This window comes from Nuphar pumila, chromosome 16 (assembly GCF_984573655.1).
Source record: "Nuphar pumila chromosome 16, dmNupPumi1.hap1.1, whole genome shotgun sequence".
In the NCBI taxonomy this organism is placed as follows: domain Eukaryota; kingdom Viridiplantae; phylum Streptophyta; class Magnoliopsida; order Nymphaeales; family Nymphaeaceae; genus Nuphar; species Nuphar pumila.
Window position 1 is genome coordinate 80,050,448 of NC_143264.1, and position 144,179 is coordinate 80,194,626.

At 37.7% G+C, this 144,179-nt stretch overlaps 4 protein-coding genes, 1 long non-coding RNA gene and 1 pseudogene across 6 annotated transcripts; 3 read left to right on the top strand and 3 right to left on the bottom strand.

The window, feature by feature from the left end:
- Window positions 1-3,176: 3,176 nt before the first annotated feature.
- On the bottom strand, window positions 3,177-52,410 carry LOC149813788 (P-loop containing nucleoside triphosphate hydrolases superfamily protein). The gene is made up of 15 exons (XM_089992448.1): window positions 52,120-52,410; window positions 49,923-50,061; window positions 49,609-49,827; window positions 48,328-48,534; window positions 37,340-37,557; window positions 37,078-37,248; window positions 33,413-33,589; window positions 32,784-33,175; window positions 26,158-26,338; window positions 16,858-16,980; window positions 16,655-16,771; window positions 14,216-14,320; window positions 12,310-12,450; window positions 12,147-12,212; window positions 3,177-3,548 (listed from the first exon to the last, which is right to left on the bottom strand). Exons 1-15 carry the CDS (start codon window positions 52,186-52,188, stop codon window positions 3,381-3,383), a joined length of 2,493 nt encoding a protein of 830 aa, XP_089848574.1. The 5' UTR covers window positions 52,189-52,410; the 3' UTR covers window positions 3,177-3,380.
- Window positions 52,411-63,115: 10,705 nt separating this feature from the next.
- On the bottom strand, window positions 63,116-64,477 carry LOC149813789 (zeatin O-glucosyltransferase-like). The gene has a single exon (XM_089991206.1). It carries the CDS (start codon window positions 64,475-64,477, stop codon window positions 63,116-63,118), a length of 1,362 nt encoding a protein of 453 aa, XP_089847332.1.
- A 2,510-nt stretch (window positions 64,478-66,987) lies between these two features.
- Window positions 66,988-83,260, bottom strand: LOC149813790 (Inosine triphosphate pyrophosphatase family protein). The gene is made up of 8 exons (XM_089991363.1): window positions 83,124-83,260; window positions 81,631-81,785; window positions 80,470-80,534; window positions 70,666-70,739; window positions 70,425-70,456; window positions 70,233-70,345; window positions 67,591-67,667; window positions 66,988-67,323 (listed from the first exon to the last, which is right to left on the bottom strand). The coding sequence occupies exons 2-8, from the start codon at window positions 81,749-81,751 to the stop codon at window positions 67,212-67,214; spliced, it is 594 nt and encodes a 197-aa protein (XP_089847489.1). The 5' UTR covers window positions 81,752-81,785; window positions 83,124-83,260; the 3' UTR covers window positions 66,988-67,211.
- Window positions 83,261-90,980: 7,720 nt separating this feature from the next.
- On the top strand, window positions 90,981-95,940 carry LOC149813791 (uncharacterized). The gene is made up of 3 exons (XR_016428267.1): window positions 90,981-91,029; window positions 91,374-91,476; window positions 94,434-95,940. It is a non-coding gene; the product is annotated as an uncharacterized LOC149813791 (long non-coding RNA).
- Window positions 95,941-97,138: 1,198 nt separating this feature from the next.
- On the top strand, window positions 97,139-99,688 carry LOC149813792 (uncharacterized; annotated as a pseudogene). The gene is made up of 2 exons (XR_016428266.1): window positions 97,139-97,721; window positions 99,220-99,688. The product of XR_016428266.1 is annotated as an uncharacterized LOC149813792 (transcript).
- A 21,376-nt stretch (window positions 99,689-121,064) lies between these two features.
- On the top strand, window positions 121,065-122,438 carry LOC149813793 (zeatin O-xylosyltransferase-like). The gene has a single exon (XM_089991207.1). It carries the CDS (start codon window positions 121,065-121,067, stop codon window positions 122,436-122,438), a length of 1,374 nt encoding a protein of 457 aa, XP_089847333.1.
- Window positions 122,439-144,179: the final 21,741 nt, after the last annotated feature.

Sequence of the window (144,179 nt, forward strand, 5' to 3'; positions counted from 1 at the left end):
AAAAATCTTAAAGTTTTAAAGCAAAATTTTTGTAAATGCTTCAAAAATCTTGTTTGGATCCCATTTTTTTTTAATTTCCATCTTATTTTAGAACTTTTCTCAAAAATATAAAAAGATTTCAAAAATATATATATATATATATATATAGCTTAAACCTCCTTTCTGAAAAACTTTGTAAAGAAAACCCTTGCTTTGAAAAAGACTACTTTCAAAAAACCATGTTTCAGAATTTTCTTAAAAATTAAAGGACACCCTTTGAAAAAAATGTAACGGTTTGTTGTTATAAAACTCATCGCAGGGGTCCTTCGTTCCTCATCGCCTTCACCCATGCACATCCATCTTCTCGGTTCTTTCTTATCCCCATTCCCTTCTACTTCGATTCCCCTTTTTCTTTTTTGCTTCCTCCCTCTGGTGCTCCTCCCCTAGGTCTCTTCTGAAGCTATTAAAGGAACCTCCTCTCTCCTTCGAAACTCTTGCAAACAAGGTGAGAACTCCCCTTTCCTTCTCATAATCGTCATTCTCTTAGTTCTTGATCCATTTAAGCATCTACCATAATATCAATATGCATATGGCAGCATTGAGTTACGGATTGCAACATCAATGGAATAATTCATATTCTGACATCTCCTCTTTACTTTTTTTTTTGTTATTTCGTTAGTTTACATGATTATGAACAAGAGGTTCATTTAGATATTTCCCCTTTTATTTTCTTTCTGTTGATTCGGTCTTTGGAAGATTTGTCGATCTTATTATGGTTTTATACAATGAATTTCGGCTTTGTCTGTTACGTGTAGCGGTATTTGCTTCACTCCCTCCTGATCCGGTAGTTTTATCATCTCACATGCATTTGCGATTTAGCAACTCCCTGTTGATATAGCCCATCGTGGATCTCTCATATATGTTGAAATGATTTGCGTCCATGGCAATATCATCAGTTGGTGGTCGATGATGTCCCGTAATGACATCATCGGTTCACCTGGATAATACAAATTATTATCATCAGCTTCATAATATCTTTTTGACATAGGTAGTTTTGAATATCTGTTCGTTTTAGGCCTGATGGTCTATCAATAGCATCATCGCTATGATTGCATCTTCTCATCTCCCATGCTCATTTTCTTTAAGATGCGTACTCTTGTTAGATCACCTGCGTATCCTTCGATTCCTCCCTGTAATCGGAGGCATTCTCCTCCAGGGGTATTAACTCTTGGGCAAAGGCTGCGGAGATGAACAAAGAGATGATAGCAGAAGCCTCAATTTCTGATTTACTCATAAAGTGAGATTAGTTTAGCATTCAAAGGATCAAGAGATCTCTGTTCAAAGAGATTTGCCCAATAATGTAATGGTGTCTCTTCCGTATGCACAATATTTCTTGGTATGTTTCTTTTTTTTTTAGATCCAATCGTGTCCTTTTTTTTAGTGGTATTATTTGTGTTGTTTCCCACATCTTTTTCCTATTTCTTTTTTTTTACTTATTTGTTTTTTTATACCATTTGGGTTTAATACCCCTTTGTACTTCATCTGGATCACAATCTGCGATATAACGTCTGATTTAATCTCTTGTTTCATATGATCCTTCAGTTGATTCTAACCGCATTGTGCTCATGTTGCATTTGCGTCTCATTTTTTTTTAGCCTCTTCATTTGTGTTTACAACATTACGATTCATTTTTCCTAACTCATCCCCTTGCATGTGATTTATCATATATGTTCAATCATAATTTCTCAAATGAGTTCCAAATTAATACATATATTATAAAAAAAATCGTCTCTTTAGCGTTGGGATTATTTCTTGATGCTAGACTTGAAAGAGAACGGTCGAACCTCGTACCGACGAGCAAATCCAATCTCTCAATTTTTCCCGCAAATATTTCAAAACGGAGGCGAGTAATTTTCAAAATCTTTTCAAAATTAAGATCAACTGAGACCTTCGCAAGAGAGATCTTCTTTCTTCTTTCTTTTCTCTTTTTATTATCTCTTCTTTTCTGTCTTTTATTTTTTCCTTCAAAAAGGAAAATAGAAGCTAGAAAGGAAAAGAGATAGGAAGAGAGCGAATCCAAGAGGAAAATTTTTGCGATGATCACAGAGCCCAATTGTCCAAATCTTGCAGGGAAAATACGCCCACATAATCTTTCCAAGGAAATTATTTTGCAGAGTATCACATCCAATCACGATATTGAAAATGCTAACTACTTAGAAAATGGACCCCAAAAGTTGCAGAATGCTGAAAAAAAGAGGAAACCTCTTCAGAACCATTGTGTTATTCAGATGGAGCTTCTACTACACAGCTAATGACTTAAGTTGGAAGGATTGGTATCTCAAATTACTACACATTCTTTACCCTCTTCAACAAAAGTGAATTCAGTCTAAGACTTGAGTCATCTAGCTGTCAAAGGCAAAAACTGCAAAATGAAAAGGACCTATTATAACAAAAGGGGCAAAAAACAAGCAATAGATTGAGAGAATCATATCACAGTAGGTATCCTATTATGCGAAGTCTCATAGGTTCATTGGATAGTTTAGGAAACCACACAAGCATAGCATAATTACTGCACATTCTTTGTGTTATTCAGATGGAGCTTCTACTACACAGCTAACGACTTAAGTTGGAAGGATTGGCATCTCAAATTACTACACATTCTTTACCGTCTTCAACAAAAGTGAATTCAGTCTAAGACTTGAGTCATCTAGCTGTCAAAGGCAAAAACTGCAAAATGAAAAGGACCTATTATATCAAAAGGGGGGGAAAACAAGCAATAGATTGAGATAATCATATCACAGCAGATGTCCTATTATTATGGGAAGTCTCATAGGTTCATTGGATAGTTTAGGAAACCACACAAGCATACCATAATTACTACACACATTCTCTGCGTTATTCAGATGGAGATTCTACTACACAGCTAACGACTTAAGTTGGAAGGATTGGTATCTCAAATTACTACACATTCTTTACCCTCTTCAACAAAAGTGAATTCAGTCTAAGACTTAAGTCCTCTAGCTGTCAAAGGCAAAAACTGCAAAATGAAAAGGACCTATTATAACAAAAGGGGGAAAACAAGCAATAGATTGAGAGAATCATATCACAGTAGATGTCCTATTATGCAAAGTCTCATAGGTTCATTGGATAGTTTAGGAAACCACACAAGCATACCATAATTACTACACATTCTTTAATTAATTTTAACAATAAAATACCTGACTTTGAATGGCAATTTATTTTTCCAGCACATATAACTTGGACAAGCAGGTACCTTTGATTTAACTTATTTTTTTCCTTTTTTATGTAACCTTGGAAGTACCTAAGAAAATCCAGAAGAAACAACTACTAAAACGAATCGGGGTAAGACAAACACTTACTGTAAGAAAAACAAAGCAATGTTATAAGGTTCTAGTCTTCTGAAGTTCCTGTAGAGGCTCAACACAATCACGACCAATAACCACAACTTTTGGTCTTCTCCACCCCTTCAGATTCACCAGTTTGTTGTCAACCTGTTTCTTGAAAGATAATTCCCTCAACTGCTGCTGAAGAAGAGGTGACATGCCCGCCTGAAAGACAGCACACAGCAAGGAAAAGTATCAACTACCAAAATCTCAACCATGTAAAAATCTGCCAATCTGAAAAAGGAAAAACTTAATTACCTTTGAATAAAAGAGACAGGAGTGAAAAATGCACAAAATGGGATAAGTTCCCAAAAGCAAACAAAGAAAACATTAAAAGAACAGAAATCTCTAAACCTTTAGGAGTAATCAACAACTTTAGGCTTAATTCGCTTAATAGCATTATCATGTAATGTCATATTACCATGTCATGGTAGGTCACAAATCCAAGGGCGTCATGTTTGAGTTCTACACAAGGTTTCTGCTGCTATACAAGCCATACTACCCCAGAATTGTAAGGTTCCAATCTCTTCTGTGAAGGTTACACAAGATGCAGCACTAGTGACTGGTCGCATATATCCATATCCAAAAACGTAGGCATGAGTGCACACACACACACACACACTCATTTTCCATCTTTATCCTTCTTACGACTGGTGGAAGCAAATGACCTCTTCCCCTATTTTAAATCTCTAGCATTCTCTTGTTGAAAAAGGAGGATGTTTACTTATTAAAGTCCAGGGCAAAATGGCAATTTTACCATGGGCAAAAGCACTCAGTATGAAGGGCAGAATTGTTATTTTCTACTACTAGGGTGGCCCTATATTAATAAAGATACATTACAGGAACCACACAGTCGAAGAAAAGTAAGAGGGGGTGGTTATCTTCTCCTACAATCTCCTCTACTCTTCGTTCCCTTTCTTCTCCTTCATCCATTCACAAGAACAAGAATTATGATCCCTATCTACAGATCATAATAAAATCACAATGCCTCTATCCTTGCCCCGTGAGAGAGAGAGAATTCCATTTCAGCACCACTGAGAGCAAACAACCTTCTCCTTTTTTATTTTCTATACAAGTTAGAGCAAGTGAGCCTCTTTTCAATGCTAGTGATTGAAATAACCAAGTGGATTTAACTTGTGAATATAACTACTAACAAAAAGAAGAAACCGTATGATCTTGATAATTTTCAAATATTGTAACTTTTAACACACAATATTTTAGCACAAATGAACATAATGAAGTGTTTTCAAAACATCATGATAATACCATCTTTTATATCATTGCAAAAAGTAATGCTTTATCATGATATTTTGGTGGGATCAAAGCCAACATTCATCATTGAAATTGCAACTCCAAGGCCACCATCTCTTTTCCATGAAAATTTCTGCTCCTTCCACCCAAGTTTGTTTGTGTGGAGGCCAAGCTTTCATTAAAACAGAGCAAGAGTGAAACACCAGAACACAAGCCTTTCCATCAAGGGTATCTGAGTGTAAAGCAAATGCCTGGTGCAGATGAAGTTACTTGCACGAGCAACTGATGGAACTATTTGATACGCACTATTCCCACATTATGTAATTTGAGAGGATTTAAGGAGAGAAAAAAGATGAAATCATAGTTTGCAGATTTTTTTGGGGGTTTCGTGTTCCAAAATGCAAAATTCAGATTCCAATATCATATTTATGATCGTTTAGAGAATCCAATGAAAAAGTTTTAGGTTTCCCTTTTCCTCTTTTGAAGCCAGAAAAAGAAAATCTTGCCAAATAATAGTGTGTACTCTGCTGTTCTGTGCTGTATGTGTGTGTAGGTACCTATGACAAATGTCTGTCAACTTTTCAAAAAATATCTAAAATACCAGAAAGTTTGAATATACACATCCTTCTAAATAACAGCATTAACAACCATAACAAAAGGAAGATGAAGGCCTTTTACCTGTCAATTAAAAGAAAATGTCCACATTAAATGTGGCGAAATCTCAAGCAACATTCAAGAAAACCCAAAACATGTAATGAAACATAAAATCCTGACTTCAAATGGTAGTTGAGCATATAATCTTTTGCAGACTTTGCAAATGAAGAATGGCCGGACACCCAAAACAAGTATAGGTATAATAACCCAAGTTTATGTTTACCATTTGTTACTCTAAGACTGCCTGTTACAAATAAAAATAATACCCTTATATAGTCCATCTCAATTGTCATACGAAAGGTTAAGTCTCCCCAACTATCACGTCCCTCTCTCTTATCTGTTCCTAGGGGTGGCAATTGGGTCGGGTTGGCGTGTCAGCATACCTCAACCCGAACCCGACCCGTTTATTAAACGGGTCGGCTGTGGCAAACACGAACCCGACCCGTTTAATAAACGGGTAACCCGACACGACCCGCCAACCCATTTAATAAATGGGTTGGGTCGGGTAAACGGGTTTTCAGGTTCGCGGGTCGGGTTGACGGATCGGGTTGGCAGGTAGGCAGGTTGGCGGGTCGGGTTGGCGGGTCGGGCAGACGGGTTGGCGGTTCGGTTGGCGGGTCGGGTTGGCGGGTTGACCCACCCGCCTAACCCGTTTATTAAACGGGTCAGCCGGGTTGGCGGGTTGGCATACCCCCAACCCGAACCCGACCTGTTTAATAAACGGGTTACGCGGGTCGACCCGTTTATTAAACGGGTTGGCTTAAGCCCAACCCGAACCCGCCTAAGAGGCGGGTTGGCGGGTCGTGTCAGAAATTGCCACCCCTATCTGTTCCTTTAGAAAACAATCTCAATTCAGGTATAGAAATAGTTCTAACTCGATATGGACCCTTAACCTAGCATCCAGACATAAAACGGGCAGGCTTCTGTACATAGAACGAGATGATTTGGATTAAACGATATCAAGATTCAGAAGCACCAACTCAGAATATTCACACTGGACTTCAGACATGTTGACGATATAGGTGGATTACTCTAGCAATCTTTATTCTAAGTTTCGACATATACCATTAACAAATGAAAAATAAAAGCATCATTCCTCTTAGAGGCAACAGGAATAGACTTGCAAATCAGAAACTCGGAAAAATAATCTACATATTTCTGAAAAGAGTACATCAGCATATTTTGAAATTGTAATGAAATGGTGGTCTTCAACAAATGCACAAATAACTCACAAACAAGTGTCTATTGGAGACACTACAAGCATGACCCTTGAAAGGGTATAAAGGGAAGAACACTTGAAAAATAAATAATACTTTATTCATGAACAAAATGCTTAAGAAGCATGGTTATTTACATTGAAGGGGTTCACCCCTATATATACAAAACAATGGGAGAGAGAGGAGAGCTCATTTTGAGCTCTCCAAAAAGAGACGTTGGATTCCAACGTCTCTTAATATAGCTGTTGGACTACAGTCCAACAGCATTTATTATTATAGCTGTTGGACTATAGTCCAACAGCATTTATTATAGCGGTTGGACTACAGTCCAACAGCTACTTGCACAGTCAAGTTCCAACAGGAACTTGACTGGATCAAAATATCTAGTTTCTATTGAACTAGATGCTAAAAAAGAAAATAAAAAAATAGAAAAAAATAATAATAAAAGAAAATATAATAATATTAAATAATATATATATATATATTGCAGTTTATATTTTAACACTCCCCTTCAAACTTACGGTACAATGAGCGAAAGTTTGTCTAAGAGGAAGTGAAATCTGGGAGCAGCGAGAGGCTTGGTGAAGAAGTCTGCTAATTGATATTCTGATGTAACATATGGCAGATCAATGGTTCCATGTAAGTATTTCTCTCTGACATAGTGACAGTCCATCTCAATGTGTTTAGTGCGCTCATGGAATGTCCGGTTGCTTGCAATGTAGATCGCACTTTTGTTGTCACAGCACATCTTTGAAGCTTGCGTTGCTTTAGCTCCCATATCTGCTAGCAATCGTCTGAGCCAAACAACCTCCATAGTGGTGGTTGCCATGGCTCTGTATTCAGCTTCGGTGGAGGAAAGAGAGACTTTCTGCTGCTTCTTGCACCTCCACGAAATTAAGGTTTCACCTAGGAACACACAAAAACCAGTAGTTGAGTGTCTATTATTGGGATCACCTCCCCAGTCAGCATCAGTATATGCAATTAAATTTAATGAAGATGAAGCAGACAAGAAGAGTCCTCGTGAAAGAGAGGATTTTAAGTATCTAATAATACGCAAAATCGCTCACATGTGCACGGAGGTGGGAGCATGCTGAAACTGACTAACTGTATGAACCGCATGAGTTATATCTGGCCTAGTAATGGAAAGATAAGAAAGAGCTCCAACAAGTTGTCTATAAGGAGTAGGATCATCAAGAAGTTCTCCATCATCAATTTTCATTTTAACATTGACAACTTCTGGAGTGTCTACTTTCTTATCATCTGTAATTCCAGACCTGGAAACGATATCAAGAGCAAATTTAGATTGAGATATCAAATACCCCCGAGGGGAATAAGCAACTTCAATGCCTAAAAAATATCTTAATAAACCTAAGTCAGTCATTTCAAAGTGAGTTTTAAGAAGAGATTTGATATTTGCAACTCCCTGTTTGTCGCCTCCGGTGATGATCATATCGTCCACATGGAGAAGAAGAATAATGATGTCTGCATCAGATTTCTTAACAAACAAAGCAGTGTCAGTTAAACAAGGTTGAAAACCAATATCAAGCATAACATGACTAAATCGGTCATACCAGGCTTTTGGAGCCTGTTTAAGACCATAAAGAGCTTTTTCTAGACGAAGAGCTTTACCCTTAGGGATACTAATACCAGGTGGGGCTTCCATGTATACTTCTTCAACGAGATTCTCATTCAGAAAAGCATTTTTGACATCTAATTGAAAAATAGGTCATGTTCTAATGGAGGCCAAGGCTATTAAAGTTCTAACAGTGGTCATACGGGCCACAGGAGCAAATGTTTCTTCATAATCGATGCCATACTCTTGGGCATATCCTTTTGCTACTAAACGGGCCTTATATCTTTCCACGGTCCCATCACTTTTGGTTTTGACTTTGTATACCCACCTACAACCTATAGGTTTCTTACCCGGAGGAATATCTTGTATCGTCCAAGTATTGGCCTTTTCTAGTGCATCCAATTCTATTTTCATGGCTTCTATCCATTCTATATGATTTTTTGCTTGAGAATAGGATGATGGTTCAACATATGATTGTATTAATGTAATGGCGGCCCTATACGTGGGTGAAAAAGATTCATAAGACACAAATTTTTCTGGAGGTTTAGAGATTCTAGACGTTCTTCTAGGTGGGACTTCAGAGTATTTTTGTAATGCACATGGAAGATTTTGCTCTCTACGTCTTGAATATTGTAGACTAACATCCCTATGGATTTGCTCTTCATTATCATCATTTTCAACAACAATAGGACTTTGATCATTGTCAAGGTCATGTCCAACATCACATTCATTGGATTTTGAAGTTGGATCAATTAAAAACGAGTATTCAGTGACATCCTTGGATTTTTCAAATTCAAAGAAGCTTTCTTTTTCCAAAAAAGATACATTTCTTGACACATATAATTTGTCATTTTGAAAATCGAAACACCTGTAGCCTTTTTTATTATCAGCATATCCTAAAAAGGCACATGGGATTGCACGAGGAGAGAGTTTATCATTTCTGTTGGTGAAAACAAAACATTTGCATCCAAAGACTTTTAATCTAGAATAATCTGGAGTTAAATTAACAAGCTTTTCTATTGGAGTTGTATTCTTTAATGAGTAAGATGGCATCCTATTAATGAGGTAGGTGGCAGTTAGGACCGCTTCAGCCCAAAAACTTTTTGGAACTTGATTTGCAATTAGCAATGTCCTAGTAGTTTCCATAATGTGCCGATGTTTGCGTTCGGCTAGGCCATTCTGTTGTGGAGTGTGTGGACATGATCTTTGATGTGTAATACCATGTAAATTGAGATAGTCTTTGAATTCGTTGGACATAAATTCTCCCCCTGAATCAGTGCGAAAAACAGAAATATCATTTTGAAACTTATTTTTAACCATTTTATGAAATATTTGGAAGTTAGCAAAGACATCAGATTTATGTTTAAGAAAATAAATCCAAGTATGTCTAGAAAAGTCATCAACAAAAATGACATAATATGTATAACCACCTTTGAAAATAACTGGTGCGGGGCCCCAAACATCCGAATGTATTAACTCAAGTGGTCGTGAGGAAACAAAAGTTCTACTAAGAAATGGTAACCTTTTCATTTTGCCAAGAATGCAGTCTTTACAAGAAAAATTTTCAGAATTACAAAATTTTTCCAAACTTGGAAAATATTGAATTTTAGACATATGAGGATGGTCAAGCCTTTTGTGCCATAAATCCAATTCTAATTTCTGAATATTATAACAAAATGCATTCTTGGGTAATTCCAAAAAGTCCATGTAATAAAGTCCTTCTCTATGGCCTTCCCCAATCAGCTTCCCTGACTGGCGATCCTGTACCCAGCAACCATGAGAAGAGAAGGAGATATTACATCCATAATCAGATATTTGCGAGACAGATAAGAGATTCAAATTAAGTTTAGGGATATATCTAACTTCTGGGATAAAAAATCTTTTGGATTTTTGAAGATTTTCAAAACATCCTATTCCTTTTACTTCGAGAGATGTGCCATCGGCTGTAAAAACCTTTGACACACTTGAGTCATTTTTAAGACATTCGGATAGACTATTAACATTTGGGGTCATATGAAAAGAAGCACCAGAATCTAAAAGCCAAGGAAAGTTACCTGGACCGGAGAAAGATGCAACTGCCGCTCCAGTTGAGGCTTCGGTTGAGGAGGATACCCCTTTGAGAAGAGGTTGAAGGATTTCCATCAGTTGAGCCATAGACACAGGTGCATCTTGATCTTTTGACTCAGATTCAACAGATGCAACTCTTTTTTCTTCTCTTCTTTTTAACTTTGGACATTGAGGCCTATAGTGCCCCGGTTCATGACAATGATGACAAATAACTTTTCTTTTATCAAAGTCGTCGTTTTGCCTTCCAAAATGAGGCGGCTTGTAAGTACGAGTATGATTCCCCGGTCTAGATACAGCTAAAACGGAGTCATCATCAACTTTTGGAGTACTTTTTCTAAGTCTATTTTCCTCCATAGTGAGCTCTTCTATAGTATCAACAATAGAAGGAATTTTTCCACGATGTAAAAGGGCCGATTTGGTGGATTCAAACTCCGGCCTTAGACCATTCACAAATTGATAGAAATGTTCCATATCGAGTTGCTTTTGGCGAAGCTCGATGTCTTCGGCACAATGCCATTTGGGCTCAAGAAGAGCCAACTCTTCCCAAAGTTCGGACAACTCATTATAATATTCTCGAATAGTTTTATCTTTTTGAGTCATTGTCCGAACTTTATCTTGTAAATTGCATACATGTGCAATATCTTTAAGGGAATACATGTTTTTGAGGTATTCCCAAGCCTTATCGGCATGCTCAAACTTAGCTAGACTAGAGCATTTTTTAATGTCTATGCTATTGATGAGCCATGACATAATTTTTGCATGTCCTATCCTCCATTCTTTCCATTTCTTTTCATAAGTGGCTAACGCCTTACTCTTCTCTTCTTCCGTTAGAGGAACCTCTTTATCACCCTCTTTCTTGGTAAGAGATAGTTTAGGTTCCAAATCGGAACCATCCACTATACCCCATAAACCTTTTCCCCAAATGTGGTGCTTCATAATCGAAGCCCACATTACATAGTTAGTATCATTTAGCTTCATAGGAATGATGGTGATCTTATCATTGTCATCCATCTTTTACAAGGGTAAGAGAGGAATAAATAGGAGGAGAGAGAGAGAGAAAAATAAAAAGAAAAGAAAAAGAGTAGACAAAGGAATAAGAGAGGATACAAAACCAAATTTTTTTTGTAGCACAAGTTCGCCTTTCTTCAAACAAATCTTCTTGAGCCAAGAACAAGGTGATGAAACACCTTTTGTAAATGTGGCACGGAAATTGAGGCGGAAGCACTTCAAGATCTAAGGATTTCGTAGCTTTGATACCATGTAATGAAATGGTGGTCTTCAACAAATGCACAAATAACTCACAAACAAGTGTTTATTGGAGACACTACAAGCATGACCCTTGAAAGGGTATAAAGGGAAGAACACTTGAAAAATAAATAATACTTTATTCATGAACAAAATGCTTAAGAAGCATGGTTATTTACATTGAAGGGGTTCACCCCTATATATACAAAACAATGGGAGAGAGAGGAGAGCTCATTTTGAGCTCTCCAAAAAGAGACGTTGGATTCCAACGTCTCTTAATATAGCTGTTGGACTACAGTCCAACAGCATTTATTATTATAGCTGTTGGACTATAGTCCAACAGCATTTATTATAGCTGTTGGACTACAGTCCAACAGTCAAGTTCCAACAGGAACTTGACTGGATCAAAATATCTAGTTTCTATTGAACTAGATGCTAAAAAAGAAAATAAAAAAATAGAAAAAGAAAATAATAAAAGAAAATATAATAATATTAAATAATATATATATATATTGCAGTTTACATTTTAACAGAAATGTAGTTAAATAGTACAATAGAGTGAAACATTAACTTTTCAAGATCTGAATGTTTTGTTCCTATCCACTAGGCACAATATGATGCCATACAAAATATACAAAAAAAACTGACAGTAAAGCACTCTCCACATGAAATAGGTATTTTTTGCAACTGGAAATTAAACAAACTAACAAAGGAATATACAGTTGCATGTGAACACGTTTTGCATCAAGAGATTACCCCTGCCACAAAGCGATGTGAAAATGTCGTGGGTTGCAATGGGCGTGATAGAAGCGTATTGAGTTGCTGAAATCACAAAACTGTACTTAATAAACTAACAAAACCATTTAGATTTAGGTAATAACTACAGCAACGCTCGAATAAAAGTAAAATCAGAAATAACCTGTTTTAAACGACTTAGATGTAGGTCCATAGATTTTTTCTGCCTGTGATTATTTACTTTTTCTTCTTCACTGCTATTTCCCTCTACATCCAACTCCAATGATTCAGCATTTCGCTCAATCCAGCTCCTTTTTGACTTTTCCTGCAAAAAATAACACAGTAATGGGAAACATGTGATAGAAGTTCATCAATGTCACAAACTGAAGAAATATCATTAATTTGACTTCATATTATGCTCATAACAACCCCCAAAAAAAACTGTATAATTGAATGCACAGTTTCACAGATTTTTAGATAGAATCAAAACAGGTTTTCTAAGTAAATTTTGATTTGATATTCATGAATTACTATCCACATTCATTTATTCAAATTGTGTACAAGAAAAACAGAACATAGCACTTATTTCAAGATGATTCTCCATATGTATGGTAAAATTGCACAAGTGTTAGATGAATGATTCATGAGCAAATTCAAGAACCATGCTTCCAATAAGCTTCCAACCAGACCGCATGCTAAACCAATTTGCTTTTGTGTAGCCCCTTTTTGGACAAGACGTGTATGGTAAGTCTATTAATAAAGGATTCAAGCATTGACCATTTGCAACCCTCATGCCTTTCCCAAACCTATGAACAAATTTATTGTTCCTTGAAAGTTATTTTGTACTTTTTCTAGTGCACTACGTAACACACTGTGGTCTGTACGATATCATGTTCTTGTGCAAAGTGCATATTTACTTGTGGTATTAGCTGTATATCAAGGAAACACCTAGTTGCAGGTTACAGGCTTTCAGCAATAGAGTGATGTGTCATTGTTCTACTGTGCAGAAGTCCCCATAAATGATAGCCATCAGTCCATCAACATAAGAGAAAAGAATAGACTGCTTGCCTCTGGGTTTATGCAGTGCCAGGGAAGCACACAGTTTGAATCTTGGTCATATTCTTTATTTATATTCAAAAAAAGATTCTCATTCTAGTAAGCAAATGCCTAATCAACTCACACCCGAGGACAATTCGAAAGTGTGGAGCCATTAGACCATTACATAAAGAACCTGGTTGGGGTTGAAGGGAATTTGGAGAATAGGCAATTAACCTTTAGCAACCTTAACATAGGTCATTAGGATGTTTTATTTCTTCTTCTTATCTATGACCTGGGGAAAAAGGAGGAAGTACCTCATCAACTCCAGAGAAACTAGCCAACTAAGGTGTCAAACAATTCTTTCCCAGGAAGGAGATGAGTTATTTGGGCATCTTTATTGTAACATCCACTGAATCTTGTCTTTGACCTGTTGAGCATTCATTCAATGCTTCAGATTTTTTCCATCATCAAAAAAATTCAAATATCAGTCGGATTTATTTCTCTATGATTATTTATTCCCTCTAAGCTGTTAGGCAATCAAAACTTCGTTCTCGGCCTTTTTCTTATCTAACATTTTTTGTTACATGCCTAATAAATCTTACACAAACAATTCACATTATCCACTATTTTAACACCAGAAAATCCTATAATCTCTTTACAGGTCATGACATAAGATAAAAACCAACACAGCAAATTATGTGAAGCAGAGCCCAGAGCCCCACTATACCATGTTCTTGGAAATGTCCAGTAATCTGGGCAAACAACTCCTGAAATCAAGAGCAGCCCAATACCATAAATGGAAGAATATAACCATTATGACCCAAACATTTGACCGAGCACATGAATATAGATGGACCAACTAGTTTAGTTTAAAAAAAATAGGCATACACTGATTGGGTTGGTTATCATCCCAAGTTAGGTTATAGATTTTGATTTTTGATTAGTGGATATAAAACTAAGGTATGTTTTACAAATTTCCAAAATTTTTAGTCACTTGGAAAAAATCTCCAAATAAAATCATGTAAAAAGGTTGAGCAATAAGAATTACTTACTTGGGCATTCACATGCAAAACCTTGTCTATCTGGCAAGCAAGCGACAGCCGTTTTACAACTTCTGGCATGTATGAGCTATCTAAAGGAAACCGATTCAAACTTTCCTGCAAAGGAAAGAAAGAAAATTTTCCACATCAACAATAAAATGAATGCACAAGTAAAATAGTCAGAAACTACTAGCCAACAGCCATAGAAAGACAAAATAATTCACACGAGATCCCAAATGTGCTCAGAGAATACAAATGCAATATCATTAGTGAATAGTAAATTAAAGGAACAAAATATTACAAAAATTAGAAGACAGAATTGTTAATATATATATATATAATATAATGAATATGTATACAATTTTGTTGTAATAATGCCCATCAGGGGCATTTTAGTCTTTTTACTTTTGAATATAGGTCTGTCATATAGGAACAGTTTTGTATTTATTTTTGTTTTTTATATTTTTTGTAATTGCCTGGGTTTTGTGGGGCTCTTTTAGTTAGGTTCTTTTTGGACTAGTCAACATAGAGTTGATTAGTCAATAGAGCTATTGAAACAGCCCAGCAGCTCTGTTTCTTGTGGTTTGACTGTTCCAAAGCTCTATTAAGATTACCTCGTGCATAAATAGGGGTAAGGTAAACACCCTCATTTGTTTCTAATGTTTTTCCTAAGCATTCTACTCAATAAAGATGATATTTTTTATGTTCTTGTGTTGCTATTTTGACTCTTTAAAGTTTTGCATGTGCACTTTGTGCTTGTGTAGTACCTTAGCACTTTTATTTTTGTTGTTTATTGGACTTGTAATAGTGCCTGTGACCTTGTATTTGTTTTTTTTTTACATATTTCATTCAAGGTTGTAAGTATTGTACCGTTACTCGTATCAGTCGGAGCCAAAGTAACACCGTATCGTAAACGTATCATAAATTTTTAATACAAATTTTCCAAAAATTTCAAAAAATCTAAAAAAATCAGGAAAACAGCAAAAATTCTAAAAAATCGTATCACATAAAACCATGATGAATTGCACAAAATACAACAAAAAAATCACATTAATTTAAATTAATAACCATGTTGTGTAGAAGTCATTACAAGGGCATCCATGCACCCTAAGAATCGTGAGAGCGATTTAGGGGCCAATCCGTGCACAAATGAGAGGGATTTTGCAGTTTTCCCTAGTAAAACTGCATTTTCACCAAGTGGATCAAGGTAAAAAAGACTATTATGAGTAAAATTACAAAACTACCTCAAAAAATTTTCTGCCTCGCGGGGCTCTGCCCCCCATGCAACCCCAAGTTGGATCCGCAAAAATTAAGGATTTATATAAAGGTAGAAATCATGCTTCACACTCCAACAAAGATGGCATCAGATGATCTGATCTGTCATGACAATGGGGCACTCAAGTAATGAGTAGAATTCGATTGAAAATTGAGTGCAACTATTGCCATAATATTTTTATTTATGTAATATGAAAGCATGAGTCTTGTGGCATGTTCTTAATTGCAAGATATTTAATATTTTGCATTGTTCTTGTGAGATAGTTGGTGTTTGATGATTCTTAGGTAACTCATAGAGACATAAATGCTTCATATGTGATTTTATGGTCGTATCTTGTGCAATTCATCATTGTTTCATGTGTTATGATTTTTTAGAATTTTTGCTATTTTTCTGATTTTTCATGATTTTTTGTTGGAAATTTTGAAAAATTTATTAAAAATTACAATTTTTTACTATATGTATGTTATTTTGGGCCCGACCGATACGAGAACAGTACGATACTTACAACATTGGGTGTAATAGAGATGGAATTTTATTTGTACATGGATCTAGTCTCATGTCTATATCATAACTTCACCACTAAGTTTTCTTTAGGACTGTTAACAGTTGAATTAGATAGTTTATCATAACAATTAGTTGATTGTGATGTTTAGTATACTAGTTTGGTGACTCATAAGTAATGACAAATTTACTTTCCACCGTTTATATTTTTTTATAATTAGATATTAGTTATATCACTAAATATTACCTAATTATTACTAATATATTAATGTTTTGATGTGAGATATTTTTGGCATTCTATAAAATTTTTTCTATTTAAATAATTATTCATAGTAATTTTATATATAAAATAAAATGTTAGTAAAACCTGGCCGAGTCATGGGTCAAGACCAAACCAGTCACGTCATGAGTCATTGGGTTTTCAAACTACGCATCTGACACATGCAAATTCCATTTTAATTGTCTAAACAATTCAAGTAAAAAAACCTCAAGTATATTCACGTGTCAGTAGAAATAAGAAACCACTATTTGTGCATTGTGCAACTGCTTCAAATATGGCATTGATTAATAAACTTTATATAATCATGTATATGAAGAAATTCCAACATAAAAGTAACTATCTAAAATTTCATTTCAGTTAAAAAAAAGAAAAATAAGAACACTGAGATCCCAACCTTGGCAAAAGATTTACACAGAGAAGAAAATTTGGATCTGTCGCTTGGTGAAATAAGTGCAATGCTGCATCCATCAGAAGAGGCTCGAGCTGTTCTTCCACTTCTGTGGATGTAAATCTAAAATGAGAAAAAACTCAAATTTAGAAGCAAGAAAGGTTGGAAAATGTCAATGATATAGAAGTTCATTTTGGTGACAAACAAACTTCTGCTGAATGTGGCAATTGGTAGTGTATGACAGTTCGAACACCAGGAATATCAAGCCCCCTCGCTGCAACGTCAGTAGCAATGAGAATACCATGTTCGCTTCCACGGAAATGATCTATTGCCTGCAACCAGAATGCAACATAAAATTTCCTATTGAGAAAGAAAAGATAATATGCTAAACCAGAAGCAAAGCATGCAAAATCCAAAAGAACCTGCACACCTCCTACCTGTTAAAATATAGCTCTCTCTCTCTCTCTCTCTCTCTCTCTCTCTCTCTATATATATATATATATATATATATATATATGTGTGTGTGTATATATATATATATATATTTATGTGATAGACAATACCCATCATGGGTATTTTGGTCATTTTGTCTGTAATAGGGTCGGTCCAATAGGTTCAGATTTGTGTTTTCTTTTAATTTTATTTTTCTTATTTTTGTCTTTGTGTTATTGTGTAAGGGACCTACCCTAAGGTCTTTTGACAATAGAGACGTTGAGAGCTCCCAACACCTCTATTGGGAGCTCCTCTTTGTATATATAGAGGGGGTTATCCCCCTCTCTAGTTAATTTCTTAAGCATTTTTAGTCAATAAACATATTTTTTTATTGTTTGTGTTCTCTTGATTGGCCATTAGCAGCCATTGTACGCACTTGTGCTTGTGTGTTCTTGTATTGTCTTTTGCCCCTCGTATTGTCCTTTAAGTAGACTTGTATTTGTGCTTAGGCACATTTTTTTTTTCATTTTTGCTTGTTTCATTACATGGTATCAAAGCTTCTTGGGTTCTTGGACCTCATAACATGTTGCTTGCAGTGATCAAGGGAACGTGTGCTCGTGATTGAAGAGTTCATGTTCATCTTCCTTCCTCTCTCTCCTCATGTTTGTCAATGAGTATGAACTAAAAATTAAACTCCCTTCAAGCTCAATGGAACTAATTATATGAAGAATCACCTTAAAGGAAAAAAACTTAGGGGGTAGGTGATGGGCACCACTCCCGAACCTCTTCTAAAGCTCACAAACTTGAAGAAGGCATAGAGAAAGCTCATGAAGGAGAAGATCGAACCAAGGTCATCTATGATCATCAAATCAAGATAGAAGATTAGGAGAGTAACCATGCTAAAATTCTAGCTTGGTTTATGAACAATGTCAACATTAATATATGTGCCAACATTGTCAAATTTAAAAAGGCAAATGAGGTTTGGTTCTTTATAAAGGCTATGTATACCCAAAAAGATCTTTCAAGAAAAGATTAGAACCATGAAACAAGAGCATATGAGTGTCCGAGATTTTTTTAGTGTCTTATCCCTTCTTTGGGATGAGTTAGCACTTTTTGAACCCAAATGGGTAACCACCGCTAATGTGAAACTTAGGTATGAGTAAATGAAAAAAGAACACTTTTTCAATTTTTACACGGTCTACACCCAAAATTCAAACAAGTGAAGTATTCCCTTATTCATAGATCCTCCACTATACCTCTTGCCGAAATATACCAAGAAGAAACTCGTCTTGGCATGGCTACTAAAGGAGGAGATGAAATATTGGTCATAGCTAGGCCCGGTAACAATAAGAGGACCCACAAACCTCCACATTTTGGAAGGTAAAACTATAGTGGTGGATCATGTAAAATCATTTGCCACTATTGTAATGAACCAGGGCATATCAAACCGGCATGTTTCAAACTCAATAAAAAGGTGGCTTCCATTGGAGAAACCACTTCCAAGAATAATGAAGAGACAAATGAAAAAGATCTTAAAATTTTCATTAGTCAGCTAACGGAGGTACTCCAACAATTCTTTAAGACATTTACTATGGGTGTTGTTATTGCTACATAATCTCCTTCAACTATGTGCTCTTGGATTCTTGATTCAGGAGACTCATTTTACATGACTCTACATGAAAGTGTTCTTCCCAAAATATGCACTAACCCAAAATCACCTTGTGTTTCAAATGTTGACGGAACATCTTTAAAAATCAACATTATTGGAACTTAAGACTTTAAAAAATTCTTTGTTCCAAAAATTAGTGTTGTTCCAAAAATAAATTTAAATATTTTTTTGCTTCTAAAATTTCCAACCATGGATATGAAATCTCCTTCTCATCTAAAGGTTGTTTAGTACATGATCACAAGTCAAGGAAGTTGATTGCGCAAGGGCATAGAAAAGATCTCTACTTCATAGAATTTGTGTTTCTTTCATCCAAATCATTTTGTAATCATGTCCAAGATAAAGATATTGTAACTTGGCATAAAAGACTTAGACATCCAAGCTTATCTAAGATGCATCTTTTCTCTTTTGTGGAAAAAAAATTGAATGAAAAAATATTGTTTGAAAAGATTGCATTATTGAGAAAATGAAATCAAATCTTTTTTCAAAAAAAACCTTTATTTCTAAAAAAGGTTTTGAGCTAGTGCATTCATATGTATAAGGCTCATCCCCGTTCATGTCAAACAGTGGTTATTCGTATTATGTTACATTTATTGATGACTTCACTGGATATGTACGAATTTACTTCCTAAACTTCAAATTGAATGTTTTATCATGTTTCAAAGAATTTCATATGATTATTAAAAATCAATTTCAAAGCAATATCTTTATACTTAGGTTTGACTCAGGAGAAGAATATAGTGAAAAGATTTCCAAAATTATTTAAAACAACTTAAAATTTGTCATCAAAGATCTTTCCCTAAGACTCCCCAACAAAATGGGTTGGCGAAAAAAAAACATGGACATATCATAGAAACCACTATACTTATTTCTAAAGATATTTCTAAAAAAATTTGGGATGAAGTCCTCCTGACATCAATCTATTTGATAAATAGAATGCCTTCGTCCTCTTTGCAAAATATTTCTTCATTTGAGAAATTATTTAACACAACAACCAATTTTAAGTGATTATGAATTTTTGGTTACAAATGATTTGTTCTTACTCATAAAGATGACAAATTGTATCCTAAAGATTTTGAATGTGTTTTTTGTAGGGTACGGTGGAACTCAAAAAGGGTATATGTGTTTTGATCTTAAATGTAATAAACTATATGTTTCTAAAGATGTAACTTTCTTGGAAAAATGGTTTTCATAAAAAAGATAACAAAGAGGAAGTAAACTATAGTTTCTTGTTTGATCTTTTGCCAAAAAAACATAGTTCCTATGAATCAAATGATTATGGGATAAATCATGATCCTGTTTGTGAACTCTTTAGATAATGATGTGGATAATGGACATCATGTTGAAGATAATATAGTCATCTCATAATAATGATAATGTGGTTGAAAATTCCTCTAATGATATGCATGTCCATACCTGGTGTGAGAAAAGTGATAAACTGTGTGCTTATAATATGTACTCACAATGTCTACACATAGAAGAGTAAACTCCTAGGAGATCCAACCAAGTCTCCAATCCACCAAATATGTTTGTATCATATGACTCATTTTTGCCAAGCTTGTGTAATGGCACTTCACTCTTATCATGAACCATCACATTACAATGAAGCTAAAAACTATCCTCATTGGATTGAAGCTATGTCACATGGGTGCGGGTGCGGAGATTCGGCACTTCCAAAAACCCCAGGTGCGGGGGTGTGGCAGGGGAAAAAATGTAAAATATATATATATACACCGTAGGTTCCCCCTGCGCGGGTCGGGGTCCAGTTATCGACCCAGCCTGCTGCGTTCTGCTGACTGTCATGATTCAATCATGTCTAAAATTCCCTAGTCTTCACGAAAAAAAATATTAGCAAAGGTTTGATGTGGTTTGTTGGAGAGAGTCTTTACGAGGCCTACGGCTCCACTGCCACGCCACTGCCTAGGGTTCTGCAAATTTCATTTTATATACAGTTGCACACAGATGACAGCTAAAAGAAATTTATTGGATTTGACATGTGAAAATGACAGGTCTACACAAGGCTACAACATCTCGTCAGGAGAAAAGTGAATACTAATAGCCACCAAGGCTACCACCATCATTATCATTTATTATGGAGAGAGAAAATCCTTGACGAAGAAGGATCTGGATCGTTGAAGCCTTGAAGGATAAAGACTTCAAAAGGCTCTTGAATTTTGGTTTTAATTTTTGAGGAAGATGGATCATCATTTCCAAGTTAACAGTGTGTTTTCCAACGTTGCGAATTAATTGTTTGGAGGCAGGAATAGCATGGGAATCTGGGATGCCAACAAAGCTCGTGAGATGTTGTGGACACAAGTGCCCCTTTATAAAACAAGAGCAGCATCAAGCAGCTGTCAGCAGATTTTTTTTTAAATTCCGCAGCCCATTTCGTAGGGCAATTTTTTTTTAAAAAAAAAATCAAAAAATAGACCGAAATGACCCTAGGTGCGGTCAACGCACCCAGGATCGGGTTGACCGCACCCGGTGCCGCACCCGAACCCGCGTCGAGTCGCGTCGACGTGGGTGCAGCACCCTGCTAGCTAATCATGCATATAATTCAGGGTTTATTAACATTTAAATATGCATGATTTTATAAAATAATGTTTCAAAAACCCAATTTTATGTTAGTTTTCGAGTAAATGTGCTAAAATGATTTAAAAATAGAAAATGCATGAAAAATAGTTTTATTTTACATTTTTATGCATATTTTAGTTTTTGTTATATTCATAGTAGTTTAGTTTTAGTTTGCAATTAAAAATGGAATAAAAAAAATAATAATAGAGAAAAATATTTTTTTATTCATTTTAAGTGTTTGTTTTTTTTTAGAAAAGAAAAAATTTTTAGAATAGTTTTTGTAGTTCTTCATAAATAAGTTTTGTTTTTAAATCTTTGAAAATTTTATAATAAACTGGTATATAGTTTTTGATTTTTGAAAATTGCAAAAATAAACACAAACCGGTTTAACCGGTTTGCTTTTCAAAATAAAGTTGTTTCAAACCGGTGAACCGGTTTGAATGGTTTTTAAAAACCGAAAAGGGGCAAACATTTTGATCGTCTCCCCCTTCCTGAGCTACAGCCCTCTCTTCTTCTCCTTCCTCTCCACTTCTCCTAATCCTTTCTTCTCCTTCTCCCTCTTTCTATCTTCTTCCCTGTTTTCCGGTGGAGAGAATTCCAGCAACGGCGGCAGCGTACGGGAGGAGGCCGGCCATTCTTCTCTAACCCCTCAGGTTCACGGTGAGTGCTGAGTGCTCTGCATCTTCTCCTTCTTCTCCTACTTCTTCTTCTTCTTTTTCTTCTTCTTCTTCTTCTTCTTCTTCTTCTTCTTCTTTTACTTCTGCTCCTAATCTGCATCATCTTCTTCTTCTTATACTTCTTTCTCTTATTCTTCTTCCGATTCTTCATTTTTCTTATTTTTTTTCATTTTTAATCGAGTTCTGTTTTGATTTCTGTGTGAAACGAAAAGAAAAAAAATACAGATCGCATGTTTTTTCTTCTTCTTTTTTATTTTCCTGTTTGAGATTCAAGTTGGATTACATGTACTGGTCGGAGCTCTTGACTGCTGTAAAGAACATGTCGGAATATGGATACACTGTTTAATTGCCTGAAATCTCTGAGTCTGCCGGAGATGCTGATCGGAACCTCCTGGTTTAGCCAGAATAATCCGGTGACTGTTTGAAATTCCGGTGGTTATCTTCTGTTATTTGAAATTCCAGCGATTATTCATTTGTGCATTCACCAGATTTTAAAATGTTTACTGAAAGTTGATCGATCATATGGATAAATCGCTACATTTTCTGGTGAAAGCTAAGTTCTGGAATTACTAATCACCGTATCATCCGGTGAACATTTCTGATAATTGAATTCTCAGTGATTACTTTTAAAAAAAATTCAATCGGATGGCTGAATCCGATGTGAATGTGGAGAGCCACTGAGTTTTGGATCACTGCTACTGTTTTATGGTGACAGTAATGAACCCTGAGCATTATAGTTTCATTGAATTCCTTCAAGGAGGCTGTTCTCTGATCATCATTTGAAGGTTGTATCTGATCTTTGCTGTCATTTTCTGTTGATATTTGAATACAAATCGTTGTATTAATTGGTTGATACAATCCAGTTCTATGGATCAGATTGAATGATAAAATTTGCTGAATGAATTGCTACAAAGTTGCTGAATTTCAAATATATTGATTGAAGAGTGTTGTGAGTGAATTAAAAACCTTGGTGGATGTTTGAAATATCAGTGAATGATAATATTGCTTAAATCCAGTAAATATCAAATGCATGCAATGCTAAGTTTCACAGTGTATTTTTTTTTAATTTCACTGTTGATTCCCAATAAGTTTCATTGTAAATTTTTCACTAAGTGTTAGCTGGAGCAAATTTGAGTTTCACTAAGAATTGTTGAGAATTGATTGTTGATGCTTCATTTTAAAGAGTATTAATTCATTAGTTTGTAGTTGTTTAGTTTAATATACCAATAGTTAATTGTTAGTTCATTAATAGTTAGTAATTAGATTAATCAATTAGTTAGTAGTAGATTTGATTAGCATCTTTGTGATAGTTAGCATTTTATTTCATGTCAATTCGTAGTTAGTAATCATTTTTAATTAGAGGTGTCATTTAGATTTTATAATTCTTTTAGTATAGTTTTATCCTTCTATCTTTTGTACTGCTTGTGTTCATTTGATTTGTGCAGGATCATACAGGAGTGGAGCTAAAGCGATACGTGACACGGGAAGTACAAGAATAGAAGATGTTTTTCTTTTATTTTAGAATTTAGGCATTTAATTCTGGGTTTGTAAATATTACACTTTTACGCCCTCTGCGAAGGGTATTCATTTGTTGTAATAGCTAGTTGTTTTTACTTTTCTGAACATTTTATATTTCAATAATTCGGCAATAAAGATTAGTTTAGACTTGTGTACTTGAATACGATATATTCCCGTTCCCTGAGTTCGACCCGGTCTCATCCACTAGTGAGAACCGGTTTTTATTATTTGATGTCTGGTTTTCACATGTTTTGCATATAAAAATCTTTTCAAAATTACAACGATTTTAAAGAAGACATCACTAGCCGAATCCCTATGACATAGGATTGAAGCCATGAACATAGTGCCCTTCGTAAAGCCCACACTTGGGAAATAGTTAGCCTACCATTAGAAAAGAAACCCATAGGATATAGATGGGCATTTAAAAATGATGGTTTGCTTGAAAGATGCAAAGCTATGTTAGTTGCCAAAAGGTACACTCAAGAATATGGGATTCATCATGAATAAACCTTTGCACCGGTAACAAGAATGACTAGTGTAAGAACCTTAATAGTCGTTGCCTCCATTCAAAAGTGGCCCATTTACAAGTTAGATGTTAAAAATGCATTTCTCAATAGAGGACTTAATAGAGAAATTTATATAGATACTCCGCGGGAGTTTGACATTGATAGAGTTAAAACACTTAAACTAAAAAAAGGTTTTCTATGGTCTTAAACAAACCCCTAAGGCTTGGTATCATAGATTCAGTACTCTTATGATCAATTTGGGTTATCGTTCTGTTTATATTGGCATTGCTCATTTTGTCAAAAATACAGATAATAACATCGTTATTCTACTATTGTATATAGATGATATGATAATCACATTAAATGACAAACATGGAGTTGATGAAATTAAAACTATCTTAAAGAAAAAAAATCATGTCTAATATGGGTTTTTTGAGATATTTTTTAGGTATTTAAACCCAGAGGGTATATCTTATCTCAAATAAAGCTTGTTGCTCATATTTGTGATAAGTTGAGAATTTCTGATGATAAGAAAGTGGAGACTCCTGAAGTTGTCAATGCTAACCCGGCTTAGAAGATGAAACTTTGCTTAAAGATCCCTACTCTATAAAGGCAGTTGTTTGGATCACTCACCTACTTATTTATCCTCGTACCAGATTTAGCTCATGTTCATGCAGCATGCTCCAACCATTGTGCACAAGAGTGTAGTATTAAGGATTGTTAGATACATTAAAAACTCCATAACTAAAGGATTTTTTTTATCCTCATCTTTGTCTTTAGATTTACTTACTCATACTAATGAAAATTGGGAAGGAAACCCTAATGACAGAATTCCAACAACTGGTATTTGTGTTTTCTTAGGAGATTCTTTAATTTCTTGGAAACGCAAGTAGTAGAAATTTTAATTATCCTCTATTGAAGTTGAGTATCGTGCAATGTTTGCGACAACCATGGAGCTTGTATGGCTAAGGAATCATCTCAAATATATGGGTGTAAACATCTTCAATCCTTCTTTTATTTTTATTTTTATTTTTGTCTTTTAAGGCCTCTGCTCCTCTAGTTAATGCTTTTTCTGAAGCAGTTGTTAGTCAATACAGACATTTTTTTATTGTTTGTGTTCTCTTTATTGGCTATTAGTAGCCATTGTATGCACTTTTGTGCTTGTGTGTTCTTGTATTGGCTTTTTCCCTTTGTATTGCCCCTTAAGTGGACTTGTGTTTGTGTTTAGGCACATGGCTTTTGCATTTTGGCTTGTTTCATTACACTACCACCGTGTCAGTCACATGTTGACATTGAAATCATCATAACACTAATAGATATCTGCAGATGCTCTTTTAAATTCTATAAAGATTGTTTATTTATTCTTGGATTGAACTATTGAACCATTCTTTTTGCGACAACTTTGTTAATTTTGTCTAAATTACAAGCTCATTTTAGATTTGAACATGCTCATCTCTTTCATCAATCAAAAGACTATGAAAAGTACAAGCATTCTTTTGACTTTGAGCCCCTCATACATTTTGTTACTCATTTGGCACCATCTCTTTATAGTTCAAAGAGTTCAAGCACATCTTACTCTTGTATATGTGCACAAATATGGTACTTTAAGACAGTACGTCCATCACTCCATACCAATGTTTTTTCGTAGAGACCTGTATCAATGTCAAGGCAACATGCATAACATGCTGAACAATAAGCACAACTACAAAAGCAAGACAAAGATAAAAGCAAAAAGCATAGGAAAAAGGTAAGATAGCCGCATCTTAGGTAAATGATAAAATGGTTGAAACTTGAAAGATAAAAAACGAGGGTCATTATTTTATTTTGTGTGTCCATCAAAAATTAGAACTTTTCAAAATTATTAAGTTTTCTGCAGATCCCAAAAAGAACATCCTCCTAGTGGGCAAGGGGGTTAGTACCAGGGGTTTTGCTGCCAAGCAAGGGCCAATATCTACACGGGGGACAAACCCACCTGGAGCAGTCTGACACGCTGGTAGGTTTCCCCATTAAAAAAAATAAGTTTTCTTCAGATCACATTTCAAAAAGAATATACATGGGATCAAATCTGATGAAACATTAAAAAACCAATGATGGTGGACATGACCAAATTAACCTTGCATCGGCCAAATGTAGTACCTTCAATCGGGCCCTTTGTTGCATTCGAGAATGAAGCGTCCATAAAGGCAGCCCAAGAATCCGCAATATTGAAGCAATGCGCCGCAAAGCTGTGCATGATGTGCAGAAAACAATGGTTTGCCCATGACCATGAATACTCAAAATATAATACAAGTATGAATCTTTATCTTCCTCCTTGCACCTGCAAGATTATGACTTAGCAGGAAAATGATGGAACAAGAGAGTGTTTCAAAGTGAAGTTGAAGTAATAAAAAAGTAAAAGTTGAAATGAAAATTTTGTAAGAAGAAGCTGAAATCAATTTTTTCAATACTAATGCAGTTACTGCCCAGTTTTTGCTATTGTGAAATGATTGTCACCATGGTTGGCTTTCTCGGAACTCGGTATCGGATTGCCCGTTTGCAACTCGATGACTCGGGCTAGTCAGGGTTTTTGTTTTAATTTATTAAAAAAAATAACAAACTCATATTGTGATTTTGTACCATAAAAATCAAATAACCTAAGGTCCTAAATCAATCATAGAAAAACAAGTTTGGATAAACATGATTCATACTTGGCTACTTTTAACATCTAAAATGCAACATCATATATTTACTGCATATGCATTCATAATAAAATTAAAATCTGCAAATCTACAATAACAAAAAGAAGGTAGCATCATAGCAAAATTCTTGCAAAATGATTAACGTGAAATCCCACAATGGGGAACAGTGATACCATGCAATCAATTAGTGCCCTAGGGAACTTACAAGGAGTGGATCATCCTAAATTCCAAAGATTGCATGAAATCAATTTCTAAAAGAAAACACAACTAGAAAATTGAAGAGGTTCCGAGTAACTAAGAAAATTCAAATAACCATGGTGCACATTCTAAAAGAAATAGTCCAATTCAAATAACTAGAAGAGAGAGGAGAGGAAAAAAGAAAATGTTGTCACATTCTTCTTCTTCTATTCTTTTCGCATATTTTCAGCAAAGTAAGGTATGGATTCTTCTCTTTTTCCGATAGGCGAGGGCTTAGCATGACTTAAATCGCATGGATTTAAGGGAAAACCATGTCTGAAATTTCTGCATGTACGTACCATATATTTTTGGTGTTCTTGATGCTTAAAATTGATTTTCTACATTCCTGAACGTCTGCAATTTTATATATATATAGTATGTATTTTTGGCGTTCTTGATGCTCAAAATTGATTTTCTGCATTTTTTAATATGTCTGCAAATTTTTGTATGTATATACTATGTATTTTGGGTATTCTTGATGCTTAAAATTGATTTTCTGCATCTCTGAACATGTCTGCAAATTTATGCATGTATATATTATATATTTTTGGTATTCTTGATGCTTAAAATTAATTTTGCAAATTTCTAAATGTATATACTATGTATTTTTGGTATTCTTGATGCTTAAAATCGATTTTCTACATCCTTGAACATGTCTAAAAATTTATGCATGCGTACCATGAATATTTTTATCGTTCTTGATACTTAAATCCAAGTTTTTGCATCCCTGATCATGTCTAAAAATTTCTGCATGCATATCATGAATATCGTTATTGTTCTTCATGCTTAAATCCAACTTTCTATATCTCTAATCATGTCTGAAAATTTCTGCATGCATATCATGAATATTTTTTATCATTCTTGATGCTTAAATCTAAGTTTCTGCATCCCTAATCCTTTCTGAAAATTTCTGCATGCATATCATGTATATTTTTATCGTTCTTGATGCTTAAATTCAATTTTTTGCATCCCTGAACGTGTCTGTAAATTCACGCATATATATTCCATGTATTTCTGCATTCTTGATTAAATTTACAGCACCTATAGTGTACACACATGTGCTGGTTGAGTTCTTGATTAGATTAACATCACATGTGCTGACAACGTTCTTGATGAGATTTGCAGCAGCATATATTTGTGTATACATATGTTGTCTTCATCATAAACACATTCGCAATATCATATATTTGTGTGTGTGTGTGTGTATATATATATATATATATATATATATATATATATATATATATATATATATATATATATATGTTGTTTGTCTCATAAACAGGCTCGCAGCAGCATATGTATGCATATATATGTGTTGTTTGTGTCATAAACAGGCTCGCAGCAGCATATGTATGCATATATATATATATATATATGTGTGTGTGTGTGTGTGTGTGTGTGTTGTCTGCGTTAAGGACAGATTTATATATATGTGTTGTTTGTGTCATAAACAGGCTCGCAGCAGCATATGTATGCATATATATGTGTTGTCTGCGTTAAGGACAGATTTATATATATGTGTTGTTTGTGTCATAAACAGGTTCGCAGCAGCATATGTATGCATATATATGTGTTGTCTGCGTTAAGGACAGATTTGTAGCATATATATATATATATATATATATATATATATATATATATATATATATATATATATATATATATGTTGTCATATATTGTCCATGCATGTGCTGTTTGCACATGTTGTCCGCATATGCTGTATGCATATGTTGTCCACGCATGTGCTGTTTGCACATGTTGTCTGCATACGCTTTAGCATATGATGTCTATGTTATGTTGTCTACATTATGTTGTTTGCATTACGCTGTTTACGCAATACTATTTGTGTTATGTTGTTTGTGTGTGTTGTCTGCATTCTTGAGCAGATTCGCAGCCTAACATATATATATGTGTGTGTGTGTGTGTGTGTTATTTGCTTTTAAACAGCTTTGTAGCAATATATATTTATATGTAAATATGTTGTCTGCATTTGAACATGAAATCTTGGTTATTTATGTGTGTTTTATGTTCACTGGAAATTCTTGCAAGGATCATTGAAGCTCGTGAGCATGTGTTGCTTACGAAATATTGAATTGTGATTTTTGCATTGCAAAGACCTGAATTTGTTATTGAATGTGGATTTGCATAATTATTCTTGGGTAAAGAACTCTTAATTAATTAAGATGGCGAAAGAAACCAAACAGTGTAATAATTTTTTTCACTGGTGTCCCTCTGAAAACGTGGGAACCTTGGATGACAGTCATGGGGCACCGTGAGGATACTAAACACCGTGTGTGTGATTCGTGTTTTTACCACGATTGTAAGAAACTTTCAGTCACTTTGCCTTGTGATGTTGTTAACTCAGCCATAATTATTGGTATACCAAAAAAGTGACGTCAATGGTTGTAGATTTTCATTCATGTCCCGGCATTAGGTGTGAATTCCTTATGTTTTGATAGATGGTGTGGATTCCTGATAGCGGTCGAAGAACAAGTGTGGAACCTTGTAATTAAAATACAAATTGTTTCAAGCTACAATTGGAAACTGCCTTGGACCTCATAAACTTTGCCTGTTTTGAGTATCCGCGGGTTCGTAAGAAAATGAAAATTAAATTTGTGTGCTTTAAATAGGGACTTGCATGCAAAAGCAATTCTGATAATTTAACTTAAAAAGTTATTCATGCATGTTGCATTGATTTGTGCATCTCTAAATGTTTAGCATTAATTTCATGCATTACTAAATATTTTATTTAGCATAAAACTATTGAGTACTTGCTTAAACTGCTTAGATGGTAAGTTTGTTCTGATGATATGTTACCTGTAATTCCTCTTAAACTTGTGCTTGATTTAGTTTATGTTTGAAAATTTAGAAGGTCTTGTACGAGAACTTTGGTTCTTACTCGTTTTCTAAAAATGTTTTTCAGGCATTGAGTCTCCCTGACGATGGGATTAGCTAGTTGGAGGACTCTAGGGTTATAGATCTTGAGTTCTGACCTATGTCACATGGGTGCGGGTGCGGGTGCGACACGGGTGCGGCGCAATTTCAAAAATTTTGGACACGGGAACTCGGCTATATATATATATTAAAATATATATATATATATATAAGACTCGATCAAAGTTGTGCCCATTAGGGGACAGGTGATGAGTTGTGAAGGCATTCTGTACACTTTCTTCATACAGGAATAATTCACTTTTGGGCACTTTCTTCATACACTGTAATAATTCACTTTCTTCATACAGGAAAAAACCACAAAAACTTGAGTTGTGCCCATTCTGTACTTAAAACTTGAAAGTGTACAGGTTTTTTAGTTGTGATGGGTTTTTTTCCTTACAACTGTAGCCCAGAAAATTTCAAAAAAAAATTCAAAAAAAAAATCCCAAAAAATAGACCAAAATGACCCTGGGTGCGTTGACCACACCCAGGGTCGGGTTGACCGAGTCCGAGCCGCACCCGTGTCGGTGCGTGTCGACGCGGGTGCGGTGACCTTGGAGCCGAGTCCGTGTGACATAGGTTCTGACGAACATGGATGTTTTATCTTTTGTTTTGGGAACAACGTGAAACTTCATTAAGACTATTCAATTAAGTTTAATTCAATTTCAGTTCATAGTTTAAATTTATTCTATGTTTGAAATGGTTGACGGGTTTTGAGGGTCAGTTTGAGAACGTTACATTGATCCCTCAAAATGGTGCACAAATGATGCACCATTACGCCACAATCCATATTGTGTGTTGTGATTATTATGACCATGAAAATTTACAAATACTAAAAACTCGCTAGATTATCGTACAAAAAAAAGTCACAGGCGTGAGATTCGAACATTTTCAGAAACTGACTAACGCCCTAGCCATTAAGGAAACGACTCTTGAGTTTTACTTTGCAAACATATTTTATATATACCTTATGCAAGCTTTATCGAGCTCAGTGACTTGATCAAGCTCAGCTCGTTTACCCACACCGAGCCTACACTTGTGTTCAAGCTCGGCTCATTTATTTTTTCGAATAAGTTGGAACCAAGCTTAAATAGGTTGAGCTCGAGCTAGCTCAGCTCTTTGTGCATCACTAGTGGTAACTAGGGGGTTCCTTATGGACGAGGATAGCAAACGCCATCATTATATATATATATATAATCTTCAATTCTATGTAATTTTAGGAATTTTGCAATATGTTACATTTAATTACACACTTTATTCATAGTTACAATCATATGTTTGTTACTAAATTTAACTATTTATTATAATATTTATGTTTTTCTTGATAATTTATTTTTGTTGTTCCACCTAGACCGACTAGTCCCACCTAAGCCTCGACTAGCCCTTTTAGGGGTCTTCTGATTAGGCTCCTACTAGTGTTTTTGAAACTAAGATATATATATGGACCAGATTATTACACAGGAAAAGATACCCACAGTCAAATAGAAACAGCTACTAGTCCCAACCACCATGATGAAGGCCACTACCAGCAAGCTCAAATAAGTCCAACACAAACCAGGCCTAGCCCAGCTAGATGGGCATCATTGCACTCATATGGTTAGCAGTGCATGAAACAGTAAAAAATCAGTAAGAAGGAAAAAACTAAGAAAATAGGATTTGAATACTTTTTGAACAAATACAGTTCAAAATATATTACACCAAGAAGGGCATGTATGCACATTTTTTTAATATGTTCAAAAAATAATATATATTAGTCTCTTTCTATATATCCAGGTTTAGCTAGATGGGCATGCAGTGAATGAAACAGTAAAAATTCAGTAAGAAAGCAGATTTTTATTTTTTAATTTTAAGAAGAAGAAGAAGAGGAGGAGAATGTTTCTAAGTTATATAATTAGTTTTTCAATTATATAATTAGTTTCTCAGTTACTTTTACATGTTAATCTCATATTTTTTAGTATTTATTTTAGATTTTCTATTTCTTATTGGTTGCTGCTTCATCAATAAAGCATTTTTTATTTATTTGTATTTTTAGATATTTTTTTATAGTTTTTGTAAGTTTTCAAAAAAATTGAGGCTTACGCTTTATGCTTCGCTTCAGTTTTTGGTGGAGCGCCTCGCTACGCTTCAACGCTTTTCACAACATTGAAGGAGACAAAGAACAAAAGTTGATGTTCTCACATATTTAGGTTTGGATCTAGTCAAGAGTCTCGAGACAACCTAAGCAAATCTTAAACAAGCAAGATAATCTCTGACTAGTCAATTACTGGGATCAAGATTAACTGGGATCAAGAACAGCAAAGCAATGCAAGCCATAAGACAACCGCCATGTAAACCATGAGATAAAAATTGAGCCTGCTTCAATTCAAAGAATAGTTCCAAAGCCGTCGTTGTCCTGGCAGCGTAAAATAGTTTTATTAATTTGTCACCAGTTTCATTGTGTTTCAATTTCAATTTAGTCTTATTATTTGATGTTGTTTGAGATGATATTCATGTTTTTTACTGTTTTAGATTTTTTAATATTTTATACATGCACACACACACGTGTGTGTGTGTGTGTGCATGTGTACTACCTTATCCTAATTTTTGAGAACTGTTGTGTCGCATCAAGAGTATCCACATTGTTTCCCATTTCAGAATCGATATCCATGTGACATAAGCAGTAAGATAACCAACAAGAATTATGGCTGAAACAAGAACCTTACAAGAACAGATATAATCAAATGAAGAAAAACATAATAAGCAAGAATTCCAACAAAAGATTAAATCCCATCATAGGCATAGCATTTAGTAAGCATGTGCAGAAGAAAAGAAATCAAAATTGGATTGCCACCAGAAAATAAAACAATTCTTACTAGTCATAAAAAAAAATTTAGAAAAACAAATCCGAATATGAATGAAAGAAAAACATACTCAATGAATGATTCCTCAAGCTTGTGAGCTATGATTGAAGCATTTGTCAAATCAATAATAGCAGCATCTGCCCGCATTTCAGTTCGTTCAACAAGAGTTTCCATAGAGTTTAGCGTGTTGTTTTTGGAGCTCAGAAATCCTCCTTTAAGCTTTCTCCGAAAGTTTTCTGATAATGCCACAGTTGCACTGAACACAAAAGTCTGTCTTTTCTTCCTTTGTACCCTTGAAATTGTCTCACAGCCATCAGATCCTTCTGCAGGTTTGGATCCATTATTAAGAGATTGGTAACTGATTTTAGGTAGCATGTCAACAATAGACTGCAATTCCTGAAAATGTCCATTCTCTATCATCCGATCAGCTTCATCCAGGACAAAGAAAGATAACGAGTCTAACTGCAACAAACAAATAATGATAATCACCACCCAACTGGAGTGCTAAAGCAAGAAAGAATCCTAGACACAGAGAAAGTGTACAAGCAAAAAAACAATCATATCCGTCACATAGGTACAGGCACGGATGCGGGTAAGAAGGGTAAGTCATGGGAATTTCAAAAAGTGTGAATATGGGGTTATTAGAATATATAATTCATTTATGCCTAAAAAAGATTTAGTGAATTTACAATAGAATACCTCAACCAGATGCATGTCCCCTCCAGACATAAGTTCCCATAACCTTCCAGGTGTTCCAACAATAATTTGTGGTCTTCTTTTCAACAGTCGCTCCTGCTTCTGTGAAGATACCCCACCAACAATACTAACCACCTGGATGCTAGTATATTTTGCAACAGATTTAAGATGATCGGATACCTAGAAAAAAATAAAAGAAATTAAGAATGACATCACCTCTTTTTCTTATTAAATGAAAAGGCCATCTTGGGGAAAACTCGTCTTATGACATCCCTTCTCTCCCACTTCACACCTAGGAAGTACACATTTCTTATAGAGTAGAGAACAACACATTTTCACATATCCTTAATCCAAAAGAAAATGGTTGAAGAGAATAAAGGTTCCTTTTGGAGGGTACTACCAGGAACATATCCTGTGGAAACGGGGTGGGGCCATGTCACACAGAGGATCAGAGCACGTGTGTACGAACCATGGTTCGAGGGCTCCCTCCTAGCCCATAACCAGCCTGAAAGGGGAGGCCCTTGTTTCTTTTATCACCTCTGGGCTTATGATAAATAAATAAATAAAAGAACAAAACCATTACACAAACAAATTTTTCAAAAAAAATGTGACAAAAGAGTTGTATTCTCTCTATTGAATGTCAATGAAGTGGCCTTTGCTCTGAAACAGTGTGGCAAGAGTAGGAACTCATATCAAATATAGTGTGGAAAAGACATCTCTGTATAGGGCTGTCAATGGGTCGGGTTTGTACCAGGTACCCAACCCAGGCCCGAACCAGAATTCCCAGGTATGGGCATGAAAAGTGCTGACACGAACCTGACCCAAGCAATATGCGGGTCGGATTTGGTTATGATTTTTTCCAGGTACCCGACCTGACCCGGCTTTTTTGCCGGGTACCCGACCCAAGTATTTCAAATGTTTTTTCAGTAAAAAAATATTGCAGAAATTATCCAGGTTTGGGATTCCATTTTCGTGACCCTGCAAAACCCAAACACGGTCATTAATTATATGGGCGGGTTTGGGTTGACCCTGATCCGGCCCTGACACAACTCGTTGACAGCCCTATCTCTGTACATATTAATTCAATCCTCATAACCAGTTCCATAGATTCACATAATTACCCACGGTGGAAATACAGGATCCGATTGTCGACCACATGAATAAAAAACCAGATCCATACAAAATAAGCAGAAAGCAGCCAACTGAAAGCAATCCAAAATTCAAGCAGACAGACAGACATTTAAGATCCCTGTGTAAAAGGGAAATGGAGATAGTGACTCAAAAACCCTTTTGTCCATTAACAACAGCGCCCAACAAGATCATATTATCAGTATTTGTATATCATGATCAGACGATAGTTCTTTCCTATCCACTATGGTTGCTATCAGCTTAACCCCAAGTCTCTAACCACTTTGATATCAGGAACTACTCTTTGGCTAAGCTACTTATGCAAGAACATGACAAATATTTTTCCTTTTATCATAATGCATCAATCTTTCCTAAAACAGATTATTATGCTGCAATAAAAAACTGTCCAACAAGTTTCAGAGAGCAGACTACTGGTGCAATGCACCCCAAGGACAGAAGAAAATAATTTCTTCAGTTAGAAAATTGTCAGAAGTGACAAGGTGTTACTCTCAAAAATGCAGTGTTCAAGGCATAGTTCATTAAAAAATAACAGAGAATGAAGGATTTTGCCTGCATGAAAAATCTGAACAAATTATTTCTCCAGTCAACTTATTGATGCTCATGAACAATCATACAATGAATAACTAGATAATAAGTCAGAATTACCATTTAAAACGCTACTAGTATCTTCCCACCAAGCTATGAGTAGCCATCAAAGCCAAATCAGGGGCCACATCTTACTCCTAAACTATTTGCCATCTCCCCCCCCCCCACAAGTTGCAACACTAAAGGATACATCTTACTCCCCAGCCAAGACCATTCAATGATTCAAGCAGCTTCCAGATAATGAACAAAGACCAATTCAGGTAGCTCACTCACTGAATAGTGAACAAAGACTAGGCACATGGAATATTTGATTTGTCACTTCCAAAATCAAGGACGCAACGGAGAGGGTATTTGATTAATGGTGATTCTAAAAGTACAGTACAACTCATATTCAGGTTTAGCAAGGTATCACACTTATTCAAACCTAACATGCAGTAAACAAAATAATAAGCTGATACTTCTTTAAAGATTCAGATTTTTAACATCAAAGCAACGGTCTGTGTTAAATAGCAGATGAAGAGACAACGAACAAAAAAATCATCAATGCAACTCTTGGTATTATCTTGGGAGATATTACTAAGTTACTTTTTCTAACCCTAGGATGAAGACTCAATCCCATGGAGCTCAACCAGGTTGACAGCTACAACTAGCACTTTTTAAAACATTTACACATTCAGCTGGTAGGTGAAAATTCACTATATGCAAATAACCGAGTTACTGCAAGTGAAGACATCGTCAAGTCCAGAAGAAGAATAACTTCAAATGCACACACCTGCCCAGCATTATCAACTAATACAGTAACTTCTCCAGAAAATTTGCCAGATAGACATGCTCAAACTAACAAACTGTATATGGAGAAAAGATTTAATGATAATTGAATTGTGCAAATTACCAATATCTACAGGCATCAATAGAAACACATTACCCCTCAAACAACAGGTACAGACAAAAAAACTGTGTTTAGACAGTGAGGAAGCCAGAATAATTATCATATGTACACAACACATGTAGACATACCACTGACTAGAAACAAATGTGCATCTAAAATCAAGCAGATGACATAGAGAGAGCATGTTTTCACTAGGGGTGCACACAAGCCGAGCTTAGGCTCAAGGAGCTCGGCTTGTTCAGAAAAAGGCATGTTCAAGCTCGGGTCGAGCTGAGCCAAGCTTGAACAGCATGAGTACAAACTCGGCTCAAGTTAAGCTCAAGTCAGGCTCGACTCGAGTCGAGTTGATTTTTTGAAAAAAATGTTTTCAATGAAAGTGGGAAAGGCGGGATTCGAAACACCCACCTCTCACACAAACATCTAACATACTAACCACTTGGATGAAACCTTGCTTTTGTCTTTTGTCCCAAAAAAATTATACGTATTCTAAAACTAGCCACTGTATGACTATCAATCGAGCTTAAACGAGCTCTAATGCTTGCTCAAGCTCAGATAGTTTATATTTAACAAGCTTAAGCTTGTGTTCAAGCTCAGCTTGTTTATTTACTCGGACAAATCCGAGACGGGCTTAAACAAGTCGAGCCCGAGCCAAGCTCGAGCTAGCTTGGCTCGTTGTGGAGCCCTAGTTGTCACTAATATGACAGCAAGACTGCAACTACAAATTATCCTGCTAGAAACAATGCAGGTTACTTCAGCCATCACAGTAACAAGACCAAGGGTGTAGGTTCATTTCTCTGATTTATTTTAAAAATTCATCCTTGGAACTTTTTCCTTAAAATATAGTATTTTCTCTCTTTTCAAGGATGCATGTCATTTCCAAGTCGTTGGACAAACAAAACCGAACAAAGAGACATGTTTAGGCCTCACCTCATTTAGCCTCAGCATACAATGAACAAGTGCACAAGCATCAAAAGAACAAGTGGAGAAAAGGTCCAGCTACAAAGTGAATATACACATCATAAACATTTTTTCTTTTTAATGGTACCTGAATAGCAAGTTCTCTGGTAGGAGTCACAATCAGAGCCCGAAGAGCACTCACAGCAATCCCCTTGTTCAGGCCTGCAGCCTTTTCTTGTTCCTCAAGCAGACGCTGCAGTATGGGCAAACCAAATGCAAGTGTTTTGCCCGATCCAGTCTCCGCAGCACCAATTACATCCTAGTTTCAGGGAAACAAAGAAAACTCTAAAATGTATTAACATGCTAAGTAGATATTAAATAGATATCAAACTGATACATGAAAGATTTACCTTTCCCTTATGAGCAGCCATTGGAATGCATGCTTTCTGGATAGGGGTAGGCTCCTTGAATCCCAGCCCATAAATTGATTTCATAAGCAAAGGGTGAAGTCTCAACTCTTTCCAAGTGAAGAATTCATCCTCATTAACAAACATCTCTTCCATGACATCACTGCAACCATGTTGCCTCTCAGAATTCAAATCTGGGGGGGCTTCTATCGGTTCCATGTCTGTATGATGGAAGGAGGAAAAGAAGTTCGAAATTCAGATCTTCATAGAGATGGATAACATGGGTCAGTTAACAAAAGGGAAAAGTCCACATATATAAAGACCTGGCAAACCTAACAATCCAAATATGTCAATATGATTACTTATCTGCAGCAATAGAATGATTTCAATGGATTAACATCCACTAGCAATAGAAAGGTAGGAATCTATGTATGCATAATACAAGGATTTTATGGCAATGAATGAAAAGGAGAAAAAAAAAGTTATAGTCGATCAAGAGAAACCAACCAGAAAAAATAGATGACAATAGCATGCCTGGGCAATAAGACCTAAAAGTCAAAAGCTCTAATCCAGGGATTCAGGTAGTTTTGGGTCCTCAAACCCAAAATGTAAATCAGCAACAACTCCAGCTTGGTCCAGAAATTCCTAGAAATTCATGACAAAGTTTGATACCAATGTCTAATGGTGTTCTTCTCAAATTTATTCCCTATTCCAAGAAATTCATAAATACAATGTAGGAACATAGTTGGGCTTAAAAATAACAAAAGACTTAGGAAAGAGAGAAGAGAAGAGTTTGTGCATTAATAAGACTGTATACCTAAGAAATGGCTTCTTAGTACTTCTCTAAAGGAAAAAAATAATCCTTGATTATGGGTTTTCATTTAACAGAAAAACACTTATAAGAACCTAATTGTTTTGAACAATAATATAAAATTAAAAGCTCATATACACAAAGTACGATGTTAATAATCTCACTTAAAAATCAAAAGCCACCAGTTCACTGATTGTGGGACGGAGATCACTAGGGCCCATAAACCCTGGTACACTGGGGTAGGATCATTTGAAATGTAAAAGAATTATTGTATGGTAAGAATATCAGGTCGCGGGTCACGTTCACTGGTCAAAATAAAGAACCCAGTCAACATAAGGCATTGCTAATAGCATCAAGATTTTGCATTGTTATTATGATAAGATTTATATTGTCACGGTTGGCCAGCCTAACGGCTAAAAGCCACACACCAACATTTTTTCATAAGTAGAATCATTTCATTGGCCCTGCGCACCACCTCGTGCACAGCTACCTAACGGAAGCTGATCAAGCGCATCTTCAAATGCGTATTCCATTGAATCCATGTTACTTATGTACATAGTCGTCACATACCAGTTAGCAAGTGCACGGATGCCTTAGCGTGCCATGGAGTGTATCGCAACTCCATAGGCATGCCCAAGCATGACCTCGTCACAGAAGGGACAAGGCCTTGTGACCCCCTCTCCGAAGACCAGTTGATGATTGTATGTCATAGCGAAGAGCACTACCCAGGCTCGTTTGTTGGCTCTTAAGCATTCACTTGCCTAGCCCCGAGTCACCATACTCATGGAAAGAAGTTGTCCATGGATCCAGACCTGTATCCATATGCACTCACGTATCCACATGCAATGTTGAGTTAAGTTGTAATATTAGTTGTTCATTAAAGGGTATTTCAGTACCCTAATTTTGTAACCACTCACTAGCATATATGTCACGGTGGCTTCGTCGCTGTGACCTTCTGCAGCCCCTATTCTCTGCCATCTTCTTTCTCCTGTGCAGGTAAGCCTGGAGTTTCTTCTCTTTAACATGGTATCAAAGCAGCCAAGTTAAAGCTGGGGCCTGGAGTTATCTTTCCAAAAGGAACGTCCAAAGAGATCTCAAATCCCAAGCCGCGAAAATTGTGAGTTTCTTCTTTTTGCGTCTTCTTCTGTGCTACCTCTCTAAACCCAATCAGCTCTTTTCTTAAATCTGCGTTTTTCTGCATTTTCCTTCTTCCAATCAGCGTTTCCGTCTATCCTTTCTTTTAAACCCAAATCTGGATTTTCCAATCTCAGACTTTATGTGCTTCCTAATCAGTTTCCTTTAATTTGGATTTTCCAATCTTTACCGTCTATACCTTTCTTTTAAATCCAAATCTGGATTTTCCAATCCCAGACTTTCTGCGCCTTCTAATCAGTTTTCTCATTAATCGCAGATCTGCAACCTCTCAGATCTTCTGTGTTTACTTTAGTTGAGATCTTCTCGCTCTGTGTCTTTACTCCTTGCTCATTTATGAGAATATTGATTCTTACCTCTTTTTTTGTCAATTATCTTTGTTTCATTTAAAGTGGATCAACGACAGAATTGTCCGCTGGTAATCTGGTTCTATCTGGAATACCTTTGCTTTATAGTTATCATTTTTTTTCTATTCCAGATTACAGAATTTCTTGGAGTTCACTTTTATTTATTCAATGAGGAATTATATCAATTTTGAAATTGATTCAGTGTAGCCACAATCGAATCTGTCATACTCGTCAGGATATAATTTTCTTCTTTTTACTTTCTGTAAAAAAAAAAAGAGGCAGAATATTAATAGTGGCTGATTCCTCAATTTCCTCAATAGACTGAATCTGATCCAGCAAATTTTCTCAATGGATTCCTCCTTCCCACAAACAGGTCTTTCTTCTAACTTTCTTAGTCAACTCATTTCTGAGAAGTTAAACAACACCAATTTCTTGACTTGGAAAAGACAGATCGTTCCTTTCATAAGGAGCCAAGATCTCTCTGGACATCTGGATGGATTTATTCCAACCCCTCCAGAATTTATTTCTCAGGAAAAGGAAGATGATAAAGGGGCATCCTCTACTGTGCTTCTCAGAAATCCGGATTAAGTTGCTTGGATGAAGAGAGACCAAGCATTGGTGGCATACATCACCTCTACACTGTCGCAAGAGGTTCTTGTCAGAGTTGTCAGTCGAGGAAGCGGGAGCGGGAAGCGAGGCACTTCTAAAATTTTAGGAAGCGGGAAGCGCGGGACGACTTAGGAGTGAACCAGGAAGCGTCTAGGAAGCGACCTAAGAAGCGTCTCGGAAGCGACCTAGGGAGCGAACCGGAAGCGACCTAAGAAGCGAAGAAGGAAGCGACATAAGAATTTTCCTATAATATATTTTTTATATATTAATTTATACTTATAAGTATCTCTTTTGTTTCTTTTATCATGCTTGGTACACTTGATCAACATGTAAGTTGAGAATTCACATAAAGCAAAGTCACTTCAAGAGATCAAGGAGAGAATGGAAGTCTGCAAGATCAAACACCATAATGAAACCATAAGACAACTTGTGGAGGCAGAACATGTTTTTCATTGACTTTGAAATTGAAAACAATAAATCAATAATCCATATATATCCAACAGTAAAAGAATAATAAAAGTGATCCAGTCAATCTGATCAGGATTCAAGAACTCGACAAAATGACTTAAAACCTATAAGAATGATAAAAAAAATACTGCATTAACCCTTATTCCTAATATATAATTACACCAATACTCTACATGAATATGTCAATTTGAGGAAAATTAAGAAGCAAAAGGTTGATTAAAGATGGTTATTCCACATATGACATGAAATATGCAAATCCTGACTCAGGATATTACCATGAACAAACTTTACCATGCTAACACCATGTAATTTAGCCATACTATTCATTTACCCATGCACAGCTTTTCACTCTTCAAGAATTAATACAAACAATTTCAATGTGCTTGTTCTTTCCATGCTATATTAGAATGATGGAGATGTAACATAGCACGATTTTCATAATACAACAAAAACTCGTGTGTTGATGGCGTGATACCCATCTGCAGTACCTGCTGCTACAACATGTCACAGGGATACTCCAACTTAATCCAATATCATGTCCCCTTATAATACAAAATTTCATAAAAATGGTACCCTGACAGCATAAAAACTCTAAGGGCTTACCACCGAGGTGGTATCCATGTGGTAAACGGGTCCTGTGCCAAGCTGAAAGCTGGAATCCCTATGCCTCGTGGGCTTAAGAGATGGTTAGGGTCGGCGACTCTGCCTAACCCCAGCTTGCCTTAAAAAAAACAAAAGAAAAAAAAACTCTAAAGAATCTGAACGAGAGTAGCCATGCTTGGCTTGTGAAGGGGTTGCAGTCGTGCGATGAGCGCGAGAGAAGAGATGGAGAGAGTGAGAGGAGAGCGTACCTGAACATAAGGGGGGAGGGGAAAAAATCAAAGTCGTGGGAGATGGAGAGAAGAGATGGAGGAAAAATGGATACGCGTACCTGAATATCCCCATCGTCGGTCGGTGGAGGTCGCCGGACGTCGAAAAAGGTCGTCGGAAGTTCCGAAGGTCGTCGATCGTGGCCAAAATCCTGAGAGAGAGAGGGAGGAAGAGAGAGACTTGGAAGAGGCGTGAAAAAAAAACCCTAAAGCCTCTTTTAAGTTTTTTTCGCAAGTTTTTTAAATTCCTATTTTGCCCTTAATAAAAAAAAAACTCTTTCTTTTTAAAAAAGGGCAAAATAGTAATAAGGGTCACGCGTACCCCTTAAAGGGGTACGTGCTTCCTAATACTTAAGTGTGCTTCCCCGTGCGTTTCAGAAGCGTCGCATTTCGCTCTTCTCAGATGTTAAAGAAAGATTTCATGTCTATCATGGAATACTTGAATAAAATGAAAACCATTACGGATTGGCTTGCTATCGTGGGATGTGTGGTTAATGATAAAGATAAAGTACAGCAGACTCTAAGCGGACTGGGGTCGGATTATCATGTTCCGACAACGTCCTTATTGTGTCTTCCAGAGCTTCCAAAGTTTGAAGATCTATGTGCAAAATTGCTCCAATATGAAATGAGTCTGAAGGGTTTTTCTGAAGAAAATCATGTGCACTCAAGGACTCAAGATATACTTGCTACAGGACTGATTTATGAAAGAGGAAGAGGATGTGGTGTCTTTCGAGGCAGAGGTGGACAAGCAAGACATGGTTTTGGGGGTCGTGGACTACTTCCAACACCTAATATTCCTCCCAATCAACAAAGTCAAAGGCCCATTCCTACATGTTTTTTATGTAACAAAAAAGGACATATTAAAGCAAATTGTTGGTTCAATCCCCAAAACAAAGGAAAATCTTTGCAAACAGAGACTAAGAAAGACTTAGGAACCTCAAAAGTTGGGGGAGAAGGGAGCTACTATTGGCAGCACGGGCAGGATTGAATATGAAGCAGAATGACAAAGGCATTTGGTATGTTGACTCAGGGGCAGCAACTCATGTTTCAGGTGATGCGAATAAACTCCTAAACCATATTCCTTATGTTGGTAGAAATAGTATAGTTACAGGAGATGGTTCTCGTCACTCCATTTCACACATTGGAAATGCTATTATACCCATGTCTAAGTCTCCTCTTAAGCTTTCAAATGTTCTTCATGCACCAAATATTCAGAAAAATATTGTTTCTGTCTCAAAATTGGTTAATGATATTAATGCCTCAGTTGAATTTACTCCTTTTGTTTATGTCAAGGATCTTCACACGAAGGAGACATTCGCTGAAGGAAAGAGATGAGGGAACATGTACATTTTTCAAGAAGATCCCCCCTCCACAGTTCATCCCACTTGTTCATCCTTGAGGCTTCATCAGCATCCACCATTAATTTCTTCTGAGTGTGTGTTCGCCATTTCTGAATGTAATAAGCCAATTCTTTGGCATAGTCGATTGAGTCATTGTGGTCGTCATTTTATTGAAAAACTTGTCTCAAATAATTTGCCTTCTAAGTCCAGTATGGGGTCAGAGGTAAATGAAATAAAATGTCTGAGTTGTCACTTATGTAAGAATCGTGTTTTACCCTTCAATTCAGTCAATAAAAGAGCTTCAAGACCTTTTGAAATCATATGTTCTAATGTCTGGGCCCTGCCCCAATTGCTTCTGATTCAGACAGCAGATATTATCTTATCTTTGTTGATAGCTATTCTCGTTACACTTGGATATTCTTCATGAAGCATAAATCCGAAGTCTTTGGATTGTTCCGAAAGTTTTATTATTTCATCAAAATCATTTCTCTGAAAACATTATGCATTTCCAAAGTGGAGGGGGAGAGTTTTCATCTAGTGATTTTATTGATTTTCTACAACATAACGGAATAAGGAGAAGAGTGCCTTGCCCACATACGCCTCAACAAAATGGGATTGCTGAAAGGAAGCATCGACATATTGTTGAGAGTACAATGAGCATGATGCATGATAGTAATCTTCTTATTACTTTATGGACAGAGGCCTTTCATTCTACAGTGCATGTGATAAATCGTCTGCTCATGACACTGTTAGAAAACAGATCACCATACTTTACACTTTTTGGTAGTCATCCTGATTATCATGAATTACGTGTTTTTGGATCTGTTTGTTATGTGTATATTGTCAGGTCGTTAAGGCATAAGTTTCAAGATAAATCCTTGAAGTGCAAATTTGTGGGGTACGTGGATGACTATAAGGGATACAGGTGCTATGATCCTTCAGGCAGACGCATCAAAGTATCCAGAAACGTTATTTTTTATGAGATGAACTTTGATACTCAACCAGCTAACACCTCAAATTCAAGATCCAATGTTGAGGTATATTATCCATGGTTAACTTCTGAACCTTTTTCCAACATAAATGATGATTGTCCTCCAGACTGTAGTCAGAAGGAAATATGTGAGTCAGAAAATGCACCACAGCCAGAAGAAGTTGTTGCGCAACCCTTGGAAACAAGAAGGTACAAGGGCATTGTCTACACCCGATGTGAAAAAGAACCTCCATCCGTTTTTGCTTCTTGTCCGGATCTTAATAAAACTCCTCCTTCACAGGAGTCGGTTGTCAGGAAGTTCACTCGGCCTCGACATCCACTTCATAGATGGGTAAGCTACAAAAACTTTTCACTGGATTTTCAATTGTTTTTGACATCCATAAACAAAGAAGATGAGCCTCTCACATTTTATCAAGCTGTCAACTCCAAGAAGTGGATTCAAGCGATGAATGAAGAAATGGAAGCCTTGCATGAATGTGGAACTTGGGAGATTGTGCCCAAACCACCCAACAGAAATGTGGTTGGATCGAAATGGGTGTATAAGATCAAATATAAACCAGATGAGAGTATTAAAAGGTATAAGGCTAGGCTTGTTGCTAAAGGGTTTACGCAAGAACAAGGGCAGGATTTTGATGAAACCTTTAATCCTGTTGTGAAAATGGGGACTAATCGAATTGTGTTAGGTCTAGCTATTGAACATGGATGAGCATTAAGTAAGCTAGATGTTAAAAATGTTTTCCGACATGGAGATTTAAAGGATGAAGTTTATATGGAGCAACCCACTGGATATGCAGAACAAGATGCTAATCAATAAGTGTGTAGATTAAAAAGAGCGATATATGGTTTAAAGCAGGCATCTCGTTCTTGGTTCGAGAGTTTTTCGCTTGAGATACAAAGACATGGCTTCTCTAGGTCTCTTCTAGATCATTCATTATTCATCTACAAGAAGCAGAATGTGACCACGATCCTATTGATATATGTAGACAACATCATCATTACAGGAAACTGTGGAACTCACATTGAGGAAGTAAAGAAATTGTTGAAGATTTAAGATGAAGGATCTGGGAGATTTGCGATATTTCCTTGGGGTAGAAGTCGACAAGACATGTAATATCCTTACTCTCACTCAACACAAGTATACAGTGGACATTCTCAGTAGAGCGGGTATGATAAATTACAAACCATTGAGAACTCCAAGTGTCATACATCAGAAACTGAGCTCTAAAGAGGGAGATTTGTATGAAGATCCTACTAGATATCACAGCATAGTAAGTATGTTACAATATCTAACATTCACTCGACCTGATATAGTTTATTCAGTCAATCAGGTGTCTCAATTTATGCATGAACCTCGTACATCACAAATGGAGGTAGTTAAGAGAATACTGAGGTATTTAAAAGGCACTGTTGGTGATGGGCTTGTGTACAGAAAAGGTGGGCTGAATCAGGGAGCACATGAGATCATAGTTTATGTTGATGTTGATTGGGCAGGTGATCCAGATGAATGTCGATCGGTATATGGTTATTGCATTTTCCTTGGGTCAAACTTGGTTTCTTGGAGTAGTAGGAAGCAGAAAGTCGTCGCTAGGTCGAGCACCGAAGTCGAATACAGATCAATGGCTGCCGCGACAGCGGAGGCTACATGGATAAGGCATCTCCTCACAGAAATAGGAGAACTGATTGCTCAATCACTTCTATGTGATAACCAAAGTGCTATCAATATGTCCTTCAATCCTATTTATCATAGTCGGGCAAAACACATTGATATATACCAACACTTTGTGAGGCAAAAGGTCGAAGAAAGGGAAATTGAACCCAATTTTGTATGAACTGAAGAGCAAGTTGCAGACATATTCACAAAAGGATTGATGAAGGACAGGTTTTGGATGTTAAAAGGCAAGTTGTTCATGATCCAAGACCATGTACAACTTGAGGAAGGGTGAAAAGAAGTTGTTTATGGATCTGGACCTGGACCCGAACCTATATCCATATGCACTCACGTATCCACACGCAATGTTGTGTTAAGTTGTAATATTAGTTGTTCATTAAAGGGTATTTCAGTACCCTAATTTTTGTACCCACTCACTAGCATATATGTTATTGAATAAAGCAGTCACGGTGGCTTCTTCGTCGTGACCTTCTGCAGCCCCTATTCTTTGTCATCTTCTTTCTCCTGTGCAGATAAGGCTGGAGTTTGTTCTCATTAACAACTCAGTTGGAACCACCTAAGGTGATTCATGTGAGAATTAGCCCTAACTCACACGCACCCCCGTGTGTCCAAACACTATATATGAAAAACTCATCAAAGTTAAGAGGTCCTTAACCAAATCCTCAAAGGCAACATCCTCTGATCTGCTGGCACTACTTAACCAAACAACACTCCACGTTTGTGCCGCCACACATCGTCGCACCAACGACTATACCGTTGTTTATAACATGTCATGCTATCATCGCATATCACCGATCAAGCCAACACATATTGCATGTTCCTACACTCTGCATTTTCCACTCAGTAGAGTTCCACGTTGTACATGACCCATTCTAAAGGCTCGGTCTGAGACATTCTCCCCTACCTAAACCATTGTCGTCCTCAACAATGTCGATGCAAGTAAGAACACAACATTTACTTATGTCAGTTTTCCTTTGCACTTATCTTTAGTCTTCCTTTTTTCACCCAACTAAACTTGTTCTGGTTTTCACCTGGCATCGCCACAACCTTTAGCATGTCAAGTCTCATTCTTCAACATGCCTCAAATCAATTAGACAACGATATTCTGTTCCAACATCATAGAGCACTTTTCGCTCGTGGGATCTCAGTGTAGTCCCATACACAAGCGGGTCATCCTCGCTTGCACGGCAAACTTGTCATCATCACGCGCATAGTTGAGGGGACTTTCAACCCCAGCAACGGCAATTTCAAGCCCTTTGTGATCCTCGCAGATAAGAGCGAAGTCTCATATACTCAAAGGTACAAATCTATCCAGCTGAATCAAATGTGCATTCTCTGCATGCACGAGGCAAATACTACGCTCTACCTACAAGCTTACCACACAACTGGTAGAAATCCTTGGCTTATCCATATTCCCTTATCCAACTGAAGAACAACATTACACTTTTGTTTACCATCAACAAGATAACTCATACCACCCTCCCAACAACTTGTTTTTGCGCTCGATCAACCACACTTCAGCTGCACAAATTCGCATAAATAGGAAAATCATCATTGTCATCTTCAATGTCGCACTCAATGAACAATAAGGTCTCCGTGAATCTTTCTGCACTGATGCCAATTTGTCACGGATATAAAAAATTTGCAAACTAGCGACGCACCAGACTGCCCAACCTAACGGCCAAAGGTCGTGCACCAACACTTTTCCATGTGTTGAATCATTTCATTGCTCCTGCGCACCACCTCGGGCACAACTGTCTAACGGAAGTTGATCAAGCGCATCTCCTAATGTGTATTCTATTTGGTCAATGTCACTTATGTGCATAGTTGTCTCATATCGGCTAGCAAGCGCACGGATGGCTTAGCCTTGTGTGTCATGAAGCATATCGCAATTCCATGAATACGCCCAAGCATTACCTCATCACAGAAGAAACAAGGTCTTACGACTCCCAGTCCGAAGACCAGTTAATGATTGTATGTCATAGCGAAGAGCACCACCCAGACTTGTTCGTCGGCTCCTAGGCATTCACTCGCCTAGCCCCAAGTCATCATACTTGGTTGAAACCACCTAAGGTGATTCCTGTGGTAATTACCCAACTCACATGCACTCATTTGCATCCAAACGCTATGCGTAGAAAACTCATCCAAGTCGAGAGGTTCTTAACCAAATCCACAAAGGCAACATCCTCTGATATGCTGGCACTGCTTAACCAAACAACACTCCATGCCTATGTCGCCACACATTGTTGCACCAACGATAATACCATTGTCTATCGCATGTCATGCTATCACCGCACGTCACCGATAAATCCAACACATACTGCATGTTCCTACAGCCGCACGTCACCGATATATCCAACACATACCGCATGTTCCTACAATCGCATTTTCCACTCAGTAGAGCTTTGCACTGAACATGCCTCATTCTGAAGGCTCGGTCTGAGACATTTATACTACATCCACATAAGTCACTTTTGTCTTTCTTCACGAGATTCCTATTATTTCATATTCCATTTGCTTCATGAATTTTTATCATAGTCTCACCCAATAATATTTCTTAGACCTTAAGTTCAAAGAAGCAAGAAAAGAATAGACAGTAAATACCTGCTGCATCTGCATTTGAGATCTTATTTGGAATTCACACAAGCTTCTTACAGTATGAGAAGAAAGAAACAAGTATAATAAACTTCAAAGGAAAAAAAATACTGAAAGTAATCAGTAACAGTAGTACAAACTTTGAGCATTCAGACTGGCACTTTTGTTGGCTTTCTTAATTTTCTCCTTCTTCTTCCTCTTGTTCTTCTTCTTATTATTATTATTATTGTCATTGGTAAATGTATGTCCATCACTGTGCTTTCGCTTCTTAGATTCAGAAGATGCTGGAGATTGTTTTTGATCTCCACCGCAGCTTTGCTGGCATAGCTCCTTAACAGAAGGAAGGCCTGCAGACAATCAAACAGATAGAAAAGAAAAATAATGAGCAAAATTAGACAATAAAAACAGTTTGAAGAGGAGGAAAGAGAAAAAACAGACATGTTTATTGCTGGAGACACTGATCAAGGAGATGCTCTTAACGGAAATTAGTGGCATATCAAAGCAATGATACAGGGATCAAGCGGATTAAAAAAAAAACAAAGAAGACAAAGGTATAAAAACCACATCCAACAGCAGAAGATACAAAGGGGAAAGCCAATGACTTTCTGGAGAAATATATTTTAATGTCTTTTCAGCACACACAGTTAGTAGCAAAAAGCTTATGAAAGATAGGGAAACGTAGATTTTGCTTTATATTTAATGAGCTAGAATTAAGCAATTAAATGAGCATTCCTACACTGAGCATTAAAACAACCAGTTTATCCTACGCAGAACACTGACTTTATTATTTATAGTGGCAGCGTCTACTCCTCTTCCCATGAGGCTTCTACGTAAATGCTCCACACACACAGTAACCTAATCATGCACCTAGGTTGAAAAGATGGTAGTATGCGCCCTCTTCATCATGGAGATACTTCTTATATTGTGGATTATTGAAGTTCGGACCAGTACATTCACCAAATTCGAGCAAAATCAGATGAGTTTTTAGCGGTGGTCACCAAGATCGTGTACTAGACATGCGTAACATCCATCTTAGTGGTATCTGCTTTGGTGAACCATTACGGCCTTCATGTCCTTGTGTGTTTGCAATCAATCAGAGCCGCTAATAGGACATGCATGCAAAGATAAGAAATCCCCAAGTATCAGTGCCCCACCTAGGACCTTGCTTTCTATTCTCCGTAACAGTCCTTGCTTAATCCACGCATGAGTTACTGCAATATCATCCCATTATTTAGCCGTATAACACAACGCCTTTGGACTTCCTTCGACGGTTTGGGGCCTAAGGTTTCCCACCCTTTGTGCTGATATTGCGTCCAGCATCTTAACGGACGGAATTCTTTCTTTTAATTACAACTACGGGTGAAACGCACTAATATGTAATCAAAACATACTTAAATATGATCAGCAGGAACAGTACTGACATGAAGCGCTCTGATCAGCGTTTGCATCAACTTTCATATTCTCCTTCTCCTTTGACGTCCTTTTCCTCCTCTTGAATTTTAAATCCTCATTGCCTGATGGATCCACACCGTCGGACTTGGGCTCCTTCGATCCTGCCACAGTCGATGACCGCTCTTCCCCACGATACCCAGCGAAAGACTTGAAATCGGGCTCATCCAACTCCTCCAGAGAAAGAAAACCTGAAAATTCCAAGAAATTTAGGACAGATTTCAAGAATCGGAGAGTGAATACACGAAATAAAACTAAGGAGAGTTATAACGAAGGAGGGAGGCACCTCCTTCACTAGAGCCGAGTAGAAAAGAAAAGGACTCGTCTGCAGGAACGGAGGAGCTCCACCGCATGGAGTCCATCGAATCGGGATCGATACTAGGGTTACATTTAGCGATCTTCTTCATCGTCTTCTTTTTCATCACCTTCACAAACAATCACTCTTTTGTATTAAGGTGTTTATAGGGAGTTGAATAAATTCAGTGTCACTCATTACATAGTCTAGATATGCAAGTTCAGAAATTTTCATAACCAGCCTATATTCAGAATACTTTTCCCAAGCAGATTGCACTATCTAATGGAAACAAACTATGAAACGTACATAAAACAACAATGGAATTGGCTTGCTTATGGACTTGAATAAGCCAAGAATATGGCCAAGATAAACATGTTCACCTCTGCATATATCTCACAAGTGAAATAGGAGCACAATTTCATAACAAGAATGCTTTATGCAAACCATATGATATACACTCAATTTTTCTATAGTAAGCAGTTAAATCTCAAACCAATTTCATCTTGTGTCATAAGTGATTCCTACAACTAGCACGTTTTATCATTCATCTTGGATTCCCAATGGACCAATTCATGAAAACTTTAACAAGAAAGTCATAGAATCTGATTTTCCGCAATAAACAATTTCAGTACAGGGTCTTTCTTTACATCATACATGAATTATCAGCATGCAATTAGATGGGGTCTTTCAGTAACAACATTCCAAGCATGCACGTGAGTCTTGAATTTTATTAATGAACACAGAAGGACAATTGATTTTTGCCATGTATATAGTACCAACCATCACTTTATCTTTGGATATAAACTGGACTAAATTTTCAGTCAATGCATTAAACTTCAAACACTCTACTGTCAGTGAAGGTAGTACCCTAACCAACTGTCATTGATTACACACCATGCATTTCTACCCAAATTCTAAACACACTAACTCCACTATCAATGAGTTAGCTGTAGGAATTAACGATCCCAATTAAATCTTTATACCCTTTAAACTAGCACAGAAAATCCAACGAAAACTGACATGGAACTAAACACTGACATTGATTTCTGTCAATGCCCATTCTGCCGAAAGAACAGTATTGTCCCTTACACTAGTAATGCTCAGAAAAATTAGTTTTTCCCATGAATATGTTACCAAAACTCAAAAACAATAAAACCCAGATCTTAAGTTCAAATATCATTTCTGAAGCAACACACACGTAGATTATGACTATGGATGTACCATGACATAACTTCAAAACTAAGTATGCAGATCAAGAGTTCCAATATATGTTTCAAAATTTACGGCATACAGAATATGAACTCAACTTATTTCAGGAAATATAACTACGCACATCCAGCCATTACTCATGGAACTAAACGTACCAAGCTATACTCTGCTGTAAATGCACGGATCAGAATTTTAAAGATATTTTCCAATGTTAGGTCATAATATATTAACGCCAATCGGTCATACCAGAAGGTATTAACCTATTAGCTACGCAAGGAGTCACATACTGTTGCATATTACTAAAACCCTTCTTTAATATCGGAATGCAACTCGTTGCAGGGCTTGAAACAAGACCATAATACTCTACCCTCTCCCTCTAACAGCACGTTATATACACAGGCGGATTTCTGTGTGGAGTCCTCAGTGACATACTCAAAACTATTAAAAAAAATATATCAACGCCCTTATGTCCCATACTCAACTGTTGGAGGCAGCACCAGGGCACCCATTCTCCCTCTGCATGATTTCGTATCAATGGGACATGCTAGAGAGTATGAATCGCGTGAATGAAAAATCCCCCTTGTTGTCTTCACAAAAACTAAAAATTAATTAAAACCCCTTTCGAGTTGGGGTATGCTTGAACACATTACAGGCTTGAAACACAGTACACTCGCAAAACAAAATCCTACGGTCGGGAAATCCGAAATCAACAAAATGACAGATTTGGGATTTTGGATACCCTAACCCCAATTTTTTTCTTTTCGATAGGGTATTCACAGTCATCCGAGACCCATAGCCTGTATACATTCTGAATCAACCCTCCTTCTGAAATCCGAAATCCCCAAAATCAGAGATTTGGGGTTTTCGGTAGCATAAGCCCCAACCCCCTTACTATTCACATTAGGGCTTCCCCGCTACCCACATCGACTGCTCGAACACACTTAATATCCAGACAAGTAAAAATAGCAGTAAGACCTACCTGATCCGGTACTCTGGAGGTTGCTGCAGCGAGAAGAGGTTTTCCGGCGTCGGTTCCTACTGCAGCCATGGGAGAAATCAGGAGGGAGACGAGAGACAGAGGGTGGGAGGAAGATGAGAGGCCAGCGAGAGTGGGAGAGGAGGTTTTAAGAGATGTGCGTGAGAGAATAAGAGAGACGGTCTGGGAGGAGGTCGTGGGGGGGAGAGGGGAGGATCGTGAGTGGGAGAGGTCAGTTACCCCCGCTTCTAACGAGCGGCTGCTTGAAACCGCAGTGCTCCCCCACCTCTTCCTTTTTATGTGTTTTTTTTGTCATGTTTACCTTTTAACGCACCATGGTTGCGGGTCTGGTTCGATCGAACCCGTGACCCGTTTCGGTTTGGGTCCTTCTTTTGGAACTTGTCCCGAATCCATTCGCGGGTCCGGATTTTCTTTTCAAGTATAGATATTAAAAAATAAAAATAATATAAAACCATATTAAATTACTTTTGGTCTAAGTTCATTATTGTGGATCTTTACTCATTTATTATGGATCCAATATCCCATTATGCTCATAAAACCCTTTTTGAAATCCAGATCTAAGGATCCGAAATTTTTTTCATATTAGGATTTGGACCCACGGATCCAAATTACGCTATCTTGGATTCCAAGTGACTTATAATGGACCAACGAAAATTTTTAATTGGATCCCTATCCCTTTTTTACCTCCTCGTTGTTCAGGATCTAAAAAGAAATATTGTGGATCTAAACTTCGTATAAGCTACTACGGATCCCATGAAAGTGTTATAGATCCAATAAAGAATTTTTTCTCATCAAAATTTGGTTTCAATGTCGTGGATCAACTCCATTCGCCATGGATCTAATATCCAATATGACCCTGATATTGAGGATCTGAAACCAGAGATCCTATCCATTTGACCATAATCTATTATTAAGTATTCAAATTAAGGTTCGTGATCCGATATCTAAGATCCAAAAGGGAATATCAAATATCGAAACATGATATTATGAATTCGATATTGAAGATCTAAACAAAATATCTGATATTCGAATACAAATAACACATACAATAAATAAAAATATTCATGTATCAGTTCAAGGACATAAATTTCAATTTTATTTATCAGATAAAATTCACGGGTATTACAGGTCTGGTTTGACAAGATAAGACCTTGTGGTCTGGACTGCATTGCCTTTTTCCTTGCCCCAACCTGTTTAGAGAGAAAAAAAAAGAGAGAGAGAACGTAGTTAAGAACGAAAACAAGTGAAGGTTGGGATGTTTGGGTTCGCTGCCTAGCAGACCCAGTTGGACACTTGGCACAGACACTGCCTTGTCCAGACCCATGGCCGGTGGTCTTACGGGCCACAGTTGGTGTTTTGGGCTTATATGCACTTTATGCCTCATGCTTGACACAATTGAGTGGCCGAATGTGTGGTGGGCCCTGAGTGACTCTGGTAGCTTCTTTGTTGCCCTGTGTTGGCAGCCTCGTGGTGAGTAGTTTGGTGAGCAATATGATGCCCACCCATACACTTCTTTTTCTTCGTCTTAGGTTTTAGCCTTTTCATCGCAAACCATCGTTTGTGCATCGTTATTTCCCGCAAGTGCAGTGACCAACCGTGAAAATGATAATGTAATTCTCATACGTATGAGAATGTTCCAAATTGTAGACCTCGACACTCGTGTGTGTTGATATCGCAGAGTTTCCTATGCATATGGTCCCACTATGCGAAACTTGCCAATGTATGGAGTTTGAAATACATTCACTTGGAAATTCGCAGTTATGGCTCGCCCTCAAAGCATTCGATACTTGTTTTAGCTTGATATGCCTGCAACATGACTAAGTTATGCAATTTGAGTTTCATATCACCTAAGAATGTTGAAATGAGTTTTTCATAGATATATGTATATATCACTGCTTTTGTTTGATACTTGTGCGAAAGACTTGAGATTATGTGGCTTTTAGTTTTGCACGTGCACGATGGCACATCTTGACACGTATATCATCAATTGCGTACATCGAGTGTTACATTTCAGTACTTGTGCTCGTTATATTGGAGAATGCATATAATGCACACTACACACTCGATGAAACTTATGATTGGGACTTGAACACCATAGGGTATTAGCAAAACACATGTTAAGTCATTTTGACTCTACTAGAGTCTTTGGGCAGAAGTCCCATGTTCGTGAGTGAGCTCACGTATGTCTATACCCTAAAATTGAAAATAATAATTTGGTGTTACGTTCACCTTCACAGGCGATATGCTCTTTATTGGCCGCGTGAGACCGAGCACGTGAATGGGCAGGCTAAGTCCTCGTTTACGTACCCTGCAGGGACCGCGAGGCATAAACACCTCAGAAGGAGGTATGACTTGTCAAACCAGCCTAAGAAAGACAAATCATTGCGCCCCATTCACAAAACGGTTCACCTTAGAGAGGGTGGATGATACAGCCCTGAGTGACTAGTTGTTACTATGACACGTGTTTTTATAGGAGTTGAGGCGTCCTTTAATCTCCAGCCACTAAGAGTTAGGAAGGTCGAGGTGACCTTTTTAGGTACCTCACTACTGCAGTAGTATGGATTGCAATCCATTACCTATGTGAGGGTTTCTCTCAGTTGTGTGTTGCTCGCATGAGGTTACTCGGTCTGTAGCATCCCTGGTTACCATATTCGAATTTGAATAACAGACACTGAGTGCATGACTCACAAAATGTGATGTTTCTTTGCGTACCCGAAGGAGTAATAAGAGGAACATAATTACTAACCAATCACAACTAACTTATTTTAGTAGTTTCTTTACTTTCTTACTTTGTTATCGTTCTCGTACTACCTTACTTGTTGCTCCTTAGTTACTCATCGTTTAGTAGTTGCTTAGTGCATATTTTTTTTACTACTGCATGTTGCACATATTACTTCCTTGTTACTTAGACTTGGAACAAGTGCACTTACCTGACACATGCACATATATCTGTTGCTTCACATGTTTTCATGCTATATGCATTTTCCCTTGAAAGATGGATATATGATGTTGTTTTTCACCAACTCGCAAGAGTTCTGACCTCATTTTATGGGGATGCAGGTGATGAGTAGGCACAACTGTGATGCAACGACGCACAGTCTGGAGGCTTGGAGACCCACACTTAACTGCAGATCTTGGCTTCTTTTGGGGTTTTGGGGTTTGAGGGGATTTTCCTCTCGTTTTAAGAGACCGATAATTGATGTATATTGTCTCCTTTTGAATTTTAAACGCTTTGGTACTATATAAATTTAGGTCATGATTTTGTATGTATCACATCCTCTGACCCGCTAAGATTTGCAGCCTTGTTGCCTTTGTTTACCCCTTTTCTTTGTCTTTTTGCTGCTTGTCATGAAATAATTTAAAAAAAATAAACTTTTTTGCTCAAAAAAATCAAAGGATTTTTTCAAAGTTGGGGTTTGGGGCGTCACAGAGATTGGTATTTGAGTCGGGTTAAGTGTGGTCCAAGACTTCAGCGCGCATCATCCATCGCACTGCAAGTATGCTTAAATATGAAATTATGTTGTTTAATGCTTCCTATTCTCTTAGTTAGAATTGTATGTTTAATTGAATATGTATGGGTTAGATGTCGTCGAACACAAGGTATGATATGATTCTTGAAGCTCTTTAAAACTTGGTTCCAGGTGAAGGATCCTTGGACCGAGCTGTTCGACACCTTGCTCGAGGTGTTCACATGATGGAAAATCAGGCACCTCCGCGTGCCAGGTGTTTTATGGAGACAGATTTTCCCCCGTGAGTTGTGTGAATGCCCATATTGTGTTCTAAGAGGGCATATCGAAGTGGAATGTCAGACAAAGCTTCGCGATGGACTCTAGAAGAGTAACGTAAGAGATATAGAAGACGTGACATTGGTCATTAGACAAGAAGTGGTGGAAGTTGATAGCCATAAAGGAGATTGACATGGTTCACCGAACTCTCCTCAGTATTCACCGGAATCCTACTTATATGTTGTTTCATCAGAGTTTGTGCCAGATCCTTCTCTTCCTCCCGTGTTGATGGAAGTTCAGGAGATATCAGATTCACCTCTGTCAAATCCTGCACCTCTTCCTCGTGTCAGGTCGCGATCATGTGGAAGCTGAAAGGACTACTGAGACTTCTACACCAATAGACAGTGATGGTGTTGTTCAATTACGAACATTTTGTGGAAATACTGAGTCAGTGTTTTGTTTTGATTCCTATGTAGTCGGATGTGTTTTGTAACCCTGTCTTAGACGAAGGGTATTTTTGGCATATAATGCATGAAAACATTTGCTTATGAAATAAAATTTTGCTTTTAAAAAGGTTGTATTGTTGCTTATACAATGTTTACTTGGTTAAGATGGTGTGGCGTACTCGTTGTGATGATTTGATGGAGTCGCTCAAAAACCTCACAGAGGTCGTTGGTCGTCAGGCTGAAGCAATGCGAACCATGGGTGATCATCTTCAGCAGACCGCCCAAGGACGAGAAACACTTGTTCAAACTCATGTTACCATTGTCCTCTATAAGTAGTTTATGAGCATGAATCCTTCATCCTTCGATGGAAGGTCGACTCCAGAGGCGGCAAAAGACTGGATACTGGAGATTGAGCGAATCTTTCGTGTTTTGCAAGTGAGCGATGATCGAAAAATTGATTTCAAAATATACCAACTTCGGAAGGATACAAAGAGGTGGTGGGCGACTACCTGGGAAATCAAGTTCGCAAACGAGACGGTAACATGGGAACAGTTTATGGAAGCCTTATACGCAACATACTTTTCAGCTCATGAGAAGAGTAGGAAGATGCAAGAGTTTCTTGATCTACAACAAAGAAACTCTACTTTGGCAGAGTATGTTACCAGATTTCGCAGTCTTGAACGTTATTGTCCTAACTTATATGCCACAGAGAATGACCGAGCGATGATGTTTACCCGAGAATTGAAGTTCGCTCTTCGTATAAAGGTGTACACTCGTGCTTCGATGATGGTTGATGAGGTTCTAGAGACATCTTCACTTTTAGAGCAAGATTGGTCAGAGTCTTTGAGGACGCAATCTTTCGGAGGTCAACACCAACAGTAAGACCAAAAGAGTTGACCTAAAAAGAGGCAATTTCAAAAAAATCTAGGTGGAAAGAAGTTCTATCCACTGACAGAGAAGAATTGATCCCACAATAACAACCAACAGCAACAACACCAGTATCGACGACCCCAACAACATCAACATCAACATTCTCAGCAGCAGTAGAGACAGATTGCAGTAGCCCCGCGATGTCCAAAGTGCCATGTCGACCATCCGGGTCGACCGTGCCCTCGTGACACCGGAGGCATGTCTTTATTGTGACAAGATGAGTCACTACATCAAGGACTGTTGAAAGAAGCAGTCAGATAATTTGAAAAGGAATGTTCCTGAAACGTCACAGTCAGTGTCTAAAAGACAACCTCAATAACAACATCAGTCGCAACAATCGCATCAGCCGAGACAAGGCAATCAGAAGACGATAGCCAGACAAGCTTACGTATCGACAATTAAACAAGTGACCAAAGGAGAGTTGGTCAAAGGTACTATTCTAATTGCTGAACAAGCAATTTTTACCTTATTTAATTATGGCGCTTCTCATTCTTTCTTATCTGATAGATTTGCTAGAACTTTACCCTTGACCATAAAATATTTAAATTACCCGTTGGAGGTTCGTACTCCAACTGGTGAGCAGTCATTATGTGTTTTCTATATTTCGAGCATCGAGGTGTCAGTGGCAAGGCAGAACTTGTCAGTTGACGTGATCCTACTAGACATGACTGAGTTCAACGTCATTCTAGGCATGAATTGGTTGTTTGAGTATCATGCTCAAGGTTTTTGTAGAGAATGCAAGGTGGTTTTATTCCAGCCCGATCGTTCGATGTTGGAGATCAAGCTTTCTCGATCGTTGCAAGATGATCGTATGATTTCTTCTTTTAAAGCCCAGAAGTACTTGCATAATAGAGGTACTACATTCTTGGTCAGTATAACCCCAATTGAACCTGAGATCGTTCTGATTGAGAACTTAGATGTAGTTTGGGAGTTCCCCGATGTATTTCCTGAAGAACTGCCCAGATTTCCTCCAAAGCGTGAAATAGAGTTTTGTATTGAGTTATTGCCTGTAACTACTCCTATTTTTAAGGCATCGTACCGTATGACTCCAACAGAACTTAAAGAACTGAAGCGTCAGTTGAAAGAGTTATTTGAGCAAGGTTTTATCCGACCCAGTGCATCTCCATGGGGTGCACCAGTGTTGTTCGTAAAGAAGAAAGATGGATCATTGAGGTTGTGCATTGACTACAGGATGCTCAACCAAGCGACGATCAAGAATAAATATCCGTTACCGAGAATCGAAGATCTTTTCGTTCAGTTACAAAGAGCAAGGATTTTCTCAAAGATAGATCTCAGATCAGACTACCATCAACTTCGTATCAGAAAAGATGATGTCTCGAAGACAGCTTTTCGAACGAGATATGGGTTATATGAGTTCGTAATGATGCCTTCCGGGCTCACTAATGCACCAGTTGCGTTATTGGATTTGCTGAACCAAATCTTTTGTCCATTCGTGGATACCTTTGTAATCATGTTCATTGACGATATCTTGATCTACTCAGAGAGTCCTAAGTAGCATCGAGAGTATTTATGTATCATTTTGGGAGTGTTTTGTGAGCACAGATTGTTCGCCAAGTTCTCCAAGTGCGGGTTTTGGCTCGAGCGAGTTATATTTTTGGGTCACGTGATATCCAGAGACGGAGTGTCAGTTTACCCAACGAAGGTTGAAGCAATATTAGCCTGGAAGCAACCTCAAAATGTTACAAAGATTCATAGTTTCTTCGGGTTAGCAGGATACTACCGACGATTTATACAAGACTTTTCTAGAAACGCGCTACCGCTAACGAAGCTTTTACTTTAAGACATCAAGTTTGAGTGAAACAACGCTTGTAAAGAGAGTTTCCAAATCTTGAAGTCGAAGCTGACAACCTCACCGATGTTAGTTTTACCTTCTGGTAAAGGTAGTTTTGTGGTATACACAGATGCCTCAAGGACATGACTGAGTTGTGTGCTAATGCAACACGTCAAAGTGATCGCTAATGCATTGAGGCAATTGAAGATTCATGAGAGGAATTACCCAACTCATGACCTGGAATTAGCGACAATGGTGTTCACCTTGAAATCTTGGCGACACTATTTGTATGAAGAATCGTTCGAGGTCTTTTTCGACCATAAGAGTCTCAAATATTTGTTCTCCGAGAAGGAGTTGAATATGAGACAACGACGATAACTCGAGTTCCTCAAGGATTACGCTTTTTTCGTTGTCTTACCACCCTGATAAGAAGAACGTCATAGTAGATGCGCTTAGTCGCAAATTGAGCAGTATTCTGGCTAGTCTTGTGTGGAGCCAGAAGTTGATTGAAAATTTCGTGGCTTGAAAGTCATTTCCAATTGAAAGTGGATTGATTCGATTGTCTGGTTTGACCATTCATTAAGATTTTTTGCCTAGAATTATCTAAGCCCAGAAACTAGATGCCCAATATGGTAAGCTCCTAGCTTAGGCATGCTAGGAAGATACGTTCTTTAGAGTGTCAGATGATGTTGGTATTCGTATGAAAAATCGACTTTGGGTTCTAGATGACCCTGAGTTGAAGAAGAAGATTCTCGATGAAGCTCATATGTCAAGGTACACTGTTCATCTCAGAGGGACAAAGATGTTCAAGGACTTGCAGAGAAAGTATTGGTAGAATGGTATGAAACGAGAAATAACATTGTACGTTTTGAGGTGCTTGACTTGTCAGCAAATCAAAATTGAGCACCAACGTCCTGATGGTTACATGCAGAAAATCGAGAATTCTTAGTGGAAATGAGAAGATGTTACGATAGACTTTGTAGTAGGTTTACCACGAACCAAACATAAGCACGATTTGATTTTGGTAATTGTGTCTTTGCAGTAGTTTGACCTACCCAAACTGGCTTGACGACACCCCCATCGCCGGCAACGCCATCATCATGGACGACACCCCATCAATGGCGAACCAAGCACTGAATCAGCGGTGCCCTTTTCACCATCTTGGGTGGCTGCCCTGACACCCTTCAACAAGATCGGATAGGAAGCAGACATTTGGCTCATAGTTTGTTTTGGTGGTTCTTTGCAAATGGGTGTTCGAAATTTGAGTTCAGGGAGGGATCGGGATGGTTAGAAAGACGGAGGGTGAGAGAGGGAGAGAATTTTAGCCAAGGAGAAGATAGGGTGGAAGTTTGACCCATCTGCAGTCCAAGGAAGGCAAAAGGTGCCTAGGTTGGCCGCTTTACCAAAGGCAATAGGTAAATCGTCTGTAACAAGGAGGTTGTGACAAAATGCTGGATCAAGCATCATCATGGTAAAAAAAACCCAGCTGAGCTAGGGCTGTGACCACTGTCAATGGAGCAGGCATTTGACCCAACTGGAACTCCAAATTTTCAGTTACGATAAAAAAGTGTAACCCCGTTAATATTCAGTTCAACCTACTGGATCCTAGCAATATCCAGGTTGGGTTGGGGTTCTGATTCATGCATTTCCATTTTTTTCCAGAATTTTAATTCTGCTTTGGAGAGGAAATACTAAATGCAAACTGATTTACTGTGAGATCGTCATAGGATATAGCTTTAGTATAATTTACAAAAGGTTTCAGAATTTAAAGCTACTTACAAAGAACTGCCCAACATCTCAGTTATTACATTCAACTACCTGTTTATCTACAAATTGGGAATCAGATCGGATGTAAAAGGAAGTCCAATCTGAATCCAACACTTTCTGGAATTAATCCTTATAAGGAGATCTGGATGTGGATTCCAATTTGCTAAATCATATTATTTTTAGTGGATCAAATCAATGGTCTTCTGGTTCTGTCTTAATCAAGAAAGCCGATCCATTTGTTCAGTTGTTACTGAGCCCCAACTGTCCACAGTGTGGATGATAAACTGTTTTCTGTGTAGCAAGAGAATTTTTTTTCATGCACAAACAAACAAGCGATTTTTTTTTCTTTATTTTCCAGCCTGTTTTTCTCATGATACACAAACAAGCAAAATTTTTTCTTTTGAAAAACTTCTCATAGGCAAAACTTTCTTTCCCTATGAGAGTTTTTCTCGCTTCCAAAGGTGCCCTACAGAAACATGCATTTGAGTGTAAAGCAAACTGCTCATTTTTTTATCTTCTTTATCACTGTATTTTTACTAAGGACACATTTGTTCCAGGACGCTGGTCCTATAGTTGTAAATGGCAAGGCTCTTTGTAAAAACCACCAGGGCCTGCCTTTTTCCCAAGAAAGGGCTTCCCCACCCTCCCTTCTAATGCTCGTTTGAAAGCGAGAAAGATGTAGGAAAAGTGATGCAAAATAGAAAATCCGTACAAATATTTCGGTTCTGTCAAACGAAAGAGACTTTTTTTTTGTTGAAAGAGTTTTGTTCTCTAAAATGTACACTTTTTTGATAGGAAACATTCCTCCATGATAGGGTGAAAGAATGTTCCTTACCAAGAGAAAAATTATTTTTACACTCTCCACCACCCATCTCACCAGCACCACCATCATCCATCTCACCACCACCCTCCTCCTCCTCCTCTCTCTCTCATTTTTTTTCACATTTTCCCACTATAATTTTCTCATGCTACAAAAAAAAGTGAAAAACTTTTCATATAAAAAACTCTCATAAGCAAAAACTTTTCACACAAAATTGCTACATGCCTCGCTGTTTTTATATGTTTTATGTGGCGTGCGGGATGCACAGTCGAACACCCCCAAAGGAACAAACTATTACTGGTGATCTCCAAGGCTGGGTATTCACTAGGGCTGACAATGGTTTGGGTTTTGTATCGGGTACCAGACCAGATCCGAACACAAATTCTTAGGTATGGGCATATGACATGCCTACCTCAATATTTTCAGTCTACCAGAACCCAACCCGAGTAATATGTGGGTCAGGTTTGCGTTATGATATCCGGCCTGACCTGGCTTGACCCGACTATTTTATGTGTATTTAAGTGAAAAAAAAACTGTTAAATTATGTGAATTTAAGTTTGGGATTTCATTTTCTTAACCCGAAAAAACCCGAATCTGATAATTTGTTATTTTCACTAGGGATGACAATGGTTCGGGTTTTGTATCGGGTACCAGACCAGACCCGAACACAAATTCTTGGGTATGGACATATGAAATGCCTACCTCAATATTTTCAGTCTACCAGAATCCAACCCGAGCAATATGTGGGTCAGGTTTGCGTTATGATATCCGGCCTGACCTGGCTTGACCCAACTATTTTATGTGTATTTAAGTAAAAAAAAACTATTAAATTGTGTGAATTTAAGTTTGGGATTTCATTTTCTTAACCCGACAAAACCCGAATCTGATAATTTGTTATTTGGGCGTGGTTGGGTACACCCTGATGGGTCGGATACCCAAGCCATTGACAGCCCTAGTGTTCAAAGCCACTAGGAGGCTATCTAAAGTTTTGCTCTTTTTTCTTTCTTTTCTTTTCTATTGTTATGTACTTTGCAAAAATCCATAATCTTGGTGAAACACCCCTCTCGTATCTGTAATTATCCTGCAGATTATGCATGCAGTAATTTCGTAATCGGTTATATTTGATTTAGTCTATTTCAACTGTTTCTGTTTTTTTTAACCCGATCCACATGTTAGGGTCGATCCGAGTAACATTTTGTCATTTTTTTCATCCCCTTACTGGATATCCGCGTTTGGGTCGGGTTGGGTACCTTAGACAAACCTGCCCCATTGACAGTCCTAATACCCATTAATTCAATGGATTTCTGCATGTATGCATCATAGCATTGTCATTTTCTGGTTACTTTTAAAAATCTCATAGCATGCAATGGTGACATACAACAAATTATCGACAGATGATGGGCTCAGAAATAATGAGCTGAAAGCTTTTGAGAATGTAACCTCAAGTTCAAACATAAATTTGTGAATGGCTAGAAGTGATCATGTACCTGGTCAAAGCCTACGGCCTTGTTATTGACTCCACAAATGAGTCCAAGGATGAATGGGATGATCCGGCTTGAGCACATGCGCGCCGAGCTGCATCTCGCAGCTCGGCTGATCTCTTGTGGATCTTGGCACTCTCCTCCGTGTCTGCCATGAGCCGCCTTATCGCTTTCTCGATCTCGTCAGCCGGCACCACCTCGTCTGCTCTCCCCCATTCTCTGACCACCACACCCACCTTCAAGACCTCGGTCACCAGCTGCACGTTCGCCGGCTGATCTGAGTGCATTGGCCAGGTTGCAAGAGGCACGCCCAGGCTCAGGCTCTCCATGCAAGAGTTCCACCCACAGTGGCTCAGGAACCCACCTACCGCATCATGGCTCAGAATCTCCAGCTGTGGGGCCCACCCTCTCACCACCAGACCCGACCCGGAGACCCGTTTCTGGAACCCCTCAGGCAAATGGATCTCAGGGTCAGCTCCTTCAGTGAAGATGTCGCCCCGATCCGGGGCACGAAGAGCCCACAAGAATCTTTGACCGCTCCCCTCCAGCCCAATGGCTAGCTGGGAGATCTGGGACGACGACAAAGCAGAGTTCGATCCGAACGAGATGTAAAGAACTGATGCATTCGGTTGGTTGTCCAGCCAATTGAACAGATCCGGTTTCGGATCTGAACCTTTTTCCAAATGGAGAGGGATGATGGGTCCTATGGCCCATATCCTTCGGTTTTGGTACAGTGGCCTCTTGGACAGCATCTCTATGAACTCCCCTTCAATCTCATCAAAGGTGTTGAAAAGTTCCCCTTTGGTTAGTGGGATATAGCGGTGACGACGGCGGACGAAATCATGAAATTCATCTGTGAAGCAGCCTTTGATTGAAACAAGATCCAGATCTGGCTTGATCCTTTTTTGGTGGTTCATTTGAAAACAAAGGGAAGAGAACGCACTAACGCACCTAAATGCAAAGGCCTCAACATTCGGATAGTTCGATGCAAGGTCCGCGGCGAACGACATGAGCGTGTCATGAACGATCGCGACACGCCTGCAGGAGGCCGATAGTGAGCCCAGTAGATGATCAAGTGGGTTTTGGAGCTGGTCCGAGACCGTAAAAGTTGGTTGGAGATGTGCAGGGAATCTAGTGGACTCCGGGTCTGGGTCTGGTATAGAACAAGGAGGGACTGGGAGGTCAAGAAATGATATGCCAGGGAAGGAGGACAAGTCCCAGCCTTGGAGCCGAAGCCTCGCCTGCCGGTTGTGGGTTGTGGATCCAAGGAAGATGACCTGGAGGCCGCGGAGGGCGACGAGCCGGGAGAGATGAAGGAACTGGTTCAGGTGTCCTTGGGCTGGGAAGGGGAGCATGAGCATCAGCACCGATGCATCCATCTTGCACATCTTCTGGCTAGCTTGGCTGGTGCTGGTTTTATAAACAGCAAGCCTTAGTAAATCACACTCAGCCCTCACATGGGTGGTCAATAAAGAATTGTAAACTTTGCATGTACAATGGTGTAATGTCTTTAAGTTGTTTTTTCCTTGAGTTGGGCTAGTTAGCAGGGCTGCGCAAGAGGCTCGATGAGATGAAGCTCTACCGATCAGGCTTGGCTCGGCTCGAGCTCGACTCAATCTTTAAAAGCCATATTCAAGCTCATGTTGTTAAATGGTGAAGAAGCTCGAGCTTGGCTGTCTGGCTCGCCTCAGTAACTTAAACAAGCCGAACTCGAGATCAAGCTCAAATCCAAGCTCTGGCTCAGTAACTTAAACAAGCCGAGATTGAGCTAAGCTCAAGCTTAACTCGAGCTCCAAACCAAGCTCAGGCTCGGTTGGCTTGATAATAAGGCTTCCTATTGCAATCAATATTTGACCTTAATTAATTAACCATCTTCTGATATTTGTAATTATTTTGATTTCTTGGATCGATAAGCTAGACTTAAGGAGGACAAAACCGCTGGTATATGAGTACAAACTTAAGGCTAAGTATCACAATGGGCTGTTTGTTTAACAGCTTAAATTTCTAAGTGTTGAAAGAGGACAAATGCGTGCAATATATTAGGTGTCCACCATGGCCATCGGGTTGATTAATTTACAGTTTTCTTGCAGAAGTGAACAAATTACCAACCAACGGTGGCTCCGCTTGTCTGGTGGGAGCAGTTAGTACACGTCACCTTGACGTTGCAAGTTCTGATCCCAATGGTATTATTGTATAACTGGTAGGAGCCCCAGCTTGCCTTTCACACACACACAAAAAAAGAATAAACTACCAAGCAATATTATTGATCAAAACCTTTCAAATTTCAAGTGATAAAGGACATATTTACTGCCAGTTATCACACAACATTGTTTGATGAAAGAGGATTAAAATGGCAGGAGGATACTGTGTGATCTATGCTGATGATCAGGTGTTTCTGCCATGAAATTTCATGGTTCAAAAATCACAACTATGCGGCTGGGAAACGAGACAAGAAGCTTGCTGTTAGGCTTGGCGAGCTGAGCTACGAGCCAGCTCGTTTAGGTAAATGAGCCAAGTACGAACATGGCAAGCTCGACACAGCTCATTGTACATATTATATATTTATTATACATATATTATATGTATTTTATATATTATCAAGCTTTAAAAAACATTTTAAAATATAAAAAAAGAGCCAGCTCATGATTGGCTCGTAATGAGCTTGGGCTCTGCTTTGCTAGTGCCGAGCCAAGCTCGAGCTGGGGTATACCCTTAACGAGCCGAGCCTGAACAGCACAAGCTCAACTTGTTTACTAGTCCTAATTTCTGCACATTTTCATGAAGCCTTCACACTATGCAGCGCCGCCGAGAGCCACCCATCTTGGCATTTCTTGAGATGGGCGTGGTCTCCACCTCGAAAAATGTAAGATGGGTGGCTGTCGCCGTGCAGAAAAAAATGGCGTCTTTCATGGAATCTTTGGTATCACATTTGCTGTTCCCCTTGAGGAATTGGGAAATGGTTGAATTCTACAAGATGAGTGGAACACTCCAAAACAATGTTAGTGACCAAAGCGGTAATCAGCTGATATTGCAGTTCTCAAACTTCAATTATTTAGACGTTCAAATTCAAAAAAAGACACAGGTGCAATCACTGTAAGCGCCGGGCCAATTAGGGTTTGAAAAAAAAAATAATAATAAAAGAAAAAGATATACCGTGGGTGTCCAAATTCTGTCTATTTTGCACTAATTGGACCAACTACAATTTTTTAGACAGACAGACATACACATACCCTCACACAAAGGTAGAATTTTATCAAGTCTTTCCGAGTTGGAGGGTTATGTTACACTATCCAAACCGAGGGGTCTCAAGTTCAAATCCTGTGGATAATGCTCGTCTGCAATCTGGCCATTGATTATGAAGGTCTTGTGAGAATCAGGCAATTGCCGTTCCGTTGAAACCGATCGATGAGCAATCGAGCTGAATCGAATTCTCCAATGTTGCTAACAGATAAACCATCAAATCACGAACCGCAAGAGTGTGCTGATAACCAAGTTGGGTTTCCAACAAATGGAACAGAGCAAAGAGGGGTTCGATTCGATGAGAGAGAGAGAGAGAGAGAGAGAGAGAGAGAGAGAGAGAGAGAGAGAGATTCATGTTCTCACTTTATTTGGAATATATAGCAGATTGTAATCCGCAAGAGCTTTGCTCACCTGGCTAGGTGTGCCAGCTTAAGACCTTCAAGCTGAAGGACATGAAAGTTCTATGCCCAGAGTGTGCATTCCTTGCCACAAGGCCCCCTTGATAGGTGAGGGGGGTGACCTTGAGGTTTTACACCACGGAGTATGACGGCCATAGGCAGGACTAACCAGCGCAGCAGGTCTCCAGACCCGATGAAAGTTTCTCCGTGTAATAAACAAGAAAAAAGTAGTAGATTGTAAAATATCTAAAGGACGAAATAACAGCAGTGTTTTACTAACACAATGTTAATATGGTCTTAGCAACAAAAGACAAGGCCATACTGACTGAATGCATGTTAAAATTGTTCAGAAATTATCATCTGTGATTGAGCTCCAAATGAACCTCAGCGTCAACAGTGGCAGGGAATGGAAAAATTCCCAGTTGATATAGTCGGACTGACTTCAGATATTGAGCTGTTCTATATGAATCTCCATTCAATCAGTTTGGAATACATAATTTGCCGTTGCAAAATGGGATTTTACTAGCTCAAGTGCTTTAAAGCGATGGGAAATCTTATTCTTTTCTTCCTTCGGCATCTCTGCATATCTGTAATGCATAATTATACATGTTAGTCTGAAATAAACTACAAGAATATTCACAATTTTTTTTTCCAACCATTTATCCACAACTTTGAGAAGGTTAGCAAGAACCTCAATCATATGTCCATTTTATTTTCAAGATAACAGATCAGTATATGGTCATTGGCGAAAAAAAAAAGTTGACAAAGAAGCAGCAATGTTCTCTATGCGGAGCTTAAATCCAAAACTATGGTTTTACATGTCACCATCAAGTAGAATGGAGACGAACACTTACGTCTGTTCATAGCCATCAGGTTGGAAGATAGGATCCCATCCAAAATCTGGTGGACCCCTTGGAGGTACAATCTTCCCCTAGACAAAAATCATAAGCCAAATTACAATGAAGGAATATCTCATATGAACATACACACTGAAAAATTCTGCTTGTCAGCGAAAAAGTATAATGATAATAAACAGTTATTAACTAAGGAGAAGGCAGACATCAAGGTCAATGCGCATCACATCTTTCTACAAATTTCTCTACTTCATGCATTAACCTTTTCTCGAACATGTTTCGTGGATGAAAGCAACCGATAGCTAAAATTTTAAGCATCACAACATTGACGATCAGTGTAATCTCAGGCCACACCGTGTCAGATAAAGAGACAAGAAGATTCCAAACATAGAAAGTCAAATAACAACTGGTTTGCTCAAAATCTGTGCAATGGAATAGTCCCTTAAGATCATATAAGGTAAAGTGATTCCTTGAACAACCATGTCTAGAACTCAGATGTGTTCTTTGGATGAAAAGTTTCACAATTGTAGATCAATGTTTCCCATACGCAGTATAGCTCAGAATGGTTCTGGATCGATTCCACTCGGCTTCTTCTTTCATGAACCAAATGTACCACACCAAGTTGTTTTGATCCATCTTTTCCAATTCTGTCATCCCCATAACTGCTCATCTGACAAAACTACTCATGCACAAGGAGAACACATCATGTCATGGCCAAAGAATAAAATATAGCATTTTTTTTCTAAAAGATATCCTTTCTTTTGTTGATTCCCAGATCCCCAAATTGCATCACAAGACTGCCATATTCTTCTTCTCAAAATTTCGGAGACTTGGAACCCAGTGAGTAAAAGAAGCTTGTTCTGTCCATGTGGATTTCCTCCAGGCAAAAAGAGAAAAAGTTGGTATCTGATACTTCGTGCACAAAGAAGTCAGTGTTGACATGGTTCCCTATGAAACACATTGGTTTTCTAGACAAAACTAGTGTTCATGAATCATGTCTGGAAAATTAAACTGTGAAAAAGAATGTTTGCACCCAATCTTGTTTGAACACAATAAGTAAATAGAAATTCGACCTGCTTTTCGACAGAAGACAAATAAAAAATAAACAAAGTACTAAGGAAAATCAATTAATTTTCTCAAACTAATTAATAATTATGATCAAAGACTATGCTCATAGAAAGAAAGCACATAGAAAGATAGTCACAGGCTGAACAATCAGTGCACACAAAGGAGGTGAATCAAGTATCAAATGAGGTAAAACAAAAGAAGAAACATTATACAAGCCACTTTTAACATCTCAGGAGCATACTCGCACAGCAGAGAATAGTCAACGTCATGTACAGGTCAGTTGTAGTAAGATGGTTCTGTTTAGCTTAAGTTAGCCTCCCCAAAACCAAGGTCTTTGGGCACTTCATGACCTGTGACCTATGAACCTGGTGAATATACTCATCTGACATGAGACAAAGTTGTTTGGCTGCAATTGTGCAAGCCTAGCAACCACTCTTGCTTTGAGAAATAACTAAGTCGGGATAAAATAGTTGATATTTATTATGGTATCAGTCAATGCAAATCATCATCCTGCAAAGGGCGAAACATAACAGCAGAGTGCTAATACAACTTCAATAAAATGTTTAGTTTATACCACTCATGCTATGTACTTACTAGCATCTGCATACTAGATTTTGTATTCCATTTGCTATTTCATTCAGAACGCAATCCCCATTATGGCCCTTTTTTCTTACATGTGCTGAGTATGAAATACAGGCTACAGCTGGTTTTTGGGTTCAACAGTCTCAGGTAAAGTCCATACATCTGTTAACTCGTCCATCAATCAATTCACTGCTGATGGTTGCCCCTTCTCACAATTAGTTGTTTAACTTATTTTTTCAATAAAAGAACCAAAAAATATGCAAAATTCTTCTTCTACAAGCCTGAAATAATTTGTTAAAGAACCCTATTCTTTTGATGCTTCTGTATTGCAAACAGAAAACATCCTATTGAGTTCCTGATTTGAATTTCGATAAATTCTATTTCACTCACCTCTTAGCATTAAAAAGGCCCTTGTTTTGTTCTGTTCTTCAATCGACTTTCTGTAAAGTTCTATTACATCTAATATTTCCAGCGGTGCCATTTTTCCTTTTCACTCCACCATTTTTCTCAAATGTAGTTGTAGAAAGTGCAAAATTTGATTTAATTTTCCATACTATTTTGCTTCAATTCTTAATCACTTTCTGCATCGTTCAAATTAACTGCACCATTAGACTGATTCAACCAGTTGACATGTCCATATTTACTTCCATTTGGATCCATTTTCCGCTTTCCATAAATCTTAACAATTGCTTTCATATCCTTCTTTAGGAAAAGTTGCCACAATTTTCTGTTGTTTCCTGTCATCATCATTTTTGGTATTCTCATTCTTTGCTGTTGTCAGCCACCTACTTCTCACCCATTCACTCTTCCCACGATAGAACGGTGATCTCAAAATCAAGACTAAAAAATGCTGCCAACTATCAGTAATGAGCTTCATAGGGAATCTTTCGGGAAAAAAAGAAAAGCATCAATAAACCAATGGCCAAAAAAGAGAGGAAGAAATACACTATAGGAAAGACCACCAACTAAATCTGTGAAGATCATTCTGATACCTCAGTTTTTCCAATAAATGTGAATGGTTGAGCATTTGGGCCAAGAGCAAGAGAAAATGCACATAGTGCATAAGCTGATTTGTCCTCATAAGCCTTCAATATATTGTTCAGACCTGTCAAGAGAGTGGTGTTGCAAGACTCAAAGTAACTGATAGAACAATGCTACACATTAAAACATGTAGAACTTGTTACCTTCATGCCCAATCTTTTGCAGAAACCACTTACTGTCCATATGATAATCCCAGATTAAACATGCCAATCAGAACAATTATCGAATGAGAAAAAAAACTCAGATACAAAAATAACAATACCATGAGAACTTAAAAAGTCAAGCACAAAATATTGAGAACGACAAGAAGATTTCTGGAAATTGATCTGAAACTAAGAGTCAGGAAACAATGTCCCCCACAAAAGCACAACATGCATCACTTACATGTAAGGTCCTGGGAGACCACCTAGTGCATTAAAACAGAGGCAGGTGTCTTCAACAAGCACAGGCCCATTTACCTTTCAGAAAACAAAATGTCATCAAATATGTTTAAGCATGCAAAACCTTCAACATATACAACCTGGACATTGATACGGGTGTCCTTGTTGACACAGCAGGAAGTGTTGGATACTCGGCTTGAAAAACTAGACATCTGAACACCACTATCCATATTCCAAAGGGATAACTTTGAAATTAAAATATAAAAGAATGCAATGCATAAAAAGACTAGTGTTTCTTGAAAACTTCTTTAATTATTATGAGTTACCATTGATTTTTTGTACTAAATATGAATAAAATAATAACTGCAAAAGTAATTCACTGAGATGATTTTGATTCTAGATGGAAAGAAAAAAACTCGCAAAATATTTGTTTCATATCAGAAAGGAAAACACAGAAAAAGGAAATCTAAAACTAAATATAATAAATTTTGTTCTAGAGTTTCTTAAAAAACAAATGGATCTAAGGCAGACTAATCCAATGCCATGCTTGTTGCCTGCAAGCACATCAGTGCATCAATCAGGAATTCATTTCAAAAGCATCAAAATATTGAAAACTTACTTTTATTCAGGTTGTTTCCTATAAAAAGAACTGCTGTTGAAATTACAGAGAGCATCGATTGGTCTAACAGAAATCAAAGTCAGACCTGGTGAAGGAAGTTGTCCTACCATCAAAGGACTACTTACCAGAGTATCCATTATTAAAGCAGGGAAAAGAAAACAGAAGAAAACCACATCTACAACAACCCCACATCCAACACTTAAAGGAAGCATCCATTGATACTTCAAAGCGTTGAACATGTGGAGCATGTTAAAATATATATATATATATATATATATATATATATATATATATATATATATAAAATACCCGATAGGGGTATTTATGTCTTTTCACATAGTTGTTTTATAAAACAACTATATTTCTTTTAAATTAGGACTTTTTTATTCTTTTTTATTTTTCTTTTCTTATTTTTGTAAAAGCCTAAAAGGGGCCCAACCATAGAGTCGTTGCCCCCCCCAACGGTCACATTTTGTGACCGTTGGGGGCTCCCAATGACTCCATGGGAGCCCCCTTTTGGGGGCTTCTTTTGAGGCTTTTGGCCCTCCTTTTCCCCTTGATTCTTTGTATAAATAGGGGTGACCCTCTTTGTATTTTTTCATGCTTCAGAGCTCTCTCTCTCTTTTTCAATAAAGAGACTTCTATATTTTTGCGTATCTCAAAGCTTGTGTATGTGTTGTCCCTTTGTGGACTTTGATATTGTCTCTTTTGTTAGTCCATTGTAGGACATTGCAAGTGGTTATAGCACTCTTTGTATTTCCGCATATCTCATTACATGGTATCAGAGCCACTCGGTTCTTAGAGGAAGAAGCGTGATACGTATACTTTTCATCTATTGTTTTTCTTCTTCTCACTTTTTGGTAGCGTTATGGAAGCAAAAATCAATCTATCCTTCAAACTCAATGGAAAGAATTACATGATGTGGGCATCGGCAATGGAGAACAACCTCAAAGACAAAAAACTTTGGGGGTATGTTATGGGTTCCATTCCGGAACCTAAATTGAAGCTCACAAAGATCGAAGGTGGACAAGAAAAGGCTTTTGAGTGAGATGTTCGCCTCAAAGCCATTGAAAATCATCAAAAAGAAGTAGAAGATTGTGAAAGCAATCATGCAAAAATCCTTGCTTGGTTCAAGAACAACGTCGAACTCAAGGTATGTTCTAATATAGCTAAATTTCGTAGGGCCAATGAGGCTTGATTTTTTATGAAGGGTACGTATACCCACAAGGATCTTAAAAGGGCTTATTTTTTGCAAGAAAAAATTAGAACCACCAAACAAGGTGATTCAAGTATTCAAGACTACTATAGTGCTTTAAACCCACTATGGGATGAGTTGGCTCTTTTAGAGCCAAAATGGGTTGCTATGGAAGATGTCGAACTAAGACAAAAGCAAATGAAACAAGATCGATTGTTTCAATTCTTATTTGGGCTACGTCCTGAATTTGAGCAAGTGAGGTCATCACTTCTCCATAGATCCATCTTTCCTCCTATAGAGGATGCTATTGCCGAGATCACCCAAGAAGAAACAAGGCTTGAGATGAGTAAGAATGTTGATGAAGTGCTAGCCGTTTCTAAACCCGGCAATAATGTAAAAACTTACAAGCCCCCCCACTTTGGTAAACAAGGAAACTACAATGGAGGAAGAAAAATGATTGTATGCCATCATTGTAATATCCGGAAGAATAGGTATACTTAATCGATTTGGATCTAGGACCCGATATCCGGACCCGTGAAGGAATCAATAAATGGGTGTTAAATTAAGATTTTGATAATAATTTTATTTGGGTAAATACTTAGGTATTAGGGTCGGATCCACAGTTGGACCCACGAGGATCCAACTGAGGATCCGTTAGCTCAGAAAGACCCGGATCCAAGCATATGTTGGATCGGGTGTTGCGGGTCGCAGGGTTTGGACCCGGACCCGAGTACGAGCCTTATGAAATAAGAACAAGAATCGTGCCTCAAGCACGATTCTTGCATTCAAGATTTCGAGAGGGTGAAAGGGGGGTTACGCAGAACGTAACCAACCCCTCTTTTCTCGGAAGGAGGTGGAAAGGGGGAGCTCAGCATAAAAGGGAGGGGAATCCCCTCAGTCAAGCTTTCAATTTCTCCCACTCGGTCTCCCTCCCTCTCACGGTTGGTGCAAACAGTGGAGGAAGGAGCCCTTCACGAGAGGAGCTTCGACCATCCGCACCTGTCAAGGCTCTAGCGAAGGTCTTCCTTCACGGCAGTAGGGGAAATCACCGTAAAAAGGTACGGCTAGTCTTGGAAATGGGTGAGGGATCGAACGTGGGTTCGATCTTGTATGAGGGTTTGAGGAGAGGGAGGTTATGGGGATAGGATTTCAAGTTATTAATAGTGTTTTCTTTCAAGAAATCATGGGGGAAGGGGTGTTTAGGGGTAGCGATCTGGGTTTGGGGGATAATGCTGGTCCAACCCTAAACCTTAAGATTTCCAATTTGGCCGACATGGGATCGGTGAAGGGCGAAGACAGCCGGTTACGGCAGCCCAGTTCTTGCTTGGAATACCCCGGATTTGGGGGTTCTTCAGCCTGGAGATCGATGAACACAGGTTGGGTGTGTATGGGGTGTGTTGAACTAGAGGTTTTGCTAAAACTCGTGTGCTCTGATCTATAGTGGATTACGGTATACATAACGTGATATTTTCTTTGGCTTATCTGAAAATATTTGCTTAGAATATAACGTGGAAATGGTAGTTTAAAAGCAGGAAAACTCGATGAAGTTGAGGGTGTATTTAGATCATGATTCTTGCTATTCACTCGATGAAGTTAAATCTTGTTATTGCTACATGCATGAGAATTTGTTGTGTCTGAATTTACATATTGTATTCTTGAAATTTAGAGAAAACAATGGAAGATTATGGTTGTTGTGTCAAATCTGTTTATCCTATTGTAGAAAAAGGTTGGGTGCAAGGGTTACACAGATGTTGTAACAGGCATGACAGCAGCCTGACCCGTTGGATACATTCACTGGGTACCGATGGCTGCCATTATTAGCATTATTTCTAAATGCTATTACTGTTCCTCCATAGTCGGCTGCTAATGGTGTGTTTTCTTTGTTATATAGACCACCAGCCGTAGGGGAATAGACTGTTTGTTTCTTTTCTTTCTTTTTATGATGGTGTGTGTGCAGTAACATGATCAGGGGATGTGCTGGATGATCCAATCTAGCTAGTCCAGCCAGCAGTCTAAGTAGTGTGGACTATTTAGACAGTAGGACGAAAGGCCCGGGAGTGCCAAACCCAACTACTCCTCCTAGTAGGTGTTGGGATTTACACAATTTCAGATAAATGGATGAATGACAACATTTCATTTCATGATATTTAAATGTGAGCATGATTAGAATATTGTTGTGCGTGTTAGCCATGAATGTTTGTGGAAAATGGGGAATGTTACATGGAAGCATGTATTGGTTAATGCCCTCATGTGCATATATGGATCAATGTGGGTTTTAAAATGTGATATCATGCATGGATTGTTATCATGAATTTATGAACGATGGATGAATGCATAAGAGGTAGGTGGTGTCATGGAGACACTTGTACATGGATGGTACATGCATATGGTGTGATAATTTATGCACTTTGTTAAGAAAGTGAGTTTTGTTTCCACATTGACTGCATCACTTACACAACGTAAGATGGTGGCACACTACTACACTGTTCACATGGTATTCGTGGGCGGGAGTCCCATATGAGTTCTCGCAGGGGTGTATGCGAGCTTTACACTTCACTTTTGCATAGGGTGTTGCAAAACTAAGAACTGAGTTAAATAAAAACATAATAAAGAACAATGTAACTTTTGATCTGAGGTCTTTCATCTGGAGAATGGAGATCTTAGAGTTTCCAGTCTTGGGGAGACTGTGAGGATACAAAAACTCCGTGTGCGTGAATTTGGTCCCCAGAACCCGATATGGAGGTTCTTTCTCCTGGCCACGGTTTTAGGGAGAATCCGCCACTTTACCCGGGAGTGGTGGTGTTGGTCACAGCTGTGAGTTTGTTTGGTACCAAAGGAAGTGGCACTTGTGGGCGTGGAGTGTCCCTTGTGTTCCCGACATTAGATGGGGAAGTCTAATGTTCCGAGGGTGACTCGGTCGAGGGCTAGGTTGAAACCCAGTAATAAAATACCAATTTGTGTGCTAATCTACCCTGGGAACCTACTTGACCTCGGAGATTTTACCCGTTTGGTGTATCCGCAGGCGATGAAAATTTAAAAGAGAAACTTAAAGTTGTATGCATTAAATAAGGTCATGCATATGGAAAGAAAACTCGAACTTAAAGGTAAGATAATAAGTCATGCATAATTCAAAATAATCTAAAGTTCATGATATGGTAAATGTATGCAATTCATTTCTTAAAAGCATGTTGATATGGTTTGGTATTGCTATGTGTTACTGTTCTTTAGCTGTGAGTATACACAATCTGTCACATATATGCATGGTCAGATGTTGCATGTTGGTTGTATCCGCACTCACTCAAACCAACATATGAAATCTTATTCATGATCTTTGTCTCACCTAATTTCCTTGAAATAGTAGTGCTCAGAATTCTGTTCTGACCCTTCTACTTCATTGGTTTTACAGGAAATGGTGAGCAGTGAGGGATGGGCTGTTCACGGAGGATGGACGAGGGTCACATTTTGGGTTAGACAGTTTCGGCAGTGGCAGAGTGGTTTTATTTTTTTTGTCCTTGGCTCCATTGTTATCTTCAGTTCTTGTACTCTTTGGTTGAATAAAGAATGGTAATAACAATTTACTTCGGTTCATAAATAAATGGTTGGTGTTACTACTCATTGATGAGGATTGTCAGTACATTTGTGGTGATGGGATATCCAATGGAAAGTGGAACTGTGAGGACCCCAGATCCTTGGGAAGGTTTCTGAATATATATATATAAAAAAAAAAATTGCATTTTTAAAAAGGGGAGGAGTTGGGGTCGTTACAATCATTGCTATGAGCTGGGTTACATTAAACCCGCTTGCCCAAAGCTCAATGGAACTTTCAAGCCTAAGGTAACCTCTCTTGAAGAATCTATCACAAAAGAAGATGAAGGCATGAATGGTGACCTCAAAGAGACCCTTGGCCAAATATCCATAGCTCTTCAACAAATTCTTAAAGCTACTTCCTCCACATCGGGTGCCGCCATTGCGTCTACATCATCACCCGGTACATACTCTTGGATCTTAGACTCTGGAGCATCTTTTCACATGACACCTCATGAAAATGCTTTAATCGATGTTTGCACCAATTCAAAAGGATCTTGTGTTTCTACGACCGCTGAAACTTTTTTGAAAATTTCTAGCATTGGAACTCTAAACTCCAAAAAATCTCAAAATCTTTTTGTTTCAAAAGTTAGAGTTGTTCCAAAATTAAATTTAAACATTTTTTCAGCCTCCCAAATTGCCGACCATGGATGTGAAATATCTTTCTCATCTAATGGTTGCTTTGTGCATGATCTCCAGTCCGAGAAGCAGATTGGGCAAGGCCATAGGAAGGGGGACCTTTACTATATGGATCATCTAAACCTTCCTACAAATTATTTTTGTTCTTATGTCCAAAAGAAAAGTATTGAAACTTGGCATAAAAGGCTTCGTCATCCAAGCTATTCAAAAATATATCTTTTTTCATTTGGAAATAAATTTTGTAAGGAAAAAGACATTAATTGCAAAGATTGTATTTTTGAAAAAATGAAGTCTATTCATTTTCCTACTAGAACATTTCTTTCCTCAAGACCCTTTGAATTGGTGCACTCGGATGTTTGGGGTCCATCTCCGGTCATGTCTAAAGGGGGTTACTCTTACTATGTCACTTTCATCGATGACTTTACTCGATATGTTAGAATCTATTTCCTTAGTCATAAATCGGAAGTGTTTTCCTTCTTTAAAGAATTTCATATAAAAATTCAAAACCAATTTCAAAGTAATATATTTACTTTGAGAACTGATTCCGGTGGTGAATACTTGTCTAATGAATTCCAAAATTATTTAACTCAAAATGAAATTTGTCATAAAAAATCATGCCCTAGGACTCCACAAGAAAACGGACTAACGGAAAGAAAGCATAGGCATATTATAGAAACCGCTAGAATATTGCTTGTCTCTAGAAATATTTCATTTTTTTTTTGGGCCGAAGTCGTCCTAACCTCAACATACCTAATCAATAGAATGCCTTCCTCAAAATTAAAGAATGCCTCTCCTTATGAAGAACTCTTTAAATTCTCACCCGATTTCAATCGCCTTCGCATCTTTGGTTGTAAATGCTTTATTCTCTTGCATAAGAGAGATAAGTTGTCTTCAAAAGAAATTGAATGTGTTTTTCTAGGTTATGGGGAAAATAAAAAAAGCTATAGGTATTTTGATTTTAAAAATGACAAGCTTTATGTTTCAAAAGATGTAACTTTCTTAGAAGATGAAAATGGTTTTGAAAAAATGGAATCGTCACATGAAATTGATTATATGTTTTTACATGATCTTATTGATGACATAAATGATGAATTGATGATTCTATGGATCATCTTGAAAATATAGAGGACACTTGTGAAGTGTCCAATTTAGATATGTCACCACCAAGTGATGGTACTAATAATGAAAATATTAATGTTTACACCCGAAGAGATCAAGAAAGGCCTATTAGTGTCCTAAAGAAATTCTCTCAAATTTCCGAATCCTCAGAAGAGCCCCCCATTAGGCGCTCTTCTAGAGAATCAATACCACCTAATAGGTTTGTATCCTATGAGTCTTTAGCTCCAAATTATCGGGCATGTTTAATAACTTTACATTCATATTATGAACTCACTCATTATAATCAAGCTAAGACTCTACCACATTAGGTTGAAGCAATGAAAATAGAATTAGATGCGCTAAAAAAGGCTAACACTTGGGAAATAGTCAAAATCCCTCCGCATAAAAAACCTATTGGATGTTGTTGGGTCTTTAAAGTTAAAACTAAAAGCGATGGTTCCCTAGAAAGATATAAAGCCAGGTTAGTAGCAAAGGGATATTCATAAGAATATGGAATTGACTATGAAGAAACATTCGCTCCTGTAGCCCGAATGACTAGTGTCAGAACTCTAATAGTTGTCGCATCAATAAAAAAATGACCTATATATCAACTCGATGTGAAGAATGCATTTCTAAATGAGAATTTAAACGAAGAAGTATATATGGATCCACCACCCGGAATTAATATTGGACAAGGTCAAACCCTTAAGCTTTTAAAAGCCCTGTATGGCCTCAAATAAGCCCCCAAGGCTTGGTATGATCGTTTTAGTGATATCATGGTTAAACTAGGATTTTATTCTTTTTATACTGACATTGCTCTCTTTGTTAAAAGTGCAGATAATAGTATTGTGATCTTATTATTTTATGTTGATGACATGATTATCACTGGGAATGATCAAAATAGTATTATTGATGTTAAAAACATGTTAAAAAATAATTTTGACATGTCTGATTTAGGCTTTCTTAGATACTTTTTTGGCATTGAAGTCACATATTCTCCTCGAGGATATATTTTGTCATAGATGAAACTTACTGCAGATATATGTACTAAGTCTGACATTTCAGATGATAAAAAAGTAGAAACTCCAGAGGTCATTAATGCAAAATTAAAGTTGGAGGACGGGGTTCTTCTGGAAGATCCCACACCCTACAGACAAATCATTGGATCTCTCACTTACCTAACCATCACCAGACCAAACATTTCCCATGCGGTTCACTCTGCAAGACAATTTCAGCATGCTCCTACAACTGTGCATATCAGCGTCGTGCTCCGGATCATCCGATACATCAAAAACACCATAAATAAAGGGTTATTTATATCCTCATCTTCTTCCTTAAATCTTCTTGCTTATACTGATGCAGATTGGGGAGTCAACCCTAATAATAGAATCTCAACTACCGGTTTTTGTGTCTTTTTAGGAGATTCCTTAATTGCCTGGAGATGCAAGAAGCAACATAAAGTCTCGCTCTCTTCTACTGAAGTTGAATACCGGGCTATGACAACCACAACAATGGAATTAGTTTGGCTTCGCAGTCTTCTCACAGACATGGGGGTTGATACTGTTGGAGCTTCAAAATTATGTTGTGACAACAAGAGTGCCATCTATATTGCAAGCAATCACACTTTCCATGAGCGCACCAAACATATCGAGATGGATTGTCATTATGTTCGGGATGAATACTTACGATGAACAATTACTCTTCCATAAGTCACTTCAGAATATCAGTTGGCGGACTTCTTCACTAAAGCCCTTCATGCTTCTCGCTTCATGTTTCTTCTTGGCAAACTTTCTATCATCTCCCCGTAAAGTTTGAAGGGGGGTGTTAAAAAAAAAATATATATATATATATATATATATATATAATACCCGATAGGGGTATTTATGTCTTTTCACATAGTTCTTTTATAAAACAACTATATTTCTTTTAAATAAAGACTTTTTATTTTTTTTATTTTTCTTTTCTTATTTTTGTAAAATCCTAAAAGGGGCCCCACCATAGAGTCGTTGGGCCCCCCAACGGTCACAAATGTGACCGTTGGGGGCTCCCAGCGACTCCATGGGAGCCCCCTTTTGGGCTCTTCTTTTGAGGCTTTTGGCCCTCCTTTTTCCCTTGATTCTTTGTATAAATAGGGGTGACCCCGTTTGTATTTTTTTCATGCTTGAGAGCTCTCCCTCTCTTTTTCAATAAAGAGACTTCTATATTTTTGCCTATCTCAAGGCTTGTGTATGTGTTGTCCCTTTGTGGACTTTGATATTGTCTCTTTTGTTAGTCCATTGTAGGACATTGCAAGTGCTTATAACACTCTTTGTATTTCCGCATATCTCATTACAGAGCAAAGTGTCCACACTTACCTGACATAAAATGCACATAGTAGAGAATACGTTCAAGATAAAATGTAGAGTAAATGGGACCCTTAAACCAAATGAAAAGCATATTGAAACTAACAAATTTCTAATATGGACTGGTGCATAAGACAGTGTCATGTGGTCTGACAAGCCTACATGCACATCATGTCATGCAAATCATTCGTTACTCTCTGTCTGCATTTGAACTTGGTATGGTTATTATGCATGTGGCATATACACAGGTTAACAATAGGGCCCAAGAAAATTCTTTACGTCAATAATGCATGATGTTACATCAATAAAAGGTAGAAAGAAAATGAAAACCTCTTTTGCTGCCAAATGAGCCTTTTCTTTAGAGATGTCTTCAGGCTCTCCTTGCAGCTCAGGTACTGCACAACAAAAAATTTGAAGATCCAAAAGGATTATGTTGATTTATCAAAGGGAAAAGAATAAATGTGAGAAAGGCATCCAAATGCAGTGACATATTGCAAAGATAGAAAAATATTAGCACAAAATTACTGAGCTTTCAAAAGCAATCTAGGATTTAGATTTTGAAAAGTACTGGATCCTCTCAAGAGAATAAATCATTTAATTCAGATGCAGGAGGGAAAAGCTACAGGAAGAAGATTGAAGTAGAGAGAACATTTCTAAACCTTGAAAATCTCAACTGAAAACTCTCTCTCTCCCCCCATCTTTGGTTATTGCATATCTGGATATTCCTATAAAGTGATTTAACTTTACCCCATTTTGCAAGCCCAGAATATTCTAACGCCATAACTTTTTTTCTTCTCAAACCTGCACTTTTTTTCCTTTTCCCTTTGGGAAGCCCAGACAGAGGGTATTCCCCAAGGGGTTGATACCTGAGGCCTCAGCTGAAAGTGTAATTCTATGATTCCAGTACCTCAAGTCCGTTTGATAGATCCACATGTCATACCTCACATCCATAAAATGTTTGCACGTAAAATATGGTAAAAAGTAGGCTTTTGAATTCTGCATTGTATGGGTTTAATCTAGAAATGTAAGCAAGGTTAGCAGCAATGGGAACTTGACCACCATCCAAATAAGTCCAGACCAGGTGGAAATACCGCTGCTCAATTGGGAGAGCGCATGCAAACTTAAAAAATTCACAGCAAACTTACACAGTATTTGCATTAACCAAAAACCGAAAGGTAAAAACTGGAAAGGAATGTGTGCTAGATAAACTCAAGTAAATGAGCAACAAAAAAAGGAAAACTCTATTCTAGACTACAAAAAAGTAAAGAAATAAAAGCACGTGGTCACAACCCAGTAATTTCCATAGACAGAGAGACCAATAACAGGAGTAAATACTCCAGTAAGTCACTCCTAATTAAACTAGAAGGGAAATTATGAATTAATTAACAACACTCCTTAATGTTTTAACAGAAATATACAAATTAAAAAAAATTTAAACATATAGAGGAACTAGACGTGTGACAAGGAAACAGATAAGTGTCTATGACTTACAGTCTAGCTTGAGGGATTGGAAAGGAATTGAATGACCCAAAATAGCTTTGACTTCCTCCAACTTCTTTGCGTTACCAGTAACAAATGTGACAGGCTTTGAGAGCACCAAAGGTGATCCCATCTGAGCAACAAATACGAGTCCTCTTGGTTTGTTGCTGCAAAAATGTTCAAAACTATTAATGGCAATGGTAAAACACAAATGCAAGTTTTCTTGCATGTATGTACTTCACCTACAAACATTTGGTTAAGTGTTCATCTTTTTTCTTCCCCTCTTACAACCCTCAAATTCTATCTAAACTGCTGTTAGCGGTGAACCATATTAGAAACCTTTAAGTGTTAAAATGGATCATTAACATCATTGTAACAAGGAAAGCAGTGTCCTTGGTATAATTATTTAGTTAGAATAAGAACTAAGGAAATGACAATGTGCTAGTTCTCTAGTTTAAGGTCCATCATAGTAGCACCCTTTTTTTCACACTTGAGAAGAACATACATGTATTGGAAGTTTAATGCCTAGTACGTAATTGACAAATATTGCAGTTGATCATTTTCAATATTATCTTCTAAACATAATCTTGGTCGATATGACCACAGTCATAACAAAATGAACAGTATGATATTTATCATTATTAACTACTCTTCCTCCCTACAGTTTATCAATTTAAGTGTACAACAACGTTTACTTTGAATAATGCCTCACACGCATTATCTGGGACAAAAGAACATGATCAGGAAGTTGGATCGGCCAGAACCGACCAGTTAAGTTAACAGCCTTACATATCTTTGCAAGTTAAAGAAGGATGTCGTACAATGAGATGTCTGGCTATAAAAATATTTCATTCTTTGTATTATATATAATCACATAAAACAATGGCAAAGAGAGAGAATATAGAGAGAGAAACTAAACTTGTTTTTTCTCAACCCCACGAAACCAATTTCTAACACGATGTGTAATTCATAAGGGGCGAATAAGACGAAGAAACGAGATGAGCAAAAATTCAACAAATAAAGGATGGCAGTAAAGCGCCCAAATATCTAAAACCAAAGCACACAAAATTATAAGAAAGGTAAATCCTGCTATTTCCAACCCTCAGAGAAGCACGAAGAGACCCACGCCACCATTTCTCAGGAACTTATTCCATCAATTCCAATTTCAATACTTGGTGATAACTGAACATGAAATTTAAATCGTATAATTGTTGCCTACAAAATGAAGAGATGTGAAACGGTGTTCCAAAGGCAAGCGGGAGGCAAGAAATCGTGAAGGACTAGTATGAACAAAAACAACGAATCTAAGCGATACATCGACTACCCCAGAAAGAAAAGTTGCCCAATCCGTAAAAAGGAGGACACCCACCAACAGAAAAACAACCAAGATACTTGAGTTCATCTATTGGCAATCAGACATCATAAAGAACCGATAGTTTCTGAACAGATTCAGGGGTTTTGGGAACACCCAACTAGCGATGAGAGAGAGAGAGAGAGATTTGTACCTTGATCAACAATGATCAATAACGAAACTCGATTTTCAGATGGTGAAGAGGATGAATTCTATAAACCTTCCTAAATCCTGGAGATGCTCCCTGCCCTCGCTCAGAGAGAGAGAGAGAGAGGAGTTAACATGCAGGGTAGTTTTTAAGTGGGAAGAAAAAGGAAAGTCGGCGTTTGGATGCACTGAAAGCTGGCGGGAGTTCAATTAGATATGGGGCTGGTGACCTATCTAACCCATATCCGTTTTCAGGCAGTAGTGTCGGATAATTGAAAGGTTGAGGACCTGCGCCCGAATTGAGCTTTACTTTATCTAATCCGTCCAAATAGATGCATGCTGGTCATCTGCATTCTCACCCAACATATGATCCTGACCGTTTATATACATTCAATTGGACTGTTAGAATTGACGTATGACATGCACGAGTGCTTGCAATGCCCTTGGATTTTTCTCAATATCATGTGATTGTAAATCACAATTGCAACACTTTTTCAAGGTTAGTGAAACATGAGAGGAGAATACCAAGCATCGAACCTTGGACCTATCGTTGAAAGACAATATCAATCATAAAGCCTTTACCGTTAGGCCAATGTCAAGTTGGTAGTTAGTGGAACATGAGAAAAGTAGATGTGACGGTTTTTGCCTTGATTCATGTAAAAATTCATCACAACCTTGTGACTAGGGGTGGTAATCGGGTCGGGTTGTCGGGTCAGCATACCTCAACAGGAACCCAGCTTGTTTATTAAACGGGTCGGCTGTAGCAAACACGAACCTGACCCATTTATTAAACGGGTAACCCGACATGACACGGTTAACCCGTTTAATAAACGAGTCGGGTCGGGTAAACGGGTTGGCAGGTTAGCAGGTTGGTTCGAGTAAACGGGTTGACCCGCCTGCCTAACCCATTTATTAAACGGGTCAGCCGGATTGGCGGGTTGGCATACTCCTAACATGAATCCGACCCGTTTAATAAACGGGTTAGGCGGGTCGACCCGTTTACGACACGAACCCATTTAAGCCAAACCCAAATCCGGCTAAGAAGCGGGTTGGCGGGTCGGGTGGGCCGGTAGTGTCAGATTTTGCCACCCCTATTTGTGACCAACAATCACAACTCCTATTCTCTCAGCTGTGATTGTTCATTCCCACATGTGATCAAAGCAAATATGACTCATAAGATAGTTTTTTTCCCTAGCTGGACATAGAAAACCTGAGAAACTTTACTACTAGTTGAGCTTGTCACTGGGCCTTTCCATTACAGGTTAGCTAGAATGGGAAGAAGGCCTGCCTTTGAGGAAAAATGTGTAGGGCAGTTCTACCTTGATTCCCGCTCGTTTAAATAGCTCATGTAGGTTGGTTTGAATTCGCCAACCTTATTCTAGTGACGGTATGTTGGGTTGAACACATGCTCGAACCCAATATAATTAGTGTCTGTGAGGGCTTTGCTTGTTTTGGTAGGGCGATCATGAACATCATCAAGCTCAATGGATGTTACGAGTTCGAAACCCCAAGGTCGCGAGGGCGCATCCTTTTTTTTCACTAGGCAAGTTGGGGTTAGGAAAACCCTCACGAGTTATTCAAAGTACCATTGGGTTTTGAACCTGCAACGTCCCACCACGAGGGGACGTGCATGGACAACTCCTACCAATCACGAGCGCATCCCTTGCCATAAGGCTGAAGTTGAGTGTAGTCTTTAGCGAGTAAGAGAAAATTAAGGCTTTCATACTAATTGTTCTGGACCATCATGTTTTTCACCTTTTTGCTTTGATGTGTATATCTCTTTGGCGCTCTAGAGTGCCCCACAAGGCCTTACGGCCTAAGAACCTCGTGTATTCGGACCCTCTCTTCCCCTATTGATGTACTTTGCTTTCAAGTATTTATAAAGAAGCTTTTTGCATCTCTCTCTCTTTGTGCTTGTGCATACGCGTACTCTTGCTTCCGCTCGTGCACGTGTGTTGTGCGTTGCTTGTGCGCTTAAAAGGTCTGCCTTCGGTGTGTGTGATTGCCCGAAGCTACGTCACGGGGGCCTTCGCTTCCCAGCCCGTGACAAGTTGGTACCAGAGCCTTGTCGACATTAGGAGTGACAATGGCGCCGAAGAAGATTGCCATGACTCCTTCAAGCAGTATGGTTCCTGTTGAAGAGGACTTCATGGTCGATGATCGGGTGTCATCCATCTCGCGCGATGTGGCGAAGCTGACTGGGTCAGTGACCAACATAGAAAAGTTGGTTAATGAAACTTGTGTCGCTTTTAGAGATCTCAATGCAGAGATCAAGACAGCAGTAGAGGGAGTGGAAGACTCGGTGAAAATTTTGCCACTAAACTTAACTACTCGGTGGAGGACTTTTCCACCAGATTTGATGATTTGCTGGATCGGTTCAACATCATGGCTGCTGAATTGGATGTTGTTTGACGAAAGAATAAACAGTTAGAGCGGCAATTGAGAACTGCCCCGGTTGGCGGTGTTGTGACATACGTGGATAGACCACGTTACAGGCTACCTGAGCCCGCAAAGTATAAAGGCACGCGGGACTCAAAGGATCTCGAGAATTTTATCTACGAGATGAACCAATTTCTAGAAGCTGCGAGGATAGAGGATGACACAAATAGACTGCGCACCGCAACAATATATTTTGCGGATGAAGCGACCATTTGGTGGAGACGTCGCTTAGGTGATGTTCGACGGGGATTGGTTGTTATAGTCTCATGGGAAGACCTCCAGAAGGAAATGCGAGACTACTTTCTACCTAAAAAACAAGAGAAAATGGCCCACAAAAGGTTATTGGCATTGAAACATACAGGGTCAGTACATGACTATGTCAAGGCATTCTCTTCGATAATGTTGGAAGTGGAGAGAATGGATGATGAGGATCGATTGTTTTACTTTGGCAACAGGTTGCAAGGATGGGCAAACCAAGAACTCATTCTGCATGACCCCGCAACACTAGCTGAGGCGCTTGCAGTTGCAGAGAAACTTGCCAAGCTGGATAGGAATGACCCTGCATTTCAAGGCATACGGCAGGGAAATGATCACAACAATCGAAGGAATAATCGAAGGAACGACCAAGGACAAAATGCTGGTCGGAGAAACCAGCAGAATCATGACCGGCAAGATAGCCAAAATAATAATCAGAATTGGAATAACTTTCAAGGTGGTAATTATCGTCGCTGTGACTGTCGCATCTACCATGAGGATCATTGGCAATATACATGTCCCAATAGGAACCGTGGTCAAGGGAATAGAGATAAACGCGCACCCCGAGTTGCGAATGCTGTTCAGGGTGAGGAAGCGGATCAACCTGCAGAGGCGCCAACAGTTGGCACAATGCAGATGATGAATGCAGTAAAGGTCACAACTAGTGTAGAACCGATAGTATGCAAAGAATTGATGTATTTGAAACTTTTGCTCAACGGAAGTCTTACCAAGGCATTGGTAGACACGGGTGCCATGCACAACTTCATCTCGCGTGAAGAAACAAAACGGTTGGGATTACAGTGAGAGCAAAAAGAGAGCCGCATGAAAGCGGTTAATTCAGAGGCTAAAGCCATCTACAGTGTCGCTCGGGATGTACCAGTGCGAATCCACAACTGGTCAGGAAGAATCGCATTATCGGTCGCACCCATGGATGATTTTAAAGTCATCATCGGGATGGAATTCTTGAGAAGCAACAAAGCAGTGTCGATGCCCCACCTCAACGTTGTCAGCTTTGAGAGTGAGAGTCAGCCCTGCATGGTTACTGCGATGATGAGGAAGCCTTGTGAGCGTTTGGTGTATGCGCTCCAGTTGAAGAGAGGTATGAAAAGTGGTGACGAGACTTTTCTTGTCACAACCCGTGCTACAGATGAGGTAGAAAAAGTCGTGGATGTCCCAGAGGCCTTAGCGCCAGTATTGAAGGAGTTTGGTGATGTTATGTCCGGCGAGATGCCGAAAAAGCTACCTCCGAGGCGGGAGATAGATCATTAGATTGAATTAGTATCGGGTGCACGACCACCCGCAATGGCTCCTTATCGCATGGCAATTCCTGAGCTGCAGGAATTACGCAAACAATTGGATGATATGCTCGGAGCGGGGATCATCCAACCTTCCAAAGCTCCCTTTAGAGCACCTGTGTTGTTTAAGCAAAGCATGATGGGTCGAAGCGGTTGTGCATCGACTATAGGGCACTAAACAAAATGACGGTAAAGAATAAGTACCCGCTTCCTTTGATTGTGGACTTGTTTGATCAACTTGGAAATGCTAAGGTCTTCTCTAAGTTGGATTTAAGATCTGGCTACTGGCAAGTCAGAGTTGCAGAAGGTGATGAGCCAAAAACTACATGTGTAACACGATATGGAGCGTTCGAATTTCTAGTCATGCCCTTTGGCTTGACGAACGTGTCCGCTACCTTTTCGACCCTAATGAATAAGATCTTCTACCCGCACCTCGACAAGTTTGTCGTCGTGTATTTGGATGACATAGTGGTGTATAGCGACTCGATGAAGCAACATGTTCAGCACCTTCAGATCGTGTTTCAGACTTTGAAAGACCATGAGTTATATGTCAAGCGAGAGAAGTGTCTATTCGGCCAGATGGAAGTCCATTTTCTAGGGCATATTGTGGGAGGAGGCACTCTCAAAATGGACCATAAGAAGATTGAAGCTATTCAAGCATGGGAGCCGCCCTCTAAGGTTCCTGAGTTGCGCTCTTTCTTGGGGCTTGCAAATTATTACCGGCGCGTCATCAAGAGATACTCCCAGATCGCAGCTGCGCTCACAGATCTGTTGAAGAAAGATAGACCATGACTATGGTCTGATGCCTGCCAGAAGGCTTTCGTTGGGTTGAAGCATGCCTTGACCGAGGAACCAGTGCTAAAGTTGCCTGACTGTCGGCAAACGTTTGAAGTACAGACCGATGCGTCTGACTTTGCTATTGGTGGGGTGTTGCTCCAAGAAGGACATCCTATCGCATTTGAAAGCCGAAAGTTGAACGACGCTGAACACCGATACACTGTGCACGAATGCAAGATGTTGGCGGTTGTGCATCGTCTCCGCACTGACAACGTTGCGACAAACTACTTCCAAACTCAGAAGAAGCTGAGTCCAAGGCAAGCGCGTTGGCAAGATTTCTTGGCAGAATTTGATATGGTCATCGAGTATAAGTCAGACAGGACCAATGTTGTGGTCGACGCCTTGAGTCGAAAGACGAAACTTACAGTTTTGCTCGCTTAGGAGGGCATGTGAGCCAACCGACGAGCGATCTTCTTGAACAAGTGCGAGAAGCTTCGAAAAGTGACTCAATGGCTCAACAATTGATTGCATTGGTGAAGAAAGGAAATATGCAAAGATTCTGGCTAGAGGATGGTTTGCTCCGCGCTGCGGGCGATCATCTATATATTCTGCGACAAGATACCTTGAGGAGGTGCTTGATGCACGAGTGCCATGATACTACTTGGGAGGGTCACCCAGGACAACAGAGGGCCTTGGCATTGTTGGAACGTGTATTCTACTGGCCGCAGATGCGCGATGACGTAGATGCCTATGTGCGAACTTGCTTGATTTGCCAACAAGACAAACCCATCAATCAGAGACCCGGTGGACTACTGGAGCCTCTACCTATGCTTAGTCGCCCGTGAGAGTGCATAACCACATACTTCATTGTAAGCTTGTCGAAAGCACAATGTTGCAGTTCAATTTATGTGGTTGTGGATAGGTTCTCAAAGTATGCTATCTTCGTGCCTGCCCCTGCCACCTGCTCAGCCGCTGATACTGCAAAGTTATTCGTGCGAAACGTAATTAAGCATTGGGGAATTCCAGAGAGCATCGTCAGTGATCGTGATGCACGCTTCACTGGCAAGTTTTGGCGAGAAGTGTTTCACTTAATGGGGACGAACTTGCATTTCAGCACAAGTTTCCACCCCCAAACCGACGGACAAACATAGAGAATAAACGGCATGCTGGAGGAATACCTGCGATACTTTGTTAGTGCCAACCAAAGGGATTGGGTTGATTTACTTGATGCGGCTCAATTCAGCTATAACCTTCAAAAGAGCGAGTCATCCGACCATAGTCCATTTGAAGTCACAACTGGACAACAACCGCATACTCCACACTCCCTTGATGCACGAGGGCGTGGAAAAATACCTTATGCATACCAGTTTGTCAGGAACTGGCAATATCAGACAGAGTTGGCGAGGGCATATCTAAACAAGACAACCAAGCGCATGAAGAAATAGGCAGATGAGAAGCGTCACCCAACAGAATTTCGAGTTGGAGACAAAGTGTTGGCCAAGCTCTTTCCTGACCGCACAACTATCTTTCGGGGCCACCACCGAGGCCTTATTCGCAAGTATGATGGTCCCTTCACCATTATCAAACGTGTGAGAAACTTGGCGTATCGGCTGGACTTGCCAGCAAACTTTCAAGTGCACCTGGTATTTCATATATGCAACCTGAAGCCATTCCACGAAGATGAAGGAGATCCTCAACGGAGCATGCCTCAATGTGCTTCGATCCTGCAGCGAGCTCCTTCAATAGTTAGTGTACCAGGTAGAGATCCTGATATCATCCTCAACCATTCCAACAACTATCTAGGGGAAGTCAAAAAGTACTTAGTGCAGTGGAAGGGATTGTCAGAATGTGAAGCCACCTGGGAGAAAGCCAGTTGCATGTTTCAGCATCGACAGCTTGTAGAAGGCTACCATGAACAATTGGCGTCGAGGACGGCACCAACTTAGGCGGGGGAGCGTGTTCCGAACCGCCATGTTTTTTACCTTTTTGCTCTGATGTATATACCTCTTTGGCACTCTAGAGTGCCCCACAAGGCCTTACAGCCTAAGAACCCCGTGTATTCGGACCCTCTCTTCCCCTCTTGATATACTTTGCTTTCAAGTATCTATAAAGAAGCTTTTTGCATCTCTCTCTCTCTTTGTGCTTGTGTATACGCGTACTCTTGCTTTCGCTCGTGCGCGTGTGTTGTGCGTTGCTTGTGCGCTTAAAAGGCCTTCCTTCGGTGTGTGTGATTGCCCGAAGCTACGTCACGGGGGCCTTCGCTTCCCAGTCCGTGACACTAATAAGCTTGCGGGTGAGCAAGGTGTCTTTCTTTTGCTATTAAAAAAACTCAATAAAGTTAGCAACAAATATATTAAAAAACATCTAAAATTAAGACACCCAAACATAGTGACAAAAGTTTTAAACGACAATTTCTCATTTTTCAAAAACTCGAAAGAAATTACAAAATTTTTAGAATTTTTTTCGTCAAAATCTCGGCAATAAAAAATAAAATAAAAAAAATAAAATTTATTTTTTATAAGAAAATATTAATAAAAATACATGTTTTTTGCTATAAATATATAGCAGTTTAAAACATAAATATAGCGTTTAAATCGCGGTATTTATGTTTTTTCATAAATCTTGCAAGAAATTGCCATTTTAAACTTTCAGGCAATTTCTAGTGATATTATAGCGAGATTTTCATAAATCTCGTGATATTTGTCACTATGCACCCAAACCCACAAATTAAAAAATCTGGCATTCAACTTGGACCTTGATATTGGGCAGGTAAGGCCGGGTGGTCATGTCCTCGAATCAAAGTTTTATCTTGCAAGGAAGCAGGTCCATTAAGTGACCCGGTTTTCGTTGAGAAAAAGACTTTATTAAATTGGTTCGGAGAAAAAAATGAGAACCAGACCACTTATGGGTAATGCCATTTACAAGCTCAATCAACATAGGCTCCAAAACTTGCCCAATTTCGTATAATGCACGCATGAGCTGACCCGTTATTGGACAAATTTTGCACTTGGGCGTACCCAATCTAATTAATAAGATCCGGATCAGATGTCTGGTCGAATCCGATCCACTTACACCCCCCAGGTCAAGCATAGCTACAGTTTCTCTCTCTCTGGTTTGCGAAATTCTGCTTGTGGAGATGATGCTCAGGTACGCCAATTTAATCTACAGCATCCTCTACGATTCACTCGATGCACCCTTCACGGCTTAACAGAGGTTCATCTCCGCCAGAAGACCGGAAATTCGACGCATTCTGTGCTTTCCTTGACGGTTTCCGGTCGTTCAATAAATTGGGTTCGTGAGAGTACCCTCGTTGTTTGACGGAAATGAATCTGTGCAGATATTCTGTTTTGTCGAATTGAGGTCTAGATTTTTGTGTGTTGGTTATCTTATTGTCAACCCCTTTTCGATTTGGGTTGTGATTCGGATTTTTTCTCTTTTGTGTGTTGATGCTTTATGCATCGACTTGTTTGGTACATGCTTTCCTCCAGAAGATTGGTAGCAGCTATTCGTGGTTGGGACGTTCAGAAGAGGGCGTTTACGTCCGATGGCGCTGTCGTCGGGCCGAGTTCGTCTCCTCAAGCCCGAGATGATCATGTAATGATGAATCACTTCTACCTGATTTTGCTGCTGTTTTGTTTGGTCAATGTGCTCTTTTAGTCTTCTTGATTGTTTGGTTCTTGTGTTTGATCTTCAAATTTGCTCACCGTTTTGCATGAATCACTTACCCAGATTTCTGAGTCTAAGTTGGTTCAAATGATAGTTGGGGATGTTTGCGATTCGCGCGATATTGTAGTTGTTCCACAACGGAATTTCCAACTTATCTCAATTTCCTGGATAAGTGGGCAAAAACAAAAGCTTCTTTTTGACAATCAAGCCGGGAGTTCACCTCAATGGGACTTGGAACATGAGATCCCTTGGTTAAAATAGTGACCTTCAGTATATTTGAGCAACCAAATGCTTGGTTTCCATTTGATTTGCGATGCAAACTAACCCATTACTAAAGATATGGCAGAAATAAGTATAGAAAAATGACTCCAGTATAGAGACCTTCGTTGGTGCACTAGTCAATTGTGTGCCATCGTTGATAAACACCAGAATAAGCAAATATTCATTGGGTGAAGAGCAACACCTGGAGTACAAGCTTCTACAGCCGGGTCACTCTAACCTGATCCAGCTATCTTATTCGACCCAGATACTCCTTACGATATAATGAACCAACTATAGTTCTGGACTGGACATAAGGCAATGGTTCTTGTTACTTGGGAATGTTTTGGCTTTTTTAAACAGGACCTGCTTCCATGGCTGCTCACAAATTTTGAATCTCGAAAGCATCATTCCGATGTCGGCAGCTTCTATTTTCACAAATACTGGTAAACTAAGAGTAAATTGAATACTATACAAAAATATTCGTAAAAAGATTTATGTTGAGAGCATAGATGACTGTCAATTATATGAAGTCATGATTTTGAAAGCTTAACCTGGTGTACATCTTTTATGCTTGTGTATGTATAGGCATTAACACAGCTTTCCTTAAGCAATGCTCCTGTGCTGCCTTATTCAAAAATTCCTGTATTTTGCATGCTTATTCAGATATAACCCATATCCATACTGTTAAACCCCTGTACTTGTGCATGCGTATGTCTTTGGATGGAAGCTATGATCAAAAGTATCTACAAAGAGTTTGCTGGTTCTATTATGCGTTTGGCATTCAAGTGGCAATTTTAATTATACTTTGATAATCTGAAGTTGTTACAAAAAACCGAATTGCCAAAATCAGCTACAAGAGAAAAATTTAAGCTGGTTCCTTGACATGGTAGCTGTTGATGATGCTTGCAATAACTATTCTTTTGGATGTAATGCTCCTCCAGTGAGTGCAAGATCAAATGATTGTCTTCACATGCACCCTCTAAAATTGGTTGTGCTTGCAAGAGCACATCCTGGCGAAAGACTGAAATATATAGGCTTGTGTAAGACTTTCTCACGTCTTGCAGCAACTGCTAGAAAGAAATTATAGTAGGGAACATTTTGCTATTTCTGGCACTGGTCTTCCAAAATTTTCATAATTTATGAAAACCTCTTTGCTGATAATGAGATTGTAAATTTGCGATCTTTACCTAAATAAATATCATGAAGAGGAGCTCTTTCTTCCTCATGTTCAGGAGGTTTATTGGATGGGAATCCAAAGATAGAGAGAAAGAAGAAACCTATTGTGTAAATGAATGGAGGGTAAGCATTACACAATTTCCAATACTAATGAAACCGTAGAAGACATCTTACTAGTTAGTGGTTATGCTTGTTCATCTTGTTTCATAGATTTATAGTGCCGTCCATCTTTGACAACTAAGCTAACTAATCTAAATCAATGTAAAATAATATCACAAATCTAAAATAATAAATAATAATAATTAGAGAATCTAAAATTCTATACCTTGATGAAAGTAAACATGAGGTTTATGCGAAAATAAAACAACTAAAACTCTATATAATCATAATCCTGATATATGTTGTGGGGTCTGCCTAATCTCAAATTGATTATCCAAAAGAAAAAACAGAACCTAAGAAATTGAAAATATGAAGGTAGATATATGCAGACCGGGTTAAGCAAGTGGGTTAACCTGGTAAGCTCCGTCAGATCAGTGGGTCATCCTGCTGGATTTTCAAACTATTTGCTGGCATTTGGTTTATGTGTTTTCTATGTCAGTCTTACTTTCTTGTCCTCTACATGGTGTATTTGTGTCTTTCTTTCATTCTTTATATGAAGAGTTTTGGCAGGTCTTCTTTTGTTATTCTAAGTTCCTCTTTACACAGGCTTGGGATACACCAGGTACAATGTAAGGGATGTGGATAGTGAAATATTGGGGTAAGAATGCCTTGCTTCATCCAATGGCAAAAATTGGGGTTTTTGCTAGTTTTAGCTTTTGAATTTGATGTTTGTTTCAATTTTCGGCATATGTTGCATTTGTGTAGTGGAGAATAACGTGATTATTGGCTCTCCTTTGTCTTGTTTACAGGTACTTCTTGTGATACTATTTATTGAATTGTTGTGAGAGTGTTTCTGTTGGAACAAGTGTTTTTAGAGATGCCTTCTTGAAGTTCATAATGATCATTTACTCTCTGTTATGTTGGTTTAGTAAAATGTTTCCTTATAACTACTGCTAAAGCTGTCTTGCTTTCACCATACACTTTGTTTGTCTAACTAACCCCTAAGCAAGGATATGGGTAATAATTATTATGCGGTCATAATCTAGCCTATCTAGGTTTGAATTCTATTATCATAAATTACCAGCCCGGCTCTTTGCCAAATGACTTACTGGCACATATTCATGTTCAACTTGCAATACTTATCAGCATAATATGTACACATATAGACAGAAAAATGATCATCATATCATGTTCATGTCATGAAATTGTGTTGTTTCCTGTTCTTTTTTCCTTTTGCAGTTGATAATGCTTGTACTTTATTTATTTATTATAGCCAATTTTCTTTCTTTGGATTGAGTGATTTTTAATTGATTTAATAATGCTTTTCTTATGTAATAAAATCTCATCAGAATTCAGGTCTTCAAAGGACAGTATACCCTGCCAAATTGACCTCAATGGTGTCACAGTCTCCTCCTCCATCTTTGGAGAATATAGTCTTTCGGTCCTGACCAGAGGAATGATTTGTCTGGAAAGAGAGGGCATGGAGACATGCAGCAAGTGCACTTAGCAAAATTGGATTCAAGTGATGGGAGTAGTCTTTATGCAAAGTTAGTGGTAATACTGAATCCCCCCTCTCAACATTTTTCCTCTCTGTTTCTTTTGAGTATGTTCTTCATATCATTAGTTGTGATTAAAAGATTGGTTCAGTGTTAGTTTTTATGTGCATTTTTATAGGAGGCTTTATGCCTGCATGACAGTTTTAGCATTTGTAAAGAGCATCAATTTTTCTTGATGTTGTTCTAGGTTGGGGCTGATCGATTAAAGACATGAGTTAGAGAGGTAGCTGGTTTTAAAACGACTGGATGAAACTATTATCAGGATGCAGTCATCTAACAAATAACTATGGCATCTAACAAATAACTATGGCTGAATAAGACTTCCTTGGTTTGTCCAGCGGTTTCATGCTTTTTAAGGTTTAGATGATACATGTGCTCATTGCTTTGTGCTAGTTACTTCTTGTAGGTCCCATTGCCATATGCCATTTTTTTGTTGCGGTACATATAGATTGTGGGTTCTTGGAGGGTACCTGCTATTTTTTTTCTTCAAATTTTACCTTATTCGGTAAAGCTTTTTTGGCGTCTAACGACGTCTCTTTCTTTTTTGTCATCGTGCGTTCGAGGGTGTAACTGTCTTCTTTCTATTATTATTTTTTTTGTAGAAGGGGTCATAATACGCTTTGGCAGTGCCGACTGTTGGGAAGGAAGAAACACATAATGTTTTGGATGTGAAGAAAACACACGTTGTTTTACATAGATGGTCGGATAATGGTATGCATAATCAATGGTGTTATGTATTAATGAGAATGAGAATGATAGGTAACGTGGTGTTGTGATTTGCATGGGTATACTAGAGATGTTAATGGATACATGTAGAGTGGATGAGTACATGAGCTGTTTACGTAGATGAATGTGTAATGGATATATTGTTGATAATGTCATGTGCATAATTGTGGGTGTTGTCATAATCTATGCTTTAACAATGCCAACTGTTGGGAAGAAGAAGAGAACACCTCTTAACTTAAACTGTCACCATATTGTATTTCCTCAAACACAAATTGATCAATGCTTAATCTCAGCCACCATCCACTTGTTATAAGGAAGGCTGCACCATGGTTGCCAGTTGAGGAAGCGGGAGCGGGAAGCAATACGGGAAGCGGGAGCAGGAAGCGAGGCACTTTCAAAATTTTAGGAAGTGGGAAGCGTGGGACCACTTAGGAGCGTTTCGGGAATCATCTCGGAAGCGACCTAGGAAGCGAACCGGAAGCAACCTAGGAAGCGAAAAAAATAAAAATAAAAAATAAAAAATACAAAAAATTAAAAAAAAATGGGGGAAACATGGGGAAAGCGCGGGGAAGCATGATGGTAAGCACTCTTCCCATTAAAAGGAAGCGAGTTACCCATTAAAGGGAAGCACACTTTCCATTTAAAAGTGGCGCTTCCCCGCGCGTTTTGGAAGCGCGATGTTTCGCACTTCTGAAGCGTGCTTCCCCACTTACCTAGGCACTTTCGGTAACTTTGGGCTGCACTGTTTAATCTTAACATCCACTTGTTACAACGAAGGCTACATGCAATTTCAATTGAAAGACGATCGTGCAATGGGTTATTTGGTGAAGGTGGCAATTGTATCCAATATGGGCACCAAACATACGATTTCGAAAAAGGTGGCGCCTTTCTGTAACTTTGCACGAGTCCCTTTATTTGATAAATACTATAAGAAAAAAAATAGAATTGAGTTGATGTTTTTTTTTGTGGCTGACGAAGGTTGATAGACAAGGAAGAGCCCCAGAGGGAAAACATTGGGAAAGTCTTGCAACTTCGTTGTTCGATATTTAGTTTCTTTCATTTATAATTATTGTTCATTGTTTTGCATCTGGTTTGTTTTTGGGATATGTTTGACTTCTATTGGTCGATTGTTTGTTGTTTCTTTGATTTAGAATTAATGTAGGCTTCATTGTTTTTTTTTCCGGTGTTGTGATTGATAGTTTAGGTTGACACATGTTCCCTTCTCCTTTCCAACAGTTAACATCGCCAAAGCGTGGATTATGGAAACACCCACAGTCATGTACATGGCATCACCGTCCATGTATCCATTATCCATCCATCCATATGAACCACCCATGTAATCTTCCACTTTACATGTATTTATTAACATCCTTAGCATACCATGCACATCACATCACTACATTACATAAAATTTTTATTCTCATTGATACATTACACCATTGACTATGTATATCATTCTTCGACCATCCATGTAAAACATCGTGTGCTCCTTTAACATTCAAAATATCGTGTGCTTTTCTCTCTTTCTCAACAATTGGTGCCACAAAAGTATATTATGACCCACTCTGCAAAATAAAAAAATAAAAATAAAGATAATTATACCCTCAAACACACAATGACAAAAAAAGAAAGAGACGTCGCTAAATGCCAAAAAAGCTTCACCGAAATAAGTGAAATTTGAAAAAAAAAACAAGTACTTTCTAAGGACCCACAACTTATGCATGGCGCAACAAAAAGATGACTTGTGACGATGGAGCCTACAAGAAGGGGTATCTGTCATAAGGCAATGAGCACACATATCACCTAAACCTTAAAAAACACGAAGCCGTTAGACCAATCAATGATGTCTCAACATACTATTGAGAATGATACTATTTGGCAAAGGTTTGTGCTTTCTGGCTCACTAGCTCTTTGTCTAATAGGAGACAAATTCAACAATATTGTTTGGTCAATTAACTCTGTATGAAGCATCAATGTAGAAGTCTATGAGTGAGGATGATTTTGTAAAAGTTGTGAATAATGCATTAGTTCATGGATATGGACCATATCCGGGCTCTGGTTTTCTTGAAATCAACATGGACAGATTTTCTTGGTTTGCTGGAGGGACAGGATCAGTTTTATCCGATTTTAAAGTTCCACCTGAAGTTCACAAGTTGGTTACTGGGTGGATGTCATTTCCTTTATCTTTGATGCATGTACATGATTATGTATCAAACATAACAGCTCTTATTGGCGATTCAGCTCATACTATTCATCCTTTGGCTGGTCAAGGGGTTAACTTGGGTTTTTGGTGATGCACACTCACTGTCAAAGGTTATTGCTGAAGGTATCTTGGTAGGCAGTGACATTGGAGCGGTATGAACTCTTCATCTTCTTACCTGTTTATGATATTTTTGGTTAATATACTATTTGATTGATAGATGCTTGGTAACCATCTTCATGTTATTCTAGAAGTACCTCCTTGTCATTATATTTGTGAGTCTGCTTCCTATTTGTGTTGCATTTTTTTTTGTTTCATTTGGGGAGCGCAAAAATCTCTTTTGGAATTATGGTAAATATATTTTTCTAGTCTGCTTTTATATACAAATGTTCTTGGACGATAATATAATTGGTTCACTCAGTAGAAAAAAGTGTTCCAAGATACATGTGAAAGACATTAGCAATAAAAGAACGAGCTTGCATATTTTGTGAAGGATACATATTCATCACGTGGGTGAGCAGATCCAGTGATCGGGGCAGAACACTTTTTGCAGAACACTTATAAAGTGTTCTGCCCCAACAGGGGAAGCCACGTAGTGGCTGCCCCCATATAAAAAAAGGGGAGCCCCCCTATTAAAGAGGGACCCCAGACATCGTACTTATTAAGTATGCTGGCCTGATCACCATATCTGGTCTCATCACGTGGAGACACATTTAGCCTATTAGACACATGAGGAAAACAGTATACATGTGGACACTAGGAGAAGCAATTTGAAAAAATGGTCTTTTCTGTTGCTTGATTAGAGAAAATACTTATTTAGATACTCTGTATACTATGGAGTTTTTCCCATCATTTTATTGTCTTCATGTTATTTGTATTCTTATTTCTAATCACAGGAAATATCATTTCATGCTTTCATGTTCTTATATGTATCACCTTTTGTTGCTGTGTGCAATCTAATGGAAAAAGATCCAGCGTCCTATGTCTCTCCTTTCTATTCTTCTCTTTTCTGGGATGGACAGCGAAATAATAATAAGTTTCAATGTTTCATTAAGTTTTTTTTATGAAAGGCAAGCTGGGGTTAGGCAGACACCCACCAGTTACACAACATACCATTGGGTTTTGAACTTGCAATGTCCCAACACATGGTGATGCACACTAACAGCTCCTACCAAACAAGCAGAGCCCCCCGTTGGTAAGTTTCATTAAGTTTGTATTAAGTGTTTCACCATGGTATGAGCACAAATGCTAAAAAATGAATTTCTAACGTGGGTGCAATTTTTTTTCTTTGAAGTCCTGCAAGTTGCTAATTGACAATTCGTGTCTTGTTTAAGAGAGGGATTCAGGGAGCTGGTACGACTAAGTGTAAAAAGGACTTGAGAACGTTAAAAAAAAAGATCCCTCAACATGGTTTTGATGCCATACAAAGTGGAAGAGTAACATCTCTTACAGTAAACAATGAACATTTACTAATCCTAGTCTAACATCAGTCAAGATGGAGACACTATTCCTAACATATGTATTTGCTAAATATAAAAAAAAGAACTCTTTTCCTAGTTCTCTCAATCCACATGCTACATTCATCAAAAGTAGCTAAGCTAATTGTCTTCTCTCAAAACAAAAAAGATAATTGACGTTTCTTGAACACTGCAGGTTTCTTTATTGAAAAAATATGAAAAAGAAAGGACGCTCACAAATCTCACAATGATGGCAATCATGGATGGATTTCAGAGGGCCTTCTCAGTTGACATTGTGCCAGTAAATATCCTTTGAGCCATTGCATTTCATAGTGCTCAACATTTTGGCCCTCTCAAAAGAAATATAATTTCATATGCAAGTGGCGAGAGGAAATTGCCCGTATTCTTTTGACTGTATTTGTCATTGATACTGCTGCCAGGCGAGTTTCTCTAAATTACATTGCCATATTCCATATCCTGATCTATTTCTGTTTGATAGTAAAAAGATGCACAGAGAAGTCTTGCTGGGAAAGTTGAATTCTGTCATCTTGTACGTCCATGCATTTTTTTGTATAAATAGACGCATACCATGTTGTAGAATAGCCTCATGTATAGTCCATAAAAAAATCATGAAATATTTAACTTGAATAGAAATTTTCGATGGAGTACGAGAATTGCTTCAGGGCTTTACCCATCTCATTTTGTGATCTGCACTTTTTGTGCAACAGGTAAATCGACAACACCCAGCATTCCATAAGAATACTTGTGCTAATAGTATTGCAAGTAGCCACTATCATTGCTGTCGTATTTCCTATTCTCTGCTAGTGATTACTTTCCAGTTACCACCTCCATTGTCGTCCATCAGTACCTTCATTGTCCTTGATCAACCAGCACCATTGCCATTGTCATCTCTCGTTCTCTAAGTGACCATCACCAACAGCCAGAGGAGCCACGTACTGGCTGCAGTGCCCACCCTAACCCGAATGTTGTGCCTCTCCCAAACTCCTCTCTCTCTCTCTCTCTCTCTCTCTCTCTCTCTCTATATATATATATATATATATATATATATATATATATATATATATACACACACACACACACAATTGCACACACGTGAATGCATATTCACATTCTCATGTGCACACACACTTGTGCCCACCCTAATTTGGATTTCTAGCTCCGCCTCTGCCAACAGCAGCAGCTCCTAATAAGTCTCTCTCTCTGATCCAGCGATACAGAGCATACAACGAAAAGCCACCGAGGCATTTCATTTGCTGGTCGTGATTCTATGGTTTTCACATCCCAAGTTAGATTGGAACTTGTCCAATTGGACTTACTTTTAACCAGATTTTAATAAATTATGTCACGTATTTGGGTTCAGACCCATAAGACCTGATTTATCTGTAGTTCATCCCATTTATATTCAAAAGGGGGCTATCTGTATGCAATCGTATGATTTTTAGATCTAAGTTGGACTGGCTCTGGAACACTGACCCCACTTGTATGCTTAACACTAATGACATGAGATGTAATATCCTTATTTGGGCTTTCTAGTGCTATAAAATATCATTGCATTTTCTCCATGAGTGCATCATAAGTGGAGAAAAATGTCTGTAAACGTACGAAAATTTTGGTTCTGAGGTAACTAATTCTGCTAAGCGATCAACTTTTGTTAGTGAATAACACATTTAAACTGAGAACTGGTAATATTTTCTGAATAGGTATTACACTATTCTTAGATTCCTCATACAAAGTGTCATTCGTTTGGTTTGATAATTTGATTCATCTCCAGATGTCAGATCTGTACCAGACACAATTAGGCAGTGTGGCAGTGTGATATAACACTCCCATCAAGCGAAGCCACTTTCCCTTGAAAGAGATACTTAGGAGGGAAAGTAGCTTCCCCACGGGGGTTGGTGCAAACCATTTTGATAGAAAGGTGTTTTCTTGCATTTATTATGTGGACCCATTACATATTTCTCATGGAGATGTTTGTTTGAACCCCTTAAGAGGGTCTCCTTGCGAAAGGGAAACAAATGCCCCCTCACAGAGTTTTGCTTGAAAAGAATCATATACTCGGCATGTTTGTTCAAAGAGAAACAGAATTGAAAAACAACTAAAATCCCCTTTTTCCTGGCAGATCACACTTCAAAGCTGGACCAGCAAAGGGTTGCTGCATCTTTCTATTCTAGGGGGCTTCCACATGATTCATTGCTTCAAATTTATCAAATTTCACGGCAATGGTAATGGTGAGTTTATTAAAATTCATTATTTGGCAACACTAACTAACGAAAAGTTTTCCATTTTGAAATAAATATAGCAAACTGCTGTCCCCAAAAGACATTCAAATGTTTCAAGCACAGCCTACACCATCATACATGCAAATTGCAATTGCTAACTTAGTTTACCAACTTTTCACCTCATAAATGTAGATGAAATATGTACTCAACAAACCCTCAGCTTGCCTATCAAAAAAAAAAAAATCCATTTTGACGAAATTAAGTGCACACAAAGCAGTTGCCCTTCAGCACCACTTGCCAAAGGCTAGCTGATAGGCTTTGTGCTCATTGAAAGAAGTCTCTAGGATCAGTGACATCCAGTCAAGGCTGATGCAGCCGCTGTGAAAGGTGAATCCAAGTAAATTTGGCCTTTCTTGTGCCCCATTCTCCCTGGGAAGTTATGGTTAGTGGTAGTTACACACATGCTCAACAAAATCTTCACATCATTATCCTTCATGATGGAGCTACATTAGTAAAAGGATTCCACAACAGCTCCAACAGATTATAACATGCAAAATGATGTGCAAGGGAGGAATATATACCGAAGCATGTCCATTTCTATGCATCTGCAGAGGAGATCTAAGCATACATATCTAGGACATGGCAGCAAATCAAACAGAACATATTAGCAAAAATACACTACCGAATTTTGGATTCAGCTAGAAGTTGCATTCAGTTCCAAGATCTCTCCCTGAATTTAATGAACGACTCACATGTTCAACAGCTTTGCATAAACTATGTTAATGAGCCAAATCACCTAATGATTCTGCGATTGCCAGGAAGAGAAAAAACAAAAACCTTGCAGAAGGATCATCAGCCCACCCTGTTTTGGGCACTTGTTTTGATCCCTGACTAAGGGGTTCATCTTTTCTTAAACATCTTGCCTATACAGGCACACTTGCCTCTGATTGTTCCAGTGTTATCCTTCCAAATGTCACACACGCCTCAAATGTCGAGGTCCCCATCTCTCAGATCCTTCTTCACCAATGCCCTGTTTTCAAGCTCTGTTAGAGTCTGCGTCCACCAGCCTAAATCTCGATCCTGAAAACACAACAATAGTTGAACGACATTACATCTCCTGTAGAGGTTTAACAACCTGTCAAAACTCATCCTATGGTTACCAATTATCTCATTCAATTGGGCTTTGTTGAATGAAAATCTGATCTCCTTTTATTAACAACAACAAACAACAACTACTACGCCTTCATCCCAAAACAATTGGGGTCGGCGATATGAACCAACAAAGAAAATCATTCTGGGTCTTTCACATGAATCCTTCTCCTTCATTCATTTCTATCCAATGCCATGTCCTCGGTGAGGTTCAAAGCATTCATATCCTTTCCTATCACCTCCATCCATGTCTTCCTAGGCCTACCCCGACCTCTTTTAACTAATATATTTTCCCATTTCTCCATCCTTCTAACTGGAGCATCATTAGGCCTTCGTCGAATATGTCCAAACCACCGTAAACGATTCTCTCTCATCTTATTTTCAATGGGTGCAACGCCTACCTTCTTACGTATCTTCTCATTCCGAATCTTATCTTTTATTGTATAAGTGGATGATGTCATTGTTACTTGAACTCCTATGTTGAAATTTGAAGTTTAATAAATTAATTTGACAAAGTTTTCTATAAAAGATTTAGGCTTTTTATGATATTTTCTAAGCATTGAAGTTATTTCCTTGACCAATGGGCTAATTCTTTCTAAAAAAAATATATTCTAAATATGTTAAAACATGCTCATATAATTGAAGTCAAACTGATGTCCACACCAGCAATAGTGAATGTGACTCTTTTTAAATTTGAAGAACTCTTTGGATGATGTCATTGTTACTTGAACTCCTATGTTGAAAATTAAAGTTTAATAAATCAATTTGACAAAGTTTTCTATAAAAGATTTAGGCTCTTTTTGATATTTTCTAAGCGTTAAGTTATTTCCTTGACCAATGGGCTAATTCTTTCTAAAAAAATATATTCTAAATATGTAAAAACATGCTCATATAATTGAAGTCAAACTGATGTCCACACCAACAATAGTGAATGTGACTCTTTCTAACTCTTTGAAGACGTGACTCTTATGGGAGTGTTGTTGGGGCTTTGCAGTATATCACGTTTACTCGTCCAAATATATCTTATGCAGTGAATAAAACTTACCAATTTATACATGCACTGAAAGGCAAATTAGATCTCAAAGGGTATGTTTGGAAGTGAGAAAGATTTAGGAAAAGTGATACAAAATAAATAAAAAAATTAAAAATTTTTTTGGACCCTTTCAAACAAGAAAAAACTTCTTTTTGAAAGATTTTTTCTAAAAAGTAAACTTTTTGATAGGAAACATTCTTCTATAGATGAAGGTGAGAGAATGTTTTCTACCAAGTGAAAATAATGGGGTCTACTCCCCACCATCCATCTTACAACCACCCACCATCACCCACCTCTGAGAAAACTGCCTTCCCAACCCACCCACCCACCCTCCCACATCTAGAAAATGGGGTCGGAGAAGCTCCTCCTCCTCCTCTACCACCACCCCATGATGATTTTCCACTGCCATTGCCACCATCACCACCATCCATCTCACCACCCACCATCACTCACCTCCCTAAAAACCATGACGAAGATGCTCCACCATCACCCCTCATCTTCGCTCTCATTTTTTGAAGATTTTTCATTTTATTTTTCTTCGCTATCAATTTTTGAAGATTTTTCATTTTATTTTTCTAATGCTAGTCAACCAAGTGAAAGTTTTTTATTTTAGAAAAATTATACCAAAACCTCTCAAGGGCAAAATTTCCTTTTCTTATGAGAGCTTTTATTGCTTCAAAACGTGCCCTAATTTCTTTCCAATAAGAGGAGGAAAAACAATCTCCGGAATTAGAGACCGATCATGCCGGTCTCAGCTTGCCGTACCTACGGTTGCCATTGAAACATGTGTTTTACATGTAAAAAGCACAAATAAAAAGGGCTCATTTGGATCCAAATAAAAATTCAAAAAACTTATTGAAACCTGAAAAAAGTCCGGTATCCAAAATGAGACCAAACCTGATCAAAATAAGCATTTATATTCCAAAATGATGGTTTGGTTTTGCATAGAAAGGGGAACACATCCGGATCCATTTGCACCGTCCTTGATACGCCGCATCATAAGCATAGATAATACTTATTTTTTAATAGTTTTCATTTTTCAATAACAAATGCATATATTACAATATAAAAACTAATTAAGTAATTTTAAAAAATAGTTTTTACAAAAAAAAATTGTGAATTCTTGTCGAATCACATCACGGTTCGTGTCCGTGCTTTCGTGACCTAAACTGGAACCATCTCCCTAATGAAAGAGTAGGAGCTATTAGCCCATAACAAGAACAATCGACGCCTGACCTTCTGAACTCCCATGCATAACCAAACACCAGATTTTGTCATGGAGTCTGACGTGGCTACTAGTTCAAGTCTACAAAAGTTCAGGGTCGGTTTAATTCAGGTATAATTTGGTAGATTTCTAGCTAGCCTTGGGCCTAAACTAGGTTAATTAAGAGAGGAGCTGAAGACCAGAACGCTTCAAAAATTTAATAGCAACTAGTGTTAAAAATAGATGTTGGGAAGAATTTGATTAGATTAGGACTGTTAATGGGTTGGGTACCTGGCTCGACACTAACCTGAATTCCCAGGTATGAGCATAAAAGCTGCTGATCCAAACATTATTTGGGTCGACTCAAACCCGATCCAAATAATATGTAGGTCGACTTTGGGTTAGACCTGGCTCGTCCTCAGTGTTTTGTATGTATTTTTTGGTAAAAGTGCGCACCCTAAACTATATAGATCTGGGTTTGAGATTTCATTTTCTTGACCCAGTAAAACTAAAATATGAACTCAATCCCACTAGTTATTTGGGCAGGTAGAGTGCACCCTGATGGATCAGCTACCCGACCCATTGACAGCCCTAGACTAGAATTAGATGACTTCAAACTTATGCAGCCTCTATTTATTCAGTTTTTAGCCGATTTGACTACGAACAGGTTTATCTACTTGTCCGTTTGGATAATTAGGGTGCATGAATAAATCAGTTTGCTCTAAACGGGCTCAGTTCGAATCAGCTTAGATGAACACTATAATGTAGTGTATGAATCGAGGGACCCAACAGTCCCCATTGTGGAAGCAAAACATTGGACTAATGTGAGGGACTGCTGCATCCCTTCCACTGTCTTACGTCCTCGGTTTTTGGGACAGAAGAGTCACGCCCTTAGGGGTGCAACTCTATTTGTTGGAGGCACATTGGGACAAGGTGAGTGTGTCGGTCTCCATTGTGTCCTGCACTCCAAAGAAGACATAGGGACCGTTTGATTCACTGGCATGCATGGACAGGACAGGATGCACTGTCCCACCCTGTCCACGTGCCCAATTTATTTTTTGGTGCGTCAGGCACTATCTCCCCACGTGGCATTTGTCCTGCCATTCTTGTGTCCTTGCATCCCGTGTTTGCATAGGTCAAGGTTGCAACCACGGGATGTTGGTGCGACTGGCAAATCTCAACAATGTTGCACAGGATGTTGGTGCGACTGGCAAATCCAAGACAAACGCCGTGCATTCTCGCCACGTGGCATTTGTCCTGCCATGCAAACACCATCCTGAAAAATAGCTTATCACCTATCACGTAAGGTTTGATGGATGCCCTTATAATTAGACAATTCAGCTCAATTGTAATAGGCGACATCTTGCACGAATATAGAAAGTAGATCAGTCTTATTAGGTTTGAAAATTTAAGAACACAATCAGTTTGTATTTAAACTAATTGGTTTTTTAAAGGGGCCTCCTGCAATGTGAGACTTGATATATGAGTGAATTAGTTTGAGATTAATGCCAACTTTATCCAGATGCTCTCATCATTTTGCGACCTTAATAATGAAGATCCTTTTCGTCATCTTGACAAATTTTTGGAGATCTGCTCCACTGTGCAGATCAATAACTTTGAAGATGACGCTTTAAGGTTGACTCTCTTTCCATTCTTCCTAAAGAACAAAACGAAACATTGGTTAAAGTCCCTAGATACGGTAATGATTGCCACTTGGGAACAATTGTAAAAAGATTTTTTTAAAAAATATTTTTTTATTGGCAAAACAAATCAATATCAAAATGGTATAACTAGTTTTACTTATATTGAGGAAGAACAATTTCACGAAACTTAGGATAAGCTCAAAGACCTACTCAAGAAGTGCCCCCACCATCAAGTGCCCAAATGACAGTTGATGCATTATTTTTACGATGACTTGATTAAGAAAGACAGACAAATGATTGATTCTTCATGTAGAGGCACGTTCATGCTCAAGAGCCAAGATGAAGCATGAGTCGTATTTAAAACATTGAGTAAAAACTCTATGCACCATGCTTAGGGATGACAGTGGACCGGGGGAAAGCGGGGCCCCACCCCGTTTGGACCGGGGATGAAGGGTATGAACGGGGATGGAGGCAGAGACGAAGGTTAAAATCCATCACCGTTTGGGGATGAAGGCGGGGATGGACTTACACTTTTTTTCGCCCCACCCCGATCCCCGCCCCACCCCATCCCATCCCCATTCCTTCTAAAAGGTGACAATAGATTACGTGGAAACGGCACCCCACCCCGCCTCATCCTCGTTTGAACCGTGGATGGAGGACATGAAACGAGAATGAAGGCAGGGGTGGAGGTTAAAATCCATCCCCGTGTGGGGATGGAGGCAGAGATGGAGGTTCTAATCTTGAGACGGGGCGGGGGTGGAGACCCTGTCCCCCGCCCCCACCCCCGCCCCGGTCCATTGCCATCCCTAACCATGCCTTGTCTTTGAAATTTGATAGGACCACCTCTCCTCCTAGTGGTCATAAAAAAATAAGAATTTTTGAAGTTGGGTCCAATCAAGAGCCACAAATCAAAGTGAACCAGTTGGCCCCAAAAATGGACTAATTGTTAACTGGCCCAACTTCAATAAATCAAGTAAAGTATGCACGAGCCCTGCACACTACATAACTGACTGTCCGATAGTACCTTATTATCTTGAGTTTGTTTAGGAGCAAGTGAATGCTCTCGAAGGTTTCGCCAGACCAATGTATAATCCTTATGCACCCACTTATAATTCGGGTTGGCGCAACTACCTCAATTTTTGTGTGGAGAAATCCAAAAAGCCCACCCCTTACGCCTTCTCAGACACAAGCCCAATCAGGTAACTTTCAACAAAGTTACTGAAGGCCCACATTTGTACAGACTCCTCCCAAGTATAGCAGCCTTCTTCTCAAGAACCCACATCGAGCCAGTCCTTTCAAGAGAAGCTCTTCGAGATATTTTCTGATATAAAGGCCAACATCAACTCCCACACACAATTAATAGCGAAGCTAGAGATGCATATGAGACAGTTGGCTGAGGCCTTGAGCAGGCTTAATGAGGAGAGCCTTTCGAGTCAACCTATTATCAAACTGAGGGGTAAGAAACCCATGCATTTTGGTCTGCACATGTCAGAGTCTCACCAAGAGCAGACAAACTCTGTTATGACTCTTTAGAGTAGAAAAAAATTCTACCCAATTCAGAAGATGACTGAAGAACCCAAGGAAAAGCCTAAAGACCAGTCGACTTCTCCTACCAGGCCCAAGAAAAGCGACTAGGGCCCATGGCATGCACCTTCTCTTTCATATACCTAGAGCCCTTTTTTCTCAGGCCTTAAAAAAACCAATTTTTTTTGGCAAGCAAGGAGCCAAAATGCAAGAGATACTTGCGATATTCAAGCAAGTTCACCTAAACCTCCTCCTGTTAGATGCCATCCAACAAGTGTCTGCATATGCAAAGTTTATTAAAGAACTTTGCACATAGAAGCAAAAATCAAGATCTCTGCCTAAGAAGATCTTCCTGACTGAGCCAGTGAGCTTATTGCTTCGACACCAAGCTCCACCTAAACTTAAGGATCCTGAAATATCGATCATCTCTTGTGTCATAGAGAACACAACCATCGAGTGTACTCTGCTCAATCTCGAGACCAATGTAAACATATTATCAGGTTTTTTGTGTGACACTTTTGAGATTAGAGATCTAAAACCCTCCTCGACCTTCTTACAGTTGACCGACAGGTCTAGAAAAATTTCTCAAAAAATATTGGCAGATGTGTTAGTCAAGATCGATGATTTTTATTTTCCCGTTGATTTTGTTGTTATGGATATAAAAGGCATTGATGTCGTTCACTAGACTCTCATCATTCTGGGCAGACCATTCTTAGCCATTGTCAATGTTTGGATTAACTGTCATACTGGAGAGATGAATGTCTCATTCGATAACAAAAGAATGCAAATAAACATCTTTGATACTGTCATGAGAATGACACGAAATGATGAATGCTTTCATGTAGATAACACTAATCATCAATGAGAGCAATCTGATTCACAATTAGAGACTTGCATGGATGACTATTCAGTGCATAATTCATCATCATCTGCGAATCATCTCCATGAGCTTCACAAAGATTTTCAAATATGCATGAAGGCTAAGCTCGTTCATAGCGAGAAAAAGAGTCATTGCAGGGTCCAAAGGAGTAGTATTTTGAGACATGTAGTTGATAGGGCAAAAGATGAAATAATATACCTCATACATCCCGATTAAGCATGACCTTGAGTCCATTAATCTCATGAACATTGAAGGGTAACTAGAGATCTGTCTAGCTGAAGACGTAAAAATTAACGCTTCTCGGAAGGCAATACATGTTGTAATTTTAGTAACCAAGTAGTTTTTATGCTTCTTTCTTTTTTTTTTATACAACTATTATGATATCACGATAACAAATAAAAGTTTTCACTTTAGGCAACACTACGTGACAAAGAGTTTACCACATGGTGATGGTGATCTAAGAACAACATAAGGAATCAGAAGTAGAGGTGACAGAAGCGGCCATGCCGGTTCAGGCCCATTAAGGGGCCGGTTCAAGAACCAGACAAGTTGAGTCGGGCCGGTTGATTGAACCAGACCGTTTGTTCGAAGGTCAAACCGCATCGGCTCAGTGAAACCGACATGATTGGGCTGGGTTTTAGAATTGAAAAAAAATAGGAAAAAATAAAAATGAACACCATGATCTTACGTGGAAAACCCCAAAGGAAAAAAAACCATAAGACAAAAGTCCAAAATTTCACTATGAAAAAAAAAATTACAAGTAGATGACAAATTAAAATTAGAAAGAAAAATCTAAAACTATAAATATTATAGCTAAAACTAAAATTAAGACTATTTGTCTTATTCTTTAAATGGATACGCTTTACTGAACGGGTTGTTAGACGAGTTTGTGGGTTGGTCCAATCCGGTTCACAGGTTAAACAGGTTCGGGTGGTAACGGATTTTTTGGACTGGGGGTAAAACTGGCACGACCCACTACACGGCTCACGGGTTGGGCCCGGATCTTTATTGTAGCTCTTGGGCCATGCCAGTTCGGGTTCCAATGAACCGGTTCCGGTTGGGTTAATGGGTCGAACGAGCCCATTAGAAGCTAGTTTCTCATCATTTGTCATGTTTCCGTTTCACTCGTTCATGATTCAGAGTGGTCAATTTAATAAGAAACAAGTTTTCAATTATAATTTTTGAAAAAATTCCTCTAGGGGCCAATCTTTTGCCTCTAATTCCAAATGCCTGACTGTCTTGTTTTAAATTCTAAATATGGGTCAAATTTTTCTAGAAAGCAGTCAAATAAGGACCTCAGGTCAACATACTTCATATTGGAAAATGTGACTCGTTTCTGTTTCTTGTATTTATCTTAAAAACTGAAAAGTACTCATTCATCCTCGTTGATAAGAAAAAGTAAATAGTTTGAACTATTACTATTGAAATTTAACTTATGATTTAACCGGAATGAAAAGACAAAAGCAATCGTGTCGGGTTGGCGGGTCGACCCAACGGGTTGGCGGATCAGCATACCTCAACCCGACCCGACTCGTTTATTAAACGGGTCGGCTGTGGCAAACACGAACCCGACCCGTTTAATAAACGGGTAACCCGACACGACCCGCCAACCCATTTAATAAATGGGTTGGGTTGGGTAAATGGGTTCTCAAGTTTGCGGGTCGGATTGGCGGGTTGACGGGTCGGGTTGGCAGACGGGTTGGCGGGTTGACCCACCCGCCTAACCCGTTTATTAAACGCGTCAGCCGGGTTGGCATACCCCTAACACGAACCCGACCCATTTAATAAACGGGTTAGGCGGGTCGACCCGTTTATTAAACGGGTTCATTTTTTCCAAACCCGAACCCACCTAAGATTGCAAGTTTTCATGAAAAGATTGGCTCATATTTGAAATTGTAGAAACGTTTTGAAATTAAAGGCAAAAGGTTGGCTTCTAAATAAATTTTTTTTTATATAATTTTTGATACAAATATGATTTTTTAAATCAACAAATTTCAGCAATTTTGCAGTGATTCATTTTTGAATCACCAGAATATCCTAGACATAGGTTGCACTTTAATAATTAAAATGCTAATATTCATTAAATGGACCGTACAAATCAAATGTACAAAGTCAGATTCGGTCAAAGTTACTTGCAATATTAATAAGATCTCAAGATGAAGTATGACCATAAAGATGACATAGAGGATGAGTGGAACTGAGCTCTCATGACATATTTAATTTTCAAAAAAATAACCTTTGATAAAAATGTTTTTTCATAGCTGCTAGATATTGCAATATTATCTGAATACTTACTCGCTCAATTTTTTTGCTGAATATGAGAATATTTCTGATGATTTTACCCTTTTATTGGAATATAAAAAACAACTTTCTCATTCAATACCTTTCTTGGGAAACTCTTTTCTTGGGAAAATTCAAAAACCAAAAAGAAGCTTAACTATGATTTACCTTAAGATATAAACATCTGAAGTCTGGATTCAGAGTGATGATGATGATGATAACACCCTTCCATTAAAATTAAAATATGACAACATTTTATGACGACCACCCTGCCTTACGTGGCTCACCTCTGAAAGCTAAGAACACGCGGTGGTTATTAATTTTAAAAGCTGTTAATCTGTCAAAATTTCAAACAGGTTTTTGACATGTCAGTATTAATTTTATAATAATGTTCAGATCCCTGTTTCAAAATCTGACATCCCTGCTTATGAATTTTAACCTCCACCCTCGCCTTCATTCCTGTTTCATGTCCTTCATCCCCGGTCTAGACAGGAGCGAGGCTGAGCTCTGTTTTCCCTTGGTCTATAGTCATCTCTTGAAGGATTGGGGACGAAGCGGGGGTGGGGGGCAAGGTGAAGATAGAGATGATAACAGAGCGGGGTGAAGGAAAGCGTAAGTCCATCCCCACTTTCATCTTCGCAAGGGGATAAATTTTAACTTTCATCCCTGCCTCCATCCCCGTTTCATGCCCTTCATTCCCTGTCCAAACGGGGTTAAGTGGGGGCGAGGCCCCGTTGTCCTCCGGTCCGCTGCCATCCCTACCGACATCTCTCTCTCTCTCTCTCTCATGACGTTTTGCTTAGTCAGGGCCTCACGGCCACCCTGCCTACAGTGGCTCACCTCTGAAAGCTACGAACACGCGGTGGTTATTAATTCTAAATGGTGTTAATCTGTCAAAAGTTCAAACAGGTTTTTGACATGTCAGTATTAATTTTATAATAATGTTCAGATCCTTTGTTCCTTTCCGACATCTCTCTCACGTTTTACTTGGTTTGAATCCCATGCTTTTTAGTGTCGGCAAACATGTGCTAAATTCAAAGCAGAGGGTGACGCCCATGATCTTTACGCTAAATTCAAAGCCCAAAAGGTTTGGTGGGAGCTAAAAAAAAAGGCAGTCATCACTCAAACAGTATCTACTCTCTTATTTAATTTTTTTGCTGACGGATCCTTCTATTAAAGATATGTATGATGAAACCGATGCAACATTTATTAACAAAGTCTTTACCTAGTTCTCATCTGATAGAGGTCACTTGTGAATGAATGTGGCAGGTTCAAAACTTAAGCAGAGCATCCCTCATCGAAAAGTTCAAAGATTGTTCAATGGAAAGACTGCCAATGTGCAGTGGGTGATGGAGGGGTTTCCCTTAGCTTAGCCCAAAAAAAAAGTTTTACTTAGTGATCATAAGATCGTATGGGAATTTTGTTTTCGAGACCTTGGTTTCCATTGCGAGCCAATCTTTCAAAGATCGCTTGATCTTTAGACTACCAATTACTCAACTCAAAACTTTTGGTCGATGAGCAATCAAATTGAATAATCTGTGGAATGCATGATCTCTACGTGGAGAGAGAGAGAGAGAGAGAGAGAGAGAGAGAGAGAGAGAGAGAGAGAAAAGTAATTCAACATTACCACTCATGAAGATCAACAAAATGTTGAACCCATGAAGTGAACAAGAGCAAAAGCCAAAACAAATAAAGAAAGCACAACAGAAAAGAACATCATACAGATAAATGGGCTCACGCTGGAGCCGCTTGCCCAGATTGCAGCAAAAGAGAGGTAACATTAGCAGGAGGGAGCAGAAGATCAGTAAGATGCATACGCTAAACATCTACCAAGATTTTATGCACCAGGTTATTAATGTTAACTAGAATTTGACGAAAATGAGCATCATTTTGCGCAATCCAAACAAACCACCAAGAAGTAAGCAACCACGTCCGCCAGATGAACCTCCACCTCTTGCTGCGCCTAATACAAACCGACCCCAAGATCAGATTTAGTGCAAAGGACTCCTCCTTAACAAACACTTCCGGATGCCTCCAGAGAGAGAGAGAGAGAGAGAGAGAGAGAGAGAGAGAGAGAGAGAGAGAGAGAGAGAGAGAGAGAGAGAGAGAGAGATTTTATGTTCTTATTACAAGATTAACATGATAAACTTAATAAAACTGTATATTATTCAAAAATTTTATTTACATTGACTATATTACATGTATCTTATATTTTTATATGTATCAATATCGCAAGATTTTTGCTTGCCAATTTCTCGTTGAGAACGAATGTTGCGACTATGCTAAAACGATGGAAATTTTCCTCGAACGCAATCATGTGCACCCGTTTTGTGAATACAGACTTGTCTGTTTAACCATGCCACAAGTTTTGATATTTAGTGTTTATATATATTACAACAAAATAGTAACGGTGAATTTGAAGAACATATCACTAATATGGTTACCTCCGATTGGGTCAAGTTGATAGAGATTAATAGCATGTTATACGATAAAAAATACTTCTATGAATAAAAGGACGTTTTTATAAAACTGATGTGAGACTAATACTGCTATATAGAGTTGAGTGTTGGATGAATAAGAAGCGATAAAGACCTAGTGCACCTTGCAAAGATGCATATGCTAAGATGGTTGTCGAGTTACAATAACTTATCTTTTCAAAAAGAGTTACAAGAAATGATAAGATGGAAAATAGACATATCAAAATGTGCTCGGGAGTTAGACCAATAAAAAATGAAATAAGTGAATGTCATTAAGATGCTTTTGTTATATTGCAAAGATATTTATTACAGCTCATGTGAAAAGTTGTGATGACACAAGTGTAAAGGACTAAGAGAAAAGGAAGACTCATGAAAACTTCGAAGGAGGCAATCAAAGGCAACGTGAAGGATTGCAAAGTGGGCAAATTTATTGCTCTAGATAGAAAATACTGAAAAATTAAAACTTGCAATGCCAACCTTATGTAGTTAGGTTAAAACTCGAGGATCATGTGAGGCTATATGACCATAAGGTGACCCTTGGAGGCTATTTCAATAGTTACAATGTTCAAATAAAAAGAGACACATCACTTGGGGGATAAAGAGATTTTTCCCAGGGATGTGTCCCAAACTTGAACTCTTTACACAACTATAAATACAGTGAAAGAGTATGATACACATACACAGAAACACAACAATTACAATTACAGAAAAACATTCAAACTGTGAAAGAGTTGAGAGTGTGGACCTCCCTGGTGATTTTGAGCGTAACAATGTGTTCTGAGCTGCAATTCTGCATTCGAGCATCCAAGTTCCTATATTGGTATCAGAGCGGGTTTGACAGATCCCTGATGGTGCCAGAAGCAGCCTATACATGCAGGTGTGTTGATGCAGGAATCAAACGCCGGTGATGCTAGATCGAAACACCCATTTCATGGCAGAGACTCATCGTCGGAAAAGAGGCACATAAAGAATAAAAAATAAGAGATCAATTTTATTTTCTGTTTTAGACAAATTAGTGAACCGAGGGTTCCTGATTTGCATAAAATAAAAAAAAACAAGCGAAAGGGTTCAACCCTTTTTGGTTTTTGTTTTTTCTGGGTAGAGAAAAAAAAATCACCACTGGTGGTGATTAGACACCAGTGGTGGCCCAATCATTCTCACTCTCTCTGTGCGTCGAACGACAGGGGTTTCCTGGCCCCTTGACGAAGAAAGGTAGAAGTGCGATGCTGCCAGACCACTCGATTCCACTGCAAAGTCACAATGTCAGAAGAAAAAAAAGGTGGGAAGAGGAAGATGGTTCGGTTGCTGCCCTCTTCCCTCTTTCTTTTTGGCATCCGCCCTCTCACCAAAAAGCGATTGCAGCGGCGGAGGGCAGGGACTGAAAAATAAAAAAGGGCCCATAACTGCTCATCCTTTTCGATCGGAGGCCGGATTCACTGCCGGTGGTACCGGTAGTGGCACCATTTCTAGAAAGTGATTGGCCAAATTTTTCCAGCCCTCAAAACCTCACTGACGTAGGCCTCATCCTATGAGGTCGTGCGGTGACTGCCAATCACCTCATATGGTGCGGCGTGCTGCGACCAGACTAGTCATCGAGTGTCATCGAATGCAGCATGCTGCCATCGGACTGATCACCGGGTTTCACCTGTAGCGGCAGACGGACAAAAAAAAAAGGTGGAAGAAGAAGGGGAAAAAGGGCTCTTACCTTGCATGGGTGTCGTCAGACAAGCCATAGGAGGTTGCCAAAAAATCACTAGTCAGAAAACCCGACGCCGCTCCAGCTGTCATTTTTTCTCTCAAGAAAAAGAACAAAAAGAAAAAAAAATGAAAAGGGAACCCTAATCGGGTTTCCCTTTCGTTTTTACGTATAAGCCTTTCTTTAAAAAAAAAAATTCAGTTTGAAACTGAAATTTCCTGAAAATTTTGAAAAAGGGTCTCTGTTAATTTGGTTTTTCTGAAAAAAAAATTAGAAAATCAGTACACTAACTTTTCTAAATTAATTACAGAAAAGTTATACCTTTTTTTTTATTAAACTCAAAAAATTTCACACACACACACACATATATATAGCTTGCTGGATAATTATAGAAAGGCTACTGATATTTTATAAAATTACAGAAAAAGGGTTAAATCTTTTTGTTCAACTCAAAAAAATTTCTTTTTGAAGTTTTCGTTTTTATTTTTGCTTAAAAAGGCTTATATTTTTTTGAAAATTACAGAAAGGTGGTTTATCTTTTTTGATAAACTCAAAATTTTTAGAAGTGTTTTGCTTTATTGATTTTTTGCATAACAGAGCATCTGATCTTTTCTAATATTACAGAAAGATGGTCAAAACTTTATGTTTAACTCAAAAAGTTACAAAAACAAGTTTCTGTGATTTTTGTTTACACATAAGCTCTTGTTTTATTTTTCTAAAATTACAAAAAAGTGGCCTTGAGTTTCTAAAAACTACCTACTACTTATTTTTATCAAATAGTGCTTAATATTTATTGTTTTTTATGATCTTCTTGCATACTTAAAGATCATATTGCTTGCTAAACTAGTTTAGAAAGATCAAAACTAGTCACATTTATAAATATTAGTTGGAATAAGCTTTATTAATTCTAATAATTGTTTATAATTAGGAATATAGCAAATCGAATAGTTATGACTAAGTTGTCCAATATTGAAAAACTCAATAAAATGAATTTTGGAATGTGGAGAAGGAAGATAGAATAACTATTAACACTTGACAAGACCTTATATGTATTGAATAAAGTAAAATCTTCACTAACTGATAAATCGAGTGAAGAAGACAAGATAACTCATAATATGTTTATTGAAGATGATCAACTTGCTCGAGCAACTCTTTTGACATTTATGCAAGATGACCTCATCCGAGTATTTGAAGGCTTTGACACTGCAAAGAGAATGATTAAAGAAGTTAGAAAGAAATATGATATGATTTCAAAAATCCATATTCAACTTCGTATGGAGCAATACAACTCATCCATGATGAAAGAGTCAGACAATATAGTCGATCATGTGAATCAAATGTTGGTAATGGGTAAGGACTTAGCCATAGTTGAAAATAATATTCTCGAACGAATGCAAATCTCTACCATACTAAACAACCTCCCTCCAACTTGGGAAATAGTATCAATTACCATGAGATTAAACCAAAAAAGTCTTACTCTAACTGAGCTCCCTCTGCAATTAGCCCTTGAACAAGAGCATATGTTAAAAGACAGAAAGAGAGAAGTTATGAATGTCCAAGAATCCTTTCCGACAACCTCTCAAAAGTTCAATCTTAAAGGCACGTTCTTTAAAAAATTTAAGAAGAATAGATTCAATAAGAAGTGTCTAGTGCAAACCAAGAACTGAAAGACTGTAACAAGAGGCGCATATTTTTCTTGCAGAAAAGTTTGGCATTTTAAGAATAATTGCCCAAGAGAATTTAGGAAAATAAGTAAATGAAGAACGAGAAATAATATGCACTATGTCTGAATCATTGATCACCGATAGTGATTTCCTAGGGTGGTTGATTGATTCAAGGAAGACACAACATATATCTAAGTCAAAGGAAGGACTTGTGGAGATGAAGAAGTTGAAGCCTGTAAATCATAAGATGTATATGAGAAATAACACCTATAGTGATATGGTCGAGATAGAGACCTACAAGCTTCAGGTAAAAAAGACCAGTCTCCTTCTAACAAATATACTTTATGTACCTTTCATAAGAATGAATCTTTTAGCAGTGATAGATTTTGCTAAAAAGGACTTCGAAATCCACTTCCGGGGTGACAAGGTCACTATTAAAAAAGATGAAAAAGTGAAGCTCAGGGGTTGCTATGATGCTGACCATGGTCTCTTCCATCTAAATGTAACTCCTTCTATAAATAATATAATGAATGCTTTTGGATATATTGATTCTGCATTTAATATCGATGCATATTTATGACATTTAAGGTTAGGGCATATAAATGTCAATAAAATGAAAAGAATAATTCGCATGAGATTATTACCTTCTCTTAAAATTATAGAATTTGAAAGATGTAAACCATGCATATCAGGTAAAATGACTAGAAAACCTTTTCCTAAGGGAAGTAGATCATGTGACTTGCTAGTTTTAGTACACACAGATATATGTGGAGCCCTAACAGTAGAAACACATAAAAAGAAATTATATTTTATTATATTTATAGATGACTACTCAAGATATGAATACATATACTTAATCTTTAAGAAATCTGAAGCTCTAAAAAAGTTTAAGACATATAAACATGAAGTTGAAGGATTACTAAAAAGTAAAATCTAAGTTATTACATCTGATAGAGAAGGTGAATATAACTTAGATGAGTTTACGACCTTTTACAATGATAATAATATAAATTCTCATACAACTATGATTTATACAAAAAAAAAATGGTGTAGCAGAATGAAGGAATAAAACTTTAATGAATATGATAAGGTTCATGTTGGCACATTCAAATCATTCTAAGAAATTTTGGGGAGAAGCAATTTGCACTGCCATATATATCTTAAATAAGGTTCTTTCTAAGGCCGTAGAGCTTACACCCCATGAATTATATATGAACTGGTAGGAAGCCATACTTGAGTCATTTGCAAAAGTGGGGTCACCTGCTTATGTGTTGATTCTTAGTCAAATGCGAAACAAGTTAGATAACAAAACTATCAAATGCATCTTCATGGGATACCCAAAAGGATAAAAAAATATAATTTATATAATCCTGAAAAAAAATTTATAGAGAGTAGAGAGGTAAAAGTTAAAAAAAAAAAATAATAATTTTGATCCTGAATATGATGGTGTCTAATTTCTGGATATTATAAATGATCCTGGGGTACCAAATCAAAAGTTTATACATAACAATTCAGTTATGAATATTGAGCAAAATTCATAACCAGTAATTGGACAGAAAAGAACAAGAACCTTGAAATTAGACCATCATATATATGCCAAGAATAGTGTGAGTAAGTTTACTATGTTATCCCTCTATATTGATGATATATTAACTACATAAAATGACATAATGAAAGATACGAGTGAAGCTTTATATATCCTTGGAATTAAGATATATAGAGATAGAAAATCGAGATTGCTATGTCTAAGTCAAGAAAAATATTTTGACCACATTCTAAAGAAATTTAGAATGAAAAGTACCAAGGCAGAAGGTACTCCTGTAGTAAAAGGCCAAAAATTAAGTCAGAATGATTGTCCAAAAGATGGACAAGAAAAGTTGAATATTTCCTATGCTTAACTAATTGAAAGCCTGATGTATGCAATGCTTTGTATTAGACCTGATTTAAGTTTTTTTGTAAGTTTAATAAGTAGATATTAAAGTAAACAGTGAAGAAAAATTTTTGATATCTAAAGGAAACTGAAGAACTCAAACTATGCTATCAGTCAGATAGTTTAAAGCTTATAGGCTACTCAAATGTTGACTTTGATGGTGATAGAGATGAAGCAAAGCCCGCCTTTGGTTATGTATTTATGTTAGGAGGTGGAGCAATTGCATGATCATGCAAGAAACAAGAGTGTGTTACATATCATACCTAAAAAGCTGAGTATATTGAGTATAACATGACAACCACATTTGGTGTGTGAATAAATTATTTCCTAAGTGAGTTGAAATTTGGACATTCTAAAAAATCTAGTTCAACTTTAATGTGATAATAAAGCTGCTATAAGACTAATACAAACAACAACTGATAGCTCTAAAAGTAAGCATATTGAAGTTAAATATCAATATATTAATGACATGCTTATGAAAAATGAATTAATAGTTGACTATATTCCTTCAAGTGACATGGTAACAGATTCACTAACCAAAGTAGTCAATGAAGAAGTTTTCACTAGTCATGTGAGTCAGATGAGGCTCAAATATGTCTAAGTGATGAGTGTATAAAGATCCCTCAAAAAGTGTGTATGCAAGGTTTCAATTGAGAACAAACATATAAACACAAAAAATCCCTTATTGGCAAGTGGGAGATGTAAGGCTATATGGCCATAATGTGACTATTGGGGGCTATTCCAACAGTCACAATACTCAAATACAAAGAGACATGTCTCTTGGGGGATGGAGGGATTTCTCCCAAGGATGTGTCCCAAACTTTAATTCTTTACACAACTATAAATGCAGTGAAAGGGTATGATACACATACACAGACATACATAAAAAAGCAACGATTACAGTTATAGAAAGGCATTCAAGTCATGAAAGAGTTGAGAGTGTGGACCTCCCTAGCGATTTCGAGGATAATAATGTGTTCTTTACCCCTGCTGCAATTCTACGTTTGAGCATCCAAGTTCCTACAAATCATGATGGTATGCATCCTTTTGTGAACTTTATAGTGATAGGTGGAGATATATCTGACCATGTAAATGCTATCTATGTGCTTGGGTTTATAAAAATCAGTTGTTAAACCATCTGATTATGTCATGTAAGTAGCGACGATCATAATTTTTGTAAATAAAACCTCAAAAAATCATATTTTCAATGAAAAACTCAATCAAAATGTCATTTTCTAGGTGAACGCACTATACCAAAGACATTGCTAAAGGATGACAAAGGAAAACTGAAGAGAGAGAGAGAGAGAGAGAGAGAGAGAGAGAGAGAGAGAGAGAGAGAGAGAGAAATATGATTTTAAGAAACCGCTTTCTACTATCAAAACTTTCCAAACCTGCTTTGTTGAAAAACTCCTTTTATATTTTTGATGGATGAGAGGAAGTTTTATTGTTATTAAATATGAGAGAGAGAGAGATGAATTAAAAGATAGTTTAATGAGAATTTATTCACTTCAAAATAATGTTGTTCAATGCATTTTAAATAAATTTAAAGCGAGTAAGGGTGTCCTTTTTTTATTTTAAATTTTGCGATAAAAACATAAATATCATGATAAAAATGAGATATTCAGATTTTGTATATCGCATTTTTTCATGATATTTTTAAAATATCACCGATATTTGTCACTATGATTACATCGAAAATAGCTCCCTTGAATGTCGCCACCAAATGAGAGCCAAAAGAATAAAGAATATCTACAAAATCTATCAAGATAATTTTACCAACATATGTTACCGTTTTTACCACAGATTTTACTTACCATTTACCTCAGATTTTACGATGTAATCGTAGGTAAAATCCAAGGTGAGTTTAATAGGCATCTATATAAAAAAAATAAATTCTTAAGTTCTCAGTAACTATTTCACATGAAACAATTTTCCTGTACTTGTATGCTTATCCTCTTTGGTCCTTTTAGTTTCAATCATCAAATGTTTTCTTTTTTAGAAAGGCAAGCCCGATGTTAGCCCGTGACACTCAGGTTAGGCGGACCCACCAGTTACTATTCAATCGTACAAATGGGGTTTCGAACCTGCAACGTCGCTCCACATGGAGACGTGCACTGACAGCTACTGCCAACCACGCGGAGCCCTCAATAACTAAATTGACCATCGAATATCGACTTAATAATAATAAAAAAAAAAGCCGCTTCCACCGTTCCACGTGCTAAGTTTGAGTGTCAACATCGACTATGAGTTGTTGGTTTGTTTATATAAGAGCAGCGCGAGCACCATGGCATGAAGGAGTAGTGCAGCGCCCCCAAGAGAAAATGAAAATGAAGGTGGTGGTGCTGATGCTCCCCTTCCCAGCCCAAGGCCACCTGAACCCACTCCTCCATTTCTCCCGCCTCCTCACTCTCAGCGGTCTCCGGGTCATCTTCCTCGGATCCGAGACCCACAACCGTCAGGCCAAGCTCCGGCTACATGGCTGGGACTTGTCCTCCTTCCCCGGCATATCATTCCATGACCTCCCTCTCCCTCCATGCTCCGTACCGGATCCAGACCCGGAATCCACCAACAAGTTCCCTGCACACCTGCAACCTATTTTTGAGATATCGGACCAGCTTCGAGACCCGCTGGAGCTGCTACTGGTCAGGCTCACGGCCTCTTGCAGGCGCGTCGCGATGGTTCACGACCCGCTCATGTCGTTCGCCGCAGGCCTCGCGTCCAACCATCCGAACGTCGAGGCCTTCGCCTTTAAGTGCGTCAGCGCGTTCTCTTCCCTTTCTTTCCAAATGAGCCAACAGGAGGAGCTGCATCGGATCAAGCCAGATCTGGATCTTGTTTCGACACATGGTTGTTTTACTCATGAATTTCGTGATTTCGTGGATCGTCGCCACTTTTACCTCCCGTTAACCAAAGGGGAGCTCTTGAACACCTTTGATGAGATTGAAGGGGAGTTCGTAGGGATGCTGTCCAAGAGGCCACTGTACCAAAACCGAAGGATATGGGCCGTAGGACCCATCTTCCCGATCCATTTGGAAAAAGGTTCGGATCCGAAACCGGATCTGTTCAACTGGCTGGACAACCAACCGGTTGGATCGGTTCTTTACGTTTCTTTCGGGTCGAACTCGTCTTTATCCGCAACTCAGATCTCGCAGCTAGCCCTCGGGCTCGAGCGCAGCGGTCAAAGGTTCTTGTGGGTTCTTGTTGCTGCGGATCGGGGCAACATCTTCACGGAGGGAACCGATACAGAGATCCAGTTGCCGGTGGGGTTCGAGAAGCGGGTCTCTGGATCGGGTCTTGTGGTGAGAGAGTGGGCCCCGCAACTGGAGATACTGGGCCACTCTGCTGTCGGTGGGTTCTTGAGCCACTGTGGGTGGAACTCCTGCATGGAGAGTCTGAGCCTGGGCGTGCCTCTTGCAACCTGGCCGCTGCACTCGGACCAGCCGGCTAATGCGCAGCTGGTGACTGAGGTGCTGAAGGTTGGAGTGGCGGTCAGACAATGGGGGAGAGCCGACGAGGTGGTGCCGGCCGACGGGATCGAGGAGGCGGTAAGGCGGCTCATGGTGGACACGGCGGCGAGGGCCGAGATCCGGAAGAGATCGACCCAGCTGCGAGATGCGGCTCAGCATGCGTGGGCTCAAGCCGGATCGTCCCGTGCAGCGTTAGACTCGTTTGTAGAGTTGATAACTAGACCGTAGGGCTGGGTCAGTACATGAAACCCAGGTCAAGTTGGCCAGACAGCTGGGTTCAAAAGTTAAACCAGACAAAGATGGACCATGTTACCCATGTGATCACCGGGTCCTGCGTCAAGTTGAAAGCTCAGGATCAAATCCCGCTGATGCATGGGGCTGCCGTTGCTTTATCACGATTGGGGCACGTAAGATTGGGTGGTCGTGTCCTCAACCCGGAGTTTTACGTCACGGGAAATGGGCCCATTAAGTGACCCGGTTCTCGTTGAAGGTTTTAATTCTTCATGAAAAAAAACTGCCGAAGATCAACGCATGATATGAAATCTAAAGTTCTTATTTATTACAAGATTGAACCAATTTCATAGATTTGATACTTTTGAAGTTATTATTAGGGATGTGAAAGGTATGAGTATGGGTTGGATATAGCTGAATCCGTTTAATTGGATTTGATAAGAAATTGTGCACCAAATATGTAAGTGGGTTGGATTCGGTACCAAATGGTATAATCCGGGCAATTTTAGAATCAGACTTTATTGTATGTGCCAACAATTTAGATATTCTTTTTTGGTACCGAATAAAAATTGCCTTGCACACCAAGTTCGTGGGCATAACACACTTAGTGGAGATTTACCAGCGGAGTACACCCAGTTTTCACCTCGTGGAGTAGGATGCTTGAACTCATAATTTACCATCAACTTAGTGACATTTACAAGTAACCCCTACCAGATGAGCGGAGTCATCGTGGACGCCAACTATTCAGATGTTTGTATTAGTTCAAAGGTAAAACAGTTTTTAACGTGAAACCAAGTATTTAAAACCACTTTCATGAATTTTAATCGTTCTCACCAACGGCCGCTTGTCTGGTAGGAGCAGCTAGTGCACGTCACCTTGTGTTGGGACGTTGCAGGTTCAAAACCCAATGGTTTAGTTGTATAACTGGTAAGGATCTGCCTAACCATGCCTATATATATATATATATATATATATATAAAGTAAAATCATTATCACTTTGTTAAGTATAACAAACACATAATGACATACCTTGCCGCAAGGTCAAAGCTGGATTTAATCTCCGGTGAGCAGGGGGACCACAAGGGTTTTACTAACATAAACAAGCCAAGCTTTATCAAGATTTGAAACTCATTAAGCCTAGCATATATATAATTTTTGGAAAATGATTGTATTGTATGAAAAATGTGTTTCTCCAAAGACCTTATAATTTTTCAAAGTTCGCCTGACGCTCAAAATTGCAAATGTCTGGCTTTAAGAACCATTTTAACTTTCACATAGAAGACCCCCTCAGGTTCACAAGATATATTGGTACACTCCCTGGGTATCACAAAAACTCACTCCCTGGGTATCACAAAAACTCACTTAAATGTAGATTCATATGATTTTTTTGTAGACCTCAAGAAATCTGCTTAACTATATTTGCAAACTTCATGTTAAACTGAAATTTAAAAACTTTGCAAATATCATACTAAATTCACATATATAGTTTGAAGTTCACATAACCATATATGTTAACTTACATTCATTGAAACCTAAAAACTTTACAAGTATTCTACTAAATTTGCATATATAGTAGGAAGTTATGACTGTGTGGATTTCATTTAACTAACTAATAAGATTTGCAAAAAAGTAGTGATCTATGCACATAATACATTGCGAAGTTTCATGAAATTCGCATTCTCGTTGAATCATATATACAATCATTCATGTTATTTATTTTTCTTGCTTGTTTCTGAAAAGAATCTTAACCCTTTTTTCTATAGAACCATCAAATTTTTCTCCATTCTCTTGCAGTGATTTCTGTGAATTTCTTTTTTTTTTTGCATTCCGATGAAGTTGCAATATCCTTTGCATCAATTTTTTAGGTTAGGTCGAAGGGTGAGTTTCATAGCCCTTGCATATTTATGTTATTCTATTTCAAACTTTTTATTTTATTTATAGATATGAGCATTTAATAGTCTCATGCATATTTGTGTTTGGTTCTTGCTATAGATATTTTTTGTATGTTTTTATGTATTTTATTTAATATTTATCATCAAATTTATTGTTTAGTGTTTATTATGTTTAAGGTATTTTTACAATATGTTAGATGCTTTGCAAAATGTATATTTGTTAAGAGTTGTTTAATGAATTGCTTTTTTGTATTTATCTATGAGTTTTAAATAGGCTTCTCCAACATCTTATATTTTTTTATGTATATCTTAGGTAGTTCACAATGAATACTTATAAACATAAAGAGTAATATGACAATAGATAGTGATCCAAACCCCTATCAACATCCTTCAAGCAAAGACACAGTTGTGTTGCCTGAGGTATAGTCAATGACCTGAGTCGTATATATACAATCAATGATACAGTTTTATGTATGTGTGTGTTTATATTTATTTTTAAATTGGTGATAAGAACAAGTTATTAACATAGAAAAAAAGAGTCACAAAAACTGAAAGAACACGAATTTCACAAACAAACTTTGTTGACAAGTGACCTAAGTGTTAGGTTTGCACATTTATTCATTTGTTTATTTATTTGTTACATTTGCATGTTCACTCATTTGAATCTAACAATAATGTATCACATATTCCTCTTATGTAGCATCTAACAAGATTCATAAAAAGACTCGTTGCGGCCCATAAGGATATGAAAGACAAAAACAAACTACCAATGACTATTTTTGAATTTTTGATATTTCTCTGTGTTCTGAAAGTAAAATTTTTGATATTTTTCTACTGTCTAAAAGATACTAACTAATTTAATTGTTTATAATAAATGGTCAAAACTAAAATGATGAAAGATGTGGCTCGTGGATGGTTGAAGACTGATGAATTACCCTATCCTTTCTTTGAATTTGATAAGGTATCCGTTGGATAACTTTTCATACTTACAAAACATAAATTTGCATATGCACGACTTTAAACTCGATTTATGTTGTAGATCTTAATTTATGTCAACTAGAGCACCCAACACTGGGTTCTTCATGAAGTAGATATAAATGCAAAGGAGTTCAAGTTGTACGATTTTATGAGCAATACAACTAATGCATGTAAGAATATGAAAAACATAGTAAAATAGCATTACTTATTCAATAATATGCTTATTGATCTCTTGTATTCGATAGGTTTAATGTTGATATTGCAAGTTGATCTTTTGCACCATGGTTTGGTTATGACTGCTACACCAACTGTATGACATGTCTCATGAATGATAAAAATTTATTTAAATTAATTAAACAAGTTGGAACCATAGGGTATGGGACGCCCCCTAGGCGTGCCCCTTCTATATTGTATAGTCTATATGGGAAAGATTTAATATAGTTCCTAATTTAATTGAAGTCAAATTAATTAGTTACTTTCATAATTTCATTAAGAATCCTATTTAGCTAGTATATTATTGTTTCCTATTTCATGTAGGAATCCTAATTAGCCTAAGATTTCATAAACATATATATAATATAATTAAAATCTAATTGAGATAGGAATTAAAGAAATTTTCTTATGGGATTAGGAAATTTCTACATAAGACTATAAAATGGGTGGTCTCTCTACCTCCTCCCATATGCTGCATCTTGGAGGTGCATAAGTAGGAGAAGGAATCCGGTTGGTGTTCATGCTTGTGAGAGAGCTTCATTTCAGTTTATTTTTTTGATTTCAAGATATATATACTGTAACTTTTCATTTGTGTATAGAGCTAGATACATGAACATGTTGTGGATGATTCCTAGATATGTCTCAACATGAATATCAACCTATATTCATGTAGGTACGTATATAATTTTGAGTTTAGAGGTCTTTACTAAACCAAAATCTTTTTCCGAAAATTGCTTTTGAGAAAAACAAATTCTCTATATGAGAATATTTGATTTCAGATGTAGATTCATGATATGGATGATGCTTCTATATTTTTGGCATGCTTAGATGTGCATATGTATGAATATGATGAGCTTTGATGAATCAAAATTCGTTGCATGAATGTTCTTATTTTTTTTATAAAAAACATAAAGTTCTTGATGTATTTCTTGAAAATTGCATGTTGTTTATGTAATTTATTTCAACCAGCCTTAAAAAAATCTGGTCTCCAAAATGTTGAACCTATAAATCTTCACAAATTTTTAAGATGTTTCAAACATATGGAAGCAATCCTAGAAAAAACAAAGTCAAATGAGTCATTGGTTGGGAGATACGATGTCTACAAGTCGATACAAAATTTCTATCATAATAGAAAATTTGTGTAGCATGCATATTTTTGTAAAAATCATACATTTCAAATTATTATGGATTTATGATTGAGATTTTTATGTGTGAACATACGATAAAAATCTTGTAGGCTGATTTTTCATGGTTTGAAAATTAAAAATTATAAAAGTTTGGTCCATAACTTATAATTTCTGAAAAATAATCTATTAAATAACACAAATAGCCTGTATCATGAAAATTTTAATTAATTTTGAGAAACAAATTTAAGTTTGGGTTTTTGGGGACTTGTGTTTGACATATCAAGCCACCCACAGTAAAAGTCCCAAAATTTATTTCGTTCTTTGTGATGCATGTCCAATTTTTCATTGGATGGATTGAACCGAACATGACTATTCTGGGAACAAAAAATAGTTCGTGTTCTCAAAATTTTTGTTTTCTAATCCAGAATGAGTTTAGGTCTAGGTTTTTTTCTTGCAAACAACTAACTTGTGTATAAATATACAATACAAATCTTAGAGAAAAAAATATTTTAAGTCATTCATGGCAGAATTTCTAATGACTAAGAAATTGTATCCAAACAGTCCTGAGTTGGAAACATTTGTTGAAATGCTTGTCGTGGTTCTGAAGGTGAACCAAATTAACATGTCTTGATTCAAGAGGTGAACCAGATGGACACATGACTTTTTGGTGTATTGTATGTGGGCCTAGTGAGGCTCTAGGGTTGTGCAATCACTTGTGAACATGTTTTGAATTTTATGCAATAATTTTTGTTATAATATTAAAGTAGAGTGCATGGTGTGTTAATATGTAACATGATGTGATTATATGCATCATAATGTAATGACATATAACATGATGTTATGATGTGATGTAGGACATGAAATATATGCATGCACATATTGATGGTCCTGAGTGAATTTATGGTTCATGAAAACTAATGTGGTGTCATTTGTGCATGAATATATATTGTGTGACATGTGATGATGTTGTATTATAAGGCATGAAAAATATGCATGCATACATGATCACTTATGAACAAACAATGGTTGGAAAAGAACCCATGGGGTGCTGAAAGTGCATAAAGTTATAAAAGAAAATACATGCATACATAATAATTTGGGGATCATCTTTACAAGCAAAATGCTTGAGTGATTTAAAGGTACCGGGGCATACTGAATGGATTATCAACTTGAATGAACTAATAAAAATATATAACTACCATGAGTAGTATGATGCTAATGTCATGAATGCTAATATAGAAAGTCACCTTGTGGGGTACTTGGGCTATTGAACCATAAGATGCTAAATGATATGCAAAACATGTAATAAAATACAATGATACCCTTAATAAAGAGAACCTAATAACCCATTCAGATTGTGACTTACCTTCAAGAGGGTAGGCGGTACGTACATGCTCTGATGGACCATGTTTAATTTCTTTTTAAGAGCAACATCATATTGGTTTCTTGTCTTCAAAGCTTAGGGGGGCAAACTACCAATATGTCTTAGGTAGTAGTTTCATGTCTTTTGCAGAAATTTAGGATGCATTCTGTTTTTATATTGTCGCTAGAAAAAATTTTTCTTCATCACAAACCGCCCATAGTGAGACTAATTATATGAAGCATTCAAGAAATTAAAATACATAGCGTAATAAATACCCGAGTGGGTTGTTTGTCTCTACGTCTAGCCCAATGAGTACCCATAGGGATACATATAGGAGAGAAACAAAGACCTTATACTTATTTTGTGAAAACATAACCTAATAATTCAGATGTATAATTATGAACCTGTTATTATTCTGTGACATATTGTATAAAAGTATTGGCTATGTATGTTCAGTTTAATGCCTTGTGATGATTATGTTGCAATATACATGTTCTAAATAATGTTTGATTCTATGTATGCTTATTTTTTGTATATGCATACATTATTATTGTTTTCCAACTAAGACTTGATGAGTCAGATCCCTATATTATACCAATATTCGTGTAACGAGTAGGAAGCTAGAGTGATGATGGGATGTTACAGGTGGTGCCAAAAACCAAATATTTAGATCTGAAATTTATTTTAGAAATAATTTATAACTTGTTAGGACTTGCTATTTAATTTAATTATATTTCTAAACATTTCAATTAAATTCATGAATGATATTGTTTGATTGTTATCTTGGATATCAAATTCCCGAGTTAGAACCAATTTATGAATTAGATCTGGACCCAAGTCCAATACGAGAATTGGATTAAGTCTCATGATGTGATTAAATATCTGTAACTCGTCTGAAATTCTAACAAAAAACAAAATAAATCTTTTTGATGTATTTCTGTTTTCTTTGATAAAGGGTTCTTATCCTTGGTCTTTCTTGAACTTAGTTCTTATGAGCTATGAAACACTAGCACGTGTGCACAAGCTGACTTCTTAGTGCTTAGTTTGGTTGAAACAATGCCATCAATAAGGCATTATATAGAATTTACATATTTTTTAAGTTAAAATTTGAGTGTATTATAGTAATTACTTTGCATATGTTTGTTAACTCAATTCGTACATGTACATATATATGCTTGACTTGGTATATTTGTCTTACTTTGCATGCAACACTTGGATAGAAACAATGAATTGAACTTTACGATGAAACACATTTATATGTCTTATTTTATTGTGTTCTTGAGATGTAAGCTATAGTTAGTTATTTTTTCTAATAACTTATTTTTCATAATGATATAGTAAAGTACATGAAGCGTATGATTCAATTATATAAACTCATAAGAGAGCATACAACTTCAAAGAATGCCAAAAAGAAGGTTGAGAAAGAGAAAAAATAAAATAAAAAAAACCATATCCGAAAAAAGAGCAAATAAAAAGCAAAGAATTAGATATTAATCAGTAAGGTGCCGAAGACAGAGATCTAGAAAGCTAAGTTGTGAACAATTTTGAGGACAATACATTGATTACCATTGTAAAACATTGAATATAAAATTGACAGATTATTGAATATATATTTGATAGTATTTTTGATGTTTTTTAAATTATTTGTATTCTGTACATTAGAGTGTCTTCAATTCTTCTTCGATAGATCTCGATCACCCTTTTTCTTTAGGGTTAGATGCTTTGTTAGCACAAACTCGTAAAAATCTTTCTTTTGACCGGATTCTATAGTTAGGTATTATAGAGATAATGATAGAAGCCTAATCCCTGCTTAGGATCACCATATACTCTTAGAAATTTAGAAATTATCTTTCGTTAGGTTAGTGAACCTAAATCATACTATTATCTTTAGGCAAAAAGGGTAATTCTTAAGAAATTTCTCTTATATCTCCTAGCTTCTTTTTTAAATCACTAGAAAATCCCCAACACGTTAGATTATGATGATTCAAACCCCGACATTCACCAAATAAACCCTGTACATGTACATCACATTTATGGGGTTAGATTTGATTAAAACAACTTCCAACAATAAGATCTAAAGGTTTATTTCGTGATTGTGATACTAAAGCGCCAAAACGTCAATCAAGGGCTTAGATTGGAATGGGACTGGCAGATATCTTGATCCAATGCTTTGGTCAATGAGGGACCAACAAGGCCCCACTTTTGTTTTCTCATGGCCTGGTTGGTAGGAGTCACAAGCAAGCACAGGGAGGTGGCTGAGGTTGATGGGGGTGTGAATATTGGAGAAAGTAAAGCCGGGAGACATTATTGTTGGCAGGAAGACAATTTGGTTCAATTTGAACGACACTAGAAAGGGTAGTGTGACCTTTTAGAGGAGAAAAAGAGTCTTATTCGGAGAATGGTGGTAAAGACCACACAAAAAAAAGGTGTTGGAGTCACATCATCAGCATTTTTGTCAACGAAAGATTTGGATATATATCTATAAGAGGTATCGATAAGCTGAACTTCCACCATAATTCGGGCATGGTGGTAAAGCCCACAAAAAAACAAAACAAAAAATCTTTATTTCTAATGGTCCTCCCCCATGGTGATCATCATCATCATCATCAGTGCTCTCTCTCTCTCTCTCTCTCTCTCTCTCTCTCTATATATATATATATATATATATATATATATATATAGCTGTGGAATAGCAATTTTGTTGAGTTGGTGTCGGCCAACCTGAGTGAAGAGCGGAAAGGTTTAGTTGGGATTCAAAAAGGTAGATAGACGTAGAGAACTCGATCAAACTTCATCCATGTTGATTCAGTCATACCTAAGGTGCTCCTCTGGCAGATTGACGTGTTAAAATATAATCCACCTGTTACTCAGATCAGATGGCCCTGTCTAATGAGCAATCCATTTCAGTGATCCGTAGAATGTGTGGCCTCCACGTGTAGAGAGAGAGAGAGAGAGAGAGAGAGAGAGAGATGAACATCCGTCTATTAGAGAAAGCAAAAAAAAAAAAATTAAGGTTGGTGGTCTCAGTTTGGAATCCCACACACGCGTTATTCCCCAGCATGTTTATCAAAAGAAAAACACACAAAAAAAAAACAAAAAACAAAAAACAAAAAGCTAATGGCGAAGTGGGCTGCCTTGAGGATTTGGGGACTAATGGCAAAGTAGGCAGCCTTGAGGACTTGGGGACAAACTTTTTGACTTTGAGTGCGCTCTCACATTTTATAAACTCAAACACCTTTTTCATATTTGGAGGGACAGTGTTGTTCTATATGCACTTGTGGGGACTACAGACAGTGTGGCTGCTTTCACTGTTTTGTTTTGCCTTTGTATTCCCCCTTTGCATGCGTCACACATGAAGCACGTCACCGTCACATAAACAACGTTAACGTGCAAGCAAATTTAAGTATTAAATATAATTTTCTAAAATATGCCCACTACAGAGGTGATCACCCACGTGGTCATCAGTGTTCCGTGTCCTGCAGAAAAAGGCTGGGTGGTTGTGGCTTCAACTCGATCGGAGTCTTACTTAGCAGAGAGGTGAGCCCATTAAGTGATCCGGTACTGAATCAATGAAAACTTGATCCGTCTGTTTCTGCGGCCAACATGGTACCAACGTTCTCAACTTAATTTTTGGAATCGATCCAACTTTTTAGAAGAAGGTTATATGTTTTCCCCCCAACACGTAGGTACATGTTTGGGGGTCCGAATGAGCGCCACGTATGTAAGAATGTGGGGCTTGTATCCCCGTGCATGTCGGTATCACTTAGCGTCATAGTCCAGTGCGGTTGCAAAGACTTAAGTATCCCTTTTCACCATTTCTGTCATGAAATGATGATTCGAAAAAAGACAAAAATATTCTTCATCCAAAAAAGGGAGGATGATCTTAACTCTTCAAAGTCCAAACGTTTTATTTTCACCCTAAATAGTAAACTCCTATGCTGCAGCCGGATCATCCTTTGACAATGCACCATATGTTGTAAAAGGAGCTCTCTTTGATGGCACACCCTTTGCCGTCATCTGCTGTCATTAGAGCACCCTTTGTCGTCGTCTGCTGCCGCTGGAGCACTCTTTGTCATCGTCTGCGCAGTGAGAGCACCGTTGCCACCATCGATTGCATGTACCTTCTGGTGTTTCTCCTCCACTGTCGGATTACCAAAACTCCTGTCATTTTGATGAGTTTCGTATAAGGTTTCATTATGTAAACAAATCAATTTGTAAATCTGAATGCTAAATCTTACAACTGGTTATACTATTCATGCTAAATAACACCTATTTTTATACTGAAATAAATCGATTTCTACCTATCTAGCTTTCGGGCATCGAAAAATAGTTAGCACGATTTGTTCTTATGAAGGCCAAACATTACAACAATATGTACTTATGAACGCTAAATTTTTACAACGATTTGTAAGTTTGAATGCAACAATGATTTATACATTTAATGCATTAGCAATTTGTACGTTCGATGCAACAATGATTTATACGTTTGAAGCAGTAGCAATGCGTATTTATGATTTATGAAATTATGACGATTTGTATATCTTCTTTATTCTTCTTCTTCTTATGTATTTTTTTTCTTCTTATGTTGTTCTTTTTTCTTCTTCCTTGTTCTTCTTTTTTTTGTCTACTTGTGCATGGTAGACGGGAGAGGGGGAGGGTGATGCTGATAACTGAGGATATATCTGTTTCGTCTACTTCGATATACTTCATGACAAATATGTCACATTTGGTACTTCTTTGTTGCCTTGGTCATGATGATGATAAATGTTGATATGTGCTTGACCATTGGATCCATTCTAAATGGCATGTTAGGTGGAATGATGATATATACTTCAAGGATGAAAACATCTATGTTTTCTTCAATGACGACGATGATGATATCTTCTATGTAAACTTCGAAGATGATGATCATGTATTGTATCTAGGTCAAACCATTGGTTATGATGTATTGTAACTGTAAAACGATAAGTATCTAAGCAAAACTATCTGTGTTTTTTTTATGATGATGTTTTAACTTCGATGATGATGGTCATGTATTGTATCTAAGTCAAACCATTGGTGACGATGTATCTATGAAACATTTATGGTTGTAAATCGTGCAGATAATTTACAATATTTGTTGCAACATCTATATCTCACAACTAGCGTGGATCAATACATGGTACTTGCATCTGAAAGGGGGAATTGGGCTAGATAGAAAGAAAAAAAAATAGAAAGAAAAAACAAATCGACACGATGTTTATTGGTAAAGTATAAATCTAAATAACTTGATAAATATAAATCGACTTACAACCATATCGATTTAAGTTGTATACTATAACAATATTTTAGTAACAAAGGTAAATCGTCATGACAGACATAGACGTCATTGCGTAAATTATGATATTTATTGCAACATCTATATCTCACAACTATCTTGGATCAATACATGCTACCTGGATCTGAAAGCATAATTTGGCATGCTACTTGATAACATCAAAGTAAAAGTCGAAAACGAGTTGTCCTATCGCAGTTTACACAATGATTGATAAAAGGCGAAAAAGAGAAATAAAAATTAAATCGACATGATGTTTATTAGTAAAGTACAAATTGAGGTAACTTGATAAATACAAATCGACTTACAACCATATAGATTTAAGTTTTATACTATAACAATATTTTAGTAACTAAGGCAAATCCTTGCGGCGCACATAGACGTCATTGTGTATATCACGATATTTGTTACAACATCTATATCTCACAACAAGCTTTGATCAATACATGATACCTGGATCTCAAAGCATAAGTTGGCATGTTACTTGATGACTTTAAAGTAAAAGTAAAAAATGAGTTGTCCTATCATGACTTACATAATGACTGATAAAATGCAAAAAAGAGAAAGAAAAAATAAATCGATATGATGTTTATTGGTAAAGTATAAATTGAGGTAACTTGATAAATATAAATTAACTTACAACCACATCGATTTAGGTTTTATATTATAACAATATTTTAGCAAGAAAGGTAAATCGTTGTGGCGGACATAGATGTCATTGCGTAAATCATGATATTTGTTGCAACATCTATATCTCACAACTAGCTTGGATCAATACATACTACCTGGATCTGAAAGCACAAGTTGGCATGTTACTGGATGACTTTAAAGTACAAGTTGAAAACAAATTGTCCTTTTGCGATTTACATAATAACTCATAAAAGGCAAAAAAGAGAAAGAAAAAACAAATCGACATGATGTTTATTGGTAAAGTATAAATCAAGATAACTTGATAAATACAAATCAACTTACAACCACATCAATTTAAATTTTATACCATAACAATATTTTAGAAAGAAAGGCAAGGACATAGACGTCATTACATAAATCATGATATTTGTTGTAACATCTATATCTCACAACTAGCTTGGATCAATAGATGCTACCAGGATCTGAAAGCACAAGTTGACATGTTACTTGATGACTTTAAAGTAAAAATCAGAAATGAGTTGTCCTATCACGATTTACATAATGACTGATAAAAGGCAAAAAAGAGGAAAAAAAAATTGACATGATGTTTATTGATAAAATATAAATCGAGGTAACTTGATAAATATAAATCGACTTACAACAATATCGATTTTAGTTTTATACTATAATAATATTTTAGTAACAAAGGCAAATCGTTGTAGAGGACATAGACGTTATTGCGTAAATCACAATATTTATTGCATCATCTATATCTCACAACTAACTTGGATCAATACATGCTACCTTGATCTGAAAGCGCAAGTTGGCATGCTACTTGATAACTTTAAAGTAAAAGCAAAAAATGAGTTGTCCTATCGTGATTTACACAATAACTGATAAAAAATAAAAAAAAATAAAAAATATATCGACACAATGTTTATTGGTAAAGTACAAATCGAGGTAATTTGATAAATACAAATCAACTTACAACCATATTGATTTAAGTTTTATACTATAATAATATTTTAGTAACAAAGGTAAATCATTGTGACATACATAGACGTCATTATGTAAATCACGATATTTGTTGCAACATCTATATCTCACAACTAGCTTGGATGAATACATGCTACATGGATCTGAAAGCATAAGTTGACATGCAACTTGATGACTTTAAAGTAAAAGTAAAAAATGAGTTGTCCTATCGCAATTTACACAATGATTGATAAAAGGTGAAAAAGAGAAATAAAAAGCAAATCGATACTATGTTTATTGGTAAAGTACAAATCGAGGTAACTTGATAAATACAAATCGACTTACAACCACATCGATTTAAGTTTATACTATAACAATATTTTAGTAACTAAGGCAAATTATTTTGGCAAACATAGAAGTCATTGTGTAAATCATGATATTTGTTGTAATATCTATATCTCACAACTAGCTTGGGTCAATACATGGTACTTGGATCTGAAAGCACAAGTTGACATGTTACTTGATGACTTTAAAATGCAAGTTTGAAACAAGTTGTCCTATCATGATTTACATAATGACTCATAAAAGGTAAAAAATAGAAAGAAAAAACAAATCGATACGATGTTTATTGGAAAGTATAAATTGAGGTAACTTGATAAATACAAATCGACTTACAACCATATTGATTTAAGTTTTATGCTATAATAATATTTTAGTAACAAAGGCAAATCATTGTGTCAGACATAAACGTCATTATGTAAATCACAATATTTGTTGCAACATCTATATCTCACAACTAGCTTGGATCAATACATGCTACCTGGATTTGAAAGCATAATATGACATGCTACTTGATAACTTTAAAGTAAAAGTCTGAACTGAGTTGTCTTATCACGATTTACACAATGATTGATAAAAGGCAGAAAAGAGAAAGAAAAAATAAATTGACATGATGTTTATTGGTAAAATACAAATCGAGGTAACTTGATAAATACAAATTGACTTACAATCATATCGATTTAAGTTTTATACTATAACAATATTTCTGTAACAAAGGCAAATCATTGTGGTGGATATAGACATCATTGCATAAATCATGATATTTGTTGCAACATCTATATTTTACAACTAGCTTGGATCAATACATACTACCTAGATCTGAAAGCACAAGTTGGCATGCTAATTGATAACTTTAAAGTAAAAGTCAAAAATTAGTTATCCTATCACGATTTACACAATGACTAATAAAAGGCATAAAAGAGAACGAAAAAATAAATCAACACAATGTTTATTGGTAAAGTACAAATCGAGTTAACTTGATAAATACAAATCAACTTACAACCATATCGATTTAAGTTTTATGCTATAACAATATTTTAGTAACAAAGATAAATCGTTGTGACTGACATAGATGTCATTGCATAAATCATGATATTTGTTCCAACGTCTATATCTCACAACTAGCTTGGATCAATACATGCTACCTTGATCTGAAAGCACAAGTTGACTTGTTACTCGATGACCTTATAGCAGATCTCCAAGCATAATTGGATCAATTTCCTAAGATATATATCTCACAAATAGCTTAGATCAAAACATGCTACCTGGATATGAAAGTAGAAGTTGACATGTTACTTGATGACTTTATAGCAGATCTTCAGGCATAATTGTATCAATTTTCTTAGATCTGTATCTCACAACTAGCTTGGATCAATACATGCTACCTGAATCTGAAAACAGAAGTTGGCATGTTACTCGATGACTTTATATCATATCTCCAAGCATAATTGGATCAATTTCCCAAGATCTATATCTCACCACTAGCTTGGATCAATGCATGCTACCTAGATATAAAAGCACCAGTTGACATGTTACTGGATGACTTTTTTTAATAAGTGTAACACACGAGTGCCATTGAACAATTCGTTGTAATGTTCGATCTTTATAAATAAAAATCGAAGAAGCGTTTAGCATTGTGTGCTGTGAAAATAATGATTTGCTTTTATGAGCTTTGTCTTCCTATCACGATTTACACACTGATTGATTAAAGGCTGAAATGATTTGTACGAATGAAGGCTATGTGCTATCACGATTTGCTTGATACTGATTGGCTTGCAACTAGTTATAATTCTTTATTGTAACGTAACATTCTATAATTATATAATTCTTTCTATAACACATCATGATTTATTTTTTATGAAGAAAGTGTTCTATCACGACTTGTACAACTATGGACATAAAACAGAAATAATTTATCCTCTCACGATTTACTTTTACGAGCTTTGTCTATGTGAACGATATGACCTATCACGATTTACACAATAATTGATTCATAAAAGGCGGAAAAGAAAAAAATAAACAAATTGACACGATGTTTAGACTTAGTAAAATACAAATCAAGGTAACTTCAATGATGCAAATCGAGGTAACTTTATAAATATAAATCGATTTACAACTTGATACCAAATTAAGTTTTATACTAAAATAATATTTTAGTAAGAGTTGCAAATCGATATGAGTAAATCATGATATTATGTATTGATATCGTTCACAAAGGCAATCAAAGACATATCATTGTCACGGTAACTTCATAAATACAAATCGGTGTGATTTACAACCACATTCATTTACAAAAAATATGAGCATGTCCAATGGTTTGGCCATAAAATGATTTATTCGATATTCTATTTTCTATTGCGATTTGCAAATGAAGCAATATTTTTTAATTTATACATAATGTAATTTATTCACCTTAATGACACTCACGACAACATACGTTCTTCAACAATAGCATGATGACATGGAAAGGTACTCACGATGCCTTAATGACACTTGTTGGAATATTTTTTCGTCATTGCTTTTTTTATACTGCCTAACAAAAACAAAGAAGACACTACAAGAAAAATGCTAATTAGCGATAGAAATTTATGATAGAAAAAATTCATTGCAAATTTGCGATGGATTAGCGAGAGAAAGATATTCGTCATTAACATTTTTCTTATTTACAAAATTCGCGATAAAAAACATTCTATCGGTAATGCATCACTAATTAGTGACAAATTAGCGATGAAATTTATTCTGTCTCAATATCCGTCACAACTTAGCGATGAATGAGTGACAAAACTTTTTCGTCGCTACCCCTTTGCCATGTAACGATGACCTAGCAACGAAATTTGTTCATCATGAATTTGTCGTTAATTTCCCCGTAAATCTCTAATTTGAACCCCTTTCTTTCTCTTTTCTGTTTCGTTTCTACCGCCCCCCGTGTTTCATCTCCGTCGCCCGTCGGCCCTCCGCCCCCTGGCCTGCCGCCCCTCGACCGTTGCCCGTCTCCATCGCTCGTCGCCCGTCTCCACCGTTCGTCGCCCGACGCCCGCCGACCTCCCCCTTCGACTCAGGTAACCCCTGACTCCCCTGTCCTTTTTCTGATCCTGCCGTCCATTTCCTTTTTCGCCAGGGAGGGGCCGAGCCTCCCTATATTACAGGATGCGTGGGAGGGGCTTGGCCCCCTTCCTATGTTTTTTTTGCCAAGGAGGGGCCGAGCCCCCTCCCTATCTTACGGGATGCGCAGGAGGGGCTTAACTCTCTCCCCTTTTTTTTTGCCAGGGAGGGGCCGAGCCCCCTCACTATTTTTTTTTGCCAGGGAAGGGCCGAACCCCTCCCTGTCTTACAGGATGCCTGGGAGGGGCTCAACTCCCTCCCCCTTTTTTTTTTGCCAGGGAGGGGCCCGGGCCCCTCCCCTTTTTTTGTTTTTCTCCAGGGAGGGGCTCTGGCCCCCTCCCTTTTTTTTTCGCCAAAGAGGATTCGAGCGTCCTCCCTGTATTGTTTTGTATATATGTGCTTCACAGGTACGTTGCTGAGCTGATTGCGCGATGCTTAGTGTTAAGCACCGCATGTGGCTAAAAATATAATGCAAAAAGAAATAAGAAAAAAATGCAAAGGCAAAAGCAATTCAAATCAAGTAAATACCCGCGGTGAGTAAGTGATGCAAGCGCATCACATGTTATTTAATTTATTGGATGCAACACTTTTCTGTTCACACACTCACTTAGTTGTGGATATCTAGGACTGCTTTGTTGGAGTTTGAAGATCATGCTGAGCTTGATTTTAATGTATGAGAATAAAAATGTTCTTATTTTTAGAGTATGGATTCCATGCTAGGCATGATAGTAGTTAGCAGGGTATTGGAGTGTGTTTGCTGCAAGTATATGTTTGATATTGTTTTGATATGATTGTATTGTAATGTTTGATGTGTCTGTATCTATGCTTGCAAGAAGTTATTTTCCATTTGATTATGCCTTACATGTGAAATTGTATCATGAAAATATACTTCAAATGAATGTATCGTTTTATGAAATGTGATTTCATATTTCTAAATATCTTCATGACGTGTATAAATGTGATGTGATGGTGTTACACATGAAAATTTATGCATTAATTGAAACAAAAAATGCTTACAAAAATTCACCAAACAAGAATTAATAGATAAATTAGATTTTTTTTAATCATAACATTATTAAGATTCTCTTTTAACTGGTGATGATAATATCTGTAACATTATATGACAAAACGACTGTAAAGCATGAATGAATGTACCATAGGATAGTCGATAATGAGGTGTCGCATAAATATATGAATGGTATTGTCAGTTTTATTGAATTACTATCAATCAGATGATATGTATGGCTTCTCTTATGGTCACGATGTAGCACATGGTATGCATGTCATATCTCCATTGTCCGATGTCACATGCATGGAAGAATGTGATCCAAATGATATACCAAGTGGATGCAGGCTCAATGAAAAAGAAGAAGAAGAAGACGAAGATGAGGACGAGGAAGAAGAATAATATGAAAGTCAAACAAGTGATGAGGAAACATTCTCGAGCTAGTGAAATACATCTTGTAATACATACCGCTATTTGATGTGAATGATTTGAATGTATTGAAATGTATTGCAATGATTTGAATGATTTGAAGCTATTGCAATGTTTGAATATATTGCATGAAGTTATTTTCGATTTGATTATGTATCTTCGATAGATATGGAGTTATGATGTTAATGTATTATAACATGTTTTAATTATTTGAATGTATTGCAATATTTGAATGTCTTGCATGAAGTTTTTTTCAATTTGAATATATATTCATGCAGATATAGAGTTGTGTAACTGATCCAATTGTATTGCAAGTTAAGGATAAGTTATCCATGATTAGCAAGTGATGTCATATCTTATGTTTTAATGTATTGCAATATTTGATGTGAATGATTTGGATGTATTGAAATGTATTGCAATGATTTGAAGGTATTGCATGACATTTTTTATTTGTTAGAACATGGTTCATGGAGGTCACAGTCGTCGAGCACCCAATGGCAGCCAGTCCGAGCCTTCATCTTTATAGGCTACTTCGCTAGGTATATCATTTAAATAATTATATACTTGATTAGTTTAAATATGTATTGTGTGAATTTCTAACTCATTGTTCTGAAGGTGATGTTTCGCCTACACATGACCCACCTACACTAGCTACTCATACACATCACGAGACAATGCCGGATGCAGGGTCTTAAAACCAAAAGAGATTCAAAGGGTAATGTGGAAAGATATAAGGCTCGCCTTATTGCAAAATGATTTAATCAAAGGGAAGACATTGACTACACAAATGCTTTCTCTTCGGTTTCTATGAAAGACTCTTTTAGGATTATAATGGCACTTGTGACTCATTATGATTTACAACTATATTAGATGGATGTTAAGACTGCATTCCTTAATGGAGACATCGATGAGACAATATATATGGTCCAACCAGAATATTTTGTGTCAGGCGATGCCAAGAAAATGGTCTGCAAACTGAAGAAATTCATCTATGGACTTAAGCAAGCTTTCCGTCAGTGGTATCATAAATTTCATCAAGTTGTCTTTTCATTTGGTTTTGAGATAAATGTGGTCGATGAATGTATATACCACAAGTTTAGTAGGAGTAAATTTATTTTTCTGGCTTTGTATGTGGATGACATATTACGTGCCAGTAACGATATAAGCATACTGCACGAAACCAAGAGATTTAAAATAAAAGATCTTGGAGACACTTCTTTTATATTAATGATCCAAATATATCGAGACCGTTCTTAGGGTACTCTTGAATTATCACAAAAGATCTATATCAAAAGGATTCTGGAAAGATATGACATAAAAGATTGCAAACTAGGGGATACTCTTGTTGCTAAAGGAGACAAATTTAGTCTCACCCATTGCCCCAAACACCAGTCTGAAATTAAGGTTATGAAACAGATTTTCTATGCATCTGTTGTGGAGAGTCTTATGTATGCTCAGGCATATACACTTCCAAACTTAGCGTATATTATTGGGATGTTAGGCAGATATCTTAGTAACCCAAGTATGGATAATTGGAAAGTAGTCAAATGGGTGATGTAGTATTTAGAGAGAATAAAATGTTACATGCTCACATATAAGAAGTCATATCAGTTGGAGATCATTGGGTATTCTGATTCTGATTTTGTGGGATGCCAAGACAGTCATAGACCTATATCATGTTATATTTTTTTGTTGGCTAGGGGAGCTATTTCTTCGAGGAGTGCCAAGCAGACACTCATTGCTTCTTCCACCATGACAGCAAAATTCGTAGCTTGTTTTGAGACATCCAACAATGGAATATGGCTACATAATTTTGTCACAGGATTGCAAATTTTGGATAATATTGAGAGACTGCTAGATTTATTTTATGATAATAATTCAGCAATGTTATATTCCAATAACAATAAGAGCTCATCGAAGTCGAAGAATATTGACATTAAGTTCCTTATTAAGGAAAACATGAAGAATGGTCAGATATTAATAGAATATATTGGTACAAACTTCATGATTATGGATCTTTTTACTAAAGGTTTGCCACCCAAGGTCTTTCACGAGCATACTGCTCACATGTGTGTTTTATCATTTTATGATATGCTGGTTTAGTGTGTGTTTGTATTTGGACGTTGTATGATATAATAATAAGTTTTTTTTTACCATTTTAGTATAAAGTCAAAGTTTCATTTTATACTCATTATGTTGTGATCTCACTAAAGTTTTCAGGTAGGACCAGTTGAAAATAGGCATGTCTGATCACATTGCATGTAATTTTCATGCTTCACATCCATACTTGATCCATGTCATTTTGTTATGTCGATATACGTGATCATTGATGGGTCCAGTTATGTTATTTGTAATAAAGATCACTTTGGTTTTATGTTGACATGATCAATGAACTAGATTGGTAGAGATATCAATTGATAAAATACTATTTTTGAGCTCATAAGGTTATAATGTGTGATTATAAGGTTACGTATGTGGCCTAAGTGAGAGATTGTTGGAAAAATTGTGTGGGCCTATATACATTAAACCACACATTATAAACTATCTTATGTTCATGCCCGATTTATGTAATCTAATCCGATTGAGTCCTGTGATATCTCATATGGTATGGTACATTATATGAAGAAACTTGTTTTGTCTAGAATTCTATAATGGGCTAAATTGTAGATAGACTCCTAATTGGATACACATTAGGTTATGGTCCTCAAACCTTATTTAATGGTCCTATCTTAAGACTCTCCATAATAAAAAAGAGAATTCAATCCCTCTCTTATTAGGTTTAGATAAAAGAAAATGGCTACGTATATCGGTTCTAGAAGATCATACCCACCAACGATCTACCAGAGTGCTTATGGATTCAGGTAAGCTTCTGCATCAAGTTACAAGAATTTGTAAATCATAGTTATTTTGATGGATTTAAATTCCTACAAACCCATTTTCTATAACATGCGTTGTGATTTGAAAGATGTTATTGCTAGCCGTTATTACTTTTTCATGTCTCATAATTGTTAGGATAATTTACAGATAAACACAATTTATTTACAAACATCCTCAAGGAAGTATAAGGCACATAACATGGAAGAGTAAGGATGGCAGTGGACCAGGCCGGATGTTGTAGAAAAGCTCTGTACCCTGCCCTATCTCAAAATTTTGCAGTCCATTCCCGTGGCAGGAAAAACTTTGGACCTCCACCCTTGCTCATGAGTAAAATTTTTGTCCCCGCTCCCATCCACTACCTTCCATTGACTTTAGCCTTCCACCGCTGGCACCACTATGTTAGTTAGGAGAGGAAGGAGAGAGAGGAGAAAAAGGGGTCATGAAAAGAGGGAAATGGTTACAGTGACTTTGGTTAGTAACCTAGGGTTGGGAAACAAATGTATAAGGGATCTAAATATTATTTTATAAAATATTAAGGGTATAATAATAATTTTTATAATGAACATGGAAGACTAGATGAGGTGGGCGAAAGAGTAAGTATACCCCCGCCTCCATCCCCAGTCCATTCTGCATTTCATGTCCTCCTTCCCAGCCTCAAATAGGGTAGGTTTGGATAGATCCTGGTTTTTCCCAGATCCACCATGGAGAGTTTTGCATGAAAAGAGTGCATAGAGAGTTGGGGTAAGATAGACATAGGCCTCTTAAAGCCTATCCCTATATTTAGGGTACCTGACGACAAAGTGCTTTTGTTGTCTCAAAACATAACACAAGTATTTTGTTATCCAAAGTGGTTTATTGTCTAAATATTGGAAGCCAAAGTGGTTTTTATCATCGAAGACAAAACGATAAAGTGGTTTGCAATCTCAAGACTGGACAATGTCATCCCAAGATCTAATGACAAAGTGGTTTTGCCATCCCAAGACCTGATGGCAAAACAGTTTATCATCCCAAAACGGGACGACAAAGTGGTTTTGACATTCCAAAATGAGACGGCAAAATGGTTTAAAGGTCCAGAGATCTGCCATGTTTTGGGAGAATTTTGGGTTTTCTTTAGGTTTTTAAGTTAAAACTTATTTCTAAGGGTTTTTTTAACCTAATAAAGTGTGAAGTGACTTGAGATTTTGGGGATCTTCACCTCAGAAATTATTTTTACAAATGTTAGCATTTGGGCATTGTAAAAATTTGGGTGTCAAACCAATCGTATTCCATTTCTCATTTGCCTGGGGTTTCTAATCATGGTTAGTTGTGCAAATTAGATTAGATCTTTCATTTGAATGGTATTTCAAATCACATGTTTAGTTAGCCGTGCAAATGAAATTCACTTAGGTTTGCATGAGATTCTATGCAAGTGGGAAAAATGGGACATATCAAAACATGTCAATGCCAGTTTTTTTTTTTTGTTTTAGACAAAATGGGGATAGGCAGACCCCTAC

Coding starts and splice junctions, on each gene's coding strand:
- LOC149813793 (XM_089991207.1), top strand. CDS start 121,065: ATGAAAATGAAGGTGGTGGTGCTGATGCTCCCCTTCCCAGCCCAAGGC.
- LOC149813788 (XM_089992448.1), bottom strand. CDS start 52,188: ATGGCTGCAGTAGGAACCGACGCCGGAAAACCTCTTCTCGCTGCAGCA. Junction 50,062..52,119: donor CCTCCAGAGTACCGGATCAG/GTAGGTCTTACT, acceptor TTGTTTGTGAAG/GTGATGAAAAAGAAGACGAT. Junction 48,535..49,608: donor CGCTGATCAGAGCGCTTCAT/GTCAGTACTGTT, acceptor GATTGTCTGCAG/GCCTTCCTTCTGTTAAGGAG.
- LOC149813789 (XM_089991206.1), bottom strand. CDS start 64,477: ATGGATGCATCGGTGCTGATGCTCATGCTCCCCTTCCCAGCCCAAGGA.
- LOC149813790 (XM_089991363.1), bottom strand. CDS start 81,751: ATGGGATCACCTTTGGTGCTCTCAAAGCCTGTCACATTTGTTACTGGT. Junction 70,740..80,469: donor CTCATTTGGCAGCAAAAGAG/GTTTTCATTTTC, acceptor GTTTTCTGAAAG/GTAAATGGGCCTGTGCTTGT. Junction 67,668..70,232: donor CATTTATTGGAAAAACTGAG/GTATCAGAATGA, acceptor ATTTTTGTCTAG/GGGAAGATTGTACCTCCAAG.